This window comes from Bos javanicus, chromosome 1 (assembly GCF_032452875.1).
Source record: "Bos javanicus breed banteng chromosome 1, ARS-OSU_banteng_1.0, whole genome shotgun sequence".
In the NCBI taxonomy this organism is placed as follows: Eukaryota; Metazoa; Chordata; class Mammalia; order Artiodactyla; family Bovidae; genus Bos; species Bos javanicus.
In genome coordinates this window covers 39,397,184-39,541,362 of record NC_083868.1, presented here as the reverse complement: position 1 = coordinate 39,541,362, position 144,179 = coordinate 39,397,184, and the positions used below count along the sequence as shown (strand labels likewise).

At 37.9% G+C, this 144,179-nt stretch overlaps 1 protein-coding gene, 1 long non-coding RNA gene and 1 pseudogene across 3 annotated transcripts; all 3 read right to left on the bottom strand.

Annotated features, from left to right (window-relative positions):
• Positions 1 to 28,887: 28,887 nt before the first annotated feature.
• Positions 28,888 to 103,326, bottom strand: LOC133258806 (uncharacterized). 2 transcript variants are annotated; one of them, XR_009740175.1, is made up of 3 exons: positions 102,653 to 103,326; positions 101,657 to 101,744; positions 28,888 to 29,115 (listed from the first exon to the last, which is right to left on the bottom strand). It is a non-coding gene; the product is annotated as an uncharacterized LOC133258806 (long non-coding RNA). The 2 variants fall into 2 exon arrangements; XR_009740189.1 differs by lacking the exon at positions 28,888 to 29,115 and adding an exon at positions 34,685 to 34,769.
• Positions 103,327 to 104,884: 1,558 nt separating this feature from the next.
• LOC133258682 (elongation factor 1-alpha 1-like) lies at positions 104,885 to 105,352 on the bottom strand. The gene has a single exon (XM_061435497.1). The coding sequence runs from the start codon at positions 105,350 to 105,352 to the stop codon at positions 104,885 to 104,887; it is 468 nt and encodes a 155-aa protein (XP_061291481.1).
• A 27-nt stretch (positions 105,353 to 105,379) lies between these two features.
• Positions 105,380 to 106,441, bottom strand: LOC133258616 (putative elongation factor 1-alpha-like 3; annotated as a pseudogene).
• Between the last annotated feature and the right edge of the window lie 37,738 nt (positions 106,442 to 144,179).

Here is a 144,179-nt window from a genome sequence, read left to right as displayed (position 1 = left end):
GAGGAGGGAGTATAAGGTCACTGATAATACCGAATAAAAGATGGAATATCCAGGAAACAGACTCATACAATGTTCTGAGAATTTGAGGAAATAAAGAGAAACTTTCAGTGTAGCCTTAGAGAATTCTAATCCAAGACACCAGAGAACTTTATATGAAAAAGAAAATAAGAATTGAATAGAAGATTGATTCACTGATTGACTGCGGTAGTACAAATCAATGTTTCTTTAATGAGAAACATCGATACAGAAAGGCTATCAGGGAAATTTGAGAAGTGTTTTAGTAGAAGTTCAGTTCAGTTCAGTTCAGTCACTCAGTCGTGTCTGACTCTTTGCGACCTCATGAATCGCAGCATGCCAGGCCTCCCTGTCCATCACCAACTCCCGGAGTTCACTGAGATTCACGTCCATCGAGTCAGTGATGCCATCCAGCCATCTCATCCTCTGTCATCCCCTTCTCCTCCTGCCCCCAATCCATCCCAGCATCAGTCTTTTCCAATGAGTCAACTCTTCGCATGAAGTGGCCAAAGTACTGGAGTTTCAGCTTTAGCATCATTCCTTCCAAAGAAATCCCAGGGCTGATCTCCTTCAAAATGGACTGGTTGGATCTCCTTGCAGTCCAAGGGACTCTCAAGAGTCTTCTCCAACACCACAGTTCAAAAGCATCAAATCTTCAGCGCTCAACCTTCTTCACAGTCCAACTCTCACATCCTTACATGACCACAGGAAAAACCATAGCCTTGACTAGACAGACCTTTGTTGGCAAAGTAATGTCTCTGCTTTTGAATATGCTATCTAGGTTGGTCATAACTTTCCTTCCAAGGAGTAAGCGTCTTTTAATTTCATGGCTGCAGTCACCATCTGCACTGATTTTGGAGCCCAGAAAAATAAAGTCTGACACTGTTTCCACTGGTTCCCCATCTATTTCCCATGAAGTGATGGGACCAGATGCCATGATCTTTGTTTTCTGAATGTTGAGCTTTAAGCCAACTTTTTCACTCTCCACTTTCACTTTCATCAAGAGGCTTTTGAGTTCCTCTTCACTTTCTGCCATAAGGGTGGTGTCATCTGCATAGCTAAGGTTATTGATATTTCTCCCGGCAATCTTGATTCCAGTGTGCTTCTTCCAGCCCAGTGTTTCTCATGATGTACTCTGTATATAAGTTAAATAAGCAGGGTGACAATATACAGCCTTGACATACTCCTTTTCCTATTTGGAACCAGTCTGTTGTTTCATGTGCAGTTCTAACTGTTGCTTCCTGACCTGCATACAGATTTCTCAAGAGGCAGGTCAGGTGGTCTGGTATTCCCACCTCTTTCAGAATTTTCCACAGTTTATTGTGATCCATACAGTCAAAGGCTTTGGCATAGTCAATAAAGCAGAAATAGATGTATCCTAAATGAATTGATATATTGGATAAATATGAATTATCAGGTGTTAAGAACAAAAATGGGCAATAGAGAAGGAAGGATCCCCAGCAATATGGTCGCCTGGAGAATAGATTCTGAGAAATACATGAATTAAGTCAGAATCATCTAGCATTCCTCTTTAGGAGAAAATTCTAACTAGACTCTATCTGTGGTAAAACAGGGGCTTCCCCAGCGGTTCAGTCAATAAATAATCCACCTGCAATGAGACTGCCTGTAATACAGGAGAACTGGGTTCAATCCCTGGGTTGGGAAGATCCACTGGAGAAGGAAATGGCAACCGACTCCAGTAATCTGATAAAATAGATTACCTACCTAAACTTAACAAAAGAGGTTTCATTCTTCTATACTAATAAATAGAAAAGTAATTTTGTACATGCATATCAGTCTATTATAGAATCACCTATCCTCCAAAAAGGAAACTATAGGGAAAAGACAAAGTCTGGTAAAACCCAGAAAACTTTTGGTGGGCCTCAATCTCCAGCTCTGTGATAGTGAGCTGCTAGCCTTAGATACCACTAAGTAAGTAAGTGGTAGTTGCTCAGTCATGCCTGACTCTTTGAGACCCCATGGACTGCAGCCCACCAGGCTCCACTGTCCATGAGATCCATGAAATTTTCCAGGCAAGGATGCTGCAGTGGGTTGCCATTTCCTTCTCCAGGGGCTCTTCGCAACCCAGGGATCAAACCCGGGTCTCCTGCACTGCAGGCAGATTCTTTACTGACTGAGCTACAAGGGAAGCCCATTGAAGTATGCTAAATACAGAAGTCCCAATTTGGTCTAGTGGTAATAATGAAAGTAATGAAGCATAAATGTCAAGAAAATTCCCCAAGCTGTCCTAAAGGTGAAGCCATTGGTTGTGCATTTTGGGCATTACTGCAATCTGGATTTAGAGTTGATTGAACTTTTTTTCTTTTTTAATAGACCTTTCTTCCCAGAGAATCTAGTTAATTTCATGAGACAATTTTATTTTTCTAAATTCTGCCCAATTTGCCATTGTGTATTTCTGTATACCTGTGTGAATTCTTTGTTCACTTGCTAAAATTTCAAAGCCTTTGATTCATAAAACCATGCATTTACATTTAATAAGCTCCTTTTTCTTTTCTTGGAAATTTTTGCAAATACTGATGAGCTACCATAATAATTTCAGTTAATGGTTTGGTTTGCCAAACAATACAGGTGAATTACAATTTTCCTTAAATTTTAGCAAGTGAAAAAGAACAAAAGCAGCCAACCACCTCCACAGTAATTTCATAGGTATTTTCTGTGTTTAGGAGTTTATGAAAAAAATGCTTTCCTTTAGTCAGCTTTTTCCCCCTTTTGTTTTATATATAATTAGGTGTCACAGGTATTAGTCCAGCAAACTTCACAGATACTCTGCTAAGTATACTCTTTGTGGAGCAGCTGGCAAGTGATTTGTATACTTGTTGAGACCTAGTTTTACTACTCGAATTTTCTGTGGGTTATTTTTCCATTTTGTTATGTTGCCTAATTACAAAGATCTTCATTAAAAGCATAAGTATATTGATTTATTCCCATATAGGATTATAAGAATGTTATATAATTTCAATTAAAGTCTCTGAATATTTTTGAGCCTCTCAGAAAGTGGTGACTCTTTTACTGAATTTTGGAAAACATAGGTACGTACTACAGGGACCCCTGTGTTTTCCAGGCAAGAATACAAGAGCGGATTTTCATTTCCTACTCCAGGAGATATTCCTGACCCAGGGATTGAACCTGCCTCTCCTGCATTGGCAGGTGGATCCTTTACCAACTGCACTGCATGGGAAGCCCTGTATAAATTGAAAGCAGCAATTAAAAAAAGGAATGGCAAATATTTTCCATATGAAGAGTAGTCAGACCATTCAGAGGTGATTAGGCTTAAATAATAAGGCAAGGAAGCCTCTCCAACTTGGCTTATATATTGGTTTCATTGTGACCAAGTAAAGGAACTTAACTTTAAATGATTGATTAGTAAATACATTTACAGAGGGTCAGCCTGATATGATTAAGATTTTAATAAATGTTATATGGTAATAGCATAGAATAAATATTATTTTCAATTGTCTATAAATGACACAGTGTATGTTTGCCACTAGCCTAAGCAACTATAGTCATAGAACTAAGTCTTTGGTTAAAAACCAGCATCTCACACGTGTGGGAGAGAGGCACTCCGAACAGAGGAAAAGATGATGTGCTGGTTTAACAACCAGCTCTCCAAAACAAAACAAAACCAAGTAAAACAAATAACCAACTGAAATACATATTTGTAGTGTTCACTGACTTCTATGGTGTAAATTCTCCTTCATGAACGATTTCAAGCTACTAAGAGAAAAACATCTTCTGTTTCACTGCCTATTCTAAAGCCTTTGACCACGTGGATCACAAAAAACTGTGGAAAATTCTTAAAAGATGGGAATACCAAACTACCTTACCTGTCTCCTGAGAAAATTGTTTGCAGGTCAAGATGCAATACTTAGAATTGGACATGGAACAATGAACTAGTACAAAATTGGGAAAGGAATACCTCAAGGCTGTATATTGTCACACTGCTTATTTAACATATATGCAGAGCACATCATGTGAGATGGTGGGCTGGATAAGGCACAAACTGGAGTCAAGAGTGCAGGGAGAAATATCAATAACCTCAGATATGCAGATGACACCACCCTTATGGCAGAAAGTGAAGAACTAAAGAGCCTCTTGATGAAAGTGAAAGAGGAGAGTGAAAAAGTTGGCTTAAAACTCAACATTCAAAAAACTAAGATCATTGTGTCCAGTCCCATCATTTCTTGGCAGATAGATGGGGAAACAATGGAAACAGTGATAGACTTTATTTTCTTGGGCTCCAAAATCACTGCAAATGGTGACTGCAGACATGCAATTGAAAGAAACTTGCTCCTTGGATGAAAAGCTATGACAAACTTGGACAGCATATTAAAAAACAGACACATCACTTTGCCAACAAAGGTCCACCTGGTCAAGGCTGTGGTTTTCCCAGTAGTCATGTACAGATGTGAGACTTGGACCATAAAGAAGACTGAGTGCTGAAAAATTGATGCTTTTGAACTGTGGTGTTGAAGAAGAATCTTGAGAATCCCTTGGACAAGAAGCAAGATCAAACAAACTCCTGAATATTCATTGGAAGGACTGATGTTGATGCTGAAACTCTAACCTTATGCAAAGAGCCAACTCATTGGACAAGACCCTGATGCTGGGAAAGATTGAGGGCAGGAGGAGAAGGGGGCAACAGAGGATGAGACGGTTGGATGGCATCACTGACTCAATGGACATGAGTTTGAGAAAACTCAGGGAGATAGTGAAGGACAGAGAAGCCTGGCATGCTGCAGTCCACGGGGTTTCAACGAGGCGGATATATACACATTTTTTGACTATGCCAAAGCCTTTGACTATGTGAATCACAATAAACTGTGGAAAATTCTGAAAGAGATGGGAATACCAGACCACCTGATCTGCCTCTTGAGAAATTTGTACGCAGGTCAGGAAGCAACAGTTAGAACTGGACCGGGAACAACAGACTGGTTCCAAATAGGAAAAGGAGTTCGTCCAGGCTTTATATTGTCACCCTGTTTATTTAACTTATATGCAGAGTACATCATGAGAAACACTGGACTGGAAGAAACACAAGCTGGAATCAAGATTGCCGGGAGAAATATCAATAACCTCAGATATGCAGATGACACCACCCTTATGGCAGAAAGTGAAGAGGAAGTAAAAAGCCTCTTGATGAAAGTGAAAGTGGAGAGTGAAAAAGTTGGCTTAAAGCTCAACATTCAGAAAACGAGGATCATGGCATCTGGTCCCATCACTTCATGGGAAATAGATGGGGAAACAGTGGAAACAGTGTCAGACTTTATTTTTCTGGGCTCCAAAATCACTGCAGATGGTGACTGCAGCCATGAAATTAAAAGACGCTTACTCCTTGGAAGGAAGGTTATGACCAACCTAGATAGCATATTCAAAAGCAGAGACATTACTTTGCCAACAAAGGTTCGTCTACTCAAGGCTATGGTTTTTCCTGTGGTCATGTATGGATGTGAGAGTTGGACTGTGAGGAAGGCTGAGCGGTGAAGAATTGATGCTTTTGAACTGTGGTGTTGGAGAAGACTCTTGAGAGTCCCTTGGACTGCAAGGAGATCCAACCGGTCCATTCTGAAGGAGATCAGCCCTGAGATTTCTTTGGAAGGAATGATGCTAAAGCTGAAACTCCAGTACTTTGGCCACCTCATGTGAAGAGTTGACTCATTGGAAAAGACTCTGATGCTGGGAGGGATTGGGGGCAGGAGGAGAAGAGGGCGACGGTGGATGAGATGGCTGGATGGCATCACTGACTCGATAGACGTGAGTCTCAGTGAACTCTGGGAGTTGGTGATGGACAGGGAGGCCTGGCGTGCTGGGATTCATGGGGTCGAAAAGAGTTGGACACGACTGTGCGACTGATCTGATCTGATATATATATATATCCCAAATGCTATGTTTGCACATTTTTGCTTTCTAAAATAAATACAGTAATTGTAGTAATGTTAATAATTTTATACATGTATTTCCAGGTTAAAATATGATGATTAAAATCCTTCTTTGATAAGAAATAATTTTCTGAGCAAGGCATTTATTACCTCACACTGTCAGTATTGTCACATTGAAAATGAAGGGAGGCTTCACGTTCTCTAAACTAAAATAATGTAAGATCATCTCTAGTTCTATAATCTATATTCTCCAAGAAAATTAATACAATAATTTATAAAGATTCTTTGAGCTGATACTACATACTAAGCCATAAACTAAGCACTAGTGACACAGAAGAATAAGATTCGATACATAGGACCTGGTTAATAGGCACCCTCATCTAAAGTAGTTGTTAAAATGTACTCACTGTACCCAAGTTACAGTGTGGGTATACAGTGGCGGGATGATTTATTCCATCAAGAAGATGGCCTAGAGGGGATGTTTTATAGAGGAGGTAGTGCTTGAGCACTTTAAGAAAGAGGAGCAAAATTCACAAAAGGGTCATGTATCTCAACTTTTGCTACCTTTTTTAAAAAACCAAACCCCCTCCAAGCATACAAAAAACAATATACCTAGTACATGTATAGAAGGCATAGTTAACATATCAATAATCCGTATGGCTCTATTTTATATTCAAATTATTTACAGTATCCTCAAATGTCATTTATTTTCAAAATAATAAATAATTAAAGTGCTTAGAGAACTTACATGTTAATTGTTTGTATAAAAAATTCTATGGTATACTTCTCCCAAATCTAGAATTTTATTAAATTGTGGAGCTAATTACTTCATTTTAATTAAGTATAATACATTTTTGCAAACTCACCAAGTAACACATATACCTAAGAAAATTAGGTAGAGAAAAGTCCCCTAAGTTTTCCAAGTTCAAGGTCTTTTGTATGAACAGAGAAATCGGAATGTGACTGAAATATACTAGAATTTTTTTTAAAATAGCTTTTATAACTTGTCCAGCTGAACCTAAAAACTACTCGTTTCACTTTAGTTTACTTGACCTTTCAGCTTCCCTAAACCTTGAGGGCCACTACTTCCTTCCATGTTCAGTCCACATTTTCTCTCATACCAGCATCTCTTTTGATCAGTTCCTCAGGGTTCATCTTGTCAGGAAGAACACTATATGCTGGGGTGTCTCAAATTTGTTTTTGAATTTGTACTCTCACATACACCACTGCCTCCTCAGGCCATCTCCTCTATTCTCATGGCTTCAGTTATTAAGTATGTGAGGAAAGAGACATCTCCAGTTTTTTTTTTTCCCATATGTTCTTCTGTATTTCTCATATAGTCAAAAATCTCACTCACCATACTCTGCCCAACAAAGTGCTTATCTTCATTTATTTCTTCTAACAGAAAATCACGCCCCATGAAGAAGTGTCTAGGCATCCAGACAATGTTCTTGTTCTTGCTCCTCATCTGTTATGTGTTTAATCCAGCTCCAAAACAGGTTTGTTCAATGTCAAACAATGTTTGTTCATATCAAAACAAATACATAAGCATATGCAAGTACATTTCCCTTTTGGACACCACAAAAGACACGTAATTAAGAGCAAGGTTACGAAGAATAAAGCTATTTCAGTTTGAAGTGGTTTGTTGATCTAATAGCATCAAGAGGAACTATAGGAGTTGTAATTGCTACCATTTTGCCCATCACCATAATTTAAATATGCGATCTCGTTGAATCTTCACATGAAGATATATTTTATATCTTTAAATGATTTTACTTTCCCACTGCTTCTCTCATTTTATTAGATAATACAAGGATATTCACAATTACACATAAAACCCATTAAATCAAATGGCCTTTTTTCCATCACTAGATTTCAATGAATCTTAGGTTGATATTTTTTCCCCAGTAATTCCTATCTCTCTACTTTGTTCTGACCTCTGTGAATGCAGGAATACCTAGTCCCCAGCACAAAGCCCATGTATCCCATACCTCTCCTTTTCCAGTGCTCAGTTCTCAAACTGAGTCATCTAAGCTCTCCATAAAAACCTTACTAAGGATTTTTTCACAAATGTCAATATAAACTTTCACTCAGCTTTAATTACAGTTACGTGTTTTAAATTCAAAAAGGAGCGTGCCTGCATGCTCAGTCACTTCAGACTCTTTGAAACACTGTGGACTGTGGCTTGCCAGGCTCCTCTGTCCATGGGATTTTTCCAGGCAAGAATAATGGAGTGGGTAGTCATACCCTCACCTAGGGGATCTTCCCACCCAGGTACTGAACCCATGTCTCCTGCACTGCAGGCAGATTCTTTACCGCTGAGCCACTGGGAAGCTTTGATTACAAGGTAAGTTGAAAACAGACAATTTTTCATTAAAAAAAAGTTTCATATGTTTTTTGGTGTTTAAAATAGTAATATATCTGGGAAATACACTTGTAAACAGGCTGTGACTTTCTAGGATAGTGTATGACATGATGATTAAACAGAAGTAACTTGAATCATAGATATATTAATCTAGATTTGATGTTGGTTCATAATCTGTTTATAAAATTTAAAATCAATATAATTTGTCTTGAGAAAGCAAAATTGTATGTTTCCTTTCCATGTCCATAAAATGAACAGGCTTCTACATCCACAGGATTTTCCAGGCAAGATATTGGAGTGGGTTGCCATTTCCTTCTCCAGGGGATCTTCCCAACCCAGGGATTAAACCCGGCTCTCCCTCATTGCAGGCAGACTCTTTACCATCTGAGCCACCTCCATCTCCACAGCGATTCTGGGAGTCCTAGTTACAGTGTTCTCTTAATGTCATAAAATGCTACAGGAGTATGTCATGATCAGATCATATTATTTTAATGCAATAGCTTGTTAAATTCTATTTCCACCTTCTCACTTTATCTCTTCATTCATTTTTGATCTTGTGATATTTTATGAGATATATCTGGCCATGACAACTATGAACTAAAATCCTTTTGATTGTTTTCCATTGTCCTCAAAATAAAGACCAAATTCTTTCCTTGGACTTTAAAACCCTGACTTATTTGATATTGCTTCTCTGTCTTTTGCTTTGTTCTGTAACACTCATATGAAATCCCTCTACACTCAGCTACCATGAATTTTTTTCAGTTCTTCTACCTGTGCCATTTCCTTATCCCAAGGCCATCCATACATACAGTCCTATCAGCAAAAATGTATTTTCTTGACTTTTAGCTCACTTCTGCTTAAGCTAACAAGTAGTATTTGTTTCAGGTCTCAACTTTCCCTAACTTCCTTTCTTTCTGAACTGTGACTCTTTTGATTCTAACATCTGTTTTTACTTTGGAGAACTCACAGTTTTGTTTTTTTTTTTTTTAAATGAATGCCTTTCCTCATAAATCTGCCTTAACTTAAAATATCCTATAATTAAAAAATTAGTTTTAATTAGTTTAAATAGATAAACTAGTTTCATATTTATATATAATTTAACATATTTTTTTTTACTAAAAGTATGTGAAAATTGTTATTTTAGAGCATATACAAAAATATTTTGATTTTGTTATATGTTGTGAAGGAAGTGCTGACAAGAGAGCCAGGGAAAGAAGAGAGGGAGCAAGCGAGAGAGGGAGGAAGAGAAAATGCTTTGCAATTTTTAATTTTCAAGAAAATAAGAACAATAACTAAGCATTTTTTATGCCAGAGAACTTCTATGTTCATACTGAAGTGTGAGGTTTACTTGTTAGAACAGTTTAAATCAGGCTTACAGCAATGATGGTTAAACACAGCTGCCAACAGCCACTTCCTAACAGAAGTTCACATAGAAGATGATGCATTATTTCCCTTAGAAGATTGTCTTCAACTCAGCAAAATTTGGCCCGTTTAATGTACAATATTTAATATATATTGATCCAAAATGCACATTTCTTCCAAGAATAATGGAGTGAAGAAATAAAGCAATAATAAGAGATGACTCAAAACCAAGAAATACTTTTTAACTGAAATATTGAAAAATGAAGGAAGGTATTTGTATTTGCTAAAATGTCCAGAAGTTATTAATTATCAAATTCTCTTTGAAAATAGAAAAGACTCTATGATTATCCCCAGGGGAAAATGTTTGTGGTTTTGACATATGCATTAATTGTTTCAAATCAAATATATAATGCATACACTATATGCTTCTTGGTACATTTTTGGACTTAAGTAATTAACATACTTTCCTGAAATCCTAGATATGCTCTTAGAGAATAGATTATTTTTATTTTAACATTTGCAAAAAATATTATTAATCTCTAACTTCAAGAAATTTTAAATTTGAATCCAGTCATATGTACAACATCCTCACATTTTTCTCTTATTTTCCGGTTTAAATGCTTATGGACTAATTGAAACCAAAAGAGAGGGAAATGGAAGTTGAAAGTAAGGTGCTTTGCAATGAATGCATATTATTTAAATCCACCAGGTTATAGTACATTTATTTTAGCATGAGTATTTGTTGGTTATATAGTAGGATGCTTGATATTTGAGAAAAAGTAATAAGGAAAATAGCAATGAGGACAGATGACAACAGCTCTCTAATATATCACATCCTAATGGCACCCCACTCCAGTACTCTTGCCTGGAAAATCCCATGGATGGAGGAGCCTGGTAGGCTCAGCGACTTCACTTTCAATTTTCACTTTCATGCATTGGAGAAGGAAATGGCAACCTACTCCAGTGTTCTTGCCTGGAGAATCCCAGGGACAGGGGAGCCTGGTTGGCTGCCGTCTATAGGGTCGCACAGAGTCGGACACGACTGATGTGACTTAGCAAGCTTGAAAATCTAAGAATTTTTCAGGGAAAATATTGTCTTGGAACTCGAGTGCTAAATCATGTTGAATTAGAATGTTCAGTTCAGTTCAGTTCAGTCGCTCAGTCATGTCCGACTCTTTGCAACCCCATGAATCGCAGCACACCAGGCCTCCCTGTCCATCACCAACACCCAGAGTTCACTCAGACTTCCATCCATCGAGTCAGTGATACCATCCAGCCATCTCATCCTCTGTCGTCCCCTTCTCCTCCTGCCCTCAATCCCTCCCAGCATCAGAGTCTTTTCCAATGAGTCAACTCTTGCATGAGGTGGCCAAAGTATTGGAGTTTCAGCTTTAGCATCATTCCTTCCAAAGAAATCCCAGGGTTGATCTCCTTCAGAATGGACTGGTTGGATCTCCTTGCAGTCCAAGGGACTCTCAAGAGTCTTCTCCAACACCACAGTTCAAAGTATCAATTCTTCGGCACTCAGCTTTCTTCACAGTCCAACTCTTACATCCATACATGACCACTGGAAAAACCATAGCCTTGACTAGACGGACCTTTGTTGGCAAAGTAATGTCTCTGCTTTTGAATATGCTATCTAGGTTGGTCATAACTTTTCTTCCAAGGAGTAAGCATCTTTTAATTTCATGGCTGCAGTCACCATCTGCAGTGATTTTGGAGCCCAAAAAAATAAAGTCTGACACTGTTTCCACTGTTTCCCCATCTATTTCCCATGAAGTGATGGGACCAGATGCCATGATCTTCGTTTTCTGAATGTTGAGTTTTAAGCCAACTTTTTCACTCTTCTTTCACTTTCATCAAGAGGCTTTTAGTTCCTCTTCACTTTCTGCCATAAGGATGGTGTCATCTGCATAGCTAAGGTTATTGATATTTCTCCCGGCAATTTTGATTCCAGCTTGTGCTTCTTCCAGCCCAGAGTGTCTCATGATGTACTCTGCATCTAAGTTAAATAAGCAGGGTGACAATATACAGCCTTGACGTCCTCCTTTTCCTATTTGGAACCAGTCTGTTGTTCCATGTCCAGTTATAACTGTTGCTTCCTGATCTGCATACAAATTTCTCAAGAGGCAGGTCAGGTGGTCTAGTATTCCCACCTCTTTCAGAATTTTCCACAGTTTATTGTGATCCACACAGTCAAAGGCTTTGGTATAGTCAATAAAGCAGAAATAGATGTTTTTCTGGAACTCTCTTGCTTTTTCCATGATCCAGCGGATGTTGGCAATTTGGTCTCTGGTTCCTCTGCCTTTCCTAAAACCAGCTTGAACAACTGGAAGTTCACAGTTCACGTATTGCTGAAGCCTGGCTTGGAGAATTTTGAGCATTACTTTACTAGTGTGTGAGATGAGTGCAATTGTGCTGTAGTTTGAGCTTTCTTTGTTAGTGACATACAAATAAGCAACTTTGGTCTAAAATCTCCTTGCACATAAGTCTTGTGCAACAAAACATGAAGTCAATACAAATTTTAAATTAAAAAAATTGAAATTTAAAATAAAATCAGACAAATGGCTAATATATAATGACACAGATAATGCTGTTTTGGTAAAGCAAACTTGAACTTCAAAACATGAAGAGTACAGACAGCCACCACAGTCTGTCTATCTATGTACAGTCAGTTATACTACAAGGTTTATTTTAAAAATGCAGATTTGTCTCAAGACGAATGCTATAATAAGCAATAATAAAAATGTAACACAAATTTAATGTTTGCTTTTAGGATACTCCCATGAAAACCATTACATGAATGCAGAAAACTGTAACTGGCTAAGCTCAAACAAATAGAGTATGCATTTAAAACATCCCCCAGCCACCTCAGTCCAACTTATTTGTTCTGAGACACACACCCATCCACATGTGGTGTTATAATTTTCCATCTGTTTACAAAGAAGCCCCTTTTAACTGCTTCACAGTAAGTCCAAAGCTGCAATCCTTTGGTGCTCACTTCTACACTCAACACTTCAGGTATATTCCTAAGGTAAACTACCTTATATGTTGTAGTATTTGTGTATTTCTTAACCATTCCCCTCCCCCACCCCCCACCACCAATGGGTAAAACTGCTTTTATTATCTTCTTATATTTTTAGTTGTCATTGACAAAGTTTTTTAGTGTTATGACCCTAATATGTAGTGATTTTGCATAGAGAAGTGATTTTTAAAAACATATATGTTACATTACAGGCTTCTCTGGTGACTCAGTGGTAAAGAATCCGCCTGCAATGCAGGAGCTGCAGGAGATGCTGGTTTGATCCCTGGGTCAAGAAGATCCCCTGTAGGAGAGCATGGCAACCCACCTCGGATTCTTGCCTGGAGAATCCCATGGACAGAGGAGCCTGGCGGGCTACAGTTCATAGATCACAAAGAGTCAAATATGAATGAAGCTACTTGGCAGGAACGTATACATGTTACACTACAGAACTGACTGTCTTGGACAACTCAGTTCTCTTATTTCATTTCTATATTCCAAGTCCCCATGAAATTTTTACAAATTTAGGGCACTATGACTTGTGGTCTTCACCAGGAAGGAAGGCATGATTTATATATTTAGTCCACTTTAATTTTCTGCATTTGCCTAAGAAAATTAAAATATTGTATTTGGCCCCCACAAAATTCACAGATACACTCAGGACCAAATGGCAGTACTTGACTAAAAAATAGTTACATTAATGATTAAGATCATTTGATTGCTATCTTAGTGATTAATTTTTTTTTTTAGATTGTCTTCCAAATTTAAATACAACAGGCTGAAATTCTCTGTATTCTCAAGTTTCACAAGCCATCATCTTGCATATTCTGAAGTGGTCTGGATTTCAGAAATATCTCATTAGATTTTCAAAACATAGTATCAAAAGAAGCAACAGGTCATTCTTCTGACTGTAACTGTATTTTCATAGTTAATTCTAGATTAACCACATCTAGAAAGATAGAGATGACTATTACTGTTTTAATTAGCTTGAGCTCCTATTAACAAAATACCACAGATGGTGGTTCAAATAACAAAAATATAGTTCTCACAGTTCTGGATGCTTGGAAGTCCAAGATCAAAGTGCTGACTCAGTTCTCAATAAGGGCCTGCTATCTGGTTTGCAGTCAAATACCTTCTGGTTTATCTTCACTTGGTAAAAGAAGCTCTCTCATGTCCTTCCTTTTCTTGTAAAAGCGCTAATCCCATCACGAAGGCTCCGTTCTCATTACCTCCATCTACCTGTCAATTTGTTGTTGTTGTCTGGTCACTAAGACACGTCTGACTCTTTGCCATCCCATGGTCTGTAGCCTGCCAGGCTCCTCTGTCCTTAAGATTTCCTCGGTAAGAATACTGGGGTGGGTTGTCATTTCCTTCTCCAGAGGATCTTCCCTACCCTGAGACTGAATTCACATCTCCTATTTGGCAGGTGGATTCTTTACCAAGCAGGCTTCCCAGGTAGCTCAGTGGTAACCTATCAATACTTGCCTCCCAAATGCTCTACCTCCTAATGCCACCACATTGAGGGTTATGGCTTCTCCATTATGAATTTTGGGAGATACATTCAGTACCTAACACTTCCTTTTCTAGCTCTTATCTTCATCGACCTCTCAATTAAAAATATCACTAACTTCCTAGATTTTGGATTCATATGTTATCTGGTTTATATGCATCATTTATATCAGCCATGGTCATCATATTTTTTCAAAAATTTTAATTTATATATCATCCTATACTCTGAGAAGAAACATATGCTTCAGGACATTGACGTTTCTGTAATGTGTATATAATCTGACAGGTTTTAAAACTTACACACTCTTCAAAACTATCAGGAAAAATAGTTGTGTCAGCTTGAATTAATTACTCTAATTTTGTTTACCTCAACTTGCCCATAGGTACTTAATGTTTATGAGAATAATTCATGCTGTATAAGTAGAGCAACTGGTAAGATAAAAGTGATGAGATCAGAACAGGAGAAAAAAATGGAAATGGTAACTACAATTAATTGGAAGAAAGCTCAGTGCAAAAGTATGTCTACAGGAGACAAGAAATAAGGTTATCAAGTTAAAGTTGAGATAGGAAATAAAGGACTTTGGGTGGTGTTTAAAACCCACCACTATGGCAGTAGTAGAGATGAGTCACAAGATATGTCTTCAATGATATCATCAATATGTTGCAAGAAATTCCCCCAACTAAAGCTGTCTGTGCAAGCTAGGCCACTTCAGTCATGTCGGACTCTTTGTGACCCCATGGACTATAGCCCTCCGGGCTCCTCTATCCATGGGGATTCTCCAAGCAAGAATACTGAGTGGGTTGCCATACCCTCCTCCAGGGGATCTTCCCAACCTAGGAATGGAATCCAGGTCTCCTAGGTTGCAGGCAGACCGTTTACCAGGGAAGCCACCACGTGGGAAGTCCTGAAAGACCTTAACATTTCCTTGTACAGAGTTGCTTCTGAGATGATTTAATTGACCTTAATTATAAAATGTACCCATAGATCAGTGTTACTCAGGGTAGAAGTAGTGATAATAATAGATTATCCATTTTAAAACATAGCATTCAAGTCAGAGAATTGCTATTTTTGTGAATAGCAAGGAATCAAAGAAAAAACTTCACAAAATCTATTGCTGAAGTAGAGGTTTTATATCTAAATTTAGGTTCCTTTTCAGTATATTTTACTGAAGAAAATGGACTTTATCTATGTAAAATGTACTTTATCTATCTAAAATCATACTATGTTTGAATAATAAGAGAAAACTGAAAACTTGCTTTTATAATTTCTGAAATAAATCATTGAATTTCCAAACAAATTGCATATCAAATATTTATGCCAATCCAATAATATAAAAAGTAATTTTTGACGGAAGTTGTTAATTAGTAATGATTAGATTTCTTTGGAAGGAATGATGCTGAAGCTGAATCTCTAGTACTTTGGTCACCTCATGCGAAGATTTGACTCATTGGAAAAGACCCTGATGCTGGGAGGAATTGGGGGCAGGAGGAGAAGGGGACGACAGAGGATGAGATGGCTGGACGGCATCACCGACTCGATGGACGTGAGTCTGGGTGAACTCTGGGAGTTGGTAATGGACAGGGAGGCCTGGAGTGCTGCGATTCATAGGGTCGCAAAGAGTGAGACATGACTGAGCGAATGAACTGAACTGAACTGAACTGAGTACCTAGACATATATTAACATGGATCATAGTTCACAGCTACAGAAAATCTTAAAAGATAATTAGATAGGATTAACATGTAAATCACTCAAATTACTACCCATAAGCCTGTGGCAGAAAGTTTCCTGTCACAAATTGTGAAGTATGCTGACAAGAATTCATTTTTCATAGGCTTTAAAGTATTACATAATCCATATGTCTTCATGAAGCCTCAAACTGTAGGCCTAGAATGACCTCAAAAATACAAATATTAAAGCATGTTTCACCCATCAGAAAATAACATGCATACCAGCACTTTGAAAGGACATTAAGGTATTCCTAATATGCTAAATCATGAATTTTCTAGAAAATGACCAACTAAACAACAAAAATTAGATAGCTTACCATGGGCTATTTCAAAGCAAGAGACAAAGAAAGAAGGTTAAATTGTAAGAGCTATGTTTTAGCAAAAAAAGATATATGTGTATAAATGCATAAAATTGAATGTTTGGCTATATCTGCATAACAATAATTGTAACAGAATCTGGCCTCTCCTGTGTCTACATTCACTTGCCCTAACTTCTTCTGATTATTTTCTTTTCTACTGTAAGCAGTAATGGTTTAAATTTCCGTTTGAAAATGTAACTTTTTTTTACATTAATTTTTTTTAATGTTTTGAGTTCTAAGACTAGTCTTTTTAACCATATAAAGTCAATTTCATAGTATGTTCTGCCTTTTTAGATTATTATTTTTCAGTATCTAAGGAATTTAATATTTACTGCTTAAAAACAGTGACAATTGTGGCAGACAAGAACACAAGACTAGTATTAGGTAAGGTGAATTTAGGTTGAGTAAGAACAGACACCACAGATAATGAGAATGCTATGGAAAATGGAAATATGATTATTTATGTAGCTCAAAAGTCTCAGGATATCCCAGCATTGAAGGCATGCCCTAAGCTTCAGTGATCACTAAATGTTAAACTGATTGGAAGTCAAGTAGAAGTCAAGCTTTTAGTCAAAATGCCCAGCTTGCATGGGATCTGACAACAGCTTTCAGGGTCTCTTCAAACTGGTTGTTACTGACAAATAGCTCTGAATCCACTTCATATTCATTTTTGCTTTTCTTAGAAGCAGAGCATGAATTAAGGTAAAATCAGTCTACACCTCTTGCTCAGAATTAATGCCAAAGTGAGCTCAACTTTTAGGGAAAGCAAAAATTCCTCTCTTTCTCTCTCTCACACAAACACACATACAACTCATATACACATACACAAAGAGCCAAGAGCTTCTTAGTTTGGGATAGTCTATATAGTAATGTTAGGTAATTCATATTCTTTATATGTATATGGAAAATAAATGAATTCAAGTCTTAGGAAGGTTCATTGACTTGGCTAATGTCACAGAGGAAATGAGAGTTGTTTTCACTTGTGACAACTCTCAATAAGTGGCTCAATGAAAGAGTCTTACATTCAAATTTTATTTACAAAGTTTTATCTGACCTATACAATAATTCATACTACAAAAGTTTTTGTCATTATGACAAACATGGCTTTGTCATTATGAAAAAGTATGTCCATAATAAAAATAGGAGTGTTGTTGTTCAGTCACTCAGTCACGTTTGACTTTTTGTGAGCTCATAGATTGTAGCACGCCAGGTTTCCCTGTCCTTCACTATCTCCTGGATTTGCTCCAATTCAAGTACATTGAGTAGATGATGCCATCCAACCATCTTATCTTCTCTTGCCCTCTTCTCTTCCTGCCCTCAATCTTTCCCAGGATCAGGGTATTGTCCAATGAATCCACTCTTCGCATCAGGTGGCCAAAGTATTGGAGCTTCAGCAATTAGCATCAGTCCTTCCAATGAATATTCATGGTTAATTTCCTTTAGGATTCACTGGTTTGATCTCCTTGCTGTACAAGGGACTCTCAAGAGTCTTCTCCAACACCACATTTTGAAAGCATTAATTCTTTGGCACTCTGCCTTCTTTATGCTCCAACTCTCACATCCACACATGATTACTAGAAAAACCATAGCTTTGACTATATGGACCTTTGTTGGCAAACAGTTGTCTCTGTTTTTTAATATGCTGTCTAGGTTTGTCATAGCTTTTCTTCCAAGTGGTAAGCGTCATGTCTGCAATCCTGGGTATGCAGTGATTTTGGAGCCCAAGAAAATAAAATCTGTCACTATTTCCAATATTCCCCATTTATTTGCTATGAAGTGATGGCACTGGATGCCATGATCTTTGTTTTGTGAATGTTGAGTTTTAAGCCAACTTTTTCACTCTCCTCTTTCACTTCATCAAGAGGCTCTTTAGTTCTTCTCCACTTGCTGCCTTAAGGGTGGTGTCATCTGCATATCTGAGGTTATTGATATTTCTCCTGGCAATGTTGACTCCAGCTTGTGCTTCATCCAGTTCAGCGTTTCTCATGATGTACTCTGCATATAAGGTAAATAAGCAGGGTGACAATATACAGCCTTGACTGTACTCCTTTCTTGATTTGGAACCAGTCTGTGGTTCCATGTCCAGTTCTAACTGTTACTTCTTGACCTGCATACAGGTTTCTCAGGAGGCAGGTAATGTGATCTGGTATTCCCATCTCTTTAAGAATTTTCCACAGTTTGCTGTGACTCACGCAGTCAAAGGTTTTAGCATAGTCAATAAAACAGAAGTAAATGTTTTGCTGGAATTCTTTTGCTTTTTCTATGATCCAATGGATTTGGGCAATATGATTTCTAGTTCCTCTACCTTTTCTAAATCCAGCTTGTACATCTTAATGTTCTTAGTTCATTTACTGTTGAAGCTTAGCTTGAAGGATTTTGAGCATTGCTTTGCTTGCATATGAAATGGGTACAATTGTGCAGTAGTTTGAACATACTTTGACATTTCCCTTCTTTGAGATTGGAATGAAAACGGACCTTTTCCATTCCTCTGACCACTGCCGAGTTTTCCAAATTTGCTGGCATATTGAGTGCAGCACTTTTAACAGCATTATCCTTTAGGATTTGAAATAGTTCAGCTGGAATTCCATCACCTCCTCTAGCTTTATTCATAGTAATGCTTCCTAAGGCCCACTTAACTCAACAGTCCAGGGTGTCTGGCTCTAGGTGAGTGACCACACCATCATGTTTATCTGGGTAATTAAGACATTTGTTGTATAGTTCTTCTGTGTATTCTCGCTACCTCTTCTTAATATCTTCTACTTCTATGAGGTCCTTACCATTTCAGTCCTTTATCACACCCATCCTTTCATGAATTGTCCCTTGATATCTCTAATTTTCTTGAAGAAATCTCTAGTCTTTTCCATTCTATTGTCTTCCTCTATTTCTTTGCATTGTTCATTTCAGAAGGCCTTCTTATCTCACCTTGCTGTTCCCTGGAACTCCACATTCAGTTGTGTATATCTTTCCCTTTTCTCTTTTGCTTTTTGCTTCTCTTCTTTCCTCAGCTATTTGTTTTCTTTTTTTTTTTTTTAACTAATTAACTTATTTTAATTAGAGGCTAATTACTTTATAATATTGTAGTGGTTTTTGCCATACATTGACATGAATCAGCCATGGGTATACATGTGTTCCCAATCCTCAGCTATTTGTAAAACCTCCTCAGACAACCAATTTCCCTTCTTGCATGTCTTTTTCTTTGGAATGGTTTTGGTCACTGACTCCTGCACAGTATTATGAACCTCCGTCCATAGTTCTTCAGGCTCTTTACCAGATCTAATCCCTTGAATTTATTTGCCACCTCCACTGTATAATAATAAGGGATTCGATTTAGGTCAAACCTGAAATGCCCAGTGGCTTTCCTTACTTTCTTCAACTTACGCTTACTTTTTGCAATAAGGGGCTCATGATACAAGGCACAGTCAGCTCCAGGTCTTGTTTTTGCTGACTGCATAGAGCTTCTCCATCTTTGGTTGTAAAGAATAAAGTTAATCTGATTTCAGTATTGACCATTTGGTGATATCCATGTGTAGAGTCGTCTTTTGCGTTGTTCAAAGAGGGTGTTTGCTATGACCAGTGTGGTCTCTTGGCAAAATTCTGTTAGCCTTCGCCCTGCTTCATTTTGTACTCCAAGGCCAAACTTTCCTGTTAGTCCAGGTACCTCTTGCTTCCTCTTAAATATTGTAATTTATTGGAAAACAAAATAACCTTTTTTCAAAATATGAGGACATGTAAAATAGTTACTGAGGCAATGTTCAATTTAAAAAGAACAATTTCAAGATTATTTGAAGTAAAAGTTAAATGCATACTCGGAGTAAGACATTAATAGTAATAATCTTCATGAGTTTATTTTCCAACACAATTTTTTCAAATTCAACGTAGATTATATAGAAGCTGATAACTTAAAATACTGGAAAATACAAATATCTCTAAGAAAAGGCAAATTCCTAAAATGAACCTAACTGAATACTGTAGAGTTTTAAAATTCTAAATACTTTAATATTTTGATTTCTGCACAATTTGATGGCATTTATACTTGAAACGATATAGCAAAAACTAAAGAGCGGTAAAGTTTCTGTGTTTTTAGTATTATATACCTAACCAGCATTTTCTCATTTTAAATGTCATGTTTTCATTGGCTGACAAGTGTATTGCCTTGTTCCTACATTGACAGAATTCTAGTTTTGGTTGATTGTACTGATTTCTTAACTTTGAGGTTTCTTTCTTTTTCTACTTTCATGGCATTGGCAATTACATCCAAAATAATATTGTGTGCACAGGTAATTATCACCTTGTTACTATTGTTAATTTTATATTTGCCACCACTTAACAGAACAGTCTTATTTGAAGCTATGCCAGTAATCATTTCCCTTGGGTAAAGTCATACAGTCCATGTATTTTAGCACTGAGGTCATCTAAATTATTATTGAGACATTGTTGAATCTTAGAGGACAAGGAAAAATTAGCCAAAAACTTACAGATAGTTCTAACTGATAAAAGGTAGACTAAAGATCCTCAGCTCAGAGTGGCACAAATGGTTGGATAAAATCAAAGGGTCAGGAGAAAATAAAATCATGATTTCCCAGAGGATGAATTGGAGGAAAATGATTCTTAGGTGAAGAAATAAACCAATGGATTAATCACTCAAATTGGGGTCCAGATAGATAGTCATCCTGCCTTGTTAACCCACGTCAAGTAATTTATACATCATTAAGTCTGGGTCTAAAATGCTTTTAAGTAATTGGTATTAGAAAACAATGCACTTCATCACAAGTTAAATAATTGACTATAAGTCCAAGATTAACTTGGTCCAACACATACATGTGCTAACAGAGCTATGTTTATCTAACATGCGTGTATAGCAGAGGCGTGGGGAATCTCTGAATGGTAGTTGAAGTTCATTATGAAATACTAGCAGAAAAAAAAAAATTGAGACACTAACTCTTCAAAAGATTAGATGAAAAGAGATTGTTAAAAAAGAAAAAAACTGAAATGATGTCAACGCAGTCTCCTCAGTTTCCTTTATCGAATTCATTTTGTTACAGATAGCACAAAGAAAACATCATATATTTCTAGTCTGTCTGAGTCAGGTTTAGTTGGATCATATGTTATCTGTCAAACTACAAACCTATCCAATTGTGACCCAAAGCTTCAGATAGAATTTCTATCAAGGAGTCATCTAATAATACTTTATTTGAAATAGGCTTTCAGGACCTGGCCTCAAACTCAGTTACAAATACACCCAAGTCGGCACCTGCCATGTGAATCATGTTTGTTGCTGGTTTCCAGCAAATCTGCTCACTGGCACCTCCACCACTATTGTTTTAAATATAGAATTGATTTGCCTTCATTTTGATCAATGAATTAGTTTGACTCAGTAACACAGTAAGCAATCTACAAAGGGAACCAGTTCTTTCTAGTTCAACCACAGTTTCAGTTACTTCTGTGAAAGCATTCAAATTTACTTTATGAAGGAGACTGGAAAATATTTTATTTCCTCTTTGTAAAGGGTCTTAGAATCACTCATTTTACTTATACAAAGTCAAAGGCACCTTGACTTTGCAATCTTTTAATGACTGTAATTCTCTATTTTTATACAAATAATACATTTTTGGTATTGTGCTCAGAGCTATTCCGAATGCTTAATTTTATAAATCAATTGCAGTTCTGTTATAGTATATTTTCATTTGAAACAAGTCTCTTGTGAAGATAAGGGAAATTCAAATCCTTTAAGTAAGAAGGAAGCTTGATACCACCTGAATCCTTGTAGAACAAACTGAGTGCTGTAATCAATGCTGGTTATTATAGAGCTAATGATGATGGATCAGTTGATGGTAGCGTTTCTAAGAAAACACAGACCTTGACCAAAGAGTGTTTTATGCGCAGTCACTGTTTCACTCATTGAGGCAATACAGTCGCATTGTGAAAAAACACGATGATACTCATGGGGAATAAAAGCCAGATGCTACCCAGCTCTACACAGAAGAGTTTCTTGATTAGAAAACTCCTACTTAGAAAATACCTACTTAATTTGGTTTGTTTCATAGGAAATGATAAACATTATGTTAGAAAGAAAAACCTAATTATTGAGATGTATTTTACTTAATCCTTTAAACAGACCATAAAATTTGCATTTTTGTTACTACTATATAAATGAGAAATTGGGCTTCCCTGATAGCTCAGTTGGTAAAGAATTTGCCTGCAATGCAAGAGACCCTGGTTCAATTCCTGGGTCGGGACCATCCTCTGGAGAAGGGATAGGCTACTCACTCCAGTGTTCTTGGGCTTCTCTTGTGGCTCAGCTGGTAAAGAATCCACCTGGAATGTGGAAGACCTGGGTTCGATCCCTGGGTTGGTAAGATCCCCTGAAGAAGGGAAAGGTTGCATACTTCAGTATTCTGGCCTGGAGAATTAAATGGATTGTATAGTCCATGGGGTCACAAAGAGTCAGACAAATAAAATAAAAATAAAAGACTAAAAAGATGTAATACAATTTGTATGAAATTATACAATGGATTGGGATATGGTTGAGATTTGAACCCAGATTTATCTGGTCTTAGGCTAGACTGTTTTCCACCTATGACAGTGCATTAGCCTGAACAGAATAATTGAACAGAATACATAGATAACAAACTGTTTCCTCAGTCAGTTAAGTCACTCAGTCGTGTCCAACTATTTGCAACCCCATGGACTGCAGCACGCCAGGCTTCCCTGTCCATTGCCAACTCCCGGAGTTTACTCAAACTCATGTCCATTGAGTTGGTGATGCCATCCAGCCATCTCATCCTCTGTTGTCCCCTTCTTCTCCCACCTTCAATCTTTCCCAGTATCAGGGTCTTTTTAAATGAGTCAGTTCTTTTCATCAGGTGGCCAAAGTATTGGAGTTTCAGCTTCAGCATCAGTCCTTCCAATGAATATTCAGGACTGATTTCCTTTAGGATGGACTGGTTGGATCTTCTTGCAGTCCAAGGAACTCTCAAGAGTCTTCTCCAACACCGCAGTTCAAAAGCATCAATTCTTTGGTGCTCAGCTTTCTTTATAGTCCAACTCTCACGTCCATACATGACTAGTGGAAAAACCATAGCTTTGACTAGATAGATCTTTGTTGGCAAAGTAATATCTCTGCTTTTTAAAATGCTGTCAGACATGACTAAGCAGCTTTCACTTTCAATGGGAGCTCATGTTTATTAAAATAATTATTTTTAAAAAATAAATTCAACTTTAAAATAAAATTGAAAATAAAAATAAATAAATAAATAAATAAAATGCTGTCTAGGTTGGTCATAGCTTTGCTTCCAAGGAGTAAACGTCTTTTAATTTCATGGCTGCAGTTACCATCTGCAGTGATGTTCAAGCCAAAAAAAAATAAAGTCAGCCACTGTTTCCACTGTTTCCCCATCTATCTGCCATGAAGTGATGGGATCAGATGCCATGATCTTAGTTTCCTGGATGTTGAGTTTTAAGCCAACTTTTTCACTCTCCTCTTAAACTTTCATCAAGAGGCTCTTTAGTTCTTCTTCACTTTCTGCCATAAGGGTGGTGTCATCTGCGTATCTGAGGTTATCGATATTTCTCCGGGCAATGTTAACTCCAGCTTGTGCTTCATCCAGTTCAGCATTTTTCCTGATGTACTCTGCATATAAGATAAATATGCAGGGTGACACTATATAGCCTTGACATATTGCTTTCCCTATTTGGAACCAGTCTGTTGTTCCATGTCCAGTTCTAACTGTTGCTTCCTGACCTGCATGCAGATTTCTCAAGAGACAGGTCAGGTGGTATGGTATTCCCATCTCTTTAAGAATTTTCCAGAGTTTGTTGTAGTCCACACAGTCAAAGGTTTTGGCATAGTCAATAAAGCAGAGATAGATGCTTTTCTGGAACTCTCTTGCTTTTTGCATAATTGCAAAGGAATACCCGAAGAGACTCCAAACATTACTAAAAAAAGTATTTGAATTTACAATGCACAGATCTAATTGAATATAAGGGAGTTATGTAAACAGTATACACATTCATTATTTGAACTCATAAAATAAGCTTATATAAAAAACCCATCAGTCCATCAGTTTAATGGGCTTCGCATGTGACTCAGTGGTAAAGATTCTGCCTGCCAAGCAGGAGACAGAGGTTTGATCCCTGGGTCAAGAAGATCCCCTGGTGGAAGAAACTGCAACCCTCTCCAGTATTCTTGCCTGGGACAACCCCATGGACAGAGGAGCCTGAAGAGGTACAGTCCATGGAGTCTCAAAACTGTCAGACAGGACTTAGTGACTAAACAACAACAACAGTATATCCAATACTGTTCTTGAACTCTTAGAGAAACACAGGAATATATATAATCTATACCTGTGAGGTTTCTAGATATAAAAAATCAAAGGGAAAAATGACATTAGTGATGATAAATTCAGTATAAAGATTAATATTTGCTTGAGGAATATTTTAAACTGTGTTACTTAATATTTTAAAAATAATAATCAGAATACACAAAATTAAAATACTATTAATACACAAAGAATGATAAGACAAAAGTTCATTTTTATTCAAAATGTAGTTTGAAAAAAGCGTATGTTCAAAATAGTTTATAATGTGAATGAATTATTTTTGGTGTATATATCTAGCAGGACAATTACATGTAAACTCTCTTGGTACTGATTCTAATACTTATTCTTTGATTTTTCTGAATGTTACTTAATTTTGATAAGAAATATATAGGCAAACTTTAAAGTATATATATGTGAAAATTTTTCCTAAAAAGCATTTTGGGGTTTCTAACAAATACATTTAACACATCTTCAGCTTTCTGTCTCAGAAAACAGACAAAGCAAAGCACATGGGTCAGTAAATGCCATGAATGCCACTCATGAATGTATGAATACAACCAACCACATGCATAATACACAGCTCCTGCCAAAATGCAAAAGGTGCTCTTTTGAATTAATACAATTTTTTGGTAGAAATATTGAAAACATCTACTTTCTGCCTTCCATCCTAGACTGCCAATCATACATGAGCTTTTCCTTTATCTCCAAAGTTTCCAGAATATACACTAAATCCTTTTCAGGCTCAGATTCTTTAAAATAGTTTTCCAGAGAGAGAGGAGAAAGTTGGAGAAGCTGTGAGAATTATGGATGGATAGAGAAAAACTAAAAGATATAAGGTAGAGGCTAAAAACTGTAATCTGTAAGACCTAGGGATTTCAGCAAAGGAATAGACAATTCAACCTAACATATGCACAAAAACATTCAAAAAGAAACTCAAGATACTCTTTCCCTGTGCTATATAAAATTGATACATTTTCAGATTGATAAGATTTTAGACTTAGCCTAGATCAAGTATTCTCTTACAATGAATACAAAACCTGATAATGATGAATGCCTAAGAAAGAGGAATAGATAGACCAGGAAAGAGGAAATGAGTTGAACTTTAGGGGCATCCTTACATTTTCACCATCCTTATCTTAAAGACTTGTTATTTTTATTTCCTCTGGGATAATTTGAATATTTCAAATAAGCTAGGAAACTTTACTTAGAATTATCAATAAATAACAGGGAGTCATTTCAAATCCTCTTGGAATAGGAAGAGCGTAGACATGTAAACAGATGGGTAATTAACTCAGCAGATCTCTATTTAAATAAAAAGAAATAAATCTACATAGACTAGCTTATTGATGGTAGATCTAAAAATCCATCATTTGTTCGGAGGCTTATCTAATGGCTCCAAAGGGGAGTTGTAATTCATTCAGTAGAAAGAAGTACTTTTAGGGAAATTAGCTAAATAAAAATTAAAGACAAATGTAGCCACACATTATTACTAGTTCCCATGGAGATTTTATGTGGATCTGTTTAACCCACAGTGATGATCAGGCCTTAAGATTGAAAAGAAGAATAAGGAAGAAAGAAAGAAAAATAGCAGTCTTTATCCTCTATGAAAAATTTATTCATATTTTAATCCCAGAATCATGCAAGACACTATGAAAATATATCTTGATTTTCCCAGAATATGGAACAGATGACTAATACCTCATGGTTTTTCTAACAGTGGCATGATCAGATATCACACAACTTTATTTCATACATTTACTAAAAATATTTGCTTTTAAGATCTTGAAAATTAGTCTAATACTTAAAATGTCTCTGTAATTCCTGTAAATCATTTTATTCTAAGCAATCTTTGTAATGTATTTCATTATATTGCACAATAGAAATTCTTGTGATATAAAATATATGTTGCTCATTAATATTCAAAATCAAAAATAACTCAACTCTGATTACATGTGGACAATATATTTCTCTTCATGTTTTATTCTAACAGTTAATTCCATAATTCATAATATTGTGTTTTAAATCTTATAGTATAAAACAAAAACCGCAAGCATTTCTTGTTTTAAAATTTAATGTTACCCTCATTTTCCATCATGAATAATAGGTTGTGGGGTATAATTTAAACACTAGTAGAAAATCACTATCTAAACCTGAATCAAAAAAAAAAAAACAAACTTAAAAATATGCTCTTTTCCTAAGCAGTCTACTTTCTGAAAATTCATCATAAGAAATTAATTATTTATATGGAAGGACTAGTTTTAATAATGCAGATATTCAATATAGAATTATTTATAAGAATAAAAATTAGAGATTAACTAAATATGTAATCAGTGGGAAATGGTTTAGTAAATTATGTAATAGCTACAAAGAGAAATTTAGACATGCAAAATCTTTCAAAAAACATAAAAAGCATATGTTTGATATCACTAAATAACTGTGATGACATGTGCATGGTAGCAAATGCTAACATAAACATGAAAAGAGTAATTTTGTAAGGTTGATGAAATAGCACTAATCTTCCCCACACAAATAATCACTTGCTATTATATGACTGTGGCAATGAAATCTGATAAAACTGTACTCCATAACTGCTATAAGGGGTGGAAATCAATGTTATCATGTTTTGTATTAGATAAATCATCCATAATCTACATGCCAAATAACAAACATGAATGTATTGATTCACTTTGGCATTAAGTCCTTGTCAAGCCAGAATACAATTATTTCAATCCATTATCTTTCTTATAAGGAATAAATTAACATTTTTTGTGAAAGTTATATGTTTGGTAAACTTCAATCTTCCATTTTTTATTTTGCAACTCCAGTTTCATAAATTCCAACTTTTGTATCACGTAAATAATGCTAGAAAGGACCATGTGCTGCCTGCCTTAATTTAAATGCTCAACTGTTTCTGTTTCTGCAGCTTTTCTATGGATGAAGGATAGCAGGCTATATAATTACAGAAGTGGCATTTATGACCGCAGGCTCTCAGTATTGTGTAATCGTATCATGCCGTGTGATATATTAAATGTAAGGTTAGCAAAAGCATGCAGGCTATACTTAAAGTCAACAAGAGGCCATCAACCTGGAAGAAAAAACAGTGACTATGGCATGAATTATGACACATCAGACTATGTGAGGTAGCCTCTTTCAACCACAGCCATTAACAGCTTGTGAAAATACCATTAAAGGAATCATTTCAAAATGGTAATATTTATCAAGTGCAGACAGATACTTATGGTGTTCACAGGATTTGGAACATTCTTGCTGGAATTTCACTGACTGTTGTGAAACAGAACTGAACCACAAAGACTTTTGCAGCACTTCTCCCCATGCCTATTTTTATTTTATTCTTCACCAAATTTGATATTTGATCAAACAAGTGCTGTATGTAATTAAGAACACAGAATTCTATGTCTTATGTGGCTTCCACTTTCCGGTGTGAACTGGGACATGACCTTTAACATGGCCGCAATTTTCTCATTTAGGAAACAAAGAAATTAAAGAAATCTACTTATGGTATCCTTTAACAGATAATGCTTTAACTAGGATATCTCTTGTGTTTCATAGCTGTGACAATCCCTTGGCCTTCTTTATTATTGTTTTTTTGAAGCTTTATGCATTCATGCTTGTTTTCATTTTGTTAGCTACTATCCCAAAACAGAGGCAGAGAATGAGAGAAATATCAAAAATGTACTTGTATGGGGTACATATGGAATCTTTAAGGTGAAGAAAGAAAAATGTAAGAGTAAAAATTAAACGATAAGGAAATCAGAATTTATGAATACTTTAGCGCTATAAGAACTCAATTTCCTAGCTTTGTTACATCTCAAAGCAGGACAAAATCACAGGAAATGAAGGCTGTATTTTGGAAGGTGAAGAGTAACTTCCCACCCACCACCGTAGGAATTGTGTTGTGAAGAGTACAACAACACCCACCACCACTTTCCCCTCCAGATCACCTAGATTAGAGATAATCACTGTTCACTTTTATCAGTGGAGGTAACCTAACTGATTCATCTTTTTAGGAAGAGGAAAATGATTACTAATTTGAACAGCACTAAGAATACCCACTGGCCAAGGTGGTGCAATTGGTAAAGAATCTGACAACCAATGCAGGAAACTCAAGGGACGCATGTTTGATCCCTATACTATAAGATTAGAATGTTCCACAGTTGGTTAAATGGAAAGGTCTTGAAGAAAAATTTTCAAAAATTAGGTCATAATTCATATTCTTATTCTCTCTAAAGTCTGAAATTTTTAAAGAAAGCTATTTGTATTCTCTCAGATGTTTTTCATTTGAAATGTTCTTGTGTTTTTGTTAGACAAGCTGTGGTCCGTGTGATCAGATTGGCTAGCTGTCTGTGATTGTGGTGTCAGTCTGTCTGCCTTCTGATGCCCTCTCTCAGCACCTACCGTCTTACTTGGGTTTCTCTTACCTTGGACGTTGGGTATCTCTTCAAGGCTGCTCCAGCAAAGCACATCCGCTGCTCCTTACCTTGGACATGGGGTAGCTCCTGCACAATGCAGCCGCTGCTCCTACATTTTAAAAAGCAGAGACATTACTTTGTCAATAAAGGTCTGTCTAGTCAAGGCTGTGGTTTTTCCAGTAGTCATGTGTGGATGTGAGTTGGACTATAAAGAAAGCTAAGCACCGAAGAATTGATGCTTTTGAACTGTAGTGTTGGAGAAGACTCTTGAGAGTCCCTTGGACTGCAAGGAGATACAACCAGTCCAACCTAAAGGAAATCAGTCCTGGGTTCTTTGGAGGGACTGATGTTGAAGCTGAAACTCCAGTACTTTGGCCACCTGATGCAAAGAGCTGACTCATTTGAAAAGACCCTGATGCTGGGAAAGATTGAGGACAGGAGGAGAAGGGGACAACAGAGGATGAGATGGTTGGATGGCATCACTGACTCAGTGGGCATGAGTCTGGGTGAACTCTGGAAGTTGGTGATGGACAGGGAGGCCTGGCGTGCTGTGGTTCACGGGGTCTCAAAGAGTCGGGCACAACTGAGTGACTGAACTGAACTGAACTGAACTGTGTTTTTGTTGGTTCAGGTGGACAATTTTATACAATTTTAGTTAATTATAGTCCCTCGAATACTATTTAACATTATTTCTTTAAATGATTTTTTAGTCTTTTTTTTTTTTTTTAAATAATCATTTCACCCAGAATTTTCTCTAAAATCCTATGGCTGCTGCTGTAAATCTATGTTTTGCATCTATTTCTTTGAAATAAAATCTTGATTCTTTGTATCTTCTGAACTTAATCTTGGAGGATTTATCTCCTTGCAGCCAAAGAATATAAATAAAGAATTGCATTATTCCACTTCATTTGGCTTTAAGAGATTTCAAATCAAAACAACAATTAGGTATGTCTCCATCCTTTTTCCGGACTGCCTCTAAAGCTGTGTTTACGTGAGGACAATATTTAACCAGAGGGCAAAAGGATCATTAGTTAAGCAAAAGTAATATATTGATATAATTCTCCTTTTTTTCCCCATAAAAACTAATTAAACAGGTATAAGACTTCTGAAGGATAAATGCAACTTGCCTCTCAATTCAAGTGAAGACAAACTTTTAGCAATCCCTTTTCTTGTGTGTGTGATTTTTAGAATTTTAGGGGCTTCCCCAGTGGCTCAGCTCGTAAAGAACACGTCTTTTAATGCAGGAGACATAAGAGACACAGGTTCCATCGCTGGGTTGGGAAAATTCCCTGAAGAAGGAAAAGGCAACCCGCTCTAGTATTCTTGCCTGGAGAATGCCATGGACAGAGGAACCTGGTAGGCTAGAGGCCACAGAGTCTCAAAGAGTCAGACATGACTGAGCATGTACATCTTTAAAATGCTTAACTATATTAAGTTTCTTAAGGCTCCTTTTATTTAAAAGAGAATACAAGGTGACTTTTTACACTCAATTATGTGTACAATGGAATAACCAAATAATGGGAAAAAAATTTTTGCTTGATTTAAAATCTTCTGGTTATCTGGTCATCAGTTTAAATCAACTCTGCTTCCAGCTTTTATAACTGAGCAGTGCCTTTTAACTACTTAATGACTCTGGTTTCTATCCTAAACTGCAAAGCTGAGATGTATCTTAAAAAAAGCCTCAAAGCCTCAATTCAACAAAGGAATTTCCTAGAGAACCAATCTAGTCCAGGACTGTGTTACTGTTGTTGCCAAAAGGGATCATTTATGAGAAGATTTATTACCTTTTCTGATGCTGTCTCTAGAGGAATAATAGATCCTCATATATCTTAATGGCTTTTTATGCCCTATAGTATTTCAATGTACTTACCAGGAAGGCTTTAATTTATTCCTCAACTTGACTAAACTTTAATCTTCCTCCTAATTCTAGGGCCCGTTGGCTTCCTTTTTCTTTGAGCATTTACTTTAGAAATTTTTCTAATAGTAAATTCTTGTTCTATCCCTTTGAGATGTGCATATTCTTGCAAGCTTCTTGCTAGTATCACAACCCAGGAGTGTATTTTTCAAGGACCTAGGGTCTGGCTGTCTTTATAACTGAAGGAAGAAGTGCTATATAACGCAGCTTCAGTGGGTGGGTAAGTATCCTAAGTTCAATTAGCAAATGCAGATGGCCTGATCACAGGAAAAAAAAAAGAAAAAATCCAAACTCAGGACTAACTCAAGGTGCTGGAAATGTCCTACCAATCGACTTCTTTCCTAACATCCAGCAATACTCTTCAACTAACTCATTCCAGTGCTTTGTTTCAGCAGAGCTGAGTTTTAGACTCACTTAGGGCCTTTTTTCTCTACAGCAATAGCCTTGAATAAAGTCTTCTTGGCCTGTTCAGTTTTGTCCAGTACAGATGGTCCTTGACTTTCAAAAGTTCACCTTACAATATTATCAACTTACAATGGGTTTATGAAGAACAAATCCCATTGTAAGTTAAAGATGATGTGTACAGGTTTTACTTTGACAGTGCCAAAATCCTCTGTGTTCCATTTCCTACATTACAGTTGTTTTGTGAGCAACATTTTTATAGCAAAGTTCTTTTAGTTCTCATTCTGACAAAGATATACCCCAAGAGGCATAAAATTCACAAAAATTTCTTACATTTTAATAATGCTTTGAAGTCCTAACAGTGATTTCACTTATTTCCAGAGACTACTCCAAGGTGACCAAAGAAATCGAAATCCCCACTACATCTCCTTATGCAGCCTGAGAATTGAGTGAAGCTAGAGACCCATCCTCTACCTGAGTTGAATGGACTATTATGTTAAAAGCATGGACCAATTTACATTTTTACTGAAAACTCAGAGTTGACCTTAGCTCCAAAGAGGCTAAGGTTATCTCAGGGCTAAAAGGCAAGTTACAAAATATTCTCAGTGAGGGGGGGAAAGAAATCCCCAAACATAACACTTCTTTGAAGGCAGTTTATTGATCCCTTTTTGTTACTAAATTTAGGGTGAAATACACTTCCATGTGTTATTAAATGAAACAATTTAGAAAAATTGGTAACTTTTTAATCAAGGAAAGGAGTAGCCATTTGCTCTATTTCTAATTAGCCCCAATATATTTTATTAGCAGAAGGTTTGGGTCAAGAGGAAAATTTAAAACAGAGGGTGAATATGAAATGATCCATAGGCAAAGAAAAACAAAGGTGAACAGATGGGGAGAGGAGTGAGTGCGAAGAGTGAGTGAGCAGTAAGAATAATTAGCAAAACAATATCCTTGTGATTAAGGCCCTGGTGGCTGAGCTTTTTGGCCCCTTTCAAAATCTGCAGATTTTTTTCTTTTCTCAAATACTTTAAGAAGTCTTTTTTCATCCAGAAAGCACATATTTTATTGCAGTGCCCTGAGGAACTAGTTACCAAAACCTTTCTGCTGAAAACACCTTTCCTGAACTATTTGATCAGTGCAAATATAACTATTTGTTCTCTCACTTGGTTTCATAACTAAGACAGTAGACAAATAATATCAGGTGTGAAAAAGACATGCTGGGGCAAATGAAAGGGAATGCTAGTTATACTGGAATCATAGCCATAGTCTCAACTATTGTTTTATTTTATTTTAAATGCCATTTACTTCTATTAAAATGTTGGGGAAAAAAATAAAATGTTGGAGACTATTATAGAATAGTTCCTTTACTCATAAAATTATACTAGGAATTTAAAGACACATTTTACAATTAAAAAAAAAGTATATTTTTACTATTCTCACACAGACTAGATATTTTAAAATAAGGAATATGACTACTCTCAATGTCCTTTTACAAATACAAATGCTGAAATATTTTGCTCTCCCCTACATTTATCACCTAGCACCATCATCATGTGATAAACTTTAATAAATGAAACCTTTATAGAAGACATAGCAAAAGATTATTCATATCCAATATTTATAATTTCAAATTATAGATTATTATTGATGAAAGTGAAAGTGGAGAGTGAAAAAGTTGGCTTAAAGCTCAACATTCAGCAAATGAAGATCATGGCATCTGGTCCCATCACTTCATGGGAAATAGATGGGGAAACAGTGGAAACAGTGTCAGACTTTATTTTTCTGGGCTCCAAAATCACTGCAGATGGTGACTGCAGCCATGAAATTAAAAGACGCTTACTCCTTGGGAGGAAAGTTATGTCCAACCTAGATAGCATATTCCAAAGCAGAGACATTACTTTGCCAACAAAGGTCCATCTAGTCAAGGCTCTGGTTTTTCCTGTGGTCATGTATGGATGTGAGAGTTGGACTGTGAAGAAGGCTGAGCACCGAAGAATTGATGCTTTTGAACTGTGGTGTTGGAGAAGACTCTTGAGAGTCCCTTGGACTGCAAGGAGATCCAACCAGTCCATTCTGAAGGAGATCAGCCCTGGGTGTTCTTTGGAAGGAACGATGCTAAAGCTGAAACTCCAGAACTTTGGCCACCTCATGTGAAGAGTTGACTCATTGGAAAAGACTCTGATGCTGGGAGGGATTGGGGGCAGGAGGAGAAGGGGACGACAGAGGATGATATGGCTGGATGGCATCACTGACTCAATGGACGTGAGTCTGAGTGAACTCTGGGAGTTGGTGATGGACAGGGACGCCTGGCGTGCTGCGATTCATGGGGTCGCAAGGAGTCGGACACGACTGAGCAACTGATCTGATCTGATCTGATATAAAAACCATAATTGACATTATAATATTGGGATGAGTCAGTTTCAGGAAATGAAATGACATGTCACTAATTATGTGTTTAATTTAAAAGCAAATTCTTGTTTCCGTTCATATTTAACATTTGCTTGGTCTTACAGTGTCATGAACATCTTACTCATACTAACTTTTTACTTTCTTAGATTAGATAGCAGTGGATGTAGTGACATTTGAATGCCCACAAGAATATATTCCAAAGAAACTTTTAAAATCTATTTTGAGCAATATAACTTCTGCTGAAATTATTTTATTAGATCAACTATTACCTTAGCAGGTATTTGAGCAGGGCTAAAGACAGTAAGGTGATGGCACCCCACTCCAGTACTCTTGCCTGGAAAATCCCATGGATGGAGGAGCCTGGTGGGCTGCAGTCCACGGGGTCGCGAAGAGTCAGACACAACTGAGCAACTTCACTTTCACTTTTCACTTTCCTGCATTGGAGAAGGATATGGCAACCCAGTCCAGTGTTCTTGCCTTAAGAATCCCAGGGACGGGGAGCCTGGTGGGCTGCAGTCTATGGGGTCGCACAGAGTCGGACACGACTGAAGTGATTTAGCAGCAGCAGGAAAGACAGTAAAAGTGTTTAAGCAAGGCATACATTTCCATCATAATACTGATGTAAAAAGATACATGGCCTAAGAATTGAATTCCAGTAATCAACAGTTTTGCAATGAGTCTGTCTCACATTTTTGAGCCTAGACTAAGTGCAGAAGTAGTTGGTATCAATATAGATTTGAAGAGAGTAAATTAAATACACTGAAACATTTAGATCTAAAGAGATAATGACAAACTGTCTAGTGACTTTCTGCATTATAATTACAAACCAACCATGTCACTATGTTAATTAATTGATAACATTTGACTTCATTGAGTTATTGCTATTGACCTAGAAATTGAAAATAACAGCAACAAAAAAGAAAAGATAAACAAAAACAAAAACAAAAAGATACCTTAGCCCTAGGCCAACCTCTGCTTAGAAGTAACTGTGCAATCTTGGAAAAGTTATCTAATCTTTATAAGCTTCATTTCCTTTTCTGCAAAACAAGAGTCATGATTGGTTGATCATTAGTACCTTTTAATATTTAACATGCAAGTGGAATTTAAAAATATTGTCTTTACAAAAAGGCTATAAAATTCTCAGGAATTAGTGGCTTCCCTGGTGGCTTCGTCGGTAAAGAACCTGCCTGCAGTGTGGGAGTCCTAGGTTTGATCCATGGGTCAGCAAGATCCTCTGGAGAAGGAAATGGCAACCCACTCTAGTACTCTTGCTTGGAGAATTCCATGGACAGGGGAGCCTGGGGGCTACAGTCCATGTGGTCACAAACAGTTGGACACGACTGAGAAACTAACTTTCACTTTCATTTATTACAACTAATCACATATGACAAAGATCTTAATTAATGAGTTCATTCATAATGCACACTTGCTGTGAACCATAGGAATGAAAAAAAAGAAGTCTGTATGACCTTTTAAAAAATAATCATTTTCATAATTAAAATTTCAATTTAATATTAAGGGAAAAACACACACACACAAAGCTTCTATCTAGTGTTAAGGATATGTATACATTCACACAGTCCAAAATCACCCATCCAAATTTTTATGTTCATCACTGAAGGCAATGAGTGAACTTAATTTTCCCATTGTTTATCACTCCCAGAATAAGCCATATAGATCTATGCGAAAGTGAAAGTGAAAATTAGTCACTCAGTCATGTCATTGAGTTCTCTGATTCCATAGCCAGAGGAGTCTGGTGGGCTACCGTCCATGGGGTCACAAACAGTTGGACATGACTGAGTGACTAACTTTCAGACATATACCAAAGACCACATTAATTTATATGAGCACTGGGGGTGTGAACTGAAGCAAAGGTTGGACTGGAAAAAGTCAAACAGGCAAAGAAGGCTTTATTCAATGCTACTGTATTAGGAGATAAAGGCCAGAACTGAGTCTGAGCTCAACTTCACTAAAACAAGGTGTAGAGAGTTTTAAGAGCTGGGGTGGGGAGATCAGAGGGCATCTGTGTTTACTAACTGATAATATTTGTATACATGCTCCTAGCTTCATGACAGAGGGTAGTTTAGACTTCAAGCATGATATAGGGTGGTTATCTTGCTTGACTATAGTATTTCAAAGAGATGACTCTCAGCATCTTGAGAAAGACATTCCTGAAATACAAAACTGGAAAAAACTAAAAAAAAAAAAAAATTACATCTTAAAGGGATAGAGAAATGATTTACAAGTTTTCTAAAGTAAACTTACTCTCACAGGTCAGGGGTCTACAGTGAGAAAAATGTCTGTCTGTAATTTAGTCAAGCTGAAGATAATGTTAAGGCCATCTTGGTTGGGTGACTTTGATTTGGCAGAAAAATTAGTACTTTAGGATCTATCAAGAGCAGTTCTTACTATATTTTCTTAGCTATATTTTTGAAAAGAGGATTTGACTCATGAGTCATCAATTCAGTTCAGTTCAGTTCAGTTCAGTTGCTCAGTCATGTTGTACTATTTGAGATCCCATGGAATGCAGCACCCCAGGCCTCTCTGTCCACCACCAACTCCTGGAGTTTACTCAAACTCACGTCCATCGAGTTGGTGATGCCATCCAACCATCTCATCCTTTGTCGTCCCCTTCTCCTCCTGTCTTTCCCAGCACCAGGGTCTTTTCAGATGAGTAAGCTCTTTGCATCAAGTGGCCAAAGTACTGGAGTTTCAGCTTCAACATCAGTCCTTCCAATGAATATTCAGAACTGATTTCCTTTAGGATGAACTGGTTGGATCTCCTTGTAGTCCAGGGGACTCTCAAGAGTCTTCTCCAACACCACAGTTCAAGCACCAATTCTTCAGCACTCAGCTTTCTTTATAGTCCAACTCTCACATCCATACATGACTACTGGAAAAACCATAGCCTTGACAAGATGGACCTTGGTTGGCAAAGTAATGTCTCTGCTTTTTAATATGCTGTCTATGTTGGTCATAGCTTTGCTTCCAAGGAGTAAGCGTCTTTTAATTTCATGGCTGCAGTCACCATCTGCAGTGATGTTGGAGCCCCCCAAAAATAAAGTCAGGCACTGTTTATACTATTTTCCCATCTATTTGCCATGAAGTGATGGGACCAGATGCCATGATCTTCATTTTCTGAATGTTGAGCTTTACACCAACTTTTTCACTCTCTTTCACTTTCATCAAGAGACTCTTTAGTTCTTTTCACTTTCTACCATAAGGGTGGTGTCATCTGCATATCTGAGGTTATTGATATTTCTCCCAGCGATCTTGATTCCAACTTGTGCTTCATCCAGCCCAGCATTTCTTATGATGTACTCTGCATATAAGTTAAATAAGCAGAGTGACAATATACAGCCTTGACGTACTCCTTTCCAGATTTGGAACCAGTCTGTTGTTCCATGTCCAGTTCTAACTGTTGCTTCCTGACCTGCATACAAATTTCTCAAGAGGCAGGTCAGGTAGTCTGGTATTCCCATCTCTTTCAGAATTTTCCACAGTTTGTGATGATGCACACAGTCAAAGGCTTTGGCATAGTCAATAAAGAGGACATAGATGTTTTTTCTGGAACTCTCTTGCTTTTTCAATGATCTGATGGATGTTGGCAATTTGATCTCTGGTTCCTCTGCCTTTAATTATTTTTAAATGAGCATAGCTGTGTTTTTATCTCATCTTGTGCTTTTAATATATCCACTTTTGTTATGTGTACACTTTCATTTTTCTCTTTCCTTATAGAAACTAAGGAGGGTTAAGTAAGTTAGAAACATTAATCTCATTAGTTTGTACATTACAGTGATGGGCTAAAAGAAGCCAACCCATTTGTTTAAGCCAATTAAAATGAGACTGTAGCTGATCTTTGGACAATACAGGGGTTACAGTGGCTGATCCTCCACACAAACATTTGCATATAACTGTATAAACATTTGCATATAGCTTTACAGAAGGCTGCCTTCTGTATCTGTGGTCCTACAACTTAGGTGCCAACTAACTGTTCATTATGAAGTACTGTAATACATATTTAGCAAAAAAAAAATTGTGCATAAATGAACCTGTGCACTTCAAATTCATGTTTTTCAAGGGTCAACTGTATAAGCTATGACATCTTTCATGAGTGTAAAGGGTTCCCCAGTGTGGCCCATTGCTTCATAATCATGGGCTGTGTGTGTGACCATGAATGTGTGTGATATGTATAAGCAAAAGACGCAAATGACAGCCATTTCTAATCGCTGCTGCTGCTGCTGCTGCTAAGTCGCTTCAGTCGTGTCTGACTCTGTGCGACCCCAGATGGCAGCCCATTAGGCTCCTCTGTCCCTGGGATTCTCCAGGCAAGAACATTGGAGTGGGTTGCCATTTCCTTCTCCAATGCATGAAAGTGAAAAGTGAAAGTGAAGTTGTTCAGTCGTGCCTGACTCTTAGCAACCCCATGGGCTGCAGCCTACCAGGCTCCTCCATCCATGGGATTTTCCAGGCAAGAGTACTGGAGTGGGTTGCCATTGCCTTCTCCTTCTAATCGCTAAGAAACATATTTTTCCCAAGAAACAAGACAACAAAATGTAAAGACAAAATGTCTTCATTTAGCTATTTATTTTGTGGAAGCAATTTTTTTTGTATCTTACTTTTCAAAATACTGTGGTCACTATAAGAGAAAATTACATTATTTTTTAAGATATAAAATCAATTTATTTTTAAATATCATCCACAACATGATGGGAAAATACTATTACCCAAAATACTATTTGATTGAAAACAAACAGAGCCTCTGTTCAGCTAGTTAATCAATGATAGGCCAAAATTTCTTCACTTTGAAGATATATATTTTCTTCTTTTCTATCTGAACACCTTTAATCACCAGCAGAGAACTTGATTGCAGCTTATTTGTAAAATATTGAATTTTAAAAAATTCTTTGGTCAGTTAAATATTTTGATCCATAAACTTCTCTGTTGCCAAACCCCTCCTTGTTCTGCTTATGTTCTCATTCTTTGCGATGGCTGAGCAGAGAAATAATGATGGTTATGTATGACCAGAGGTAGAAAGGAAAGGCAGATAGGAACACCTTCATATTCTTCCTCATAACAGGATTGTAAATTTTAGATTGCCCTAAAGAGAATTTCTGGTTGTTCTAGAGAGGATCTGTCAGTATAATAGACAGAAGTCCTATAAACAGCCTGGTCATTGGCACTTTAACTTACTCCAGGTTTGAAAATCTCTAACTCCAGTGACAGCTCCATCTCTCTTTGAAGAGAAATCAAAGTTGTGAAGTGTGAACAAACAACTGACAACATAAAATTCACTTTACTTGCACTTGAAATATTAGTGGGTAATATAAGTGCTGTGAAATTTTGATATACCAATGGTGGAACTACTTAATAATAGAAAAATAAAATCAAGAGCTTTATTTTAAGGAAAAACATTCCCTGGAAGTGGAGCATTTTTTGCCAATTTATTTCTTTTACAATAAAACTTGATGTGTTATACCCCTTCTAGAGGGTTTCTAAAATGGAAGCAATACTTTTTAAAATCTGATTTTATTTATTTATTTTTTTAAGTTGAAGGATAACTGCTTTACAGAATTTTGTTGTTTTTGACCAAATAGCAACATGAATTAGTCATAGATAAACATATGTCTTAAAGTAATACTTCTGATGTTGTGATTTTGTCATAATTACATAAGCTATCTGAATCTTATTCAATTTCATATGAAGACATTTATGAACAACAGCAAAAATGCTTACTTGCATTTAATACTGTTCTTTCACCATATAAATTGAGAAACCAATTTATAAAATAAAGTGGAACATATAGTGTCATATTTATAGAAATGAGTAGTTTGGATGTACTCCTCTACATTTTTCCAGATTATGAAAAACGTCACAGCTTTAGATAACAAGAAGCAGGGTCAATTGACATTAACTTGTGATCCGTGCAGCGTGAGTGATTCCCTGCTGATAAACATTGTTCCAAGCAACAGCAAAATTTGGGAAGGGCAGCCTACATACTGTGTTTGTCTCAATTCAAACTACCTCTGAGAGTTTGTCAATACAGTTCAATAGGAAAGTTAAATGAGATGGAAGGATTCCAGTGATTACATGGTTGATTCAAACAAAATGAAGATATCACTTTTGTTTCTAAAATATAAAATGGAGATGGAGTGGGGGAAAAGGGAAGGGAATGCTTATCTAAATGATCCAGCTTGCCTTCATATTTTTCTAAAATCACTCTCTCCTTGTTCAACATTTTCACCATTTTGTATCTGTGCTTATCTGGGGTGAATTTTTTAAGCTAATTTTTTGTTTGACACAGTAAGAATTATATTAATACTGCAGTTATATATGGACTTATAATCAACACATTTAAAATATATCTAATTTTGAAATGATCCCCAAGTGCTAAAACAGTCTATACAAGATTAAGCAAATATTCTTTTCTGCTTAATATAAAAAATGCAACCATTTCACCAGCTGTGTGAAGCTTAACTATTAAATAACACTTACAAGCTATAGCTTGTGTACAGTCAAAAAGCAAGAGTTAAGACAGGATTTGGAACAACAGACTGGTTCTAAATTGGGAAAGGAGTACGTCAAGGATGTATATCATCACCCTGCTTATTAAACTTATATGCAGAGTACTTCATGAGAAATGCTGAACCAGATGAAGCACAAGCTGGAATCAAGATTGCCAGGAGAAATATCAATAACCTCAGATATGCAGATGACACCACCCTGATGGCAGAAAACAAAGAACTAAAAAGCCTCTTAATGAAAGTGAAAGAGGAGAGTGAAAAAGCTGGCTTAAAACTCAACATTAAAAAAAAAAAAAAATCATGGCATCTGATCTCATAAGTTCATTTCAGTTCAGTTCAGTTCTGTTGCTCAGTCCTGTCCGACTCTTTACAACTCCATGAATCGCAACACGCCAGGCCTCCCTGTCCATCACCATCTCCTGGAGTTCACTCAAACTCATGTCCATCGTGTAGGTGATGCCATCCAGCCATCTCATCCTCTGTCATCCCCTTTTTTTCCTGCCCCCAATCCCTCCCAACATCAGAGTCTTTTCCAATGAGTCAACTCTTCAAATGAGGTGGCCAAAGTACTGTAGTTTCAGCTTTAGCATCATTTCTTCCAAAGAACACCCAGGGCTGATCTCTTTTAGAATGGGCTGGTTGGATCTCCTTGCAGTCCAAGGGACTCTCAAGAGTCTTCTCCAACACCACAGTTCAAAAGCATCAATTCTTCGGCGCTCAGCTTTCTTCACAGTCCAACTCTCACATCCATATATGACCACTGGAAAAACCATAGCCTTGACTAGACGGACCTTTATTGGCAAAGTAATATCTCTGCTTTTGAATATGCTATCTAGGTTGGTCATAACTTTCCTTCCAAGGAGTAAGCGTCTTTTAATTTCATGGCTGCAGTCACCATCTGCAGTGATTTTGGAGCCCCCAAAAATAAAGTCTGATACTGTTTCCACTGTTTCCCCATCTATTTCCCATGAAGTGATAGGATCAGATGCCATGATCTTCGTTTTCTGAATATTGAGCTTTAAGCCAAGTTTTTCACTCTCCAAGATGCTTTTTAGTTCCTCTTCACTTCTGCCATAAGGGTGGTGTCATCTGCATGTCTGAGGTTATTGATATTTCTCCCGGCAATCTTGATTCCAGCTTGTGCTTCTTTCAGCCCAGTGTTTCTCATGATGTACTCTATAAGCAGGGTGACAGTATATAGCCTTGAGGCACTCCTTTTCCTATTTGGAGCCAGTCTGTTGTTCCATATCCAGTTCTAACTGTTGCTTCCTGACCTGCATATAGGTTTCTCAAGAGGCAGGTCAGGTGATCTGGTATTCCCATTTCTTTCAGAATTTTCCACAGTTTATTGTGATCCACAACTTCATGGCAAACAGATGGGGATAAAATAGAAACAGTGACAGACTTTACTTTCTTGGGCTCCAAAATCACTGCAGATTGTGATTGCAGCCACGGAAATAAAAGACACTTGCTCCTTGAAAGGACAGCTATGACAATCCTAGATATCACGTTAAAAAACAGAGACATCATTTTGCCAACATAGGTCCATATAGTCAAAGTCATGGTTTTTCCAGTCGTCATGTATGGATGTGAGAGCTGGACCATAAAAAAGGCTGAGCACTGAAGAATTAACGCTTCTGAACTGTGGTACTGGAAAAGACTCTTGAGAATCCTTTGGACAGCAAACCAGTCAATCCTAAAGGAAATTAACCCTGAATGTTCATTGGAAGGACTGATGCTGAAGCTCAAACTCTAATATTTTGCCCACCTGATGCAAATAGTCAACTCATTAGAAAAGACCCTGATACTGGGAAAGATTGAGGGCACGAAGGGAAGAGGGTGAAAGAGTTCAATAGCCTCATCGACTCAATGGACATGAGTTTGAGCAAACTCCAGGAGACAGTAAAGGACAGAGAAGCCTGGCATGCTGTGGTCCATTGGGTTACAAAGAGTCAGACATGATAATTGATTGAACAACAACAAGCTATAGCATTTAACCAACTGATTTTTATGGTAAAGTTTAGATTTTATAATTTTGTTTATTCCAAATTTTTCCCTTGAAACTAGATAATATAACAATTCTAATGTAATCATTACATATTTTTGCTATACAAATTTTATTTTTATTTACCTAGTGGTCTATTACTTTAAGTTCCTTATTTTGTTAGAGGATCCATCATCTTAGCTTTAGAGAGGCAGCCTGTCTTTCCAAAGCTTTTTTCATAGTCCATTCTTCTCTCTGTCTTGAAACTCCATCCAGATTTCCCATTACTAAAACTACTGACCATAATCTACTCACTATTGAACATAATCTGTCTGCTGAAGGCTTGACCTTCATTTATTTTAATAGAACATCTAAGTTTTGCTTGGTTGTCTTAATCATTTTTATTTTTGCATATAGAGAGAATTAAAATGTAAGTGATACATTCTTCAGTTCAGTTCAGTTGCTCAGTTGTGTCCGACTCTTTGCGACCCCATGAATCGCAGCATGCCAGGCCTCCCTGTCCAATACATTCTTAAGATATTACAAATTTACATTTTGAAAATCTGGCTTAAAGATCCCCAAACAATTTTAATGTAAAGGACCAAGAGATCCTGTAGAGACTCTCCTGTCCCAGAATCACTGGAGAGAGATGGTTGGATAGTAGCTTCAGCTCACCTCTTCCCACTATTCAAGCAAGAATCTGCTTTAACTTCTTTTACATGTTGGTCTTAATATTTGCAGTTTCATTTTTGCAAGGAGTTGTTCAGCTCACCAAGACTGAAATAATATGTTTGGCTGATACATATTATGCACTTCTGCATAATATTCAGAAGAAATCATATTTGGTTTTTATTATGCAAATGTATATACTTAAAATATAAACACTATTGTTAAGGATACTATTTCTTGTGTAATGGCTTTTAGCTTCAAGAAAATTCAGCCTGGATCCACCTTCTACCAAATATGGGGGGAAAGAGGAAAAAAAAACTCTTCTTTCTCTGGATAGATTCTCATATTAGGAGAGCACAATGGCTCAGTAATCAAAAAATGGTGGAGATATCCTAAAGTTAAATTTATATCCATCTAGCACAATTTATTAGGATATCTCCACCATTTTTTGATTACTGAGCCATTGTGTTCTCTCTGGTGACTCACACATTCAGGACTGCAAGCAAAATTGTTCACAGCATAGTTTGAGGCAGTGAAGTATCATGCTTAGAAAGGGGATAGTCACGTTAGGGAAAAAACTGGGTTTTATTTTAAATATCTGACCCTGAGCAGTTTAAAAGAATATCTTTATGCCTCATTTTCCTCATCTGTTTACAGGGAAAATCATTCTTATGTTTTCAAGTTGTGTGTGTAGTCATTGTCTAAACCAAGTTAAGTATTGCATAAATTACAGCTGTTAATTCTCAGTTACATAATGACAAATAGATATTCAGCTGCTTTGTTTGTTTTTGGCTTAGAAATAACACACATGTTAGCTTTTCCCAACAAGGTTGCTCAGTGTTTTAAAATATGCATTGTATAAATGGAAAATGGTGTTTGTTTTTAAAATGGCCTTTCTTTTTAATGACCTGAAGCAAATGAACTTTTGGATATGCTGTAAAAATTATGAAATGAATTTGACTATTCAAATGTAACCAATTTTCTACTTTTGTAACAAAATCTAGAGCCAAATGGAAAAGAAAGTCAATAACAAGTACTAGAGACAAAGTTTTTAAGATAATGTTAAGAATAAATTGCCTTAAACCTTAACGTGTTTTTTGAAGTTGGAGTGGAAAAGTTTATGCTAATTCAAAATGCAAGCACTATATTATTTGGTAGCTTCAGGTAGGAAAAAATGCATTAATTTATTCTATTTTCTTCAGAAACATTAAAAGTGAATTTTAAAGCCACTTAAAGTAGCATCATCAGTGAATCATTTTATTAAGAAAACTATTCCCCTCTAATTTTGACTATCTTGCTAAAGTCTGGATCTCCTTCCTTCTAAATAATGACTGCACCATAATGGGTTATTAATTTTAATTAAACTCACTGGGCTAAATTGTATTGTTGGGAAATTATTCTGAACTTCTCTAGTAAATACAGATTAGCTTACCTGCATATGTGAGAGCAGAATGTGGCCCTTTGTGATAAGAGTTATAAATTAGTAGTTTGAAAGATGGGTTAGCTCATATATTTTTATTTTAGCTAGTATGTTTGTAATACTTGGTTTTCTTAATTATTTCAGATCTAACATTACAACCTGAAAATACCCTCTTAATAGGTCACATATGTGATATAATTTTATAGCATTAAAAAAGGAATCATCCTACATACAACAGAAAATACCTTGAATATTTTGGTTTAGGACCAAAAGCTTCTACCAGAAAAATGGTCTTCTGAGATGGAGTTATATACTTTGAGATATTATTTAGCAAATTTAATAAAAAACATTAAACAAAATTGCAATGATCAATCTCCAAGCAAGTTTATCAGATTGCTCTCATGACAAATCAAAGAAAGTGTACTGGAGGAGACTCCACAGATGACTCAATAAGAGTCTGAGAGCATTAAAGGTAAATATCATCAGCTGAAATTTAGACTGTACTTGCCAGAGATGGACACTCCTAAAAAATGTCTTCCACTTATTCAGAATAAAGAACACCCTTAAAAGGAGATAAGATGTTGAATTTTGTAGCAAGTCCAATCAGAAAATAAGTACAGCTTCCAAAGTCACCCTTAAAATATGCTGCTGCTGCTGCTACTAAGTCGCTTCAGTCGTGTCCGACTCTGTGGGACCCCATAGATGGCAGCCCACCAGACTCCCCCATCCCTGGGATTCTCCAGGCAAGAACACTGGAGTGGGTTGCCATTTCCTTCTCCAATGCATGAAAGTGAAAAGTGAAAGTGAAGTCGTTCAGTCGTGTCCGACTCTTAGCGACCCCATGGACCGTAGCCCACCAGGCTCCTCCATCCATGGGATTTTCCAGGCAAGAGTACTGGAGTGGGGTGCCATCACCTTCTCCGTAAAATACGCTAGTTCTAAAGAAATTACTTACACTGAATATTGGTTGAATTAAATAAGAAATATTTTCACAAATACTGTAATTTGCAAGTTACTTATATGTACAGAGTATTCTGGTCCTTCTAAGAAAGAAAATAAACCATCCCATTAGTTTTGAAACAAAACTTACTGAGGAGAAAGTATTCCCCAGCAACCCACTCTGGTATTCTTGCCTGGAAAATCCCATGGACATAGGAGCCTGGGGGGCTACAGTCCATAGGGTCACAAAAAGTCAGACATGACTGAGAAACACTTTCACTTTCACTTTCTTGCACTATAGCAAATGTATTGAGACTGAAATGGTTGTATACCTCAGAATATTATTAATTTGTATACTAACTCTATGAAGGCATATTATTCTATAATGATCTTTTAAAGAAAAGCACAAGATGGGACTAATGCCCAGAGCATTTTGTAATAACATCCAATACAAAAATATCACCTACCAACCAGTACAGTGATGCCCTTGGAGCAAAGCAGGCAAGGATTGGCTGATTGACAGCAGAAACAAAGTTGTGAGGCAGGAACTCATAACTAATCCTGCTGCAGAGAGTACCTTAGAGAATCCTACACCCATAGGGTGGAGCAATGCAATTATTCTAAAGCAAAATGCTTCCATTCTCTTAGTGAATTTTCTAGTTACTCTCAGTGATTTATTTACAAACTGTATTTAATCACTCTCATGTAAGTTATGGTTAGCTGTACATATCCTGAAGGGGAAAAATATGTTGTATTTTATTTCTATGAAAACCAGTTGGTGGATGCTGTTCACAGGCCAGACTACAAAGGTAATTTTGTTTGTGGACCAAAAAGAGAAAATACTGAGAAAGAATTTCAACCTCTCCAATTTGTTTTTGTTTGTTTGTTGTTGTTGTTCAGTTGCTAAGCTGTGTCTGACTCTTTGTGACCCCACGGACTGCAGCACGCCAGGCTTCCTGTCTTTCACCATCTCATCGAGTTTGCTCAAACTCATGTCCATTGACTCAGTGATGCCATCCAACCATCTCATTCTCTGTTGTCCCCTTCTCCTCATGCCCTCCATCTTTCCCAATGTTAGAAGTCTTTCCAGTGAGTCAACTCTTCACATCAAAGTATTGGAGCTCCAGCTTCAGCATCAGTCCTTCCAATGAATATTCAGGATTTCCTTTAAGATTGATAGGTTTGATCTCCTTGCTGTCCAAGGGACTCTTAAAAGTCTCCCCCAGCACCACAGTTCGAAAGCATCAATTCCTTGGTGCTCATCTTTCTTTATAGTCCAACTCTCACATCCATACATGACCACTGGAAAAACCATAGCTTTGACTAGACAGAACTCTGTTGGCAAAGTAATGTCTCTGCTTTTTAATATGCTGTCTAGGTTGGTTATAACTTTCCTTCCAAAGAGCAAGAGCCTTAATTTCATGGCTGCAATCACCATCTGCAGTGATTTTGGGGCCCCAAAAAATAGTCTGTCACCTTTTCCACAGTTTCCCCATCTGTTTGCCATAAAGCAATGGGACTAGATGCCATAATCTTAGTTTTCTGAATGTTGAGTTTTAAGTTAACTTGTTAACTCTCCTCTTTCACTTTCTGCCATAAGGGTGGTGTCATCTGTATATTGATATTTCTCCCTGCACTCTTGGTTCCAGCTTGTGTTTCATTCAGTTCAGCATTCCTCCTGATGTACTCTGCATATAAATTAAATAAGCAGAGTGACAATATACAGCCTTGAAGTACTCCTTTCCTGATTTGGAACCAGTCTGTTGTTCCATGTCCAGTTCTAACTGTTGCTTCTTTACCTGCATACAGGTTTCTCAGGAGGCAGGTCAGGTGGACTGGTATTCCCATCTCTTTAAGAGTTTTCCAGTTTGTTGTGATGCACACAGTCAAAGGCTTTGGCATAGTCAATAAAGCAGAAATAGATGTTTTTCTGGAACTCTCTTGTTTTTTTTTGATGATTCAACATATATTGGCAGTTGATCTCTGGTTCCTCTGCCTTTTCTAAAACCAGCTTGAACATCTGGAAGTTCACGGTTCATGTACTGTTGAAGCCTGGCTTTATGATAAACTTGAGAGGATAAGTTTAAAGAGGTAAAGTTGTATGAAAAACAACAACAACAACAACAAGTGAGAACTTCCTGACTATCCTTGTATTTTGTGCAATTCTGTGAAGTACAGGATCTTCAAGTCTCTTTTCACTCAAAAAATATACTTTAAAATAGTTTCATTTATTAATCAAGGGAGGAGTCAGAACTTGAGTTGAGACTTCATTTGCAGCCCCAGTATCTTTTCCCTCCACAGTCTTGAAACCTTAGTATCTCACAGGGCCATAGACATATATGAGCTCAAATGCTGAAGGATGGATATGATTTTTATTGTTCAACATCCACTAGGGGAACAGGGTTTTATTTCCACTAGAATGTTTGAAATGACTAGCTAGAAACTATTTATCTACTCCTTATTTATTCTGATGATGATTTAGTTAAGAAATATATTGTTAAAGTCCTTTGTTCCAACTACCTTGAAGTCACCAATCCAGTGAATTGGATGAGTAATCAAACTGAAATCTTCAGCTTATATGACTCAAAGAACTAACATCAAACGTACTCTACAAACAATGTCCTCTGCTTGCTATACATTTTAAATTAAGAAGCTTGAAGCATTTTTCATAGCAATAGTCAAAACACCCTCTCACCTCCCCCACTATCTTCTCCTTATAACCTGTTAAAATAACACTGTCTGCAATTATGGCATCATTTGTTATGCATGATATAATAGACTGCAAATATAAAGAGGTATTATCATTACTTTTGTCCTTTGTTCTTTCAGGCCAGAATATTGCATACTTCTTTACTTTGACATTTATTGCTTTTAGATTGGTAATAGAATGGTTTGTGTTGCTCATTATCTTGAATGATGATAATATTAGAAGTTGGGGAGTCTGTGTTCTCTGTTAAGTAAAGACTTTGTATAATTTAACAAAGGTTATTACTGGACAATTACCCAGAATACCATTCAAGTCTAATAAAGTATAGTCATATCCAGTCTTAAAAGAGAATATTTACTATGGTTTCTAGGAAATTGGATCAAGTAGTATTCATATATATTTTTTGCTGCTACTTTTCATATGTTCACCCTGTTTCGTAGGTAAAATTACAGTGAGACAATTTGCCTGTAATAGTAGATGAAATAAAATAAAATGTAAAATTTTCAGGTTCTGAATTATAAAGATTTATCTTATTCCATAAAATATATATATATGGGGGGGGGAGAGAGAGAGGAGTTAAATCTTAGTCTCTTACAGTATTAAAAATCAATGTCCTATTCTCTCTACTGACATTGTTCTGGGTGAGGAATGTCTATGTCCTTCATAGCTTTAACCAAACATTTCACAAAATTCAAATGGAAACAAAAAATGGACTTGGGTCAGAAAGAAAGATATTTTTCTACAGGGAGCTAAACTGGTCATATCTATCAAAAATGTATGTTTCTATGTAACATTGACAAATAATATATGAAAAGAAATAAGAAGAGCTAAATCTCGGACTCCTAAAGAAAGCAATCGATGACTTCATATTAGAGATTCAAGAGAAAAAACTAATTTGAAAAGTGACACATGTTAAAGTATGTTGGCCAGAGGTCTGGCATGGGACTAGTCACCTATTTTTTAATCACCTAATTTTCTCAAGTGGGCAGAATGTTTCCATGAATTTGACCCTGATATTATTATTATTCGTTTAGTATATTGAAGGTAGTTTAAGGTGGATTCCATTTTACTCTATGTAGGAATATGAGGAATGTGGAGAAAAATCAAGCCAAAACTTCTAGAAACAAAACTGGCATGCATGATGACTCTTAACACACTAGGCCTCTTGGGCCAAAGTTGTCAAAAGAAATAAAATTTGTAGCCTTTGATAAGTCAAAAATCTTAATATTTATAAGATTATATTCTTTTAAGTAGAACTTTACCCATTTGGGATGTTATAGTTGTTAATTAATAGATATTTCATTTACTTGCTATTTCTAATTCATTGATGAAATGTTTTCTTTTTAATATTTGTTCTAAATACTTGTACTGCTGCTGCTGCTGCTGCTGCTGCTGCTAAGTCGATTCAGTCATGTCCGACTCTGTGCGACCCCATAGACAGCAGCCCACCGGCTCCCCCATCCCTGGGATTCTCCAGGCAAGAACACTGGAGTGGGTTGCCATTTCCTTCTCCAAAGCAGGAAAGTAAAACGTGAAAGTGAAGTTGCTCAGTCGTGTCCGACTCTCAGCAACCCCATGAACTGCAGCCCACCAGGCTCCTCCATCCATGGGACTTTCCAGGCAAGAGTACTGGAGTGGGGTGCCATTGCCTTCTAGAAACATTTTTGAATTGCCCTATTCAGACAATTTGCTATATATAATACTTCAGTGCAGTGGTTTGTTATGTCATGAGGAAACATTATTTTAAAAGAATATATGAAAGAGAAAAACCCATGCCAGTATTCTTATCTGGGAAATCCCATGGACAGAGGACCCTGGTGGGCTAGAGTTCACAGGGTCACATAGAGTTGAGCACGACTGAGAGACTGAGCATGAGACTTTCATGATATGAAAGAAGATAAATTTATTTTGTTGAATTCATCTGGTAGCCATGAAGTGTCCAAATATAATTGCTATCACTATATCTGAACATAGCTTTCCATCAAGATATTGAATGAGTCAAGAATGTCAAAATTTTAAACTGCAATTCAAAGTGTATGTGGAATTGTTTTATCAAAAATTGCATGTCAGTCAAGCAAATTTTGAATAGTGTAGTTTATTATTTTCTTTCCTTAAGGAATACCATAACAACTGAAACTTAAGGTACCAAAACCTATCTGTATGGGAGATTATGTGCAATAGTCTCAGGACTTAATTACTATTGAACAAAAATATTTAAAGGAAAAAGGTATGTGTTGATTCGACTTAAGTCACATACCATCTGATCACTGTCTTGTTCAATGTGCACTGAACCAATGCAAAGAGAAAACATTTTTTATAGTATGATTCCATAACAGATGTCTTGCGAAGCATCATGCTAATGGAAAATGTTCTGGAAATTGAACTATATGATATATCTGGGGGTAGTTTAGAACCAACTTATGGTTACCCCCACCCCCAGAGTAACCATAAGTTAGTTCTCTGTGAGTCTGTTTCTGTTCTGTAAATAAGGGTTTTATTGTTTCATTTTATACATAAAAAATTAAAACAGACATATTTAGTAATTTTTCCAAGGGCATTTGGCCCATGAACGGCACATCAATTTTCAAATATAAAGAATGATACACAATCAGTGATAATAGCCACTATACTATATAGCTTTATATATGAGGGCAGTAGTAGTATGGTTTGAAAATAATTACTAATTTAATAATTTAGAGGATATATTATCCAGCTTCAGTGTTTTACCTGTATTTCAAATACATCTATTAAACCACCTGTTAAAACTTTCTACCTACCTGTGGTATAGGCATATTTGGATATATCATTTTCTCTCAATTTGCCCCTAATGTATTTTGTATCTTAGTGTTACCGTTCTCCACCAAGGTACTGAATCTACATGCCTCAAAGGCTTTTCACACTCCTTGCGTTGAACATATGCCTAATCACTCTCAACATGCTGAATAATATATCCTCAATTATTAATCTATTAATCAATTTCTAACCATACTACTACTGCCCTCATTTATTTCCTCATTAGTTTTTCTTAGACCTCCACAAAAATGCCTTAACCAGTATGCTGCTTCCATGTTTTTCTTCCTCAATTATTTTCTCCATATATTTTTCAAAGAAAATCTTTCAAATTTCAAATTGGCCTTGTCAGTTCCTCTTACCTGCAGATTGGAAGGTAAGTAAATTAAATTTATACCTCCATTATCTTTCTTGTTAATCTCTACTTCACATCACCTACTCCAAGGAAACTGTGTTCCCTGCCTTTGTATTTCTCACAGAAATCCTTTGTTTTCTCCTGCCATAATTGGTCTGGGTGATTTTTGTGTATTCGTCAGAACTCTGATCAAATATCAAATCCTAGAGGATGCTGTTTTCATTGCTTTATCCCACATTTCTAGGCTTGGTCCTCTTAATATCCAATAAAAACTAATGTATTTTCCTTACAGAGGTTAAATCCATCTGTTAATATTTCTAGACTCTGAAATCTTTGAGGATAGAGACTGTGACATTATTATTTTTTAATCCACTGTGAAGAAAGCCGAGCACCAAAGAATTGATGCTTTTGAACTGTGGTGTTGGAGAAGACTCTTGAGAGTCCCTTGGACTGCAAGGAGATCCAACCAGTCCATTCTGAAGGAGATCAGCCCTGGGATTTCTTTGGAAGGAATGATGCTAAAGCTGAAACGCCAGTACTTTGGCCACCTCATGCAAAGAGTTGACTCATTGGAAAAGACTCTGATGCTGGGAGGGATTGGGGGCAGGACAAAAAGGGGACAACAGAGAATGAGATGGCTGGATGGCATCATCAACTCAATGCACATGAGTTTGAGTGAACTCCAGGAGTTGGTGACGGACAGGGAGGCCTGGAGTGCTGAGATTCATGGGATCGCAAAGAGTCAGACACGACTGAGCGACTGAACTGAACTGAACTGAACTGAACTGACTGACTTCCCAGTTCACTACCTGGTGTTTGTAACTATTTGATAATTAAATAATGAGTGTTGAATGAAACCATGCCTTGATGAATAAACAATAAGAGCAGAAATAATAATATATATCATTTTTAACACATATTAAGAGTATTTATAGGCTGAAAATTTCTTAAATGAGTCTAACTTCTCTCAGATTGTTCTATAACAATATTTTATGAAGTTTCCTTTTTAAAGTGATTCAATGTAGGTTTTTTTTTTTTTCTTTCTTTTTCTTTTTTTTTTGAGCTGTCACACACACACAGTGTAGCAGACTTTTTTTTTTTGGCGAGGGGAGCTGTCAATAATGTAAACAGAGTAATGTGTATTTTGTGGCATTTGAGCTTTCATGCATGCTCAGTCACTCAGTTGTGTCTGACTCTTTGAAGACCCATGGATTATAGCCCTCCAAACTCCTCTGTCCATGGAAAATTTCCAGACAAGAATACTGGAAAGTGTTGTCATTTCCTACTCCTAGGGAATCTTCTTGACCCAAGGATCAAACCATGTCTCCTGAATTGGCAGGCAGATTCTTTACCACTGAGCCAACTAGGAAGCCTTGTTGTATATATAAACTTTGATTTAAATCAGTTTTCAAAAAAATGGAATAAATTCTACATTTTATCTTACTGTATCTCATTCTCCAGTTTAATGTAGAGGTTTAATATTGCCTTTCAAGCCAAATTCTTTTGATTTAAAACCTTGTTTTCCACTGACAAGTGAAGTGTTCTTGGGCAATTTACTTAACTTTTATATGAATTCCCTAAACTACAAATAGGAATGTTAATAAACTTTCCACAAAAAGTTGTTGCAATAGTTGAAGATTATTTGAATCTCTGTGTTCTTTGAAATACCATAGAATCTTTTAACAGGCCAATTAGCATTCATAATAGTGTGTCATTTTATAATTAGTCAATGAATATTGACTAAGTTATCATTGCTGTTATCATATAGATTAAATGAATTTTAAAATTCAAAAATAGTTACCATTCAAGTAAATTACTATACTGTTAAAGTGATACCTTAAAAACCTTGAGGACCTAAAGAATTGCAAATTCCTGACATAAACTCTCCTAAAGTAATTCCTCATTTATTTATTTATTTAAACTTTTTATTTTGTATTGGAATATAACCGGTGCACAATGTTGTGATACTTTCAGGTGGACAGCAAAGGGACTTAGCCATAAGCATACATGTATCTAATCCTCTGCAAAGTCCCCTCTCATCCAGGCTGCCACATAACATTGAGCAGAGTTCCCTATGCCATACAGTAGGCTCCTGTTGGTTAACCATTTAAATATAGCAGTGTATAACTCCTCACTTATTGTTTTAACATTTTAGTTTTCTTTTTACTCTCAGCTGTCAGTTTTTGCTACTGTCATTATCTTAAATTCTAACATCATTTTCTGCCAATGAGTGCATTTAGGTATACACACAGTTAAACGAGTTGAGATTATGACTGCTTGATCTACGAAGGGATCAGCAGGCGGGGAACTGACCAAATGCAGGTGTCCTGCGCAGTTTGTTGAATGGCTGTTTACTTCAACTAGCTTAGGAAATAATCGGATAAGATGTGATGCAGGGGCCACAGTAAAATAAAAGAAGCTTTAGTAAATGTGAATTTGAAATCCATGTTGATCCTTATTATTCACATAAGTAATTAATTTATGTGAATAATATGTTTTATATTAAATCACATGCACTTACATTTGTGCATGTGTGTGTATATATCAGTTCATTTCAGTCACTCAGTTGTGTCTGACTCTTTGCGACCCCATGAACTGCAGCACACCAGGCCTCCCAGTCCATTACCAACTCCTGGAGTTTACCCAAACTCATGTCCATCGAGTCAATGATGCCATCCAGCCATCCCATCCTCTGTCATCCCCTTCTCCTCCTGCCCCCAATCCCTCCCAGCATCAGTGTCTTTTCCAATGAGTGAACTCTTCACATGAGGTGGCCAAAGTATTGGAGTTTCAGCTTCAGCATCAGTCCTTCCAATGAACAGCCAGGACTGATCTCCTTTAGGATGGACTGGTTGGATCTCCTTGCAGTCCAAGTGACTCTCAAGAGTCTTCTCCAACATCACAGTTCAAAAGCATCAATTCTTCAGCATTCATTTTCTTCACAGTCCAACTCTCACATCCATACATGACCACTAAAAAAACCATAGCCTTGACTAGATTGACCTTTGTTGGCAAAGTAATGTCTCTGCTTTTGAATATGCTATCTAGGTTGGTCATAACTTTCCTTCCAAGGAGTAAGTGTCTTTTAATTTCATGGCTGCAATCACCATCTGCAGTGATTTTGGAGCCCCCCAAAATAAAGTCTGCCACTGTTTCCACTGTTTCCCCATCTATTTCCCATGAAATGATGGGACCAGATGCCATGATCTTAATTTTCTGAATGTTGAGCTTTAAGACAACTTTTTCACTTTCCTCTTTCACTTTCATCAGTTATTTTTATTTTAGTTTCCTATAACTCTATCATCATTATCCAAAAAAGTTTAACAAATTGAAATGGAAACTTTTAGAAGAAAATGGAATCCACTTTCATTTCTTCAAGACCTGACTTGTCTCAGGAATTGATCTATTTCTGGAAATTATATTTATTCACCTGTGATATTTATTCTGCTCCCAATTTTAAAGTTTGTGAAGCCATCAGCTCTGTGGTGCTCTATGCCTGAGAATTCTCCCTGCTGGCCAGCTCCCATGGGAGCCTGCTTGGCATGTACTGTCTAATTCCACAGTCATTTCATTTCCTGTTTTCCCATTTCTGGCAGCCTTTGATTGTTAACAGCCATTTCAACAGTGAAGGAAAAGAAACATAAAAAAAAAAAAATGAAAAGGAAATTTGTGTATTGGTTTATTAGTGTTGCTAATAAAATCTTTTGGGTAAAATACATTACAATTTATGATTCACTCTACTTTGTAATCATAACTAGAATTTGGTCATCTGTATCATCTGAAAAGGGGCTTTCTAGATAGCTCAGCTGGTAAAGAATCCACCTGCAATGTGGGCAACCTGGGTTTGACCCCTGGGTTGGGAAGACCCCCTGGAGGAGGTCATGGCAACCCACTCCAGTATTCTTGCCTGGAGAATCCCCATGGACAGAGGAGTCTGCGAAGCAACAGACCATGGGGGTTGACAGACCATGGGGTCACAGAGTTGGACACGACTGAGAGACTAAGGATAGCACATCATCTGAAAAACTGGGCATCAACACAAATGCAACAGACAGAAAGTTAAGGTATATTTTTAAAGAATCATCTCTTCTTTTTTTGCTTATATCAGAAATCAACAGCTAGATATTCTAATGTATTTTCTTTTAAGTTAATTTTGAAAGAAGTATTTGTGCATACAATAATTATAAGAACAATGAGAAAATAACCAGTATTTCCTATCAATGCTGAGCTTTAATTTTTTTCAGTGGCTCACATTAACTTTTATTTTATTACCCACTTTGAAATATTTGAAACATTACAATCAGAGTTAACTTTATTCCATGGAAATTTTGGAACTCCCATATTTTGAGACAGGTTTATGGTAGGAGATGTGGGAAATAAGCCTCTTTCTTTAAGTTATGCTGTTTTGTTTTTTTTTTTCCACTATTCCTAAAGCTTAATTTCGGAGAAGGCAATGGCACCCCACTCCAGTACTTTTGCCTGGAAAATCCCATGGACGGAGGAGCCTGGTAGGCTGCAGTCCGTGGGGTCGCTAGAGTCGAACACGACTGAGCAACTTCACTTTCACTTTTCACTTTCCTGCACTGGAGAAGGAAATGGCAACCCACTCCAGTGTTCTTGCCTGGAGAATCCCAGGGACGGGGGAACCTGGTGGGCTGCCGTCTATGGGGTCGCACAGAGTTAGACACGACTAAAGCGACGCAGCAGCAGCAGCAGCAAACCTTAATTTGTTGCCATTATTGTTGTTCAATCTTAAGTCATGTCTGATTCTTTGCAACCACATGGACTGACTGAAGAACAACAGGCTCCCCTTCCTTTGCTATCTCCCAGTTTGCTCAAATTCATGTACCTTGAGTTGGTGATGCTATCTAACCATCTCATCTCCTTCTCCTCTGGCACTCAATCTTTCCCAGAATCAGGGCCTAGTGAGTCACTAGAAAAGGTGGCCAAAGTATTGGAGCTTCAGCTTTAGCATCAGTCTTTTCAATGAATATTCAGGGTTGATTTCCTTTAGGATTGACTGATTTGATCTCCTTTGTGTCCAAGGGGCTCTCAAGAGTCTTCTCCAACACCACAGTTCAAAAGCATCAATTCTTCAGTGCTCAGTCTTCTTTGTGGTCCAACTCTTACATTGCACATGACTACTGGAAAAGCAATAGCTTTGACTATATGGACCTTTGTCAGCAAAGTAATGTTTCTGCTTTTACTTTGCTGTCTAGGTTTGCCATAGTTTTTCTTCCAAAGAGCAAGCAACTTTTAATTTCATGGCTGCAATCACCATCTGCAGTGATTTTGGAAACCAAGAAAATAAAGTCTGTCACACTTCCACCTTTCTCCTTCTATTAGCCATGAAGTTATCTTAGCTTTTTTCTAATGCTGAATTTCAAGCTAAATTTTTACTCTACTCTTTCACCCTCATCAAAAGGCTCTTTAGTTCCTCTTCACTTTCTGCCATTAGAGTGGTATCATCTATGAGCGTGCATTTCTCTGACATAGCAAATAAATAAATAGAGGAGGAAATATAGTTAACTGGTGATATTTTCTTGGCCTACTTGATGACAACCACTTTGTTTTATAGATGTTTTCTCATTGTATTACCTCATTCTTCTGATAGGGAGTCAACAGAACCAATAAATTTATACAGGCTAAAGTTATGTTCTTCAGTTCTATGTTTACATCTCTCCCAAATGGCTCTGTGCAGCCTCCATAAGCTTGTAACACATTTTTAAGTAACCTCCTAATCATTTTTTAGGGCAGCACATATAAAAACAATAACACTCAAATGAGGATTTTTATCCTTTCCCATATCATTCTCTTAATAGACTAAGATGTACAATTTTTGATTTGCAAGTTATCAGAACATTTTGTACTTTGCTTATTTATCATGGGAAATACACTTGATAATATAATTTTAAAGGAAGTGGCTGAAATATTTTGACACAAAAAGGATGATGATGGTAACCATTTAGAAAATTTGAATTGTAAAGAACCCACCTACCAATGCAGAAGACATAAGAGAAGTAGGTTCCATCCTTGGGTTGGGAAGATCCTGTGGAGGAGGGTATGGCAACCCATGGAGAATGCCATGGACAGAGAAGCTTGGTGTGCTGTAGTCCATGGGGTCGCAAAGAGTGGGACACAACTGAAGTGACTTAGCACAGGCACCATAGATACTGGAAGAAGATGAAGGCAGAGCAATATTTAGTTAATAAAAAAATAATGCACCCAGTAAAATAAGAAACATTTAGATTATAACCATTATCCAAGGCAGTTTATCACACTTAAGTGATAAATTTGTACTATAAATATCTATAAGATTAAAAAAAATGAAAATCAACTTAGTTGTAACCTTCACATTTATATGTGAAATTTAGTGCCATATAAATAAGTATAAGCACACTCTGAATGAAGTAACTTATTATTTTGACTTATGCCTTAATACACATCATCAAATAATAAATGTAAATCTAAATCAAAATATGAATGAAATTGCATAGTATTTTTTGATGTTTAAATGTGTTGTATCATCATGCCATTATTAACCTATTATTTCTCAGTTTCAAATACACTTTGTTTGATTTTGCTTTCTTATGGTGAAGTTGATACCTCTATGAATACTAATTTTTCTTTTCCAGTGGCTTTCTATTCGTGTGCATGCATCCTCAGTCACTTTAATTGTGTTTGTGACCAGAGTCTGTAGGTCTGTAGCCTGCCAGGCTCCCCTGTCCATGGGATTCTCCAGGTAAGGCTTGGAGTGGGTTGCCATGCCCTCCTTCAGGGGATCTTCCTGACCCGGGAATCAAACTCAGGTCTCCTGCATCTTCTGCACTGCAGGCAGATTTTTTACTGCTGAGCCACCAGGGAAGCCCCCACTTTTCTATTATTAATATATTTTGCCAAAAAGAGCAGAGATAGATGGGAAAACAGGGAAAATGGAGAAGAAACTTCTGCATATCTGTTTGCTTGCTGTGAGCACAACTTTGCCGGAGTCTCAGCAGCTCCTTTTAGCTTCCAGTGTCATTTGGTATCATTGGAACCAGCTTCCCTGGGCTCACAAGGTGCCAGTGGTGACTATGTCACTGCTCAATAGCTAGCCTGAACTCTAGCTCCTTTGTTCCCCAGGTCTATGGGTAGAAGCTGCTTTCCATAGTTAATAATTCTGGGTATAATACAACCCAGAAAGTAAGAGCCTTTTTGCTTTTTCACCCTTCCATAGTTATGTAAATGTTACCCTGTGTTAAATTCCCTTTATTAATATATCTAGTGTGATTTCTGTTCTCCCCCGAAAATTGTTGTTGTTTAGTTGATAAGTCATGTCTGACTCTTTATGACCCCATGAATTGTAGTCTGCCAGGCTCCTCTGTTCAAGGGATTCTCTAGGCAAGAATACTGGAGTGGGTTGCCAATCCCAACCCAGGGACTGAATCCGCATCCCCTGAACTGGCAGCCAGATTCTTTACCACTGAATGACCAGGGAAGCCCTTCCTAGCTAAATTCTATCATGACTTTATAGTCTGACTTACATATATTTTTCGCTTTTAATTTTATTTTTAAAACTTATTTATTATACATAAGATATTCAGAATTGGATTAAATACAATCCTTGTTCCATTTATAGTTTATTTTCATTTAGTTTATTTTTAATTTAATTATTTCTGATAATGTGATTAAAAATTATAACTCACTGCCAAAAGAAAAATTTAGTACAGTGAAGTAAGGAAAGAGTTTTTTTTTTTTTTTTTCAAGAATGGTACCAGTTGAGTTGGAGTTTCATGTGGGGAAAATACATATCTTGATTCCTACTTCATACCATACACAACTGTAGATATGTCTAAGACAAGAGAAAATATTTCAAAGATATCAGAGCAAACTATTTGTATATATTTGATTACTAAAACACCATTCAGTGTGAATAGGCAATAAATGGAGAAAAAAAAAAAAAAGGATTTGCAATACAGATTAGTGATGAAGGAGTCAGATATAAAAAGCAAATGAACAGGAAAAAGATAGAACTCAATAAAAAAAAAGGCACAAGACTTGCATAAACCTTTTACAAAAGAGTATATTAAATGAACAATAAAAGAATGGAAAGAAGTTAAACTTCATCAGTGATAAGGAGAATGAAAATTTAAACCATAAAGTAATGCCCATTAGACACAATGCCTAAAGTGTTAAAAAAAAATCTAACAAAGATGGAGTATGACAGTGGAACATGATAATATAAATGACTATGTTTATGGAAAATTATTTGGCAGCATCTACTAAATTCAGTTGTTGGCTTAAAGCTCAACATTCAGAAAACTAAGATCATGGCATCCAGTCCCATCACTTCACAGCAAATAGATGGGGAAACAGTGGAAACAGTGTCTGACTTTATTTGGGGGGGCTCCAAAATCACTGCAGATGGTGATTTGCAGCCATGAAATGAAAAGGTGCTTACTCCTTGAAAGAAAAGTTATGACCAACCTAGACAGCATATCAATAAGCTGTTAATTGTCAATGAAGGTTCATCTAGTCAAGGCTATGGTTTATCCAGTGGTCATGTATGGATGTGAGAGTTGGACTATAAAGAAAGCTGAGCGTGAAAGAATTGATGCTTTTGTACTATGGTGTTGGAGAAGACTCTTGAGAGTCCTTTGGACTGCAAGGAGATCCAACCAGTCCATCCTAAAAGAAATCAGTCCTGAATATTCATTGGAAGGACTGATGCTGAAGCTGAAACTCCAATACTTTGGCCACCTGATGCAAAGAACTGACTCATTGGAAAAGACCCTGATGCTGGGAAAGATTGAGAGTGAGAGGAGAAGGGGATGACAGAGGATGAGATGGTTGGATGGCATCACTGACTCAATGGACATGAGTTTGAGTAAGCTCCAGAAGTTGATGATGGACAGGAAGGCCAGGCGTGCTGCAGTCTATGGGACCCCAAAGAGTCAGACATGACTGAGTGACCGAACTAAACTGAACTAAATTCAGAGGTGTGCAGATCCTATAACCCAGCCATTATTCTTTTGTATATATGTTAAGCATATATACACATACCCATGTTCATCAAAAACAAGTGTGAGCATTATTTATACAGACACCGTTTATAATAGGACACATGTACCACAATGTTAATCGCAGCAATGTTTATAATAGCCAGGACATGGAAGCAACCTAGATGTCCATCAGCAGATGAATGGATAAGAAAGCTGTGGCACATATACACAATGGAGTATTACTCAGCCATTAAAAAGAATACATTTGAATCAGTTCTAATGAGGTGGATGAAACTGGAGCCTATTATACAGAATGAAGTAAGCCAGAAAGAAAAACACCAATACAGTATACTAATGCATATATATGGAATTTAGAAAGATGGTAACAACAACCCTGTATGTGTGACAGCAAAAGAGTCACTGATGTATAGAACAGTCTTTTGGACTCTGTGGGAGAGGGAGAGGGTGGGATGATTTGAGAGAATGGCATTGAAACACGTATAATATCATATATGAAATGAGTTGCCAGTCCAGGTTCGATGCACGATACTGAATGCTTGGGGCTGGTGCACTGGGACGACCCAGAGGGATGGTATGGGGAGGGAGGAGGGTTCAGGATGGGGAACACGTGTATACCTGTGGCAGATTCATGTTGATATATGGCAAAACCAATACAATATTGTAAAGTTAAAAATAAAATATATATATAAAAAAAGAAACTAAGATAGGCCTTTTCATAGAAAAGCAAATACATTTTGGTATATTCTCACAAATAAATTAAAAGATGCTTGTTCCTTGGAAGGAAAGCTATGACAAACCTAGACAGTGTATTAAAAAGCAGAGACATTACTTTGCTGATAAGGCCTGTATAGTTGAAGCTACAGGTTTTCCAGTAGTCATGTGCTGATGTGAGAGTTAGACCACAAAGAAGTAAAAGCAGTGCTAAGGGGAAGGTTCATAGCTTTACAAGCTTACCTCAAGAAACAAGAGAAAAATCAAATAAATAACCTAACTTAATACCTAAAGCAACAAGAAAAAGAAGAAATGAAGAACCCCAGGGTTAGTAGAAGGAAAGCAATCATAAAAACTAAGGCAGAAACAATGAAAAAGAAACAAAGGAGACTATAGCAAAAATCAGCAAAACTAAATAAAGTCTGGTTCTTAGAAGATAAATAAAATATACAAACCACAGCCAGACACGTCAAGAAAATAGGGAGGAGAATCAAATTAACAAAATTAGAAATGAAAATGGAGAAATCAAAACAGACAACACAAAAAAATACAAAGGATCATAAGAGACTACTATCAGCAACTATATGACAATAAAATCAACAATTTGGAAGAAATAGACAAATTCTTAGAAAAGTATAACCTTCCAAAACTGAACCAGGAAGAAATATAAAATCTTAACAGATCCATCACAAGCACAGAAATTGAAACTGTAATTAAAAAATCTTCCAACAAACAAAAGCCCAGGGCCATATGGCTTCACAGGTGAATTCTACTAAAAATTTTTTTTCCTTTTTTTTTTTTTTTTTTGCCAGGTCTTGGCATAGTCTTTGTTTATTTTTATTTTATTTTATTTTTTAACTTTACAATATTGTATTGGTTTTGCCATATATCGAAATGAATCCGCCACAGGTATACATGTGTTCCCCATCCTGAACCCTCCTCCCTCCTCCCTCCCTGTACCATCCCTCTGGGTCGTCCCAGTGCACCAGCCCCAAGCATCCTGTATCGTAGAGAAAGGCTAACCTATATCCTTCTCAAACTCTTACAGAAAATTACAGAGTAAGGTTACTCCCAGACTCATTCTATGAGGCCACCATCACCCTAATACAAAAACCAGACAAATATGCTACACAAAAAGAAAACTACAGGTCAATATCACTGATGAACATGGATGCAAAAATCCTCAACAAAATTCTAGCAAACAGAATCCAACAACATATTAAAAATATCGTACGTCATGACCAAGTGGGCTTTACCCCAGGGATGCAAGGATTCTCCAATATTTGCAAATCAATCAATGTGATATACCAATTTAACAAATTGAAGGATAAAATCCATATGATTAACTCAATAGATGCTGAGAAAGCGTTTGACAAAATTCAACACCCATTTATGATAAAAAACTCTCCAGAAAGAAGGCATAGAAGGAACATCAATTCAGTTCAGTCACTCAGTCGTGTCCAAATCTTTGCGACCCCATGAATCACAGCACACCAGGACTCCCTGTCCATCACCAACTCCCGAAGTGTACCCAAACTTATGTCCATCGAGTAGGTGATGCCATCCAGCCATCTCATTCTCTGTTGTCCCCTTCTCCTCCTGCCCCCAATCCTTCCCAGCATCAGAGTCTTTTCCAATGAGTCAGCTCTTCGCATAAGGTGGCCAAAGTGTTGGAGTTTCAGCTTCAGCATCAATCCTTCCAATGAACACCCAGAACTGATCTCCTTTAGGATGGACTGGCTAGATCTCCTCACAGTCCAAGGGACTCTCAAGAGTCTTCTCCAGCACCATAGTTCAAAAGCATCCATACTATGGTGCTCAGCCTTCTTCACAGTCCAACTCTCACATTCATACATGACTACTGGAAAAACCATAGCCTTGATTAGATGGACCTTTTTTGGCAAAGTAATGTCTCTGCTTTTGAATACGCTATCTAGGTTGGTCATAACTTTCCTTCCAAGGAGTAAGCGTCTTTTAATTTCATGGCTGCAGTCACCATCTGCAGTGATTTTGGAGCTCCCAAAAATAAAGTCTGACACTGTTTCCACTGTTTCCCCATCTATTTCCCATGAAGTGATGGGACTGGATGCCATGATCTTCATTTTCTGAATGTTGAGCTTTAAGCCATCTTTTTCACTCTCCTCTTTCACTTTCATCAAGAAGCTTTTTAGTTCCTCTTCAACTTTCTGTCATAAGGGTAGCATCATCTGCATATCTGAGGTTATTGATATTTCTCCCAGCAATCTTGATTCCAGTTTTTGCTTCTTCCAGCCAAGCGTTTCTCATGATGTACTCTGCATATATGTTAAAAAAAGCATGGTGACAATATATAGCCTTGACATACTCTTCCTATTTGGAACCAGTCTGTTGTTCCATGTCCAGTTCTAACTGTTGCTTTCTGACCTGCATACAGATTTCTCAAGAGGCAGGTCAGGTGGTTTGGTATTCCCATCTTTTTCAGAATTTTCCACAGTTTATTGTGATCCACACAGTCAAAGACTTTGGCATAGTCAATAAAGCAGAAATAGATTTTTCTGGAACTCTCTTGCTTTTTTGATGATAAAGCAGATATTGGCAATTTGATCTCTGGTTCTTCTGCCTTTTCTAAAACCAAATTGAACATCTGGAAGTTCTGGTGAATTTTGAGCATACTTTACTAACATGTGACATGAATGCAATTGTGCGGTAGTTTGAGCATTCTTTGGCATTGCCTATCTTTGGGATTGGAATGAAAACTGACCTTTTCCAGTCCTGTGGCCACTGCTGAGTTTTCCAAATTTGCAGGCATATTGAGTGCAGCACTTCCATAGCATCATCTTTAAGGATTTGAAATAGCTCAACTGGAATTCCATCACCTCCACTAGCTTTGTTCGTAGTGATGCTTTCTAAGGCCAACTTGACTTCACATTCCAGGATGCCTGGCTCTAGGTGAGCGATCACACCATCGTGATTGTCTGGGTCATGAAGATCTTTTTGTACAGTTCTTCTGTGTATTCTTGCCACCTTGTCTTAATATCTTCTGCTACTGTTAGGTCCATACCATTTCTGTCCTTTATCGAGCCCATCTTTGCATGAAATGTTCCTTTGGTATCTCTAATTTTCTTGAAGAGATCTCTAGTCTCTCCCATTCTGTTGTTTTCCTCTATTTCTTTGCATTGATCGCTGAGGAAAGCTGTCTTATCTCTCCTTGCTATTCTTTGGAACTCTGCATTCAGATGCTTATGTCTTTCCTTTTCTCCTTTGCTTTTCACTTCTCTTCTTTTCACAGCTATTTGTAAGGCCTCCTCAGACAGCCATCTTGCTTTTTTGCATTTCTTTTTCTTAGGGATGGTCTTGATCCCTGTCTCCTGTACAGTGTCACGAACCTCCATCCATAGTTCATCAGGCACTCTATCAGATCTAGTTCCTTAAATCTATTTCTCACTTCCACTGTATAATCATAAGCGATTTGATTTAGGCCATATCTGAATGGTTTAGTGGTTTTCCCCACTTTCTTTAAGTCTGAACTTGGCAATAATGAGTTCAGGATCTGAGCCACAGTCAGCTCCCAGTCTTGTTTGTGCTGACTATATAGAGCTTCTACATCTTTGGCCACAGAGAATATAATCAATCTAACTTCGGTGTTGACCCTCTGGTGATGTCCATGTGTAGAGTCTTCTCTTGTGTTGTTGGAAGAGGGTGTTTGCTATGACCAGTGCGTCTCTTGGCAAAACTCTATTAACCTTTGCCCTGCTTCATTCCATACTTCAAGGCCAAATTTGCCTGTTACCCCAGCTGTTTCTTGACTTTCTACTTTTGCATTACAGTCCCCTATAATGCAAAGGACATCTCTTTTGGGTGTTAGTTCTAAAAGGTTTGGAGATCATCATAGAACCATTCAGCTTCTGCAGTGTTACTGGTTGGGGCATAGACTTGGATTACTGTGATATTGAATGGTTTGCCTTGGAAACAAACAGAGATCATTCTGTCATTTTTGAGATTGCATCCAATTACTGCATTTTGGACTCTTTTGTTGACCATGATCACTACTCCATTTCTCCTAAGGGATTCCTGCCCACAATAGTAGATATAATGGTCATCTGAGTTAAATTCACCCATTCCAGTCCATTTTACTTCGCTGATTCCTAGAATGTTGACGTTCACTCTTACCATCTCCTGTTTGACCACTTCCAATTTGCCTTGATTCATGGACCTGACATTCCAGGTTCCTATGCAATATTGCTCTTTACAGCATTGGACCTTGCTTCTATCACCAGTCACATCCACAACTGGGTATTGTCTTTGCTTTGGCTCCATCCCTTCATTCCTTCTAGAGTTATTTCTCCACTGATCTCTAGTAGCATATTGGACACTTACTGACCTGGGGATTTCCTCCTTCAGTATCCTATTTTGCCTTTTCATACTGTTCATGGGGTTCTCAAGGCAAGAATACTGAAGTGGTTTTCCATTCCCTTCTCCAGTGGGCTACATTCTGTCAGACCTCTCCACCAAGATCCATCCATCTTGGGTGGCCCCACATGGCATGGCTTAGTTTCATTGAGTTAGACAAGGCTGTGGTCCCACATCTGAGGTCAGGGGCAGCAACTGAGAGGAGCTACCCTATGTACGAGGACAGGGACAGCCGCCAAGAGGAGCTACCCCACATCTGAAGTCAGGGACAGTGGCCAAGAGGAGCTACCCCACGTCCAAGGAGCGGCAGCTGCACGGGCGCAAATGGGCCAGGAGGCGCTACTCCACCTTCAAGGTCAGGAGGGGAGACCTCGTCCAAGGTAAGGAGCAGCGGCTACACTTTGCTAGAGAAGCCATGAAGAGATACCCCACGTCCAAAGTAAGAGAAACCCAAGTAAGATGGTAGAAGTTGCAAGAGGGCATCATAGGGCAGACACACTGAAACCATAATCACAGAAAATTAGCCAATCTGATTACATGGACCACAACCTTGTCTAACTCAATGAAACTAAGAAGGAACATAGCTTAACATAATAAAAGCTATACAGAATAAACCCACAGCAATCATCCTCAATGGCAAAAAATTTAAAGCATTTCCCCTAAAGTCAGGAGCAAAACAAAGGTGCCCACTCTCACCACTACTATTCAACATAGTTTTGGAAGTTTTAGCCACAGAAATAAGAGAACAAAGAGAAATAAAAGGAATCTAGATTGGAAAAGAAGAAGTAAAACTCAATGTCTGCAGATGACATGATCCTTTACATAGAAAACCCTAAACTCTCCACCAGAAAATTGCTAGAGCTAATCAATGAATACAGTAAAGTTACAGGATATAAAATTAATACTCAAAAATACCTTGCATTCCTATACACTAACAATGAGAAAACAGAAAGTGAAATTAAGGAAACAATCCCATTCACCATTGTGATTAAAAGAATAAAATACTTAGGAATAAATCTACCTGGAAAAACAAAAGGTCTATATATAGAAAACTGTAAAACACTGATGAAAGAAATCAAAAGTGACACAAAGAGATGGAAAAATATACCTTTTTATGGATCAGAATAATCAATGCAATGAAAATAAGTATTCTATTCAAAGAAATCTATAGATTCAATGCAATCCTTATCAAGCTACCAAGGGTATTTTTTCACAGAACTAGAACAAATAATTTAACAATTTGTATGGAAATACAAAAAACCTTAAAAAGCCAAAGCAATCTTGAGAAAGAAGAATGGAACTGGAGGAATCCATTTGCATGACTTCAGACTATACTACAAATCTACAGTCATCAAGACAGTATGATACTGGCACAAAGACAGAAATATGGATCAATGGAACAAAATAGAAAGCCTAGAGATAAATCCACGCACCTATGGACACCTTATCATTGACAAAGGAGGCAAAAATATATGATGGATAAAAGACAATCTCTTTAACAACTGGTGCTGGAAAAACTGGTCAGCCACCTATAAAAGAATGAAACCAGAACACTTTCTAACACCATACACAAAAATAAACTCAAAATGGATTAAAGATCTAAATGTAAAAACAGAAACTATAAAACTCCTAGAGGAAAAAATAGGCAAAACACTCTCTGACATAAATCAGAGCAAGATCCTCTATGACTCGCCTCCCAGAGTAATGGAAATAAAAGCAAAAATAAACAAATGGGACCTAATTAAACTTAAAATCTTTTGCACAATGAAGGAAACTATAAGTAAGGTGAAAAGACAGCCTTCAGAGTGGGAGAAAATAATAGTAAATGAAGCAACTGACAAATAATTAATCTCAAAAATATACAAGCAGCTCATGCAGCTCAATACCAGGAAAATAAACAACCCAATCAAAAAATGGGCCAAAGAACTAAACAGACATTTCTCCAAAGAAGACATACAGATGGCTAACAAACACATGAAAATATGCTCAACATCACTCATTATCAGAGAAATGCAAATAAAAACCACAATGAGGTACCATCTCATGCCAGTCAGAATGGCTGCTATTAAAAAGTTTACAAATAAATGCTGGAGAGGGTATGGGAAAAAGGCACCCCTCTTACACTGTTGGTTTGAATGCAAACTAGTACAGCCACTATGGAGAACAGTGTGGAGACTCCTTAAAAAACTGAAAATAGAACTGCCATCAGTTCAGTTCAGTTCAGTCGCTCAGTCATGTCTGACTCTTTGCAACACCATGAATTGCAGCACGCCAGACGTCCCTGTCCATCACCAACTCCCGGAGTCTGCTCTAACTCATGTCCATAGAGTAGGTGGTAGGACCCAGCAATCCCACTCATGGGCATGCACACTGAGAAAACCAGAATTGAAAGAGACACATGTTAATTGAAAGGGACCCCAATTATCATCGCAGCACTGTTTACAATAGCCAGGATATGGAAGAAACCTAGATGTCCATCAGCAGATGGATGGATAAGAAAGTTGTGGGAAATATACAATGGAATATTACTCAGCTATTAAAAAGAATGCATTTGAATCAGTTCTAATGAAGTGGGTGAAACTGGAACCTATTATACAGAGTGAAGTAAGTCAGAACAAAAAACACCAATACAGTATATTAACACATATATATGGAATTTAGAAAGATGATAATGACAACCCTATACGCAAGACAGCAAAAGAGACTGAACAGACTCTGGACTCTGTGGGAGAAGGCGAGGGTGGGATGCTTTGAGAGAATAGCATTGAAACCTGTATATTACTATATGTGAAATAGTTCACCAATCCAAGTTCAATGAATGAAACAGGGCACTCAAAGCTGGTGCACTGGGACAAACCAGAGGGATGGGGTGGGGAGGGAGGTGGAAAGGGTTTGGGATGGAGGACACATGTGCACCCATGGTTGATTCATGTCAGTGTATAGCAAAAACCACAATATTATAATTAGCCTCCAATTAAAATATTTTTTTTAAGAAGGCATGCATGCATGCTAAGTCACTTCAGTTATGTCTCACCCTTTGCAACGCTATGGACTGTAGCTCACTAAACTTTTCTGTCCATGGGATTCTCCAGGGAAGAATACTGGAGTGGGTAGCTGTTTCCTCCTCCAGGATATCTTCCCAACCCAGGGATAGAACCCATATCTCTTACATCTCCTGCTGAGTGCAGAAGAATTGATGCCTTCAAATTGTGGTGCTGGAGAAGACTCTTGGGAGCCCCTTGGACAGCAAGTAGATTAAACCAGTCAGTCCTAAAGGAAATCAGTCATGGATATTCATTGGAAAAACTGATGCTGAAGCTGAAGCTCCAGTACTTTGACCACCTGACGTGAAGAAATGACTCACTGGAAAAGACCCTGATGCTGGGAAATGCTGAAGGCAGGAGGAGAAGGGAATGACAGAGGATGAGATGGTTGAATGGCATCACTGACTAGATGGACATGAGTTGTAACACACTTTGGGAGTTGGTGATGGACAGGGAAGCTGGCATGGTAGCAAGAAGTTGGGCATGCATACTGGATGACTGCACAACAAGACAAATAAATTATGCATCAACAATTAGCCCTTTATAGCAACACCTCAAAAATGTGGACTGGGACTTCCTTGGTGATCCAGTGATTAAAAGTTCACCTTGCAATTCAGGGAATGCAGGTTCAGTCCTGGATTGGGGAACTAAGATCCCACATGCCACAGAGCAACTAAGCCCATGCACCACAGCTACTGAGCCTGTGCACTCTGGAGCCTTTGTGCCACAACTGAAGAGCCAAAATGCTACAACTACTGAAGTCCCTGTGCTCTGAAGGCCTCATGACACCACTAGGGAGCCCATGTGGCCACAACTACTGAGCCTGAGCCACAACTAGCAACTGTGCACTGCAAGGAAAGATCCCTCATGACACAATGAAGATCCTGCAGGGTGCAACTGAGACCCAGTGCAGACAAATAAACAAATATTAAAAAATATAGATTCATCTCACAAGTCTAATTTGAGGGGGGGGGAAAGCAGATACTAGAGTACATATTGTATGACTTTTATTATACATATTACAAAACCGAGCAAAAACTAATCCATGATGTTAGCAGTCAGGAAAAAAGTTTACTTACCCTTGGTGGGAATAAGAGATAAAGACTGAGAGAAAGCATGAGGGAATTGCTAGTTTACTCTTAATATTCAATTTCTTAATCTGAATGAGAGTTAGAAGGGTGTGTATAGTTTGTAAAAACCCACTGGACTATGTATTTGTGACAGTGTACTTTTCTATAACAAGTTTACATTTCAATACAGAGTTTAAGGAAATAAAGAAAGGATTTGGGCAAACCGGTATCTAATCCTCGGAGAAGGTGATGGCACCCCACTCCAGTACTCTTGCCTGGAAAATCCCATGGATGGAGGAGCCTGGTAGGCTGCAGTCCATGGGGTCATGAAGAGTCGGACACGACTGAGCGCCTTCACTTTGACTTTTCACTTTCATGCATTGGAGAAGGAAATGGCAACCCACTCCAGTGCTCTTGCCTGGAGAATCCCAGGGACAGGGGAGCCCGGTGGGCTGCCATCTATGGGGTCACACAGAGTTGGACACGACTGAAGCGACTTAGCTGCAGCAGCAGCAGCAGCATATCTAATCCTAGGTACTCACCCAAGCTTTTTTCCTAAATCTCACAAGCTGAGATATTCATCATTCAGAATCCTGTCACCTTTCTTATTTATGGAGTTTTATTTGTATTTCTATGTGTGCCTAAAGTTTATTTTTCAGTTCAGTTCAGTCGCTCAGTTGTGTCTGACTCTTTGCAACCCCATGAACTGCAGCACGCCAGGCCTCCCTGTCCATCATCAACTCCCGGAGTCCACCCAAACCCACATCCACTGAGTCAGTGATGCCATCCAACCATCTTATCCTCTTTCATCCCCTTCTCCTCCTGCCCTCAATCTTTCCCAGAATCAGGGTCCTTTCAAATGAGTCAGCTCTTTACATCTGGTGGCCAAAGTATTAGAGTTTCAGCTTCAACATCAGTCCTTCCAATGAACACCGAGAACTGATCTCCTTTAGGATGGACTGGTTGGATCTCCTTGCAGTCCAAGGGACTCTTGTTTAGTCAAGAGTTCAAAAGCATCAATTCTTCTGCACTCACCTTTCTTCACAGTCCAACTCTCACATCCATACATGACCACTGGAAAAACTATAGCCTGACTAGACGGACCTTTGTTGGCAAAGTAATGTTTCTGCTTTTTAATATGCTGTCTAGGTTGGTCATAACTTTCCTTCCAAGGAGTAAGCGTCTTTTAATTTCATGGCTGCAATCACCATCTGCAGTGATTTTGGAGCCCAGAAAAATAAAGTCAGCCACTGTTTCCCATCTATTTGCCATGAGGTGATGGGACAGGATGCCATGATCTTAGTTTTCTGAATGTTGCGCTTTAAGCCAACTTTTTCACTCTCCTCTTTCACTGTCATCAAGAGGCTCTTTAGCTCTTCTTCACTTTCTGCCATAAGATTGGTGTCATCTGCATATCTGAGGTTATTGATATTTCTCCCCGCAATCTTGTTTCTCATGATATATAGAAAGTATATCACATTTCCTATGTGAAAATCAGTTTTCTAATAATATCGTTTAATAATATTCATAAGAAGTCAGCAAAGTACAGGGATAGAACGTAGCTCACAAATAATTTAAATATTTATGCATATGCTTATACTTAAACGATATTATTAGAAAACTGATTTTCACATAGGAAATGTGATATACTTTCTATTTAAATTCTGTTCATATTAAACTACATATCAATACTAATTAAAAGAAGTAAACAGTTTTCGAATTAAAAAAGCTATAGCTTCCCATTTTTACTAAGTTACTCTTGCATCATGCACAGACAGAATGAACATTCATTTTCTAGGCCATAATACTCAGACTCTTATTGCTTATAACCACTAGAAACATTGAAAGACATAATTTGACTTATGGTTCATATAAATTCAAGCAATAAGAAACCTGTTGAATCTGGTTTTAGTATACATAAAACTGAAGCTAACTTCTTAATTAATTACAAATAGTGCTGCCCTTTATTTACTTCGATGAGCTCATACTGATGCATTCTGAGCATAATTTCTAAATGATAGCTGTTGTATTCCTGTTATTACCTTTTTAGTCTCATGAGGATAATAAGTCTATAGTCATCATCATCATTAAAAAGAAATATCTCTATTTCTTAGAAAAGAGAAAGGAGAACTAGCATAAGTACTGAAATACTAAATTCACAGATGGGAAAATGTTATATCTTAATCTACCTTTGACATAATGGGTCCTGAACAAGAGCCTTAGAACCATAGAAAAGTTCTTTATTCCTAGGGGTAACATTTTCAAGGCTGGTTGGTGATGGAAATAGTTTCATTTGTTGGGAAATAGTGTTCCTTTGAATATTTTTTACACCTGCAGAAACTGAAAACATATTTATTTCTGTAGGAATTTGCCTGAAATATTATAATTCATTAAGAAATGCCTGAATGAAACATAGTTCATTTCACAAACCTTCATTTTTATGTTGAATTCAAAGTGGAAAAAGCTCTTCATAATTAAACACATCTGACTTCATTTTGTCAAAACAACCTTTCTATTTCCAAGTGAACAAAAATCTCTAAATATGATATAAAAAGTATTTTAATCTTTTTAAAAAATCTGTTCAAACCTGCATCAGCAAGTAGTGAAGACTCCTATTTATGTATACTCTTTTATGAAATTTCTATTAGGCTCTTCTTAAAATTTCATATCAAATAGTTTAAGAATTGGTATTCAGTTGCCAAGTGGTGTCCAACTCTTTGTGACCCCATGGACTATAGCCACCAGGCTTCTCTGTCCTTCACTATCTCTCAGAGTTTGCTCAGACTCACATCCAACTTCAAACTCATGTCAAATTCATGTTTAAAGATAAGACACTTTACTCCGTGTGGTAAAGCTTTTCCTATGTAGATTTTTCCTTCCTCTGTTTTTGTATCCTGTTGATAATATGTTCTTTTAACAGGGAGACATGCTGATAGATTAGATTATTTGTTTTTGAATTATGCTTCAGTTTTTTAAGCAAATATATAGAGATTACTCCTATAAATGTGATACTAAGTGTGGACAGATATCTACTTTTTAACATATTTGAGTTTTCTAAGACACTAATTTTTTTCAAATTGGAGTCATATCTTTAATTACAGTACTGTTTTTAATTTGATGGATGATAATGCTTTAATGGAGAAGGAAATGGCAGCCCACTCCAGTGTTCTTGCCTGGAGAATCCCAGGGACGGGGGAGCCTTGTGGGCTGCCGTCTATGGGGTCACACAGAGTCGGACATGACTGAAGCGACTTCACACACACACACACACACAATGCATTAATAGAGAAGGAAATGGCAGCCCTCTCCAGTGTTCTTGCCTGGAGAATCCCATGGACAGAGGAGCATGGTGAGCTACAGTCCATGGGGTCAGAAAGAGGCAGACACAACTGAGTGACTAAACAATAACAATGCATTAATAACCATCTTATCATGTTAGCATGCAGTCATTTTTTATAACAATCTGTTCTGATTCGGTATGACAAACCTGGAGATGATCCACCATGGATCCTGGAAAGCTGAGGTAGCACAAAGGATTAGACTGGCAAATCAGAAATACAAGAAGTGGAGGTCTTACCCAGTATCAACTGTGTTAATGCTTCAATGACACAAGGAACTACAGGGCAGAGAAGATGCAAGGAGAGGTCTAGTACCCTCAGGTCTATCTGGCCCTTTCTATCCTCATCAGAATGCACTCCAGCCCTGAGTAATTACAAATCTATATTACTTACACAAAACCTGCCATTTCAGCATGAACCATCCTATTTAATACTAAGATAGTTTCATAGCTTTTGTGACATTTTCAAGAAAGACCTGGGCCATAAACACAAAGTTCTAAGTTTGTTTAAAATAGGCAACCTTAGAGTAGGAACATTCTGCTACAAAGATTACACATCCAAAGACTCTTTGGCTAACAATTATCACTGGTTAATTTTCAGAGTATTCTGTTTTTAGAGGGTCTACAGAGGAGAGTTGAAGTGTCTCCTTCCTTAGTTATTTGTCAGGAGATTCTGCCCTTGTAAAAGGAGAGAATGGACTGAATGCTAATTGTTTATTACTTTCTCTTAAGCAGTATCAGATGGGGAGGAGTGTCAATTGAAGTAATGGAAGGTAGTAGTGAAAAGAGAAGGAGTTTGACTAGGAGACAACACACCAAAAAGAGGTATAAGGATTTAGGAAAGAGAAAGAAAGTCACACGGGAGAGCTTTTGCCTATTTCAAAACTCTATCTATACCCCAATATCTGTATAAAAATACTTATGGTACTGTCACTACCCCGGGAAGAGTTTAGTGCCATGTTTTTCTTTCATTATTGAAATTGCTTTAGTTTGTTAAATAGTTTTCTTGATGAATTTTACTTAGGACTTCAAATCATACACCAAGGTACTAAAAACATAATGGAACTGCTGTGTAAAATGAATAAATTTTATTATATTTTGCCAGGCCAGCAGTCACTGAAATGATCAAGAACATTCTGCTATCACTCCGTTGAGACATGATGTATGTCAATTTAAATTCTTTACTCAAAAAAACACATGTATGCCAATGTTCACTGCAGCACTATTTATAATAGCTAGATCTTAGAAGCAGCCTAGATGTCTATCAACAGATAAATGGATATATACAGTGGGATATTAGCCATAAAAGGGAATGAAATTGAGTCAGTTGAAGTGATATGGATGAACCTAGAACTGTCATACAGTGTGAAGGAAGTCAGAAGGAGAAAAACAAATATATTAATGCATGTATATGGAATCTAGAAAAATGGTACTGATGAACCTATTTGCAAAGCAGGAATAGAGATACAGAGAGAATGGACTTGTTGACACAGAGGGGGAAGGAGTGGGTGGGATGAACTGAGATGATAGCATTGACATGTATACACGTCCATGTGTAAAATAGCTAGCTAGTAGGATGCTGCTGTATAGCACATGTAGCTCAGCTCAGTGCTCTGTGATGACATAGATGGGTGGAATGGGGCGGGGGGCAGGTAGTGGGAGGAAGGCTCAACAGGGAGGGGATATATGTATACACATGGCTGATTCACAAAGTTTTATAGCAGCAACTAACACAACATTGTAAATTATATTCCAATAAAGAGAAAAAACAAAAAACCAATTAAATATGAGAATATACAATTATAAAATATAAATTATACCTAAAACCCTTTGGTTAATGTACTTCATGTGGTTGGGTATCTTAAATGGTATTAAGATCATGTCTGAGTAAAAGCAGTGAAGGAATATCATTCTTGAGTATAACATGACTTATAAATTTCCCTTAAGAACAAAATTTGGCGTTTAACAGAGAAAATATAATCAGATTAGTCTACATATGCAGACTATCTACATAAGTTTTCACTATGCCCAAATGCTATCTGAAGTCGCTGCCAGATATAAGTCATCCCCTTCCTTTCTTAGTAATGCAGAAGCATATTATTAAATTCCTAGAGTAATTCTGGGGAGAGACTCAGCAGTAAGCTGTCTGCAGGCAACACTCTGAGCAGCTGGAAAAATTAATGCCTTGATCCTGAAAGTGGAGCAGGAGGTCCAGGAAGCATAATGTTCACTCCACTCTTTTATCAAAATAAAAAACAAAGACCTTCAGAAAATACCAGCTATTTATAACCAGAAATTCTGTTTCACAACTGCTATTCATATAAAAGATACATATCAGGAAGATTTGGACACTTAAGTCATATAATGGAGTCTTTTTGAGTACTGCAAACACATTTTCTCATTACTGTTCTTCATATTCAGTTTTGGTTGTGATTAAGATTACAGGACATAGAATATTTACCTAGTGTGGTGGTGAGTTGTATGTATCACCCTGGAGGATGTTTTTGAGTGAGATTAATTTTTAAATCCATAAACTTTTAAACTGACTTCCATAAAGTGAGAGGACCTCATCTAATCAGTTGAAGATCTGAGTAGAGCAAAGGACTAGCCTCCCTGAGCATGAGGGAATGCTCCATTTGACTTCCCTCAGGTTAGAATTGCATCATCAAGTCTCCTGGGTGTCCAGGCTTCCAGCCCATACTACAGATCGGGACTTGTCAGCCTCCATAATGACATGAGCCAATTACTCATGAAAAATTTCCTTGTATGTACATATATATGCTACTCCTGTTGGTTCTATTTCTCTGGAGAAATGTGTTTAATAGATCTCATTCTGGGATTTCCCTGGTGGCTCAGATGGTAAAGAAGCCCCTTACAATGCAGGAGATTCAGGTTTGATCCTTGGGTCAAAAAGATTCCCTGAAGTAGGAAATGGCAACCCACTCCAGTATTCTTGCCTGGATAATTCCATGGATAAAGGAACCTGGCGGGCTATAGTCCATGGGGTCACAGAGTTGAACACCACTGATCTAGTTTAAAAATTGACCTATTGATAAAAGTTAGGAAATTATCACTGATTTTTATGTAATTATCTTTCATCTTATTTTTGCACTAATATTACATGCCAACTAGATATTTCTGCAAAACTAATTTGGGATTTAGTACAAAGATATTCTAAACTTCTTTTTATTTGTCATGTGAGTGCTCTTTAATAAAATTATATCAAAAATAGATGACTTAGATTTGAGTGGAATAAAAGAGGACAATGTCAGGAACTTTAAAATACCTCAAATGTTAGTTTTATTCTTCTACTTTATTATGTTTCCCAAAGACTGGAGTATAGTTCTTTTAGTGAAATTATAAAGCTGTCAACTCAATTGAAAACACATATTCTTAATGCTATAGTGCTTTGTCTATAAGGTCTCACTAGTTCATTTCTGTAAATATTTATCTATATCTATTATTTTGCAGGTTCTGTCTAAGGAATTGAAATACATTTGTAAATAAAGTATATCTCTGATTTAGTGCTTATGCTGAAGTGAACTCTAGTAAAAATATGGGTCCATTTACAGTTTTATTGGCTTTGATCCCTGGGTTGGGAAGATCCCCTGGAGAAGGAAATGGCTACCCACTCCAGCATTCTTGCCTGGAGAACCCCATGAGCCTGGTGTGCTATAGTCTATGGGATCGCAAAGAGTTGGACATGACTGAACAACTAATACACATAATTTTATTATTAGCCTATTTTAAAATTAAATTTGTTTAGCTTTATCATTAATCTCATGATAAGCTTCCTTTTACTTTTTTACATAATATCTTCTAATGTCTTCCCATTGAAATTCTGAATAAAATGCAATATATAAATATATTCATCTGACATCTGCCCATATCTCCACTTTTACACCACTCTTTGCTTTTTATGTTCCACTTATACTTTTTTTCTTCAATTTTTCTGACATAATGATCTTGGTATCAGAATATTCTATCTTCTTTCTACCTATAATACTCTCCATTATAGCTATCTCCTTATTCATTTAGCTAAAACTACTTATTCTCCAGACACATCTTAAATCGTCACCTCTTCCAGAAGTTTCCTGGTCTATATTAACACTTTCATCTAGAAGGTACTTTTTGAATGCACATGACACCCTTTAAATTGTGTATATTATGTCCTCTTTGCTAATTGCAAATTACCTCACTGCAAAAAAAATGTATCTGTTTATTCACCAGTGTATTCCCAATGCATGGTGGCATGGTTAATTCTAAAAAATTAATTGCAAGTATATGACAAGAGTCTTATAAACCAAGATACAGCCTACAATAAAGTTGTTACTTCCAGTTGTTAATCTACAAAATGCTATAATAATCACATTTATATTTGTCTCATATCCAATATATTCCAAGGGACCTTAATAAATAACTTATGGAATCTAGATTCAAATAATATTAATGAATGTCAATGCTTAACACATTTCTCTAGGATACCAGGATAACAATACTGAAAGAAAAAAAGAGCTTGTTTTAAATCAACCAACCTGACTCCTGATTATTATTTTTTTCTTCAAATGCCCATAAACCAGAGCATAATAAATATTTGAGAAATGTGTGTCATATCTATTTTAAATTTGTCATCCTTTATTTTACAGAATATAATAGGGTCTATTTTTGGAAACTATAACTGTGCATTTCGAATTATTCTGTAGGGTGTTTCATGTACTACAAAAAAAAAATAGTTTGAAGGTAATTATAAGTTAACATCATTCTTACAACATTAGGAGACTTTAAGCAATTTTAGATCAATTAGTTGCTATCATAAAATCTGCTCTACACAATTAATAATTTAGTCATGTTAAGCATTATGTTGTTCTCTATGTAAATTAGTCTTAGGCTTCTTCCAGAATAAAAGCTTTGTTGTATATCTATGCTCCCTACAGGACTGATGTGTGTTGTGTGTGTGAGCAGCTCTCAGTAATGTCTTCCAGGCCTCAGATTCTGTCAGTCTGCCCTCCCCTCCCTCCTCCATCCACACTGACGTTGCTGCTGTCTCTTGTACATGACAAGCCTGGTCCTCTCTTGAGGCCACTGCCCTTACTCTCCCCTCTACCTAATGGAGTTTTCCCCCAAATATCCATGTGGTTTGCTGATATCTACTGAAACTCCACATTATCAGACGGGCCTTCCTATAATAATAACCTTGTCTAAAATGCTTAATATTTATCCAGTCTTGTTTTTGTCCTGAATAGTTTTCACCATGCAGCATATCATGTGTTTATTATCTGTTTACTCCGTGTTTCTCCAAGATAGAGTGGGAACTCCAAGAGGACAGGAAACTCACTTCTTATTGCTCTATCATTTGTGCCTAGAACAGTGACCTGCGTGAGGATCTTCCCGACCCAGGTATCAAACCCAGGTCTCCTGCATTGCAGCCAGATTCTTTACCATCTGAGCTACAGGGAAGTCCCAGTTCAAAGTAGCAAAAGTGAAAAATTCAGTTTTATTGCTTTTATTCCTTTGACCATTATTACTTTATATTATCAATGGAGATACCTTTTCACTAAGAACTGTAGTGCAAAACATGATACACAACTTTGATTCCTCTCTAGAATTCTATGTCTGTTTCTAATCATAGCTGCTGATCATTTCCTGGGTCACATCATAAATGCAATTAGTGGTTTATTTTTCAAAATAACTCAGACTAAATCTCTGGATTCAATTAACCACTGAATCCTGATCCTGGTAGTAACTCATTCAAACTTTTTATGCAAGGCAGTTTAGTATTATCTGTAAAATAACTAGCAAGAAAATCAAATTCATTTTGCTAATATAGCATGGCACAGAGAATTGGAGAATATGACAGAATTGTGAGTAGTCTAACTGAAATGGATTTGAGAAGCTTAAAAGTTACCAAATTTTCCCAGTAATAAGTAGGTTTCATATTATACAAGCAGAGCCTTCAATAACACTGACCAATGAATAAACATAACAAAACAAAGTCATAATTAGAGAACAACCATGTGGTTGCTAGAGGAGAGATGAAAAGGGGAGGAGAGAAATGAATGAGGGAGATTAAAAGCTATAAGTTTCCAGTTGCAAAATAAATCAGTAATGGGTATGAAGTGTACAGTGGGAAGAATAGTCAATAATTATGCAATATCTTTGTATGGTGACATATGGTAACCACTTATTGTGGTGATCATTTTGAAATGTATAGAAATATCAAATCCCTATGCAATTGGAACTAACATAGAGTTATAGGTAAATTATACTTTAAAAAAAAAAAAAAACAAGGAAACATAAGGGGAAAAAAAGATTAGGTTTGTGGTTACCAGAGGAAGGGTTTGAGGGGTAGTGGGATTGGATGCAGGCAGCTGAAAGGTATAGACTTCCAGTTATAACATACACCAGTACTAGGGATGCAATGTACAACACTAAAAATATAATCAACATTGTGTGTGTGTGCTGTGTGCTCAGTCGTGCCCTATTCTTTGTGACCCCATGGACTGCAGCCTGCCAGGCTCTTCAGGAAAATCTGTGGAATTTTTCCAGGCAAGTATACTGGAGCAGGTTAACATTTCCTGCTTCAGGGGATATTCCTGGCCCAGTGATCGAATCCTTGTCTCTTGTATCTCCTCCATTGGCAGGCGGATTCTTTACCACTGGGCCACCTGGGAAGTCATAATTAACTTTGTTATATGTTATATAAGAATGTTGTCAATAAAACAAATCCTGAGTTCTCATCACAAGGAAAAAAATTGTTTCCTATTTCTTTTATTTTGAATCTATATGACATAATAAATGTTCACTAAACTTATTGTGAACAAATTCATTTCAATTATATATGTAAGTCAAATCATTATGCTATATATCTTAAACTTCTATGTGCTATATTTCAATTACATCTCAATTAAACTGAAAGAAATAATACTGACCATGTCTTTGCCTGTATACAGAAACAAAATCTAGCTGTATTTTACACCAACTCTTTCATTTTAAAATGATTGTAGAAATATCACACAGAAATAGTTGAAATCAAGTAAAACTACTTTCTCTTCATTTACATTTTTCATTTGTTTTCTTCTTAAATAAGATTCATAAAACATCAAAAAATATGACCTCTATGGTACAGAAATAAAAATGCTATTATATATATAATTATAGTTCTTGTGCATTAAAAACATTTTGCAAGCATTGAATTGGATGGTTTAAGTGTAAATGAATCAGAACAGCTGAAGTTAGGTTTTTCTTCCAGTGTTTACTAATAAAAGAACACAATAATAGGTAAGATGTGTGCTTAGTTGCTCAGTTATGTCTGACTCTGTAATCCCATGGACTGTATCCTGCCAGGCTCCTTTGTCCATGGGGATTCTCTAGGCAAGAAAACTGGAGTGGGCTTACTTGCCCTCCTCCAGGGGATCTTCCCAACCCAGGGATTGAACCCAAGTCTCCTACATTGCAGGCAGATTCTTTGCCTACTGAGCCACCAGAGAAGCCCAAGAATCCTGGAGTGAGTAGTGTACCCCTTCTCCAGGGGATCTTCCTCACCCAGGAATCAAACCAGGTATCCCTCAATGTAGGCAGATTTTTTACCAGCATTACCTTACCAGATTCTTTAACTCAGCATTAGGCTTCCCTGAGTTACCAGGGAAGTTCAGGAAGTAAGTAAGTAAGATACTTATTCATAATTTGAGTAGGTATTCCCATTATATTTGGAAACACAAATACACATGGTTATTCTGCTTTTCAGCAGAAGATAAATTGTCAAGTAAGTCCTTTATTTATTTATTTTTTTCTTGGCCATAGTGTGCTATGAAGGATCTTAGTTCCCTGACCAGGGATTGAATTTGTGCCCCTTTCAGGGAAGTGTGGAGCCTTGACCACTGGACCACCAGGGAAGTCCCCAAATAAGTCAATTTCTATGGCTAAAGTAATCCATAGAATTTCTTATAAAGCATTCAGTTTGAAACTAAGGAATCACCTTCATTAGAAATCTCTTTTCGTGGAGTTGGTCTTAGTCTCTTAAACATAATGATGCCTTGACAATAAAACTGTATTTGATAGTTAGCTAGTAGACTCCTATTTCAGGTAATATTTAATATAAGGAAGTTTACCTCCACTTATTACAGTGGAAGGTTTAATTCACAGCTAGTATTAATTGCATTATAGGTATTTCATTCTCATTTTAAAAAATTTCAGCAATAATTGCATTGAGAATGTTAATTAATATTTTAGGCTTACATATCTTCTCCAGTCCATTTAGCTTCTAAAATAAATTTCCACTTTTTCTGCTTTTTGTTATGGTTGAAAATAATACTGGAAATTTTACTGTGTGTAGCCAGGGAAAATGTTCATCAAGCAGTCATAATTCACAGAGCACCTTTCTCCCCACCCTCCCAACTCCCATCCCAGAATCATGTACTGTATTTCCCTGCATAGCTATCTAATCAACAGCTCTAATGCATATGAGTTCAGCATCAATTGATATTTACTATAAACTATAAGGATATTAACTTGCCTGTAGAATCCCAGGGACGGGGGAGCCTGGTGGGATGCCGTCTCGGGTCGCACAGAGTTGGACACGACTGAAGCAACTTAGCAGCAGCAGCATAAGGATACTAAAAAGAGTATGCTTCATCACCAGTTATTAAAATTAGGAATTTCAGAGTCTTGGAAGTTACAAGGTCCATTTCTCGCCAGTTCAAATATTTCCATTATCATGTATAGCCTCCCTTCTTAAACCTATAGGTTTGGTAAGTATAGTGTTGGAAATAAAATAATTGAGTAGGGATTCAAGAACTAAACATATTTCCTATTATTATTATTTTTTTTTTTACCTTTCTACTTTTAAAGTAACTACCAGCTCTTTAGGAATAGTTATGGATGGAATCTAGGCAATTTTTTTACTAAAAAAAAATCTTGAACTCTAGCTGAAACATGTCTCAAATAAGTCCAATGTCCAAAGAATACCTTGTCCCTCCTCCTGCTTTTTTGCTTTCCTGGAATAACCAACACTATTAAAGAAGGGGCCAGTTTATAGACCCGATTTCAGAAGTCATAAACTAGAAAGTAAAAATAAAACTCTAATGCTAGTTAAATTGGAAACAGAACCATTGAAAGAATGAACAATTCTGACTCAAAAATTATGAAATTAATATTTGCTATTTTTCCTTCAGATCATACAATTAGAGATTATTAAAATTAAGGGTTTCAGAAATTTTCTACTTTGACTTTTTACTTTTGTAAGGAAAGAAATTAAAGAAATTACTTTTTTTTAATTCATAGCTAGTATTCAAAAAATTTATTGACTGTGTAATATATTGTGTTATGGTCTGAATGTTTGTGCTCCCTCAAAATTAATGTGTTGAAATACTAACACCCAATGTGACAGTATCAGCAAGGAGAGTCTTTGGAAGGTGACTAAGTTGTGAGGGTGGAGCCCTCACATGACTGAGATTAGTGACCTTATAAGAGAGATCTCACAGAGTTCCCTTGCCCCTTCACCACCAGAGAATTTCAGAAGTCACCTGATTTTAGACCTCTAGCCTCCCCCACTCCAGTACTCTTGCCTGGAAAATCCCATGGACAGAGGAGCCTGGTAGGCTGTAGTCCATGAGGTTGCTGGGAGTCGGACAGGACTGAGCGACTTCACTTTCACTTTTCACTTTCATGCATTGGAGAAGGAAATGGCAACCCACTCCAGTGTTCTTGCCTGGAGAATCCCAGGGATGAGGGAGCCTGGTGGACTGCCGTCTATGGGGTTGCACAGAGTCGGACACAATTGAAGCAAGTTGTTTATAAGCCATTCAGTCTATCTTATTTTGTTGTAGTAGCCCAAACAAAGACAGTATGGGACACTCTGTTAAAGACTCTCTCTATCTATATGTATGTATGTATGTATATACATATATATATACACATATATATGTATATGTGTGTGTATATATATATATATATATATATATACACACGGTTTTTCCAGTGGTCATGTATGGATGTGAGAGTTGGACTGTGAAGAAAGCTGAGTGCCGAAGAATTGATGCTTTTGAACTGTGGTGTTGGAGAAGACTCTTGAGAGTCCCTTGGACTGCAAGGAGATCCAACCAGTCCATCCTAAAGGAGATCAGTCCTGGGTGTTCTTTGGAAGGATGATGCTAAAGCTGAAACTTCAGTACTTTGGCCACCTCATGCGAAGAGTTGACTCACTGGAAAAGACTCTGATGCTGGAAGGGATTGGGGGCAAGAGGAGAAGGGGACGACAGAGGACAAGATGGCTGGATGGAATCACCTACTCGACATGGGTGAACTCCGGGAGTTGGTGATGGACAGGGAGGCCTGGCATGCTGCAATTCATGGGGTCGCAAAGAGTCAGACACGACTGAGTGACTGAAATGAACTGAACTGAACTGATATATATATATATATATATATATATATATATATATATATATATATACATATATATAAAATATCATCCTCTTGTGGATGAATAAAGCTGTGATGTTCAGCTTTTGAGTAAAATTGAATTGGTACAGTAAAAATGTGTGCATTCTTTTTGTATTTTTAAAATTAAGCTACTCTAACAATAAACTGTACAACATTGCTGAACATTTCTGTTTAGATCTGACAAGTTCGTTTTCTCCAGTACTGTTGCCATTGGCCTTCTTTGATTCTCTTTGCCCTTGGAATCCAATATTCTCTGACTCTAGATGCCTTGCTCAGAACCCAGTCTTGCCTACCTCAAAGGCTCTATTCCTGTCAGACTTGCCTTGATTTTCTTCAGAGCTGATTAGGCTAGATTGGAGGCCAGGAGATCAACTGGTAGTCTTCTGCAATAAGCAAGGAACTAAATGGATGAAAGATTGAACTGAGTCGTGATGAAGGTCAAAGAGAGGATGTTAAATATTGTAGGTGTTAAGAAGAGAGACAGTGCTAAGCTTTCACCACTCCCTACCCCCAACACACACACACACACACACACACACACACACACACCACTACTGAGTCTTCAGGGGATTAAATAACCTCAACTGGGTAGCCATAGAGGAATCAAAAGAATATATCATCACTTTGCTGGCCTACTGTATTACCCTGTAAACTGGCATCTTTAGGAATCGGTAATCTGTAGCTACTTCTAATGGCAATAAAACATTTAAAATGGGTTCTTGTCCAGAAAAACAGTGAATAAGTCCTTTAAGAATAGTTGAAAGATTCCAGATAAAACTCTCTTTTCTCCCTCTGTCAGAACTCATGAGCCACTCCAAAAACCTTCAGTAAATATTTTTAAAAAGAATAATACATTTAAATAATTAGGGGGCTTGAACAGATTTTGAATTAGCAGCTATAATTATAACCAGCTTGCAGTATAACCAAGTGCTTAAAAGGTAGCGCAAAGGAGACACTCTCCCAAGGGTCTAAATGGACAGCTATTCAGAAATGTGTGAAATGGTGATGATTCTAGTCTTGTCTGCTCCCTGCAGATGGTATTAAATGCCTATGCAGTACATAAGGAGACCATAAAGAGAAATAACCCTTTAAACAGATATCAGTGTATGAGTGGGTGCTAGACAAGCATGCATTTACAAGTAAAATGAATCTGTCTGCCACTTATTTGATACCATTTGCAGGGATATCAAAAGTGATGCCATTATCCCACAGATGACTTGTTCTGGGCATTGTATCATTTATGTAAAAGAGATGGCACATCTCCCTTAACAGCATGTCTGGTAGGTGTGGATAGCTTTCAGCCAACCAAAGTTTTACAGTAAATTTCAGATGGTCTGCATGAAAAGGACTTGTGTCTCTTGGCAGCCACAATAGAGGCATCTGCTGCTTTGCTTAAGTCTGCCTTTTCCTTCTTCCTTTCTACATTTTTTTTTGTAGTCACCATGGTAAGTCTCAATTAACCAATCATAAATATTATGGCTGTTATGGATATGATTATGATTACTTAGGAGTTGTCCCTCTGGTCCGTAAATTGGTGATCTTGTTGATTTGATAGTCTGTATCTGTGTAGCAAATTTCATTTTAGCCCTCACTCACAGAGCCAAACAAGGTTCAGTGTAGCTATAGCAGCATTTCTAACTAATTAGAGTGGGACTTAGGAAAAACTTACAATATGCTTATGTTTATGAAGGAAACTTTAGGGCTTAATGTTATTATTGTCAATATTATATATCAAGTTTCAGCTCTAGAAGAACTAAAAAATATAACTCCCTCCAAAGTATCTAACTCCCAGATAGCTCAGTGAATTACCACAAAATTTCTAGCTTTGGACCTGTACAGTCTAATGTTTAAAATAATAGGCACATTATTTAAGTGCAGGATGTTAAAAATGGGTGGGAAGGAAATAACCCTGCATAACTCAATGAGGATCAAGAGCTTTAGACTGCATCTGAAATGGTGCATCTTTTCTATAAAGATAAAATTTTACATAAGCAAAAGCTATATTTAAAAAGTAAAACATCTAAGATTTACATGATGATTCAGTCAGAGTTAAGAAGCAAGATGCACGGAAAAGTCCTAATAGTAGTATAATATATTCACCATTAAAACTAATGTGACTGAAGTCCCATGTAGGAAAAAGAAGGAAGATAATTATGATTTTGTTGCATGTAGTAATACTTGCTGACATCTATAAAGTACTTTCTAAGTGACAAGCACTATACTAAATACTTTAAATATTTTATGCTGTTTAAAACTCTCAATTAAGGATATAGATATTCCAATTACCCCTTTTATCATTAAGGGAACTAAGACAATGAGAGTAATGCTTAATTACTAATCAGATCATATTTGGAATAATTACATCTGTTTGGGAATAACAAAATGGAATATAGAGGAAGATGAGTATGTTCAGAGAAGTGAGAGGAGGGGACTTAAATCTTTTTTTAAAAAAGTTCATCTTACTTTTGTATGAGTGATTATCTACCTCCTCTACTAGATGGTGAATTCATGAGCCCAGGGCCAGATCTGCTTGGTTTAAGGTTGTATTTCAAATGTCTAGCACAATCCTTGGCACAGAGTAGGTACTCAGTATATTAAAACTTTCTGGCAGACTTAATAAAGCCAAATGTCCTTGCACAGACAATACATTGGTATCCAGGATAGCTGTCATGATAGTATTTAAGAGCTTTTCTGTGGAAGATTAGATTTGTTCTGCATGCTAATGGTAGGAAGGAAACAGAGAAGAAATTTGAGTTCAAAGTATTTTAATAGTGATTGTTGCCCCCAAAAAGTAGATGGAATGAGAAGCTGCTATTTCACTGTCACTGGGTGTTCCAGCATAATTTGGGTATCACTTTTCAAGGTGATAGTGAAAAGCTATTTTAATGATAATAGGTGTCTGAGGCATTTAAGGTCATTTGGCTCAGATGGTAAAGTGTCTGCCTACAATATGGGAGACCCGGGTTCGATCCCTGGGTCCAGAAGATCCCCTGGAGAAGGAAATGGCAACCCACTCCAGTACTCTTGCCTGGAAAATTCCATGGACAGAGGAGTCTGATAGGCTACAGCCCATGGGGTCTCAAAAAGTCGGACACGACTGAGCGACTTCCCTTTCTTTCTTTCTTTCTTTCTTTCTTTTTCTTTCTTTCTTTCTTTCTTTCTTTCTTTCTATAAACTGAAATGGGGCTTCCCTGGTAGCTCATCTGGTTAAGAATCCACCTGCCATGCAGGAGAGTCTGGTTCAATTCCTGGGTAGGGAAGATGCCCTGGAGAAAGGATAGGCTACTCACTCCAGTATTCTTGGGCTTCCCCTGGAGGCTCAGATGGTAACAAATCCACCTGCAGTGCGGGAGACCTGGGTTCAGTCCCTGGGTTGGGAAGATCCCCTGGAGGAGGCATGGCAGCCCACTCCAGTATTTTTGCCTGGAGAATCCCCATGGACAGAGAAGCTTGGTGGCCTACAGTCCATGCGGTCACAGAGTTGGACACAACTGAGTGACTGAGCACAGCAAGCACAGCATAGACTGAAATCCCCTGCTTTTAGTTTGCATTCTAGAGAGGTAGGAAATATCTAAAGACTTGTTGAATCTTTGAGTAACAGTTTGGTGGTATTTTGAGTTTGAATTAAGAAAGTATTTATTTGTAACAATTATATCAATAAAAATCATTAATATAGCAAAATCATTTGGTAACAAAGTAAATAAAGCAGATCCTCCAATACAGTGGCATAAGTGAGTGGTTTATTTTTATGAGAATAATTTAAGAGGACTGTTTAGGAACTGTCAGATAAATATTAGTGTAATTGCTACAGAATTGCTAATTGCATATAATTAATGCCTAAGGCTATACACGTGAATCTGTGTGATTTTTATGTGTATCACGCAAATTATAAGTCAAATGAATACTCTTTTACCTTCAGGTATGAAAGTGAAAGTGAAAGTTGTTCAGCTGTGTCCTACTTTTTGTGACCCAATGGACTATATAGTCCATGGAATTCTCCAGCCCAGAATACTAGAGTGGGTAGCCTTCCCCTTCTCTTGGGGGTCTTCCCAACCCAGGAATCAAACCCAGATCTCCCACATTGCAGGTGGATTCTTTACCAACTGAGCTATGAAGAAAGCCCTTTGCGACCCCGCGAGCCCATGGACTATAGCCTGTCAGGCTCCTCTGCCCATGGAATTCTCCAGGCAAGAATACTGGAATGAGTCTTCTCCAGGGGATCTTCCCAACCCAGGGATCAAGCTCAGGTCTCCCGGATTGCAGGCAGATCCTTTACTGTCTGAATCACCAGGGAAGCCCTCCCTCCAGGTACACATCACACAAACACAGACACAGATAAATCATCATATTCAACCAATACATTTTAGTATATCATATAGTTTAGATATTATGTCAAACATTTCTATTTTTATAAAATCAGTGGGAAAAGACCAAAATGAGATATGCATATGGAAATCTTCCTCAATAGGCAGCATTCCACATCTGGCAAAGAGAATTATGAGATATGCCTTTTTTAAACATAATGATTTGTGGAAAGTATTTGGTGCAAAGATTTCAAAAATAACAAGAGTAAACACTACAGTTCTAAGAACTACAATATGTAACTTTTACTGTAAAGGATATGGGAAAATTTTAATAAAGTTTGGAGAATCAGTCCTAAAGAATATAAAAGTTGGACAATTGACTGATTATTTTGGACTTATCAAAGTGGATTGACTCATTTGTAGAAAGATCCAAATAAAGAGAATAGTAGTATACAATTTTCAATGTTCTGTGTTGTATTTAATGCAGAAGAATTAAATGTCTATATGTTCAAGACTATATTCTACCTAAAATTTGCATTTTTCATACTTCTAACACAGCTTCATACAGATATTTGGTGTTATAAATAGTTAAACTCTTGTATAGATATTTTTTCAGACAATGTAGTGATTACACAAGTCACACACACAAAAAGATTTGTCAAGTTTCTTTAGCTATACTTTCACCGCCTATGGAAATTTAGTTTTTTTTTTTTTTTTCATCAAATATATATTAAGTGCTTGGAAACTCTCAGAACCTTTGTAAATGCTGACTACACGGAAAGGAATAAGTCAAATTGTCCACACCTTTAAAGATTTCAAAGTCTTCTGGGGATTATAGACTGAGTGTCCAAAGAGTATACTGCAAAAAAAAAAAAAAACACTATAATAAATATTCAAATTATTGTATCAGAATGTCCATAGAAGAAATAGTTTTCATTGACTGGTGAAGAATGCAATGGAGTTGGTTAGGAAGAATAAAGGTGATATTTGAGTTTGATCTAAAACAATAAGCAGAAATTTACAAGGGAGATAAATATAAAAGCATAAAATGCTTAAATTGTTCGAAAAACACAAGGAGCATGAACTTCCAAGAAGCATAGGAAACCTGGGTCACTATATTAGCATATAAGATGGCTAGAGCCAAAATGAATACACACATAGGAGATGATGACTATAGATTTTAACCTGCAGAGCATTTAATGCAAGAATCAGAGGATTTTATTTAGAAGAACTTATAGTTCATCCAATTATTTTGAAAGCTGAGGTTGGTCATTCTAGAGAAGACCTAAAGTGGAGGAACTGTGGAAACAATAGGCCAGAAATCAGCACTGTGATATAGTTTGCAAGTAAGTGATTATAAGACATCAGCCATGACTGTGGCCAAGCTTTTCAACAGTCATGTACAACATGGTATGATGGTATTGAATCAGTTTAGTTAAGCAAAAGTAGCATTTCACAGACTTTTTTTCCTGTGCTATTCCAGGTTAGCTTGGCCAAAGAGAAATTACATGAGATTTTAAAGCAACAAGCATTATGTTCTCAAAGTTAGAGTGAGGCACCAAGGACCATTTCTGCTCATGCATGTTGTCATTAACCTCCCCTTCTTCACATCTTGTTTATACCCTCTCCCTCGTCCCAGATCCCATGCTACATGTTTTAGGTTTCTGTTCAACTGGAACAAGTTTTAGAATCAATTCATTTTCTGGCAATCTATTGCTGAACAAGAAGTCACCCCAATAATTAATGACATAAAACAGCAGCCATGTTATTGTATCTGCAAGTTTGTGGTTCAGGAGTTTGGGCAGCACATAGTGGGGACAGCTTGTCTTTATACCATAAGGACTGGGACTCAGGTGGAGCAGTTCAAATGCCAGGATATGGCTGGGATGGTTGAACTAGATCATATATCTTGGTTCTTGGTTCTGGCTGCCATATAGATCCTACACTTCTTCATATCATCTTTGCTAGAGCCTGATATATTCAAGGGAAGCTTATTACTCATTGTTTTAGTCCCTAGACTAGAATGGATAGAAAAGCCGTAAGCCTGCTTCTTTTTCTCTGGGCTTTTCCGTTGTCTATGCAGCACCTCCATGTGGACTTCCTCATTGTCTGGTGGTCTAATTACAGTCAGACCTAAAGCAAGCATTCCAAGGGACCTGGGTGGAAGTTGCAAAACTTCTAATGGGCTAGCACAAAAGTCCCAGGATATCATTTCCACTCTCTTTTATTAGTCAAACTTAACTAAAGCTAGTACAGGCACAGAGAGGAACTCTGCATCTCAATGAGAGGAATAACAACAAGGATTCAACCATCTTTAATCAGCAATCTTTAATTTACTTTTGGAGTTAACAAAAGTTATGTATAGGCAAAGATAAAGAGTGAGGAATGACTGAGATTTACAAATCGATTGAATAATTACCTCATTAGTGGACAATGAGGTTAATGCTGGTCTCTGTGGGCTAAGCTTGAGATCTATCTAGCACTAAACTTTAGGTCAATGCATAGAGATCAAACACCAGTTATCCATGTTTAGATGCATAGAGATCAAACACCTTCATTATTCTCATGTATAAGACATAGGATGAGAGAGAAGGCAAGTTTCACTTCAAGGGAACCATTTAGGTATTCCTTAACATACATTTTTTAAAAATTTTCTGGAGTATAGTTGATTTACAAATTTGTGATAGTTTCAGGTGGATAGCAAAGTGAATCAGTTATACATATATCCTTTTTTTTTTTTTAATATTCTTTTCCCACACAGGTCCTTAAAGAATATCGAGATGAGTTCCCTGAGCTATTCAGTAGGTCCCTATTAGTCATCTATTTCATATGCTTTTTATTATAATCTTTTGAAATTCAGGCCAGACTTCTTGCTGAAGGCAGTTCCTGCATGGAAAGAGGTCTGAATTCTAGTCACGTAGGTCTCTGTAGGATACATAAGCAAAAAGTTGACTTGTGGATGTAAAGGCCGTAGTCCCAGATCATATGATAAAAATGAGAAACCCCTCTTCATCTGAACATTGAAGGGGATGGTGAGCATGGGTGGAGGGAGTGGGAATGTTGCTGCTGAAGCAACTCTGTGATATCCTCCCTTAGAACTGCTGGTTGCTGAAGCTACAGCAGTTGCAAAAATAAAGTAGGATCACATATGAATCAGCTATTTGAAATGAGGAATGCAGTGGAAGTTCAGAAACCGGAGGGGAAATAGAGAAAACGGGCTTGCTGCTGGAAAGAACAGAGATGGGATCAAAAGAAATTCCGTTTCTATTCCTTGCTTGACTTTCTGAGTCTTAACTTCCTACTCTATGAAATAAAGGGATCAGCCAGAGATCACTAATAGTACTCTCAATTCCAAAAGTCCATAAATGGCTTAGGGAAATATAAGAAGTCAATTCCTGGCTAAGTTAAATGTGAATATAACACCAACACGACATGTGTCATATATTCATATAATTGTATGACTTAGCTTATCTAGATGACCTTTACCTCTTCTCCTTTAAGTAATGATAAACCTGAGATTTTTCAGGAGCAATCTTATTTTTAAAATTTTAATTATGCCTCCCTACTCTGTGGCTCAGCAATAAAGAATCCACCTGCCAGTGCAGGAGCTGCAGGTTCAATCCTTGGGTTGGGAAGTTCTCCTGGAGAGAAAAATGGCTTCCCACTCCAGTATTCTTGCCTGGGAAATCCCATGGACAGAGGAGCCTGGCAGGCTACAGTCCATGGATTCACTAAGAGTCAGACACGACTGAATGACCAAAGGACAACAATAACTATTCAGACCACATATCTGAGCATTAAGTGTAAATTTTTAAATAAACACATCTTTACCAAGACTCCATGCTCAAAAAGGACAAGTTGCAGGTAAGGAATGTTTGTCTTTAAACAATGGTATATGAAAAGTTGTGCTGTTGACCAACGGAAAAGAAAAAACAACAACAAAAATGTTAAAAACAGAGAAACAAGGAATCATGAGATAGGGCACGTGTTATCCTGCCCAGTTGCTTCAGTCATGTCCGATTCTTTGCAACCTCTTGGACTGTAACCCACCAGCTCTTCTGTCCATGGAATTCTCCAGGCGAGAATGCTGGAGTAGCTTGCCATTTCCTGCTCCAAGGGATCTGCCTGACCCAGGGACAGAACCCTCGTCTCTTGTGTCTCCAAATTGGCAGGAGGATTCTTTATCACTAGCACCACCTGGGAAGTATATTAAATGCCAAATAGATAAATGACTTCCTACTAACAAATGGCTATGAAAACTATATTTCAATTCATCAAAGCCAGTGTCTTTTGATTTCTGTAATGTTTATGGAAAGTATTACCTTGGCTTTTGGAAAATATTACAGAGTAAGATGTTTCCTGGTTTGCTACATGCTGATAGTCTTTTTTTCCTTTTTTTTTTTTCCCCCCAAAATGTTGAATTATTCTCTAAAAGTTTATAGAATGGGAGTATTTAACTCAATGTCAATACACGTTTTATGTGAGTTTAACAGAAGTAAATAGTCTCAATTTTGAGATGGAAAAATACAAACAAGAGAGTGACTATGTGATTCTCCCATGTTCACTAACAAAAATTCTTGATAAGTAATACTATCTCTTTTTTCACAAATGTTGACAAAACGATTCCTGAGGTTTGATTATATATTTAGACAAAACTGTCATATTTTAGCTGATAAAAATATTATATATTCTAGAAAAAACTGTCATATTTTAGCTGATAAAAATATGCATAGAAATCCTTCAGAATGCATGCTAATTTTGGCCCTTGTATGAGACCTGCAGCTGGTTTTCATAAGAACTGCAATAAGCATGGTTTGGGAATAGTCCTGCTGCCAATAGTGGAACTAAAATGAGATTCATCTTTTCCTGTTAAACTATTCAGGCATTTAATCCCAGCATAGTTGACGTTAAAGTAGACAAAGGAATAACCAGGACAGGGGAAAAAGAAAACGTAATATCCACTGATTCTATGAAATGCCAGTATCACAAGGTATAGTAGGAGACCTTCAAAAGCAAATGATAAATGTGTACCTTTGTTAAGTTCTTATGGGTATGGTCAAGGTCTCTCTGGTCATTTCTTTAAAAGACAGTTTTCTTTTCAGAATGAGAGGTTGAAGAATCATCTTCTTCTTTGGGGAACTTGAAGGAAAGGCTATTTTTAGGGATAGTTATAGCAAAGCTTGCTTTGTACCTAACAGGATGAGTTACACACATTTTCATAGTCTCATGTAGCCCTATAACATAATAATGTGACAATATATGTAATTACATGCATGTAATGTGACACGATCAGACATTTTGTTATAGATAAAAAGGCATAGATTAATAGGCAATCAGATCAGATCACATCAGTCGCTCAGTCGTGTCCGACTCTTTGCGACCCCATGAATCATAGCACGCCAGGCCTCCCTGTCCATCACCAACTCCCGGAGTTCACTCAGACTCACGTCCATTGAGTCAGTGATGCCATCCAGGCATCTCATCCTCTGTCGTCCCCTTCTCCTCCTACACCAGCATCAGGGTCTTTCCCAATGAATCAACACTTCGCATGAGGTGGCCAAAGTACTGCAGTTTCAGCTTTAGCATCATTCCTTCCAAAGAAATCCCAGGGCTGATCTCCTTTAGAATGGACTGGTTGGATCTCCTTGCAGTCCAAGGGACTCTCAAGAGTCTTCTCCAACACCACAGTTGAAAAGCATCAATTCTTCGGCGCTCAGCCTTCTTCACAGTCCAACTCTCACATCCATACATGACCACAGGAAAAACCATAGCCTTGACTAGACGAAACTTTGTTGGCAAAGTAATGTCTCTGCTTTTGAATATGCTATCTAGGTTGGTCATAACTTTCCTTCCAAGGAGTAAGCGTCTTTTAATTTCATGACTGCAGTCACCATCTGTAGTGATTTTGGAGCCCAGAAAAATAAAGTCTGCCACTGTTTCCACTGTTTCCCCATCTATTTCCCATGAAGTGGTGGGACAGATGCTTATAAATTCTCGGGGACAATTATTAAAGTCATAAAAGTAAAATGAAGAAATAATAATATAATTCTGTCAATAAATTTTACTCCTCAACAAGGTAACACAGATAACCATTCAGATAGGTCAAGACAAAAGATTATTCTTTTTAAATAAAATATGTTGTTCTCTGAATTAATAAATTATTAGCTCCCATTTCACTGTATTGTTGCTAAAACTGGAATAGATTTATTTTCATGACATTTGAGGTTAGGATGAAAGAAACAGAAGACAAAAGAAAAATTAAGTATTTAAAAATTAAGTTTATCCCTGACCAAAATTTTTATGATGATGGCATAAAATCCAAGACCATTTTCACCACCACTGCCTTCATCTGTGTCAAAGTCCCCTCAACTGTAACTTCACTTTTTTTATATAACCCTGTATGTGAGACAACAAAAGAAACACAGATGTATAGAACAGTTTTTTGGACTCTGTGGGAGAGGGCGAGGGTGGGATTATTTGGGAGAATGGCATTGAAACATGTATAATATCATATAAGAAACGAATCACCAGTCCAGGGTCAATGCAGGATACAGGATGCTTGGGGCTGGTGCACTGGGATGACCCAGAGGGATGGTACGGGGAGGGAGGTGGGAGGGGCGTTCAGGTTGGGGAACACATGTACACCCGTGGTGGATTCATGTTGATGTATGGCTAAACCAATACAATATTGTAAAGTAATTAGCCTCCAATTAAAATAAATAAATTTATATTTTTTAAAAAATGAATACTGACATTATAGAATCACTACTAATATTGGGACAGATGACTGAAATGAAAATTTCCTCTTTTTGAGGGTGCAAAAAGAATGTTCTTAATGGTCTGAAATAAATGATTTGCCGAGACTGTGTGTACATGGGCACAATAGTCTTTTCAGCAGCAGACAGAAAAGCGTGCCAGGCTCATAAATCTGAGGAAACAAAAGGAGAAAAACACCTCAGAAAAAACAACCCCACCAAATCAAACAATGAACAATTCTCTCTTACTTGGAACAGAAATGTAATATGGATGACAATAATATTACATGCAAAATGTGCATAAAAACTTGCTTCTAGCTTAGGGAATTGCGTTCCACTACAGATATTCTTTTGTCCATTCATTTTACGTTGTAAAAATTGAAGTGATTCTAGACTTAACACTTTCAAAGTCTCCAAATAGCCAAGACTGAGTTGTGTTAGTATTAAAAGCACAGCTATTCTACATGAATAAAAATACCAACATAGGAAATAATGTCTCAGTGCCCTCCAGCCAAAGATAACCAACAATCGACCTATAGCTGAACAAGTTCCAATGAGGCAGATCACACACCATGGGGTACCACGGGGTGTCAGTAAGAGGGTTTCTGAAAGGGCTTACCACAGGATTTGTGCTTTTGTTAGATGATGACTTGTTGGGTGGGGGGGGGGCGGATCTTTGAAGAAGCATCAGTTCACTTTGGAGCAAATGATGTAAAGAAGCAGGGGTAATTCTATGATTACATATCTAATTAATCTTGACAAAAAACTAAGATCATGGCCTATGGTCCAATCACTTGATGGCAAATAGATAGGGAAACAATGGAAACAGTGAGAGACTTTATTTTGGGGGGCTCCAAAATCACTAAAGATGGTGACTGCAGCCATGAAATTAAAAGACACTTGCTCCTTGGAAGGAAGTTATGACCAACCTAGACCGCATATTAAGAAACAGAGACATTACTTCACCAACAAAGGTCCATCTAGTCAAAGCTATGGTTTTCCCAGTAGTCATGTATGGATGTGAGAGTTGGACTATAAAGAAGGCTAAGCACTGAAGAATTGATGCTTTTGAACTGTGGTGTTGGAGAAGACTCTTGAGAGTCCCTTGGACTGCAAGGAGATCCAACCAGTCCATCCTAAAGGAACTCAGTCCTGAATATTCATTGGAAGGACTGATGCTGAAGCTGAACTCCAATACTTTGGCCACCTGATGCAAAGGGCCAACTCATTGGAAAAGACCCTGATGCTGGGAAAGACTGAAGGCAAAAGGAGTATAGGGCAGCAGGGAATGAGATGGTTGGGTGGCATCACTGACTCAATGGACATGAATTTGAGCAAACTTCAGGAGATAGTGAAGGACAGGAAAACCTGGCATGCTGCAGTCCATAGGGTTGCAAAGAGTTGAACACAACTTGGCAACTGAACAATAACCACAACAAAAGTATTGGCTGGGCTCTCATGATACTTGGAAGTGGAGAGTACTGTGTGTAAGAGGGGATGGGAGGTGCTTGAATACAATCACAAAGTGGTCTCTTTTTGTGTGTCATTTCATTGTCTTAGAGTGGCCTTGGTTGGTGTTTTGGTGTTCTGGATCATTTACAGGATTGAAAACCTCTTGATCTGCAGCTTTAAGTGCCAGACTAGTTCCTTGATGTAAAGGGAGCTTTCTCATTTTCAGGTGTAATATTTAGTTAATCATAAGGTAATAGATAAAAGTAGTCTGAAAAGCACACACACACACATATTGAGTGAATCATTAAATGGACTTTAAAAATAATTTTAAACACAGTAATTTATTTTATAGAGCCCTTACATAGCATATACTTTAGGCCAGGAACTTTCTAAATATTGTTTCATTCAGTCTCCATAAAATAGGTATTGCTGCTATCTCTATTCTAAATATCAGGAAACTGAAGCACAGAGAGATTAAACAGTTTGAGCAAAGATGCACAACTAGTAGGTAGTAAAGCTGAAATTTAAAACTGGGAAGCTGGCTTCAAAGTTTAATCTCATTACTGCCATGCCGTGCTACTATTAAAAGCTAATTCTACTTTTCTAGACTGTAATTTTCACATTTTACATGTAGATTATGAGAAAAAATTTGAACCTACCACCAACCTACTAAAAATTTGTTTTCCTTTACCTATGACCACTCCCACCTCCTGCTCATCACTGATGTTCTAAACCTTAACACACTTCAGAGTGACTTGAAGAAATGAGATAGCACAGGCTACTCTGGGTTAAACTGTTGTACCAGCTATTTCTCAACCCATAAGATGGATGAATAGGGACAGGCCAAGCAGAGGACAGAAAGGAAACTGAGCTAAGAGAGATCAGCCTGACCTAACCCCATGAGAACAAAAGTTTGCATTACGAATTACTTCTACTTGTCAATTTTTCCTCATTTTATTTTAATTTAAGGTTTCAATACAGCTATTCAGCTTTCAGTTCAGTTCAGTCACTAAGTTGTGTCCGAATCTTTGTGACCCAATGGAATGCAGCACACCAGGCCTCGCTGTCCATCACCAACTCCTGGAGTTTACTCAAACTCATGTCCATCTACTTGGTGATGCCATCCAACCATCTCATCCTCTGTCATACCCTTCTCCTCTCACCTTCAAACTTTGCCAGCATCAGGGTCTTTTCAAATGAGTCAGCTCTTTGCATAAGGTGGCCAACGTATTGGAGTTTCAGCTTCAGCATCAGTCCTTCAAATGAATATTCAGGACTGATTTCCTTTAGGTTGGATTGGTTGGATCTCCTTTCAGTCCAAGGGACTCTCAGGCATCTTCTCCAACATCACAATTCGAAAGCATCAATTCTTCAGCTCTCAGCTTTCTTTATAGTCCAACACACACATCCATACATGACTATTGGAAAAACCATAGCCTTGACTAGACAGATCCTTTGTTGGCAAAGTAATGTTTCTGCTTTTTAATATCCTGTTTAGGTTGGTCATAACTTTCTTCCAAGGAGTAAGTGTCTTTTAATTTCATGGCTGCAATCACCATCTGCAGTGATTTTGGAGCCCCCCAAAATAAAGTCTGCAACTGTTTCCACTGTTTTGCCACCTATTTGCCAACAAATAGGGGACCAGATGCCATGATCTTTGTTTTCTGAATGTTGTGCTTTAAGCCAACTTTTTAACTCTCCTCTTTCACTTTCATCAAGAGGCTCTTTAGTGCTTCTTCACTTTCTGCCATAAGGGTGGTGCCATCTGCATATCTGAGATTATTGATATTTCTCCCAGCAATCTTGATTCCAGCCTATGCTTCCTCTAGCCCAGTGTTTCTCATGATGTACTCTGCATATAAGTTAAATAAAGTGAAAGTGAGGTCGCTCAGTTGTGTCCGACTCTTTGCGACCCCGTGGACTGTAGCCTACCAGGCTCCTCTGTCCGTGGGATTTTCTAGGCAGGAGTACTGGAGTGGGGTGCCATTGCCATCTCCCAGGGGATCTTCCTGACCCAGGGATTGAACCTGGGTCTTCCTCATTGAAGGCTGACTTTTTACTCTCTAAGCCACCAGGGAAGCCCTGGTTAAGTTAAATAAGCAGGGTGACAATATACAGCTTTGACGTACTCCTTTTCCTATTTGGAACCAGTCTGTTGTTCCACATCCAGTTCTAACTGTTGCTCTCTGACCTGAATACACATTTCTCACAGGTAGCTCAGGTTGTCTGGTATTCCCATCTCTTTCAGAATTTTCCAGTTTATTGTGATCCACACAGTCAAAGGCTTTGGCATAGTCAATAAAGCAGAAGTAGATGTTCTTCTGGAACTCTCTTGCTTTTCCCATGTTTCACTGGATGTTGGCAATTTGATCTCTGGTTCGTTCCTCTGCCTTTTCCAAAACCAGCTTGAACATCTGGAAGTTCACGGTTCACGTATTGCTGAAGCTTGGCTTGGAGAATTTTGAGCATTACTTTGTTAGTATATGAGAAGAGTGCAATTGTGTGGTAGTTTGAGCATTCTTTGGCATTGCCATTGGAATAAAAACTGACCTTTTCCAGTCCTGTGGCCACTGCTGAGTTTTCCAAATTTGCTGGCATATTGAGGGCAGCATTTTAATACCATTTTTCTTTTTGGATTTGAAATAGCTCAACTGGAATTCCATCACCTCCACTAGCTTTGTTCACAGTGATGCTTCCTGAGGACCATTTGACTTCATATTCCAGGATGTCTGGCCCTAGGTGAGTGATCCCACCGTCGTGATTATCTGGGTTGTAAAGATCTTTTTTGCATAGTTCGTCTGTGTATTCTTGCCACCTCTTCTTAATATCTTCTGCTTCTGTTAGGTTCATACAATTTCTGTCCTTTATTGAGCCCACCTTTGTATGAAATGTTCCCTTGGTATCTCTGATGTTCTTGAAGAGATCTCTAGTCTTTCCCATTCTATTGTTTTCTTCTGCTCCTTTGCACTGATCACTGAGGAAGGCTTTGTCATCTCTCCATGCTATTCTTTGGAACTCTGCATTCAAATGGGTATATCTTTCCTTTTCTCCTTTGCTTTTCACTTCTCTTCTTTTCACAGCTATTTGTAAGGCCTCCTCAGACAGCCATTTTGCTTCTTTGCATTTCTGTTTCTTGGGGATGGTTTTGATCACTGTCACAAACCTCTATCCATAGTTCATCAGGCACTTTGTCTATCAGATCTAGTCCCTTAAATCAATTTCTCACTTCCACTGTATAATCATAAGGGATTTGATTTAGGTCATACCTGAATGGTCTAGTGGTTTTCCCCACTTTCTTCAATTTAAGTCTGAATTTGGCAAAAAGGATTTCATGATCTGAGCCACAGTCAGCTCTTGGTCTTGTTTTTGCTGACTGTGTAGAGCGTCTCCATCTTTGGCTGCATAGAATATAATCAATCTGATTTCGGTGTTGACCATCTGGTGATGTCCATGTGTATAGTCTTCTCCTGTGTTGTTGGAAGAGGGTGTTTGAAATTACCAGTGCATTCTCTTGACAGAACTCTATTAGCCTTTGCCCTGCTTCATTCTGTACTCCAAGGCCAAATTTGCCTGTTATTCCAGGTTTTCTTGACTTCCTACTTTTGCATTCCAGTCCCCTATAATGAAAAGGACATCTTTTTTGGGTGCTACTTCTAGCAGGTCTTGTAGGTCTTCTGAGAACTGTTCAACTTCAGTTTCTTCAGCGTTACTGGTTGGGGCATAGACTTGGATTACCATGATATTGAATGGTTTGCCTTGGAAACAAATAGAGATCATTCTGTTATTTTTGAGACTGCATCCAAGTACTGCATTTCAGACTCTTTTGTTGACTATGATGGCTACTCCATTTCTTCTAAGGGATTCTTGCCCACAATAGTAGATATAATGGTCATCTGAGAAAATTCACCTATTCCAGTCCATTTTAGTTTGCTGATTCTCAGCTGATGTTCACTCTTGCCAACTCCTGTTTGACCACCTCTAATTTGCCTTGATTCATGCACCTAACATTCCAGGTTCCTATGCAATATTACTCTTTACAGCATCAGACCTTGCTTCTATCACCAGTCACATCTACAACTGGGTGTTGTTTTTGCTTTGGCTCCATCTCCTTATTCTTTCTGGAATTATTTCTTCACTGATCTCCAGTAGCATATTGGGCACCTACCAACCTGGGGAGTTCATCTTTCAGTGTCCTAATTTTTTGCCTTTTCATACTGTTTATGGGGTTCTCAAGGCAGGAATACTGAAGTGGTTTGCCATTCCCTTCTCCAGTGGACCACATTCTGTCAGAACTCTTCACCATGACCCGTCCGTCTTGGGTGGCCCTACATGGCATGGCTCATAGTTTCACTCAATTAGACAAGGCTGTGGTCCATGTGATTAGACTGATTAGTTTTCTGTGATTTCTGTGTTTCTGTGATTTCTGTGTTTCTGTGGGTTTTCAGTCTGTCTGCCCTCTGATGGAGAAGGATAAGAGGATTATGGAAGCTTCCTGATTGGATAGACTGACTGAGGAAGATACTAGATCTTGTTCTGATGGGTGGGGCCATGCTCTGTAAATCTTTAATACAATTTTCTGTTGATGGGTGGAGCTGTGTTATCTCCCTGCTATTTACCTGAGGCCAAACTATGGTGGAGGTGATGAAGATAATGGTGACCTCCCTTAAAAGATCCCATGCATGTACTGCTACAGTCCATGCCCCCAACCCTGTAGCAGGTCACCAGGGACCCACACCTTCACTGGAGACTCCCAGACACCCACAGGCAAGTCTCCTGTGGGGGTCACTGTTCCTTTCTCCTGGGTCCTGTTGCACAAGGTTCTGTTGTGCCTTCCAAGAGTCCTATTCTGCCTTCCCCAATCACAATTAGAAAGTCATCTAATGATTATAAGACAGTCATCTAGTTACTATTAGATAGTCACCATCATTCTGTGCTTCCAAACCTCTGTGGATATCAGTGATATTTATTTATCTGGTTTGAAATAAAAATAAAACTAAGGCCTGGGGCATGAGCCTGTGCTCCTACTACAACTGCAGCTTCTATAGAGCCCATCTATCCACTCTGTCCTCTATATGCCAATATTTTTACTTATTTATTAGCAATTACAGATATGCAGATGACACCACCCTTATGGCACAAAGTGAAGAAGAACTAAAGAGCCTCTTGATGAAAGTGAAAGAGGACAGTGAAAAAGTTGGCTTAAAACTCAACATTCAGAAAACTAAGATTATGGCATCCGGTCCCATCACTTCATGGGAAATAGATGGGGAAACAGTGGCTGACTTTATTTTGGGGGCTCCAAAATCACTACAGATGGTGACTGCAGCTATGAAATTAAAAGGTGCTTGCTCCTTAGAAGAAAAGTTATGACCAACCTAGACAGAATATTAAAAAGCAGAGACATTACTTTACCAAAAAAGGCCCATCTAGTCAAAACTATGGTTTTTCCAGTAATCACCTATGGATATGCAAGTTGGACTATAAAGAAAGCTAAGCACTGAAGAATTTATGCTTTTGAATTGTGATTTTGGAGAAGACTCTTGAGAGTCCCTTGGACTGCAAGGAGATCCAACCAGTCCGTCCTAAAGGAAATCAGTCCTGAATATTCTTTGGAAGGATGGATGCTGAAGCTGCAACTCCAATACTTGGCCACCTGATGTGAAGAACTGACTCATTTGAAAAGACCGTGATGCTGGGAAAGGTTGAAGGCGAGAGGAGAAGGGGACAACAGTGGATGAGATGGTTGGATTTCATCACTGAGGCAATAGACATGAGTTTGAATAGGCTCTGCGTGTTGGTGATGGACAGGGAAGCCTGGCGTGCTGCATTCCACAGGCTCACAGAGAGTCAGACACGACTGTACGACTGAACAGAACTGAACTGAATGAACTACAAAGCTTGTCCATAATGGTAATGCAATATTGATTCCCTTAAATAAAATTTCAGATCACTCATTGAGACCCATGCATTCTGGAAATGCATGCATTTTACAGGAACACTTAAGGTGCTTCAGGTTGTGATATAACACTTACAAACTGTCGGCACCAGCTCTTGATTTTGCATCCTCCTCAGTTGTAATCATTGAGGCCTTCCATTGGGATCCTCAATTCACCACACTTCCTGTGAACATGGAATAAGGCATGTTAATATACTTCTCGAATTTGTTCTGAAAGTCACCTGTAGCCTAAAGCTTCTTAACTGATGACTTTAGAATAAGCATTAAACACATGGGGTCGCTAAGAGTTGGGCACCTCTGAGAGACTTCACTTTCACTTTCATGCATTGGAAAAGGAAATGGCAACCCACTCCAGTGTTCTTGCCTGGAGAATCCTAGGGATCGGGGACCCTGGTGGGCTGCCGTCTATGGGGTCGCACAGAGTCGGACACGACTGAAGTGACTTAGCAGCAACATGCCTAACATCAATCATAACAGATCACTACCATGTCTGACATTTTTCCAGACACTAGAAATAAACAGGAACAAAGTAGCAAAAGACCCAACCCTTCTTGAGTTTTCACTTTAAGAAGTAATTATATTAGCTAGAGTAGCTAACAAACCCCCAAATATATAATGACTCAAACAAAATATCACATACAGATAAATTGTCAAAAGAGTTACTCTGGGTTCAAGGTGGAGGTAGGGCTACTTTGCTGAACACATCCATTCAACATGTGGCTTTAAGATATTTCTGGGATACAGTATCCAGTAGGCAAAGGAAAATAAATAAATGTGGAATCTTTGTATGCCTTTATATTCTAAAATCAGTATTCTTTACTTCTCCTGCTATTCCATTGGATAGAACAAGTATTGTCCTTAGACAAGAGAATGTAGGACCTCTGTCTCAAGACCTTCACCCCATGAGGCCTATGCTCTAGGGTGCCTTCTTCATAATTATATAAGGCCCTGGTTGCCTGGGACTGCATGGAACTGGCCAGAAGTCCTGCCTAAGTAGATAGACATATATAGACTTTGATGTCTAAGTATACCTAGACTAGGTCCTCTGTGAACTTTCATCTCCAGTTCTCACCTTGGGTCATCCTGTGATCCTCTGCCTCATGTGCAAGGAAAACTGGATGCTTCAAAAAGCTCCAGAACTTAAGTCTATGAGATCATTGTGAATCCAGTGCCCGGGTTTTAGTTTCAGGAAGGCAGCCTGATGAGCAAATCACTCCCATTAGCTCTTGTGGTATTTCTTTGCAGGGTTGCCTAAAATTAAGGTGACTAAATTAGTTGGCATACTGATGCTGGGTGAATGTCACTCAGATTAGACATATGCTGAGTTAGAGATCTAGACCACCTACAGCTAGCACCAACAGTTGGGCTTGAACCACACATATGAGCCCATGCATCAGTTGTCACTTGTCCACATTGTGACTATGGTGCTGATGCTTGTCTGTAGCATCCACGGGTGGTAGGTAGTGGAAGAAGGTGTCTTTTATTCTGTAAGTCCCATTCTGATGGTACCTAGTACCACATGTCAGGCTATCCCTTAGAAGTGTCTACACCCATGTCTTTCAAATGATTTTGAGATTTTTGTTCCACAATGATAATTTTGTTCCTATGATTCTTGCCTTCTTGCCTCCAATAGACATTGTGGCACTATGCTCATCCAAGTCAGCCTTAAGCCCTGCCAGATGGACATTTCTCAGATAGATGTAGCTTCTTTTTTTGCTCGACCCATTGGTCCCTTATCTATCCTCTCCACTGGTAATAGTATATGGAAGCCAGTGATGTACTCAACATTCTAAGAGATCATATTCCAGGAATATAGTGATTATGATGTAAAAGGTTTAAGAGAAGGCATGGTTAGAAGATGTACTATTATCCTTTCCAAATGGTAACTTTAAAATGATCAGAAAATGAATTATCTTTCATACTAGTCTATATTCCCTGGATAATTCTTGCATTTGTCATCACCAATGAGACACAATAAGAATTTCTGAGAAAGTCATTGAAAGCTGGTAGTCTCTAACAGGGTTTCCCAGGTGGTGCAAGTGGTCAAGAACCTGCCTGCCGATGCAGAAGGTGCAAGAGACACGAGTTCAATTACTGGTTTGGGAAGATCCCTTGGAGGAGGGCATGGCAACCCATTCCAGTATTCTTGCCTGGAGAATCTCCATGGATAGAGGAGCCTGGAGGGCTATAGTCCATAGGGTCACAAAGAGTTGGACATGACTGAAGTGACTTACCATGGCCATAGTCTCTAACAGCATGATGGATAATGCAGTGTTGTGGTAAAGACCGATGCTGAAGCTGAAGCTCCAATATTTGACCATCCAATGCAAAGAACTGACTCATTGGAAAAGACCCTGTTACTGAGAAAGATTGAAGGCAGGAGGAGATGGGGACAACTGAAGGTGAGATGGTTGGATAGCATCACTGACTCGATGGACATGAGTTTGAGCAAACTCTGGGAGTTGGTGATGGGCAGGCAAGCCTGGTGTGTTGCAGTCCATGGGGTCACAAAGAGACGGACATGGCTAAGTGACTGAACTGAACTGAAGTAAAGGTGAAATAGGCATTAAACAAATGGAGTTAGAAAAATTAGATGCAAGAGGAATATATATGGTTTAAATACAAATAGGTTCTATAAAGCCATGGAATCATTAGTAATCATACTGTTGCTACTTTTTTCTCACAATATGAGATAAGAAATTAGTCAGGAATGTCACATTTGACAATAAAGAGCCCAGAAGGGCCTCTTAATCTGAGCAAGAGGAGATGGTACCTGGACCCTGTAGAGATTCTTTCCATGCACTTATTGGACAATAAACCAACTCAGAAGTAACTATGCTTTACTAATTATTCTAAATTTTCACTGATAAATTATCATATCTCACATAGGCCCATGGATTCAATAACACACTTTTTCTTTTTCTCATTAAACTTTTTTTTAATGGGTCTCAAATTCTGTGACAGATTTTTGGTCAAGTTGTTTTCATTAAAAAATACTGATTTTAAAAACTAATAACTTAAAAAACTGCCACACACAAAACATATGGTCCACAAAACATTCTCCTTTCCTTCTGAAGGTTTTACGGTACATTGTGATCATTAACCAGTCTTTTACAATTAAATTTAAATGGCCAATTGAGACAAACAGTTCTGAGACCATTCTTCCACCACTTATTAAGACTGGGGTGGCAGGTATTGGGGATAATATTCATTTAGCCTTCTGAGCTTTCTGGGCAGACTTGGTGACCTTGCCAGCTCTGGCTGCCTTCTTGTCCAATGCTTTGATGACACGCACAGTGACTGTCTATCTCATGTCACTCACAGCAAAACGGCCCAGGGGAGGATAGTCAGAGAATCTCTCGACACACATGGGCTTGCTAAGAACCATATCAACAATGGCAGCATCACCAGATTTCAAGAATTTAGGGCCATCTTTCAGCTTTTTGCCAGAACGACGATCAATTTTCTCCTTCAGCTCAGCAAACTTGCAAGCGATGTGAGCAGGGTGACAGTCCAGCACAGGTGCATATCCAGCACTGATTTGGCCTGGATGGTTCAAAATAATCACCTGAGCTTTGAAGCCAGCTGCTTCCATTGGTGGGTCATTTTTGCTGTCAGCAGTCACATTCCCACAATGAACATCTTCGACAGATACGTTCTTGACATTGAAGCCCAGATTGTCCCCAGGAAGGGCTTCACTCGATGCTTCATGGTGCGTTTCTACAGACTTCACTTCAGTTGATACATTGACTGGAGCAAAGATGACCACCATGCCAGGTTTGAGAACACCAATCTCCACTCAACCCACAGGGACAGTACCAATACCACCAATTTTATAGACATCCTGGAGTGGCAAACACAGGGTTTGTCAATTGGGTGAATTGGTGGCAGGATGCAACCCAGAGCTTCAAGCAGGATGATCCCACTGGCATTGCCATTTTTATGGGTGACTTTCCATCCCTTGAACCATGGCATGTTAGCACTTGGCTCCAGCATGTTGTCCCCATTCCAGCCAGAAATTGGCACAAATGCTACTGTGTCGGGGTTGTAGCCAATTTTCTTAATGTAGGTGCTGACTTCCTTAACAATTTCCTCTTATCTCTTCTGGCTGTAGAGTGGCTCAGAGGAATCCATTTTGTTAACTCCAACAATTAACTGTTTTACACCCAGAGTGTAAGCCAGAAGGGCATGCTCATGGGTCTGCTGGTTCTTGGAGATACTGGCTTCAAATGCACCAACACCAGCAACAACAATCAGTACAGCACAGTCAGCCTGGGATGTGCCTGTAATCATGTTTTTAATGAAATCTCTGTGTCCTGGGGCATGAATGATAGTAACATGAATGATAGTAAATCTGTCCTCAAATTTCCACAGGGAGACATCAATGGTGATACCATGCTCACGTTCAGCTTTCAGTTTGTCCAGGACCCAGGCATACTTGAAGGAGCCCTTTCCCATCTTGGCAGCCTCCTGCTTGAACTTTTCAGTAGTTCTCTTGTCGATCCCGCCACATTCATAGATCAGATGGCTAGTCGTAGTAGACTTCCCTGAATCTACATGCCCAATGACAACGATGTTGTTGTGGGTTTTCCCTTCCCATTTTTGCTTAGGTTTAACAGTGGTTTTCATGACACCTGTGTCCTGGAGGCAAACCCGTTGCCAAAAAGTGTGCCAATAACACACTTTTAGTCAAATTATTTAGATAAGGGCCCCACAAAAATATTTCCCTGGGTCTTTTTTATTTTTTCCAACAGTGGCTATGACTAGAATTCATTCACATGGACACACCTAATTACAAGGGTGAATGGAAATGTAGTTCTTAAGGTACTAAGCTAAGTCAAGCAAGAATAGAAAGTATTTGTGTGGAGTGTGTATGTGTGCATGGCTAGCAATTCTATTACTGAGAGTTAGATGATAAATATGAACATGTAAGTTATCGAGTATGTTACAGTGTAAAATGTGTTTTAAAGAAAAAGTTGAAATGAGAGGTGGGAGTGTCTAATCTATGTTAGACTCTTAATAATGCTTAATAGTGGGAATAAAGCCATGTTCATCATAAGACTAGTTTTGATCTTATTTGGCCCATAATGGATTACTTTCTTATCTTCATATAAACTTGTGTCTATAATGAATTATTCTCTTCTTTGCTTACTTTATTTCAATTCATTGTTTAGAGTCCAGGACAATCAGCATTTATTCAATCAAGCTGTCTTTTCTCACTGATTATTCCCTCTAGTTTTTCTGAGCAATTTTGTTTATGGTTTAACTATTCTATCTACCTCATTCTGCACTGTATCACACTGAATAGTGCATATTCCTTGAAAACAGGATTCATCACTTACTTTTTATCTTTGAATCCCATAATGCTTACTGTTGACTTAAGCTTAGGAAGTCCTCTACAAATTTTTGCTGAATTGACTTTAGGGCTGTTCACCTTGAAAAGGTGGGGCGTCCCAGGCAGTGCTAGTGGTAAAGAACCTGCCTGCCAATACAAGAGAAATAAGAAATGTGAGTTTGATCCCTGGGTCCAGAAGATCCCCTGGAGGAGGACACAGCCACTCACTCCAGTATTCTTGTCTGGAGAACCCATGGACGGAGGAGGAGCCTTGGAGGATATAGTCCATAGAGTCGCAGAGTCGCACATGACTGAAGCAACTTAGCACAGCACAGCACAGTACCTTGGAAAGGTAGCAAAGGCTCAGCTCTTAGTAAGCAATTGTGTCTTAGGAAAATTCATATAACTCATATAACTTTTGGATGTTTTCTGGTAAAGGTATAAATCATTTCAGTTCAGTTCAGTCGATCAGTCGTGTCTGACTTTTTGCGACCCCATGAATCACAGCATGCCAGGCCTCCCTGTCCATCACCAACTCCCGGAGTTCACTCAGACTCACGTCCATCGACTCAGTGATGTAACCCAGCCATCTCATCCTCTGTCGTCCCCTTCTCCACCTGCCCCCAATCCCTCCCAGCATCAGAGTCTTTTCCAATGAGTCAACTCTTCGCATGAGGTGGCCAAAGTACTGGAGTTTCAGCTTTAGCATCATTCCTTCCAAAGAAATCCCAGGGCTGATCTCCGTCAGAATGGACTGGTTGGATCTCCTTGCAGGCCAATGGACTCTCAAGAGTCTTCTCAACACCACAGTTCAAAAGTATCAGTTCTTTGGTGCTCAGCTTTCCTTACAGTCCAACTCTCACATCCATACATGACCACTGGAAAAACCATAGGCTTGACTAGACAGACCTTTGTTGGCAAAGTAATGTCTCTGCTTTCCAATATGCTATCTAGGTTGGTCATAACTTTTCTTCTAAGGAGTAAGCGTCTTTTAATTTCATGGCTGCAATCACCATCTGCAGTGATTTGGGAGCCCAGAAAAATAAAGTCTGACACTGTTTCCATTGTTTCCCAAACTATTTCCCAAGAAGTGATGGGACTGGATGCCATGATCTTCATTTTCTGAATGTTGAGCTTTAAGCCAACTTTTTCAGTCTCCTCTTTCACTTTCACTTTCATCAAGAGGCTTTTTAGTTCCTCTTCACTTTTTGCCATAAGGTTGGTATCATCTGCATATCTGAGGTTATTGATATTTCTCCCAGTAATCTTGATCCCAGCTTGTGCTTCTTCCAGTCCAACATTTCTCATGATGTACTCTATATATAAGTTAAATAAGCAGGGTGACAATATACAACCTTGATGTACTCCTTTTACTATTTGGAACCAGTCCTTTGTTCCATGTCCAGTTCTAACTGTTGCTTCCTGACCTGCATACAGGTTTCTCAAGAGGCAGGTCAGGTGGTCTGGTATTCCCATCTCTTTCAGAATTTTCCACAGTTGATTGTGATCCACACAGTCAAAGGCTTTGGCATAGTCAATAAAGCAGAAATAGATGTTTTTCTGGAACTCTCTGGCTTTTTCGATGATCCAGTGGATGTTGGCAATTTGATCTCTGGTTCTTCTGCCTTTTCTAAGTCACCTTGAACATGAGGAAGTTCACGGTTCACATATTGCTGAAGCCTGGCTTGGAGAATTTTGAGCATTACTTTACTAGCATGTGAGATGAGTGTAATTGTGCTGTAGTTTGAGCATTCTCTGGCATTGCCTTTATTTGGGATAGGAATGAAAACTGACCTTTTCCAGTCCTGTGGCCACTGCTGAGTTTTCCAAATTTGCTGGCATATTGAGTGCAGCACTTTCACAGCATCATCTTTCAGAATTTGAAATAGCTCAACTGGAATTCTATCACCTCCACTAGCTTTGTTCGTAGTGATGCTTTCTAAGGCCCAGTTGACTTCACATTCCAGGATGTCTGGCTCTAGGTAAGTGATCACACTGTTGTGATTATCTGGGTCATGAAGATCTTTTTTGTACAGTTCTTCTGTGTATTCTTGCCACCTCTTCTTAATATCTTCTGCTTTTGTTAGGTCCATACCATTTCTGTATAAATCGTTTAGAATGAACTAATTTGAAATATTTCTTAATTGTCAGCTACCATGGAGTTAGCCAAGAAAAATTAATTTTTAATCCTTTGTTTTTCAAAGGCCTTTGCATTTAGGATTAACTTAATATAAAAAAAGAAAACCTTAGAGAAAGTATACATCAAAATTTTATAGACATTTTTCTGATGCTTAGTACATAATGGTGTATTATCAGCCTGGCCCATTACTTTAAATCACTAAACAGCCATTAACATTTTAATAAAATAAAATGTCCCTGTCTATCTACAAATAAAATTGCTGGGGAATTTATAAGGCACTTGAATTCTAATTTAGGAAAGCTGATTTCAAAATGCCAAAATGATTACAAATCTTATAAAAGTATTTAGAAACACAAGGATGAGGATGGGAGCCTATCTTGTGAACAAGGAAGAAATTTCAGGTAAATAACTGGAAAACTCATTTTCAAACCCTTTTGCCAGGACTGAATATAGAAGATGTGACAGAGGCTTGAGGACCATGGGACAGCTAGAAATTCTGATTCTTTCCCTTTTCCTCAGCTTTCCTATGAACTACAACTGGTGAAAGGGAAGGGGCATTAGCACTTAATCTGTAGTTCCTGACGTCACAGGACACATAGTAGTTGACCCAGAGGATGGTGTTCCCCAAGATGGGACCTACAGTTTCAAAATTAATGGCAAACTGATCCACAGTGGAAATTTCTTGGTAAGTCACCAAAAATCTCTCAGATGCAGCAAATTGCACTTCGACTCCAGTGTCGGAGGGTTTACTTGGAACAATGCACACAAGCCCTTTCATCCTGAAACAAAACTTCTCTGAAATATTTTACAGGGAATTCAGTAGGATTTGGTCCATTGGTGAATTTAGATCAGTTAAAAGGAGCACCATTTTTTCCTTGACTAATTTCTGCATTTACTATATTTTATTCAAATTGTTATTATATTATTTATCTATCTGCCTTAAAGGGGGAGAGCATTGAAATTACCACTCTACTCCTTTGTTTGATGGAGACTATGAAATGCTTTTTCCTTCTATCATCTCATCCTTAAATTATTGACTATAGTATGACTACAACATGGACCCTGATGCCAATCTTCTCTATTACTTGGGAAGCCTACAATGCTCCATACTCATTAGAATGTTTGATATTCCAAATAGCAGTCAGTACTGAGTCTCACAGATAACTTCCAAGCTCAGCCCCTTCATTATCTCTGCTTAACATTTGGTTTCTCAGCTTGGTGCTATGTGCCTGGCATTTGTTTCTTTCCTTTTATAGCTATATGAAGTTTGTATGCATGCCCAGAGACCTGCTAGCAGCAGACCTATTTTGAAAGAACAATAAGGTAAATAAATTAACTTTGATCTTTTTATACCATATTCAATGTACCATCCTAAGGTTGATAGAAGCAAAATCACAGATACATCTTTTGAATTTCATGTTTATGAAATATGGAGATTGTGGCTTAGGGGGAGTGGTAAAATAGGTGGAGGAGGTGGCTGATAAAGAAGAAGCCTGTTTAAGAAAGTAGGGCTGGGGCTTCCTTGGTGGCTCAAGAGTAAAGAATCTGCCTGCCAATGAAGGAGACATGGGTTTAGGTTTGATCTCTGATCCAGATAGATAGCACATGCCATCAAGCAACTAAGCCCTGCACCATAAACCATTGAGCCTGTGCTCTAGAGCCTGGAGCTGCAACTATTGAACCCCATGCATGCTAGAGCCTGTGCTCCACGACAAGTGAAGCCAGGCAATGAGAAACCTGAGCGCTGCAACTAGAGACTAGCCCCCAGTCACCACAACTAGAGAAAAGTCAGCATAGCAACAAAGATTCACACAGCCAAAAATAAATGAATAAATACAATTATAATTTAAAAAAAAAAAAAGAAAGAAAGAAAGTCGGACTGGAGAAAGACTTGGAGAAGACACTGGTCAGCTGGTGAATGAAAAAGGGGTGTGACTTCTATGGCAGCAGTGGAGAAAAGGAGGGGAAGTTTACCTACAAAATCTCTATGTTACACCTGAGCTAGCAAGGAAATGTAACATTTGAAGCTACATTTACTGAGTTAAAAGAGAAAAAAATATAACAGAGACAAAAATCTGAGTTAGATACTCCTTCTGTTTTTAGTGGGAACAAGACCAAAATATTACAAAAAGCAGAAATATTTACAGTAAAAAATATCAATAACTTGAACTAATGGAGATTTAAGTGCATATTTGCATTGCATAGATTAATCAAGTTTATAGTCACTTTCCAGAAAAAAATATCATAATCTGATAGTTTATTTTGCCAGATAGTTAATTTTGCCAAACACGCTATATTTATTTTCAAATATATCTTTTTATTGTGATTGTTACTAAAAACTGGCTTAAAATTCAGCATCATTTACTAACAAAAATATCACCCCTCACTACATGGTTACTTTCCAATGATATTTTGCTAGAAAATTGTATCTACAAGTGCACATCTGAAAGAGACAGTTAATTCAATTGCATCTGTTTCATGATGTGGACCTTTTTATCTGGAACTTCCTAAAAATGGACATTTGAAATAGTGTTCAATGTATTTCAATATTAATGTTAGTTAAAATATTTTGGTAAAATTTAAGTCAGTTCTGTAGTATGAACTCACAGAAAAATTCATTCTTATTTTCTATTTCCTACTTTTGCTGCTGCTGCTGCTGCTGCTAAGTCGCTTCAGTCGTGTGTGACTCTGTGCAACCCCATAGACAGCAGCCCACCAGCCTCTTCCATCCCTGGGATTCTCCAGGCAAGAATATTGGAGTGGGTTGCCATTTCTTTTGCTCAGTCGCTTTAGTCGTGTCCGACTCTGTGTGAACCCATGGACTGCAGCCCACCAGGCTCCTCCGTCCCTGGGATACCCCAGGCAAGAAGACTGGAGTGGGCTGCCATTTCCCTCTCCATATAGTACTAAATGTGTAATTTTTTATGTATTACCCAAAAATGGCATTAATTTAACACTACATTTTTAGTAGTTTGGCTGACATTCAGTTCACTTCAGTTGCTCAGTCGTGTCCAACTCTTTGAGACCCCATGAATCACAGCACGCCAGGCCTCCCTGTCCATATCAACTTCTGGAGTTTACTCAAACTTATGTCCATCGAGCTGGTGATTTCATCCAGTCATCTCATCCTTTGTCGTCCCCTTCTCCTCCTGCCCCCAGTCCCTCCCAGCATCAGAGTCTTTTCCAATGAGTCAACTCTTCGCATGAGGTGGCCAAAGTATTGGAGTTTCAGCTTTAGCATCAGTCCTTCCAAAGAACACCCAGGACTGATCTCCTTTAGAATGGACTGCTTGGATCTCCTTGCAGTCCAAGGGACTCTCAAGAGTCTTCTCCAACACCACAGTTCAAAAGCATCAATTCTTCAGTGCTCAGCTTTTTTCACAGTCCAACTCTCACACCCATACATGACCACAGGAAAAACTGTATCCTTGACTAGACAGACCTTTTTTGGCAAAGTAATGTCTCTACTTTTTAATATGCAATCTAGGCCAGTCATAACTTTCCTTCCAAGGAGTATGCGTCTTTTAATTTCATTGCTGCTATCACCATCTGCAGTGATTTTGGTGCCCACCAAAATAAAGTCTGACACTGTTTCCACTGTTTCCCCATCTATTTCCTATGAAGTGATGGGACCAGATGCCATGATCTTTATTTTCTGAATGTTAAGCCAACTTTTTCACTCTCCTCTTTCACTTTCATCAAGAGGCTTTTTAGTTTCTCTTCACTTTCTGCCATAAAGGTGGTGTCATCTGCATAGCTGAGGTTATTGATATTTTTCCTGGCAATCTTGATTCCAGCTTGTGCTTCCTCCAGTCCAGCGTTTCTGATGATGTACTCTGCATATAAGTTACATAAGCAGAATGACAATATACAGCCTTGACATACTCCTTTTCCTATTTGGAACCAGTCTATTGTTCCATGTCCAGTTCTAACTGTTGCTTCCTGACCTGCATACAGGTTTCTCAAGAGGCAGGTCAGGCGGTCTGGTATTCCCATCTCTTTCAGAATTTTCCACAGTTTCTTGTGATCCACACAGTCAAAGGCTTTGGCATAGTCAAGAAAGCAGAAATAGATGTTTTTCTGGAACTCTCTTCCATTTTCCATGATCCAGCGGATGTTGGCAATTTGATCTCTGGTTCTTCTGCCTTTTCTAAAACCAGCTTGAACATCTGGAAGTTCATGGTTCATGTATTGCTGAAGCCTGGCTTGGAGAATTTTGATCATTACTTTACTAGCATGTGAGGTGAGTGCAATTGCACAGTAGTTTGAGCATTCTTTGGCATTTCCTTTCTTTGGGATTGGAATGAAAACTGACCTTTTCCAGTCCTGTGGCCACTGCTGAGTTTTCCAAATTTGCTGGCATATTGAGTGCAGCACTTTCACAGCATCATCTTTCAGCATTTGAAATAGCTCAACTGGAATTCCATCACCTCCACTAGCTTTGTTCATAGTGATGCTTTCTAAGACCCACTTGACTTCACATTCCAGGATGTCCGGCTCTAGATGAGTGATCACACCATTGTAATTATCTGGGTCATGAAGATCTTTTTTGTACAGTTCTGTGTATTCTTGCCACCTCTTTTTAATATCTTCTACTTCTGTTCAGTTCAGTTCAGTTCAGTTCAGTCGCTCAGTCATGTCCAACTCTTTATGATCACATGAATAGCAGCACACCATGCCTCCCTGTCCATCACCAACTCCCAGAGTTCACTGAGACTCATGTCCATCAAGTCAGTGATGCCATCCAGCCATATCATCCTCTGTTGTCCCCTTCTCCTCCTGCCCCCAGTCCCTCCCAGCATCAGAGTCTTTTCCAATGAGTCAACTCTTCGCATGAGGTGGCCAAAGTACTGGAGTTTCAGCTTTAGCATCATTCCTTCCAAAGAACACCCAGGGCTGATCTTCAGAATGGACTGGTTCAATCTCCTTGCAGTCCAAGGGACTCTCAAGAGTCTTCTCCAACACCACAGTTCAAAAGCATTAATTCTTCAGCGCTCAGCCTTCTTCACAGTCCAACTCTCACATCCATACATGATCACTGGAAAAATCATAGCCTTGACTATACAGACCTTTTTTTGCAAAGCAATGTCTCTGCTTTTCAAGATGCTATCTAGGTTGGTTCTAACTTTCCTTCCAAGGAGTAAGCATCTTTCAATTTCATGCCTGCAATCACCATCTGCACTGATTTTGGAGCCCAGAAAAATAAAGCCTGACACTGTTTCCACTGTTTCCACTGTTTCCCCATCTATTTGCCATGAAGTGATGGGACGGGATGCCATGATCTTCGTTTTCTGAATGTTGAGCTTTAAGCCAACTTTTTCACTCTCCACTTTCACTTTCATCAAGAGGCTTTTTAGTTTCTCTTCACTTTCTGCCATAAGGTTGGTGTCATCTGCATATCTGAGGTTATTGATATTTCTCCTAGCAATCTTGATTCCAGCTTATATCTGCTTCTGTTAGGTCCATGCTATTTCTGTCCTTTATCAAGCCCATCTTTGCATGAAATATTCCTTTGGTATCTCTAATTTTCTTGAAGAGATCTCTAGTCTTTCCCATTCTGTTATTTTCCTCTATTTCTTTGCATTGATTGCTGAGGAAGGCTTTCTTATCTCTTCTTGCTGTTGTTTGGAACTCTGCATTCAGATGCTTATATCTTTCCTTTTCTCCTTTGGTTTTCACTTCTCTTCTTTTCACAGCTATTTGTAAGGCCTCCCCAGACAGCCATTTTGCTTTTTTGCATTTCTTTTCCATGGGGATGGTGTTGATCCCTTTCTCCTGTGCAATGTCACTAACCTCTGTCCATTGTTTATCAGGCACTCTGTCTATCAGATCTAATCCCTTAAATCTATTTCTCACTTCCACTGTATAATCATAGGGGATTTGATTTAGGTCATACCTGAATGGTCTAGTGGTTTTCCCTACTTTCTTCAATTTAAGTCTGAATTTGGCAATAAGGAGTTCATGATCTGAGCCACAGTCAGCTCCTAGTCTTGTTTTTGCTGAGTGTATAGAACTACTCCATACACTCCATACACTCTCCATTCTTTTGGCTGCAAAGAATATAATCTATCTGATTTTGGTGTTGATCATCTAGTGATGTCCATGTGAACTTTAAATCATTATAAAGAGGCTCAAACACATTTTTATTAATCACAATAGGAACCATTATAATCAACACATATCTGCCAATGGGAAATAAATTTATTTATTCCTGTAGGATAAAAATCTGTGTTTCAGGATTCGACAGACTCTTGCAAAGCATATTATACCTCCTGCCATTTGTGGAAGCATTTTCCCTGCAAAGATTTGCCAAGATGCTTGAAGAAGTGGTAGTCGATTGGTGAGAGGCCTGGTTAATATGGTGGAGTAGGTAAAACTTTACAGCCCAATTCAGTCAACTTCTGAAGCATTGGTTGTGCTATGTGCAGTTGGGCATTGTCATGGAGAAGAATTGGGACCATACTATTGATCAATGCCATCCACAGGAGTTGCAGTTTTCAGTGTATCTCATTGATCTGTGAAGCATACTTCTCAGACGTAATGGTTTCCCTGGGGTTCAGAAAGCTGTAGTTGATCAGACTTGCAGCAGACGACCAAGCAGTGACCATGTGTGAGTTTGATGCGAGTTTTGCTTTGGGAAGTGCTTTGGAGCTTCTTAGTCCAACCACTGAGCTGGTCATTGATGGTTATCAAAAATCCACTTTTTATTGCATGTCACAATCTGATGTAGAAATGGTTTATTGTTTTTGTGTAGAATAAGAGAAGACAAAATGATAATTTTTTTGAGGTTTCTGTCAGCTCATGAGGCACCCACTTATTGAACTTTTTCACCTTTTCAATTTGCTTCAAATCCTGGGTTCTTTGGCATCTTCTCTTGTAGTTATAAGAGGATCAACTTTGATGATCCTTCAGTTGGTCATTGTCAACTTCCAATGGCTGGCCACAATGCTCCTCATCTTCAAGTCTCTCATCTCCTTTGAAAAACTTCTTGAAGCACCACAGCACTGTACATTCACTAGCAGTTTCTGGGCCAAATGTGTTATTGATGTTGTGAGTTGTATCTTCTGCTTTATGATCCATTTGAACTCAAATAAGAAAATTGCTCAAATTTGCTTTTTGTCTAACTTCATTTCCTTAGTCTAAAATAAATATAAAATAAACAGCAAGTAATAAGTCATTAGCAAAAAATAAATAAATAAAGCAAGAAATGTGCATTAAAATAATGTATAGCATAACCATATTTATTTATGAATGTATTCCAGTATCAAAAGGCAAAGTTCAACCATTCAAAACTGCAATTACTTTTGCATCAACCTAATAAATACTTCCCAGGTGGTGCTAATGGTTAAGAACCCACCTGCCAATGCAGGAGACATAAAAGATGTGGGTTCGATCCCTGGGTCAGAAATATCTCCTGGAAAAGGGAATGGCAACCCATTCCAATATTCTTGCCTGGCGAATCCCATGGACAGAGAAGCCTGGCAGGCTATAGTCCATAGAGTTGCAAAGACTCAGACAAGACTGAAGTGACTTAGCACACTATAAATGCTTAGAAAAACTATAATATGTGTATATATGCATATATATATTAATTCCCTATGTAACTGCATTTTCTGAACTGTGTGGCTTTATAGAAGATTAAAAGCAAAAAATGTGAAATTTTTAATACACTCTATTGTATGCAGCATTTTGAGTTCACAGCATAGTAAATCATAGAGATTTAGAAATTATAGAGATAATTCAATATAATTCTAGAAGTTATAGAGATTTCTATATACTCACTCTGTTGTCCCTACATACGCATAGCCTTCTTCACTATCAAAATTCCACACTAGAGTGGTATATTTGTTACAGTTGATGAACTTACATTGACATATCATCACCCAAAGTCCACAGTTAACAACAGGGTTCACTGTTAGTTTTGTACATTCTGTGGGTTTGGACAAATGTTTAACATGTGTACACCAGTATAGTATCAGAGTAGTTTTACTATTCTAAAAGCCCTCTGTGCCCTGCCTATTTATCCCTCCCTCCCTCACAGTTAAGCTCTGACTACCACTAACCCTTTTACTGTTTCTACAGCTTTGCCTTTTCCCAAATGTTTTATAGTTGATATCATACACTATGTACCTTTTCAGACTGTTTTAATTACTTAGTAATGTACTTATGAATCTTCCATATCTTTTCATGGCTTGAAGCACATTTATTTAAGCTCAAAAAATCATTCCATTGTATATTTCCAGGGGCACAACTGCTGCATTATATGGTAAGAGTATATTTAGTCTGTAAGAAACAGCCGAGCTGTCTTCTAAAGTGGCTGTACCATTTTGTATTCCCAACAGTAATAAATAAGAATTACCATTGCTCCCCACTCTTGCTAGCATTTGATGTTAGTGTTTTGGATTATAGTCATTCTAATAGATATGTTGTGATATCTCTGCTGTGTTTCAACTTTTAATTCCTTGATGGCATATGATACTGAGTATCTATTCATATGCTCATTTGCCATCTGCATATTTGCTTTGGTGTGTTGTCTATTCAGATCTTTGTTGTTGCAACCCCAAGGATTGCAGCCCACCAGGCCCCTGTGTTCATGAGATTCTTCAGGCAAGATACTGGAGTGGGTTTCCATTTCCTTTTCCAGTTCAGATCATAGGTCAATTCTAAATTGGATTATTTCTTGCTTATTGTTCAATTTAACAGTTCTTTGTATATTTTGCATAGCAGCCTTTTATCAAATTGGTCTTTTGAAATATTTTCTCCCAAATTTTGGCTTTTCTTCTCATTCTTCTCATACTCTCTCTTCAAATATCCTTTGAAGAGAGGGAATATTAAATGTTAATTAAGTCCACCTTATCAATTCATTTCTCCATGGATTGTGCTTTTTGTGATGTATCAAAAAGAGGTATCATCATACTCATAGGATCACAACTAACTGTGTGGATCACAACAAACTGTGTGGATCACAACACACAGTGGAAATTCTTAAAGAGATGCATTACCTGCCTTGCCTTACCCACCTTACCTGCCTCCTGAAGAATCTGTATGCAGATCAAGAAGCAACAGTTAGAACTGAACATAGAACAACATACTGGTTCCAAATTGGGAAAGGAGTACATCAAGGCTGTATATTGCCACCCTGCTTATATGCAGAGTACATGATGCAAAATGAATGATGGAAGCATCATGCTTCCAGCACAAGCTGGAATCGAGATTGCCGGGAGACATCAGTAACCTCAGATATGCAGATAACACCACCCTTACGGCAGAAAGTGAAGATGAACTAAAGAGCCTCTTGATGAAAGTGAAAAAGGAGAGGGGAAAAGCTGGATTAAAACTCAACATTCAGAAAACTAAGATCATGGCATCCGGTATCATCACTTCATGGCAAATAGATGAGGAAACAATAGAAACAGTGAGACTATTTTTTTGAGCTTCAAAATCACTGTAGGTGGTGACTGCAGCCATGAAATTAAGAGACACTTTCTCCTTGGAAGAAAAGCTATGACCAACCTAGATGGCATATTAAAAGCAGAGACAGTACTTTGCCAACAAATGTCCATCTAATAAAAACTATGGTTTTCCCAGTAGTCATGTATGGATGTGAGAGTTGGGCCATAAGGAAAGTTGAGCATTGAAGAATTGATCCTTTTGAACTGTGATTTTGGAGAAGATTCTTGAGAGTCCCTTGGACTACAAGGAGATCCAATGAGTCAATCCTAAAAGAAATCAGTCCTTAATATTCATTGGAAGAACTGAGGATGAAGATGAAACTCCAATACTTTGGCCACCTGATGCAAAGAACTGACTCATTGGAAAACACCCTGATGCTAGGAAAGATTGAAGGTGGGAGGAGAAAGGGACGACAGAGGATGAGATGTTTGGATAGTATCACTGACTCGATGGACATGAGTTTGAATAGGCTCTGGGAGTTGGTGATGGACAGGGAAGTCTGGTGTGCTACAGTCCATTGGGTCATGATAGCTTACGGTGAATGGAGTCAGATTTGTGATTTCTGAAGGAGAAGATTTAGCTTTGGGATCAGAGACCAGGCTTGACCACTCAGGGCTCCTGTGTGGCACAAGTTTTATTACAGTGAAAAGTGACAGAGAAAGCTTCTGACATAGACATCAGAAGGGGATGGAGGTGCCCCATCTGCTAGTCTTTAGCAAGGGAATTATATACCTTTAAATTGGTTATTATGATAAATCAAAAGAATGTCTCAAGTTTGTGAAAATTTTATCAGACCCACTCCCACAATTTACATTTTAAGATAACAGAATTAGAATTTAACAATAGAAAGATCCTACTAGATCCACTCCCATAATTTACATTCTAAGATACCAGGATTAATCAAAAGTTTTCAGAAAGGAGAAACTGTCCTCAAGCAGGGTACACTGTTGTTATATAGTGCCTAAATGGAACGTTATGACCAACCTAGATAGCATATTAAAAAGCGAGACATTACTTTGCCAACAAAGGTCTGTCTAGTCAAGGCTATGGTTTTTCCAGTGGTCATGTATGGATGTGAGAGTTGGACTATAAAGAAAGGTGAGCACTGAAGAATTGATGGTTTTGAACTATGGTGTTGGAGAAGACTCTTGAGAGTCCCTTGGACTGCAAGGAGATCCAACCAGTCCATTCTGAAGGAGATCAGCCCTGGGATTTCTTTGGAAGGAATGATGTTGAAGCTGAAACTCCAGTACTTTGGCCACCTCATGCAAAGAGTTGACTCATTGGAAAAGACTCTGATGCTGGGAGGGATTGGGGGCAGGAAGAGAAGGGGATGACAGAGGATGAGATGGCTGGATGGCATCACCGACTCAATGGACATGAGTCTGAGTGAACTCCAGGAGTTGGTGAGGGACAGGGAGGCCTGGCGTGCTGCGATTCATGGGGTCGCAAAGAGTCGGACACAACTGAGTGACTGAACTGAACTGAACTGACAGAGTTTAAACTGAGTTGTTTGTTGTGTAATCATCAGCTCTGAGCTTAAAGAAAAAAGAAAATGCTTTATGTGACTAAGACTAAGAAAAGTAGAGGGGGAAAAAAAATTTCTCCTTTCCTTCTCTTTGAGAACCCCAGAATCCTATCTTCACTTCAAGAGCCCCAGACCCCTTTCTCCTCCTCAGGTACCCCAGACTTCTTATCAACCTGCCTAGGAATTGACTCTCTCAGTCACAGAGAGTCAGACATGACTGAGCAATTGAACTGAACTGATACTCACAGGAAAAACCTTGGATCAGACCTAGGGTTTTTCCCCAAGTTCACCTGTTTTTTACACATTAATGTCCAGTTGTTTCAGCATTATTTGGTGAAAAAAACTGTAATTGCTCTATTGTTTTGCCTTGGCTTTTTTGTCAAAGAACAGTTGACCATATTTATGTGGGGCTATTTCTATGCATTCTATTTTATTCTGTAGATTTACAGGCTTCCCCACTGGCTTAGTGGTAAAGAATCTGTCTGCAATGCAGGAGATGCAGGAAACATAGTTTCAATCCCTGAATCAGGAAGATCCTCTAGAGAAGGACTCATGTCCATCAAGTCGGTGATGCCATCCAACCATCTCATCCTCTGTCGTCCCCTTCTCCTCCTGCCTTCAATCTTTCCCAGCATCTGGGTCTTTTCCAGTGAGTCAGTTTTTTGTATCATGTGGCCAAATTATTGGAGTTTCAGCTTCAGCATCAGTTCTTCCTATGAATATTCAGGGCTGATTTCCTTCAGGATTGACTGGTTTGATCTCCTTGCAGCCCAAGGGACTCTCAAGAGTCTTCTACAACACCAGAGTTTGAAAACATCAATTCTTAGGTGCTCAGTTTTCTTTATGATCCAACTCTCACATCTATATATGACTACCGTAAAAAGCATAGCTTTGACTGTATGGAATCTTGACTCAAAGTTATGTCTCTGCTTTTTAATATGCTCTCTAGCTTAGGCATAGCTTTCCTTCCAAGAAGCAAGCGTCTTTTCATTTCATAGCTGCAGTCACCATCTGCAGTGATTTTGGAGTCCAAGAAAATAAAGTCTCTCACTGCTTCCACTGTTTCCCCATCTATTTGCCATGAAGTGATGGAACTGGATGCCAGGATCTTAGTTTTTTGAATGTTGAGTTTTAAGCCAACTTTTTCACTTTCCTCTTTTACTCTCATCAAGAGGTTCTCCAGTTCCTCTTCACTTTCTGCCATAAAGGTGGTGTCATCTGCGTATCTCAGGTTATTGATATTTCTCCTGGCACTCTTGATTTCAGCTTGTGCTTCATCCAGGCCGGCATTTTGCATGATGTAATCTGCATGCAAGTTACATATGCAGGGTAACAATATACAGCCTTGATGTATTCCTTTCCCAATTTGGAACCAGTTCATTGTTCCATGCCCAACTCTAACTGTTCCTTGACCTGTATTACAGATTTCTCAAGAAAGTTTAGAAGTAGTGCATCGGTATAGTTTAGAAGCTTAGAAGTAGTACATCAGTATCCACAAAATAACCTAACCAAATTTTAGGTTATTGCATTGAATCTATAGATTTTTATGGGTAAAACTTACATCTCAAGTCTATTTGTGAAAATTTAATATTTCTCCATTTATTGATTCTTTGATATATCTCTTTAGAGTTTTGTAATTTTCCTCCTACACATCTTAAATATGTTTAATTATACTCATACATAAGTGTTTTATATTTGAGGTTCTCATATAAATAGTATTACATTTTAATATAAAATTCCACTTGCTTATTGCTCATACATGGAAAAATGATCAACTGTTGTATATCAGCCTTATATTCTTCAGTCTTGGTATAACTACTCATTATTTTGAGTAGTCATTTTGTTCATTCTTTTGGGTTTTCTATGTATTCAAGTTTATCTGAAAACAAAGAGAATTTCTTTTCCCAGTCTGTATATATTCTATTTCCTTTTTCTGTCTTACTGCATTTTCCAGGTGTATTCCTACAATGTTGAAAAGCAGTGGTGACAAAGAACACCCTTGCCTTGTTCCAAATCTTAGTGGGGAAATTATAAATTTCTTACCATTCAGTATGATGTTACCTTTAAGTATTTTGTAGAGGATCTTTATCAATTTGAGGAAATCCCCCTCTATTACTAGTTTGCAGAGTTTTTATTATGAATGGGTATTAGATTTTTTCAAATGATTTTTCTGTATCTATTGATATGATTATGTAATATTCTTCACTATCCTTTGATGTAATAGATTACTTAATTTGTTTTAAAATGCTGAACCAAGACTGCAATACCTGGGACAAATCCACTTGAGCATTGTGCATAATTTTTTTATACATTGTTAAATTTTATTTGTTAATGTTTCATTGTGAATTTTTATATCAATGTTCATGTGAAATATTGTTATATAGTTTTCTTGTAATGTCTTTGTTTTGGTATTAGGGTAATTCTGACTTCATAGAATTGGCTTCCCTGGGGCTTCAGATGGTAAAGAATCTGCCTGCAATGAAGGAGACCCAAGTTTGATCCTTGGATCGGGAAGATTCCCTGGAGAAGGGAATGGGTATCCACTCTAGTATTCTTGCCTGGAGAATCCCATGGACAGAGAAGCTTGGTGGGCTACAGTCCTTGGGGTGGCAAAGAGTCAGACACGACTGAGTAACTAACACAGGGAGGGATTTCATAGAATGAGGTAGGGACTATTCACTCTGCTAAGATGAAGACAGTATTAGAGTATTAAGAATGGAGGTTTTATCATTCAAAAGTATTTGTATTTTTCTATTTGATCAAAGTTTGTGGCTAATAAACCTGGATTAAAGTCAGAAAATTATGTTCTTGGATTCTCCCCTTCTCAAGTTTTCCATAGTAAGAAAACAGCAAATCACCCTTCCCTATAGGTGAGCCCTGATTTTAAAAATTACATGAGTGATCATAAAAGGATTATTTTTTTCTTTACACACTTCATGTCATTCACTAAATGACACATACTTGATAACCATAAACTTTTATAGAGGACCTTTTTTTATCTTCAGCTTATACTGAATAGCTAAATATTAAAACTATCTTTGCAAGAAGTTAAAAAAATAATTCTTATGTAACAAAACAATGTGGGCTTTCCTGGTGACTCTGTAGTAAAGAACCTGCCTGCCAATGCAGGAGACAATGGTTTTATTCCTGGGTTGGGAAGATTCCCTGGAGAAGGAAATGGCACTCCACTCCACTCCAGTATTCTTGCGGGAAATTCCATGGACAGAGGAGTCTGACGAGTTACAATCCATGTGGTCGCAAAAGTGTCAGACAGAACTTAACGACTAAAGAAATAAAAATTAGGTGTTTTTATAGCACAAAATAATTTCCTTCTGCTTGTTTTCATTTGTTTCCTAAAATATTTTCCCAGCCCTTTTGAACATATTAGTTAAAAATTTAGGTTATAGTTTTAGATCCTGTAGCTAATGGCAACATCTTATAAAACTGAATTTAATTAATGATCATGACTTCTTCTCTAACTATGGGGTGATTCCCAGACAAGAATTAGAGAAATCAGGGACCCTTAGGAAGAAAGCCAAAAATAATAACTTTAGAGAAAATCTTTTAGGGAAGTAATATTAAGACAATAAGTCCTGATTGTTTGGAAACATTCTTAAAGTTGGGTTCCAAGGATATTAAGTCATTACAATTTTTTCTTATATTAGCATGAATTTAGAGCATGATACATTTCATAGGGCTAAAGGAGTTAGACTATCACAATTATTTCCACAGCACATGAACACACATGTGTGCATACTCACATGCACTCACATATACATATATCACGCACATTCCATGAAAATTCCCATTCATATCCTCTTTAGTCCCCATTAGGAAAGAGCGCTGACTGCCTTAATGAAACCAAACCTAGAACTTCTAAGTTTGGCTATGAGAGAACTCTGTAGCTTACATAGCAGCACTGGCCAACAGAACTTTCTGTGATGATGGAAACATTATGTTATGTATAAATATTATATATATATGTTATAATATATGTATATATGATATATTGTGTATATATGTATATATATACCATATATAATATATGTTATAATATATATATGTAATATTTAATACTATAGCACTAGCTGTATGTGGCTAACAGAGTATGTGGAGTGTGACTAAGAATGACAGAAATAGAGCTTAAATTTCATTTAATTATATTAATTTAAACTAAAATTTATAAAGTAGCAAGTGGCTAGCAGTTACCATATTGACAGAATAATATATAGACTCTATACTTTCTTTATGATTTCCCCAGGAGTGAGTTCCTGCTTTATTGCTCTATCACATGGTACTTAACTCTGGCTACACATTATAGTAGCCTAGGGAGTTTTAAAAATATCAACTTTTTAGCATCATGACGATTTTATAGGGAATCTAAGGCTCAGAGTAATTGCTGAAGCTCAAGTGTGGACTCACAAATCTTTCCTTATCTCTATTAGTACAGGTACAACCATTTAAACTAGAAGCTATTCAAAGCCTTGTGATAACAGGATGAGAATAGGCTGAGAAGATGCATCTATCCCAATCAGTGATTCTCAAAATGTGTTCACTGGGATCCTAGATCCATAGAGGAGAGGAGAAATTTTGCTATCAAATAATCTGGGATATTTGAAATAAGATTCCAAATAAAGAAGTCAAACTTCATTATAGAATTTCTCAGAAAGTTTAAATACTAATGTATCAACCATTTCTAAGAAGAATAAGGATTCCCCTGGTGGCTCATATGGTAAAGAATCTGCCTGCAATGCAGGAGATCTGGGTTTGATCCCTGGGTTGGGAATATCCACTGGAGAAGAGATGGCTACCCACTCCAGTATTCTTGCCTGGGAAATCCCATGGACAGAGGAACTTGATAGGCTAGAGTCCATAGGGTCGCAAAAAGTCAGACACAACTGAGTGACTAACACACTTTTCAAGAAGGATAAGGTGTATCAAGGTGGCCTTTTTTCTTACAATTTTCTTGGCCAGGATTTATTTCTAGAGTAGTGTTTCACTGATTATACCTTGAAAACAAAAAATATTGGTAAAGTGGCTTATGAAGTAAATAAATTCTCCTATTACCAAACTGAAAGATCAAGGTCTGATTTTACTAAAAGAAGGGGCAAATTTGCTCACAATATTCATGCTAATTTCATTTTAGCTGATTCCCTCAGTAGACACTGACTGATTATATTCAAATGCTTGGTTTCAAGTCCAGGTTCTAGAGTTTAGTTCAGCTCAGTCTTTCAGTCGTGTCCGACTCTTTGCGACCCCATTAACCACAGCACGCCAGGCCTCCCTGTCCATCAACAACTCCCGGAGTCCACCCAAACCCATGTCCATTGAGTCGGAAATGGCCAAAATTGCAATCTTGTTTCTACCATACTCAAGAAACTATGAGTGATCTGAAATTTTACTCTGCTTGCAAGCTAACAACTTAGCCTGTCACAGTGTCATCATTAGTGGAGAAAGACATGAAACTATTGAGTCAAAGACAGAGGACTTTTATTGCAAAGCACGGAAGGCATCATGAACTTCATGTTCAATGTGTTCCCCTTCACCCTGGGCCCAGAGTGCCATGCTGAGAGGTACAAATAGATGCTATATAAACAGTAGGTTCACATCATAGTGAGGAACTCAGACCTTAAGAAGTCCCTATCTTATGAGTTGTTGGTTTCAAACCTGCCCCAAATGTTCCCTGTACAGAGACATTATCATAATTTTCCCAGTCTGAAAACAAATCTTTTGCTCTGGAGAAAGATGTTGCTATTTCTATCTTCCAAGGCTGTTTGCTATACCAACGTCCTTGAATAGAGTGTTGCTATTGTTCAGTTACCCAGTCATGTCCGACCCTTTGCTATCCCAAGGACTATATAGCACATCAAGCTTTCTTGTCCTTCACTGTCTTCCGGAGTTTGCTTAAATTCATGTCCACTGAGTTGATGATGCCACCCAACCATCTCATCCTCTGTCACCTCCTTCTCCTCCTGCCTTCAATCTTTCCCAGCATCAGGGTCTTCTCCAGTGAGTTGACTCTTCACACCAGGTGGCCAAAGTATTGAAGTTTCAGCTTCAACAGTAGTCTTTCCAATGAATACTCAGGATTTATTTCCTTCAGGATTGACTCTTTTGATCTCCTTGCTGTACAAAGGACTCTCAAGAGTCTTCTCCAACACCACAGTTTAAAAGCATCAATTCTTTGGTGCTCAGCTTTCTTTATGATCCAATTCTCACATCTATACATGACTATTGGAAAAACCATAGCTTTGACTGTATGGACCTTTGTCAGCAAAGGGATGTCTCTCCTTTTTAACATGCTGTCTAGGTTTGTCATAGCTTTTCTTCCAAGGAGTAAGTGTCTTTTAATTTCATGGCTGCACTCACCATCTGCAGTGATTCTGGAGACCAAGAAAATAAAATCTGTCACTGTTTCCATTGTTTTCCCATCTATTTTCCATGAAGTTGTAGAACTGGATTCCATGATCTTAGTTTTATCAATGTTGAGTTTTAAGCCAACTTTTTCACTCTCCTCTTTTACCTTCATCAAGAAGCTTTTCAGTTTCTCTTTGCTTTCTGCCATTAGGGTGCTGCCATCCTTGAACAGATAGTTTGGAACAAAAAATATCCATGTTTCTCCACAAAAAGTGCAGAGATTCAGAAAGACCATGGAGAGGTGCTTTCCAACATTATTCACTGGCTGCAATACCTCTCTAAATTTCAATCAAATAATCATTGAAATAGCAATCACATCTGCTTTACAGAATTTTTCAATATATTAAATTGTTCCAGTGCTAGAAAGTACATCTAGCTCAACAAAAAATTAAATTTCTGTATAAATCTATAAAAAGGTCTTCTTGTTTTGCTCAATGGTATCATTTTATTTATTATCAAACACTTATTTATATTTATTAGCTACAGTAAACTCTTACTTTCTTATTGCATAAAAAGAACATCAATGCAGAAACCCTCCTCTCTTTCTCTTTTCTTTCAATTCTTTCCCAGATATCATCCAGAACCCTAGAACCTTACATGTAGCTCTGACATCAGAAAGATAGAACACATCCACTGCGGTTTTACTCATTTTGTGAAGTCACCACTTGTTCTTGGATATCAAAGCCTATTGTGCCCAGATCCATGATGAGGCCCTGGTATTTCCAGCTGACCTTTGAAATTTTTAGAATGAAAAGTATCAACAGGAAAAAACAAACAATGTCTTTCTTTCTCAAACACTTTAGTCACAGCAACTTCTGCTATGATTTTAAGAACATGCATCTGAATCCAGTTTCAACACTGAAATTTTGCTTTATTTATAATTTTATCCTTAAGAGAGTATAGGAACTTTAATGGGATCTGAAAGAGAAGTGTCATAAAAAAGGTGTAAAGAGCATATCCAAGTTAATATCTTAAAATGTTTTCTGTTGTATATGGAAAGGATCTGGAGACAGAGAACTTACCCTGCATTGTCTGAATGGAACCACTGTAATCACAAGGGTCCTTATAAGAGGGAAGCTAAAGGAGAAGTGCTAAAAAAAAAACAAAAAAAAAAACGCAAGATGATCACAGAAGCAGAGAGAGAGAGAGGGAAAGTCCATTGCTGGCTTTAAAAATGCAAAATGTTGCCATGAACCAAAGAATACAGTTGTCTCACAGAAGCTTATACATGAAAAAAAGGCAAGGAAATGGATTTTTCCCTAGAACTTCCAGAAGGTAACCCTCCAGATTCTTTGATTTTAGGACTTTTAACCTCTGTAACTGTAAGATAGTAAATTTGTGTTGATTTAAGCCCCTAAATGTGTGGAATTCATTAAAGTAGCAGTAAAAACAAATATAGCATGCTTGTTTTGTAAGACTCTGGCCAAGAACATAATAATACCATGGTAGCTGTGCTTTAAAAAATAGTTCTCCAATTTTGTCTCCAATTTTAGTCTTATATTACATGTTCTATAGAAGAAACATGGGGAAAGGAGCAAAGCGTCTGGATATTCTAACCTTAAAAATCTGTTGTGGCAAACAGGAGAATGCATCACTCCAATCCTATTCAGGATAGGACTTGTGGTAAGTGCCATTGCCCTGATACAAGGTGGCAGTCTCAGTTTCCACCGCTCACTGAGGGCGTGCTGGTTTGGCCTGATAGAGGACAGAACTACCCTGGTCCTTGCCGTGATTCAGACATTTGAAACATACAATGTAAATAACAGATATAAGGACTGAGGCATTGGATGTTGTCACTAAGATGCATTTATTCCTGCAGGCAGATAACAAAAAGTTGAAGGCAAGTACTAAGAACTGAAAACAGTATGAGAACCAGAGTCTCTGGGAATACAAAGATGCTCCATCTCACACAGCAGACAAATAGAAAAAGGTGAAGGTCAGCATAAAAATTTTAGTCAAAGTGGCTGAATTTCAAAGATCTTTGAAACAACTGAGGTAGGTCTGTTATGTCAAAGTCAGGACCCAAATTAGGAAAAGTTGGGCCTTTGACACATTATTTGAGGACATCTGTGTGACTGCCTCCAAAGACTCTGACTCCTCATATTTTTCTAAACCACTTGAAACAAAGAACTGATCTATCCTGCCTCTCTCTGTTTACAGTTGGCACTTACTTCAGGAAGAAAATACAGATACTGTTTCTCACAGGCATAGTTGCTACCTTATGGACATACCCCCACTTTTTCTCCTGAAGACTGGTGGTTAGAGTTAAGTGGTTGCATAACCCAGCCATGCCATGCTGGGGCTAATAGGAAAGCAGAGAGACTAGATCCTAAAGTCAGTGCTGGAAAAAAAAAAGCATTTATCACTAGGAACAGTGAAACAGAGATCTGAGGGTGCCTGATGGAAATAACTAAGCAGTTTGTTGACTCAGGGCACCATCTCAGTAAATAGGATTTAACTCCCTAACAGGGCACACTGCAAACTTGCTGGATCTAGAAACTTAGAAAACGTAATGGCCCACACTGAGAGAGATTAAAATGCCTACATAGCCAACATAGATAGGAAAGGGATTAAAGGTCAAGGAAATTGGGCACACTGGAAGGGCTTACAACATGGCTCAGTGGTAAAGAATTCGCCTTCCAATGCCAGTCACGTGGGTTCAATTCCCGAGCTGCGAAGATCCTGTGGAGAACAAAATGGTAACCCACTCTAATGTTCTTGCCTGGAAATCCCATGGACAGAAGTGCCTAGTGGAGCTACAGCCCAGGGGGTTACAAAAAAGTCAGACACAACCTAGTGACTAAACGACAACAACGATTATGTGAGGTCACTCAGAGAATTATGAGAACATTCAGATAATTTTATTCCATGGCCTCCAAATTGCACCATTCACAAAGTCTGTCAGAAACACACTCATGAGAAAAATACTTCATGGCAGGACAGTTAGGAACTTCAGTTGCAGGTCTCCTCTCCAGGTCAGGGCTAACGGTAGACAGGCTGTCACACACTTGGCTTGCTGAAAGCAAAGAGAACAATGATATGATCCCAAAGAAGCAGGGTCCAGGTATCTATGTTGAAACTGAAAGTTGATCAGTCGTGTCCAACTCTTTGCAACCCCATAAACTATACAGTCCATGGAATTCTCCAGGCTAGGATACTGGAGTGGGTAGCCTTTCCCTTCTCCAGGGGATCTTCCTAACCCAGGGATCAAACCCAGGTCTCCCACATTGCAGGCAGATTCTTTACCAGTTGTACCACCAGGGAAGCCCAAGAATACTGGAGTGGGTAGCCTATCCCTTCTCCAGCAGATCTTCCCAACCCAGGAATTGAACCAGGGCCTTCCACATTGCAGGCAGATTCTTTACCAACTGAGCTACCAGGGAAGAAATCAGAGGAGTTGTAATGATCATAATCATAGACAGATTGGAGAGGCTCCCTTGTCTAAGGGCACCTAACACATATAGAGCCATGGGGATGTTTCAAGGGCCATGGTGTCCCTAGGGATCAAATAAATGGCAGCTAACAAATATACCACTAAAATGTGTGTTTGAGGGGTGGGGGTGGGTGGGTGTGTGTAGATGATGAGCCAAAAGCTGAAAGCAGTCACTCCAATAAAAACTAAAATACTTTGTCCAGTTTCCAAATCTGAGATGTTTTCAAACCTGGGCCAGAACATGCTGACTGGTTAGATGACCTGAATCCCAAAGGAAGGACCCCAAATACCATATCCAACATATACTGTTATGATTCCCCCAGACCTTCCTCAAATGGAAGGCTACCTATGGCTACTTACTGCAGTGATTATAGCCTGGGTTAGGAGGAGTTTCAGAGAATATTGGACACAGTTTTCAGTTGACATTGACACTTGCAGACTTCAAGATTTATCATGGCCCCTGGTAAGAGTGGGAACATGTGTCAAACAATAAATGAAGTCTTGGTCTTATTCCAGCCTACCCTAGGTGACTTGGGTCTATAAATCCAAGCTTTGATCATCTGTATGGTCCCCAGATGCATTTGGGGGCAGATTTACACAGTCGGTAGTTTAAGTAATGCTCACACTGGATCCTGGGGCAAGGGGGTAAAAGCTATAACAGTGATGAGGGCCAAGAGTAAGCCTCTGAAACTGCCTCTATGATTAGGATTGAATAGTATCCCTTCTGGGGGAATAGGCCACAGAGAAAAAGTAGAGATGAATGATATGCCATAAGCCTTCAAAAGTATAAGGGAATTTATTTTAATCATATTTCTTTTTTAAATTGAAGTATAGTTGATTTATAATATTATGTTAGTTTAGGTGTACAACACAGTGCTTCAATATTTTTATAGATAAACTCCATTCAAAGTAATTATAAAATATTGGATATACTCCCTGTGCTGTACAATATATCCTGGTAGCTTATTTCATACATAGTTTTTGCCTTTTAATCCCCTATCCCTATTTTTCACCTTCCCACTTCCTTCTTCCCACTAGTAACCACTAGTTTGATCTCTACATCTGTGAGTCTCTTTTATTATATTCATTCATTGGTTCTATATTTATTTTATTTTTTAACTTTACAATATAGTATTGGTTTTGCCATATATCAACATGATATATTGGTTCTATATTTTAGATTCCACATGTACGTTATAACACATAGATTTGTCTTTCTTGTTCTGATTTATATCCCTAGGAATAATATCCTCTCTACCCATTCATGTTGTTGCAAATGGCAGAATTTCATTTTTAATGCTGACTAATTTTCCACTGCAGATGGTGACTGTAGCCATGAAATTAAAAGACACTTATTCCTTGGAAGAAAAGTTATGACCAACCTAGACAGCATGTTAAAAAGCAGAGATATTACTTTGCCAACAAATCTTCGTCTAGTCAAGGCTATGGTTTTTCCAGTAGTCATGTATGGATATGAGAGTTGGACTATAAAGAAAGGAGAGCACTGAAGAATTGATGCTTTTGAACTGTGGTGTTGGAGAAGACTCTTGAGAGTCCCATGGACTGCAAGGAGATCCAACCAGTCCATTCTGAAGGAGATCAGCCCTGGGTGTTCATTGGAAGGACTGATGCTAAAGCTGAAACTCCAGTACTTTGGCCACCTGATGTGAAGAACTGACTCATGTGAAAAGACCCTGAATCTGGGAAAGATTGAAGGCAAGAGGAGAAGGGGATGACAGAGGATAAGATGGTTGGATGGCATCACCGACTTAATGGACATGAGTTTGAGTAAACTCCAGGAGTTGGTGATGGACAGGGAGGCCTGGGGTGCTGCAGTCCACGGGGTTGCAAAGAATCGGACACGACTAAGTGACTAAACTGAATTTTCCATTACATGTATGTTTATATCCAATACTTTGGCCACCTGATATGAAGAGCTGACTCATTGGAAAAGACTGATGCTGAGAAAGATTGGATGCAGGAGGAGATGGGTATGACAGAGGATGAGATGGTTGGATGGCATCACTGATACAATGGACATGAGTTTGAGCAAACTCTGGGAGATGGCGAAGGAAAGGGAAGCCTGGCATGCTCCAGTCCATGGGGTCACAAAGAGTTGGACACAACTTAGTGACTGAACAATACAATATAATAATACAATACAATACAAACAATACAATCACTCTTTATCCATTCATCTGTTGATGGACACTTAGATTACTTCCATATCTTGTCTATGATCATTGGGGTGCATGTGTATATATTTTCAAATTAGTGCCTTTGTTCTCTTCAGATATTTACCAAGGAGTAGAATTGTTGCATCATATGGTATTTTATTTTTAGTTTTTTGAGGAAACTCCATACTGGTTCTCACAGTGGCTGTTCCAATTTACATTCCCACCAATAGTATATGAGGGTTCTTTTTTTTTTTCTCTCCACATCCTCAGCAACATTTGTTAATTGTAGACAGTTTCATGATAGCCATTTTGACAGGTATGAGGTGATATCTCATTGTGGTTTTAATCCATAAATCTGGACTCTGCCAAAATTGAATTGACCATGAAGAGTCAGTATAGACCACCAAAAAAACAATTAAATTGTAGGTTTAATCACAACTGAACTGTCAGGTCTAATGCAGTATTGTTACTAGGGCAGATTAATAGAGCCTCAGAAACCTATTAAGCAGTCAATGATTTAGAGTTTCCTTGTTTATCAGGAAAGAAAATCAACAAAATTCACATTCACTTAGAATGTACTACAACATTTATTAGATTTGCCCTATGACTGAACACAGTAATCAAAGTCTATGCCCCAACCAGTAACACTGAAGAAGCTGAAGCTGAACGGTTCTATGAAGATCTATAAGACCTTTTAGAACTAACACCCAAAAAGATGTCCTTTTCATTATAGGGGACTGGAATGCAAAAGTAGGAAGTCAAGAAACACCTGGAGTAACAGGAAAATTTGGCCTTGGAATACGGAATGAAGCAGGGCAAAGACTAATAGAGTTTTGCCAAGAAAATGCACTGGTCATAGCAAACACCCTCTTCCAACAACACAAGAGAAGACTCTACACATGGACATCACCAGATGGTCAACACCGAAATCAGATTGATTATACTCTTTGCAGCCAAAGATGGAGAAGCTCTATACAGTCAGCAAAAACAAGACCAGGAGCTGACTGTGGCTCAGACCATGAACTCCTTATTGCCAAATTCAGACTTAAATTGAAGAAAGTAGGGAAAACCACTAGACCATTAAAGTATGACCTAAATCAAATCCCTTATGATTATACAGTGGAAGTGAGAAATAGATTTAAGGGCCTAGATCTGATAGATAGAGTGCCTGATAAATTATGGAATGAGGTTCGTGACATTGCACAGGAGACAGGGATCAAGACCATCCCCATGGAAAAGAAATGCAAAAAAGCAAAATGGATGTCTGGGGAGGCCTTACAAATAGCTGTGAAAAGAAGAGAAGTGAAAAGCAAAGGAGAAAAGGAAAGATATAAGCATCTGAATGCAGAGTTCCAAAGAATAGCAGGGTGGGTAAGAAAGCCTTCCCCAGCGATCAGTGCAAAGAAATAGAGGAAAACAACAGAATGGGAAAGACTAGAGATCTCTTCAAGAAAATTAGAGATACCAAGGGGACATTTCATGCAAAGATGGGCTCAATAAAGGACAGAAATGGTATGGATCTAACAGAAGCAGAAGATATTAAGAAGAGGTGGCAAGAATACACAGAACTGTACAAAAAAGATCTTCATGACCAAGGAAATCACAATGGTGTGATCACTCAACCTAGAGCCAGATATCCTGGAATGTAAAGTCAAGTGGGCCTTAGAAAGCATCACTACAAACAAAGCTAGTGGAGGTGATGGAATGCCAGTTGAGCTATTTCAAATCCTGAAAGATGATGCTGTGAAAGTGCTGCACTCAATATGCCAGCAAATTTGGAAAACTCAGCAGTGGCCACAGGACTGGAAAAGGTCAGTTTTCATTCCAATCCCAAAGAAAGGCAATGCCAAAGAATGCTCAAACTACCACACAATTGCACTCATCTCACATGCTAGTAAAGTAATGCTCAAAATTCTCCAAGCCAGGCTTCAGCAGTACATGAACAATGAACTTCCTGATGTTCAAGCTGGTTTTAGAAAAGGCAGAGGAACCTGAAATCAATTGCCAATATCCACTGGATCATGGAAAAAGCAAGAGAGTTCCAGAAAAACATCTATTTCTGCTTTCTTGACTATGCCAAAGCCTTTGACTGTGTGTGGATCACAATAAACTGTGGAAAATTCTGAAAGAGATGGGAATACCAGACCAGCTGACCTGCCTCTTGAGAAATCTGTATGCAAGTCAGGAAGCAACAGTGAGAACTGGACATGGAACAACAGACTTGTTCCAAATAGGAAAAGGAGTATGTCAAGGCTGTATATTGTCACCCTGCTTATTTAACTTATATGCAGAGTACATCATGAGAAACGCTGGGCTGGAAGAAGCACAAGCTGGAATCAAGATTGCCGGGAGAAATATCAATAACCTCAGATATGTAGATGACACCACCCTTATGGCAGAAAGTGAAGAGGAACTCAAAAGCCTCTTGATGAAAGTGAAAGTTGAGAGTGAAAAAGTTGGCTTAAAGCTCAACATTCAGAAACGAAGATCATGGCATCCGGTCCCATCACTGCATGGGAAATAGATGGGGAAACAGTGGAAACAGTATCAGACTTTATTTTTTGGGGCTCCAAAATCACTGCAGATGGTGACTGCAGCCATGAAATTAAAAGATGCTTACTCCTTGGAAGGAGAGTTATGACCAACCTAGATAGCATATTCCAAAGCAGAGACATTACTTTGCCAACAAAGGTTCATCTAGTCAAGGCTATGGTTTTTCCTGTGGTCATGTATGGATGTGAGAGTTGGACTGTGAAGAAGGCTGAGCGCTGAAGAATTGATGCTTTTGAACTGTGGTGTTTGAGAAGACTCTTGAGAGTCCCTTGGACTGCAAGGAGATCCAACCAGTCCATTCTGAAGGAGATCAGCCCTGGGATTTCTTTGGAGGGAATGATGCTGAAGCTGAAACTCCAGTACTTTGACCACTCATACGAAGAGTTGACCCATTGGAAAAGACTCTGATGCTGGGAGGAATTGGGGGCAGGAGGAGAAGGGGATGACCGAGGATGAGATGGTTGGATGGCATCACTGACTCGATGGACGTGAGTCTGAGTGAACTCCGGGAGTTGGTGATGGACAGGGAGGTCTGGCGTGCTGCGATTCATGGGGTGGCAAAGAATCGGACACGACTGAGTCACTGAACTGAACTGAACTGATGGCTGAACACTCTATCCTCTTAATATATCTCCAAAAGATATTTTCACAAAATATCATGTTGATTCACTAAAATAATAATTAGGCAAGATGAGCAAGAGGTGTCTATGTGATTATTTTAAATGACATTAGCTCCTAAAGTTGGGAGTTAAACAACATGATTAATTAGGAATCTATTACTTCAACAAGAAGAAAAAAAATTAGAAGACCAATATTCAGGGGCATGCCAATCCCTCCACTTCAAAACAAAGGACACTTTGTTGTATCTTTCATCTCTTTGTACCAAAAATGAAGCTCATTGCTCAGAAGGCCTCTAAAATTGTACAAATACCATATTCCATACCTAGAAATTGTCTTCTGGCCCAGAAATAGGGTGATATAGGAGGCTTCCAGTTTGAATGAGACCTGGAGCAAAGAAGGTCTAGCACCAGGTCATGCTGCAGTGCAAGCAGTCCTACCACTCAGACCATATGATCCGGCACACCATACTGTGTTAGAGATTTCAGTGGTGGAAAATATTCATTGTGGACCTTATGGAGAGTACCACTGGAAAAATCACAAATGGAGCCCTGGGTTCCTGGACTAAAACCATGTCAACTCTAGCAGAGAATTACATATGTTTTAAAATATAGCTACTGGCATGATGCTGGGCCCTGGTAGAATTGGAACTTTGGGGCCATAAATAAACAGGAAGCCTACTTTACACTGAAAAAGCCATGTGGAAGGAGTCCCATAAACATAGAATCTACAAGTCACATTCACCTTCAGTAAGATAGCAGCCTGATAGAACATTAGAATTACCTGATGTAGGTGTAGCTGAAGTACTATCTCAGAGTATATAACTGAATGAATTGGGTAAGCAGTCATAGTTATGAATGAACAGCAATTCTGACCTGAAAAGAGTCAGAATCTTAAGGAATGCCGCCAAGGCTTCAGAATCTTAAGGAATGAGGTCTGGATCATTCTATGAGGTAAGCTATCAAGATTAACAGAAGTTTGGCAAGGAAAATTTATTGTAGACAGTAGTGAGTGCCAGTTCCAGTCTCGAGACCAACTGCAGGAGGGTCTTTGACCCTCTTATTCCAAGTTTTCCCTCAGGAAAAAAATCTCATCAGTGCTTGAATGAATTGAATCTGTGTGGAGAGGTTACGCTACATGGCCCAAAGAGTGGACTGCGGCAGAAATGAGCCACACAGATCCTTGCTTGTTAATGAGTGTTGACTATCTGGTGGCCTCTAGCTGTTAACTCATTCAAAATGTTCATCTCAGATTTCAAAGCAAAGTTGTTTCTGCTTTAGAGTGACTTTCAACCAATGATTGTTTAAGGTGGTGCTCATTGAACAGCAATTCTGATTTGAACCTAGCCATTCTCTCTCCACACAGGACTCCTCTAATTGGTCTCTAATTGGGCTAAAAAAGACTTTGAAGAGTCAACAACAAGGTCTGATGACTATCTCATCCTGTCCTGCTTCCCCTCCTTTCCTTCCATGGATGTAACTCATAAAATCTTTCACACACCTAACTTTATCTTGTCATCTGCTTCCCAGAGAATCCAGCTTGCCTCAACTAGCCAGTCTTCATACATTCTCTGATGTCCTTAAGGAAAGATCTTTTAGAAGATTTTAATACCATAACACTTTGCAATTAGATTAATAGGAAGTGATATGGGAATGATGATTTTTTTATATCCTGATAAAGCAAGACATTCTAGACACTCTTGTGATTGATAACTATACTGTCAACAGAGGATGAAAGATATCAAAAGGAAGACTTACGACTGAATAGTCAAGCTACTAGCTTTCAATTTACTATGTAAAAGTGCCATAATCTCATAACCTTGTATTAACAGCTGTCTTCTAGTAAAGAAGAGAAAAAAAAAATGTGCTTATGATTAACACCTACAAATTGAGAGAGGTATAAATTTTAAGCACAACAAAGATAGAGGAAAAATATATTCTGATCTTTATCTTGATTCCATGAATCATTTTAAACAGAAATGCGTGATTTCCAAATAAGTGAAATACAAATTAATACAAAAAATAATTTTGAGATAATAAAATAGCTCTTAATATTGAGTATTCAGTTCAGTTCAGTTCAGTCGCTCAGTCATGTCCGACTCTTTGCCACCCCATGAATCGCAGCATGCCAGGCCTCCCTGTCCATCACCAACTCCCAGAGTTCACTCAGACTCACGTCCGTCAAGTCAGTGATGCCATCCAGCCATCTCATCCTCTGTTGTCCCCTTCTCCTCCTGCCCCCAATCCCTCCCAGCATTGGAGTCTTTTCCAATGAGTCAACTCTTTGCATGAGTGGCCAAAGTACTGGAGTTTCAGCTTTAGCATCATTCCTTCCAAAGAAATCCCAGGGCTGATCTTCCTCAGAAGGACTGTTGGATCTCCTTGCAGTCCAAGGGACTCTCAAGAGTCTTCTCCAACACCACAGTTCAAAAGCATCAATTCTTCGGCGCTCAGCTTTCTTCACAGTCCAACTCTCACATCCATACATGACCACTGGAAAAACCATAGCCTTGACTAGATGAACCTTTGTTTGTAAAGTAATGTCTCTGCTTTTCAATATGCTATTAGACAATATAAAATTGATTTGAAATATGCTAGGATCTAGTGCTTATTCTTCCTGTGAAAACAAAAGAAAATTTCTTTTGTTCTCGTGGTTATAATGAGTAGAATTTATTATACTCAGAAAGAACACATGTTCACAGAAATTATGCCCTTTATAATTTTATTGCACATTTTATTACCATGCCTTCAGTGGTATTTATCATTTCATGGACAATTGGCAGTTAAAAAGGTTCAAACATTAATATTTTAATTCATCTACAGACTTATTTCAGAAATGAGCTATATACAATGTGGGTTCCCTATTACATCTTCCCTTGAGCAAATATCAGTGTCAACATGTAACTATCTTTTACGGTTTACCTCTTCTTGAGAATGGATATTTGGCATTTGATTATTTCAACAGAGAGATTTTATTTGAAAAATTAGAGCTGTCGGTATTGACATCATCAAAGGAGTGAATTAAATTAGGTTTTGAACATGAGTTTAGTCACACTAATTTTAGGATAGTCAAAAATTTTATTCACTATTGCATTTAAAAGTGAACATAATCCAGTGTGAGAACAAAGTTGTAAAGGTCAATATATTAATAAAAAGAAATTTTCCTTTACTTGAGTATATTCTTCAAGACATTCAATCTTTTTGAATTTGACAGCTTCTACATTATAAATGTAAACTTTACATGACAGGCTTGCCATAGATTAATTATTTTTGTTCACCAGCTTCCTATTAGTTCATTATAGCTTGCATTTGTAACAAAAGATTAAAGGTGTTGGATCCATTTATTCAGAACCAGACAAAAAAGTAAAGTGGTAATTTACTTGAGAAGTAAACTCTAGTAGAAAATGGTTATTTAAGGGGGCTATTGATCAACTCACTCTCTGCCTCAGAGAAGGCAGTATTATTAATACACAGGGTAGTTCACTAGACTCAGAAAGTAATTAAATCCTAAAACTGGAAAGTGGTAGAATCTCTCTTCTTAGAAATCTTTGAGACTAGAGTAGATATTTTCCTTTGGGTGTCTTTTAGCTCTATAATTCTTTGATGATGAGATGATTGTGGTATTTCTTTTTTGAGATCATTTTAGCAGTTTCCATCTACTGCAACTGATAGGAATGCAACTTTTTAAAGTTAATTAATAGATTTTGTCAAAGCTGTTTTAGATTTACAGAAAAATTAAGCAGAAAGTACGGAGAATTCTTGGACTTTCCTGGTGCCTCAGTGGTAAAAAATCCACCTACCAATGCAGGAGACGTGGGTTTAATCCCTGGGTCAGGAAGATCCCCTGGAGAAGGAAATGACCACCTACTCCAGTATTCTTGCCTGGGAAATCCAATGGATAGAAGAGCCTGGCGGGCTATAGTCCATAGCATCACAAAAGAGTTGAACATGACTTAGCCACAACAACAGCAATAACCCAGTTCTTAATGGCTCATCTTCTCTACGGGCTACACAGTTTCCCCTATTATCATTTTAAATTAGTGTGGTACATTTATTACAACTGATGAATAAATATTGATACATTATTACTAATTGAAGTCCTTAGTTTACATTCAAGTTCAGTTCTATATGTTTTAAAAAATGCATAATGTCATGAACTCACCCTTAAAGTTTCTTACAGAACAGTTTCACCACCTTAAAAATCCCCTGCATGCCACATATTTGTTCCTTCTCTGGCAATCATTGTTTTTACTGCTTCTATAAGTTTTCCTTTCCTATAACACCATACAGTGAATTCATATCACATTGTCATTTTTAGACCAGCACTACCTTTCCAGGGCTGAATCCCCCATCCCTATTTTGGCTATTAGTGCACCTCTCAAACAGAAAGTCAAAAATGTTAAAGAGTTTGTGCTGTATTGCATTAATGATTAAGGATAATAATCATAAAGAGCATTACATTCTACATAGATGAACAAATATGAGTTTGAATTACAACCTACATCAAGATATGGCTTTTATATGCAAGTGTATATTTTGTGGCTTTCCAGGTGGCTCAGTGGTAAAGAATCTGCCTACTAATGCAGGAGACACAGGAGATGTAGGTTCAATCCCTGGGTCGGGAAGATTTCCTGGAGTAGGAAATGACAGTATTCTTGCTCCATGGGCAGAGGAACCTGATGGGGTACAGTCCATGGGTCACAAAGAGTCAGACACAAATGATCATGCACGCATATACATTTTCACTTGGTATATTTAAGCTGCTAAGGATTGCTTTTGACTTTTTAGTATCTAACATCTGTGTGAAAACAGATTCAATTTTTCTATTAAGTTTATATACAACCTGAAGCAAAATATTGGTATTATATCAGCTACATTGTGTATGATCTTTCTCAGGTTTGCTCCCTGTAGTGGAAATCAGCATCAACTTATTATTCAGATCCCCTTTAAATATTTTTTTTCTTACAATTGTTTTAATAAAAAATAAGGGACCCTTTTGTCCCCTGATTTTTGATGGTGATGTCAGTTGATGACTATAATGGCTACAGAAATGAATCACATTTACGTTGTTCTCTAGTCATGAGACCAGAAGAGGAAATCTATGATCATCAGCATCTAAGTTAATTTTTCACTCTAGAATCATTAAAATTGCAATATCTTTATCATTTTAGAAATACAGTACAGTGTACAAAATATAGAAGTATTGTGAGTACTAATTTATATTCCTCGTGGTTAAGTAGAATAGCTGCAGAAAGGCAGAATGATACTTTTTCCCCTCAAGCCCTTTCCTGAAAAGGTTTTCCAGAAATTATGGAGATTTGAGACTGAAAAGTAAAGCTCTTTTGAAAAAAAAATCCATACTTTCCATTCCTGCAGTGAATAAAGCCAAACACTTCTTGGCACACAATTGGTAACAGGGAAGGGAAGATGGAGCAAACTGGAATAGCATGTAACAGATCCATGTAGAAAACTAAGTACATGAAAGTTACACTGTTTCTTAGAAAATATAATCAACTGTAAATTCCCTGAAGAGATGCTTGCAGTTGGCCCAGTTACTCCTATCTTGTCATAGAACTAAAAGACACTTTTGGCTATGATAGGTAGAATATTCTTCATAGAAGAATAGGAGCTAGCCAGTAAGTATTTCTAACAGACAGAAGAAAAAAAATAGCCAATCATTTATTTCTCTCTTCGCTAGTTATGTTTTAAATACTATTATAAATGTCTATATAAAATTTTATTTTTAATATTTTCATTAACTCTATAAAGAAGGCCCTAGTATTATACCCATTTTATAGGTGATGAAACTGCTCTCATTTACCTTTTTTTCAGGGACAGTCCAAGAAAGAAGTGGTACTCAAATTAAAACAATCTCAAGCTAGAGGCTGAGAGCACTAGAGTGTTGCCTATCTTTTCTTTATTTCATTATCTTCTTTGTTAAACAGATGAATATATTTCAGAAATATATACATATTTAAAACTGATATGGATCTTTAAAAGAGGGTTATGTGCTATCTTAGTTGCTCAGTCGTGTCTGACTCTTTGCAACCCTATGGACTGTAACCCACCAGGCTCCTCTGTCCACGGGGATTCTCCAGGCAAGAATACTGGAGTGAGTTGCCATGCCCTCCTCCAGGGAGTCTTCCCAACCCAGGGATCAAACCCAGGTTTCCCGCATTGCAGGTGGATTCTTTACTATCTGAGTCACCAGGGAAGCCCAAAAGAATGTTATAGAAGTAATTATTTAATTTCAAAGCAGATGAGGTAAACTGATATGATCAAAGGATTACTATGTCCTCTTAAAATTCAGGTCTCATTGTTATGCCATACATTTTTCATAGGATCTCCTCTCTAGAAGATCAATAAAGCACCCATTCTACTTATCATAAAGTTATTTCTTAATTTAAAGGGCATTAGTTAGACACATTAGTTAGGGCATTAGTCTTTCCCAGTAGCTCAGTCGGTAAAGAATCTGCCTGCCGTGCAGGAGACCTGGGTTCAATCACTGGATCGGGAAGATCCCCTGGAAAGGGAAGTGCCGACTCCAGTATTATTGCCTGGAAAATCGCGTGGACAGAGGAACCTGGTGGGCTATAGTCATGGGGTCACAAGAGTCAGACATGACTTGGCAACTAAACCCCCACAGTTAGTCACATAATGCTTAAAACTCAGATGGTTTTACATTTTGTTAGCTATCTGCTTCTTTCCAAGGTAGTGATTTAGAAAAATCTTTTAAACTGCTATTTGTAGAAGGATTAAAAAATTAATGAGAAGTGAACCTCTGAAGGTTCTTGACATCTCAAACTGAAATTCTTATAAAAATGTATTTTATTTCTTTTTCTGCAGAATTTATCATTTTCCCTCTTTCTTTTTCAGCTACAAATGTTAGGAATCTTTGTGATCTATACAGATTTTATGACAACAGATCATAGGAATATACAGTACCAAATGTCAAGGAGCTACACAGTCCCAAGGCCTGATTCCTCCCTTCAATGAGTTGATCATTCATTTAGCAAGATGGTGTGTATGCAAACAAAAATGAAAGTGACAACAAAAAGAAGACATAAGAAATAAATTTTTATTCATAACTAGGGGCAGCAAATTTTTTTTCTGTAGAGGTCCAGATGCTATATATTTTAGGGTTTATGGGCCTTATATTGTCTCTTTCTTATATTCAACTTTTTATTATATATCTTTAAATAAGAAACTAGAAATTATTAAAAATATTTAATAAAGACTTCAATAATGGCCACAAAAAGTAGAGTAAAAACAGAAAAAGAAAATAAAGTCTTACAGATGTAAATAAAGCTACGCTATAAATTGTTTGTTGTTGTTTAGTCTCTAAATCATGTCTGACTCTTTGTGACCATAGACTGCAGTCTGCCAGGCTCCTCTGTCCATGAGATTTCCCAGGCAAAATTACCACAGTGGGTTGCCATTTCCTTCTCCGGGGGATTTTCCTGACCCAGGGATCAAATATGCATCTCCTAAATTGGCAGGTGTTTTTGTTGTTGTTTTATCACAGAGCCACCAGGGAAGCCCTCCTATAAATTACAGTAAAATAATACTGTTCATATTCATGACTTTATTCTAAAGTGAAATTATGTTCATTAGCTTTTTTAAAAAATATAGGAGAGTGTCCAATAATGTTCAGAAAGACTTCAATTACAAGAATTATGACATTTGGAGTTATTATGTAATAAACCCAGAGATAACCTTTGAATCCTCATCTCTTTGCATTCACATAGTCAAATGTGTTGTCAAGGTCCTTCCAAACACATTTTCAAATCAATTTTCTCTTTTCCATTTCCACCACTATATTTAGATTTTCTCTTAAGGAACAGTTATAACTTTTTTAAATGATTATCTGACTAGAGTCTCTCTGAGACTCTAATTTTTCTTCCATTTACCTATCTGAATTAAATATCTAAAACAAAGATCTGATCTAGTTTGATGTTTCTCATCATAAGTACTTTCAATGGCTCTGCATTTTCTACAGGATCAAGTCCAATCTTCCTAGTATACATTCAAACTTGGCCCAACCCATCTCCCTTGGCTTGGTCCCCACCCATCTTTTCATACAGGCTCTGAACCAGGTAGCTTCAATTCTTCCCACAAGCACCCCCTGCTTTTCCCTGTCTGCTAAATTTCATTTCCTGCTTCCCTACCTGTAACTCATCTAGTGAGTCATCTTTCAACACATGACTGTCATCTTATATTTTTGAAAGCTTTTTTGACAACCCTAGATTGAAACCATTATTATCTCCTTTCTCTCCTATAATAGTTTGTTTGTACAATTAGTGCAGCCATTTGTCAAACTATCTTTTATTTATTTGTGTGCACATCTCCCTCACCAGACTATGAGGTCTTCTATGAGATTATCTATTTTTACCTTCAGGTTTCTAGCACAGTCCTGGCACAATTAATCAATGATATTGAGTTGAATTAATTGGTGTGTCTGGATGCTTATAACCAGGACAAAGTGTGTGTCTGTGTAGAACAGAAATCTGATTAGGTGTTAGACTTATGGACCAAAGCAAAATTTATTACTCAAAATAATAATTTTCTGCTGATCAAATAAAACTGAAATTATATATTGAGACTTTAATCATTTTTGGTTAGAAACTTCATCTCATTAAAATACAAATCCCTCTAAAAGTGGAGTGATATGTTAAACTGTTATTAGGGATTTAGTCCAGAGAGTCAATCATATAATATACATTGTAGGGGAAAGGTAAAAACTGGGAGAGTTCTAGGCTCCTATATAAAGTTGATTATAATGGTTATTTTTTGTGCCAACTTGGCTAAGCCATGGTACACAGACCTTTGGTCAAAAACCAGTCTTGATGTTTCTGTGAAGGTATTTTTTTAGATGAGATTAACATTTAAATCAGTGAACTTTTAGTAAAGGAGATTACTCTCCATAATGTGGATATACATCAATCA

Bases quoted from the DNA above. Each gene is read 5' to 3' on its own strand.
- LOC133258682 (XM_061435497.1), bottom strand. From the start codon at position 105,352: ATGGTGGTCATCTTTGCTCCAGTCAATGTATCAACTGAAGTGAAGTCT.